At 39.6% G+C, this 123651-nt stretch overlaps 3 protein-coding genes and 1 non-coding gene across 5 annotated transcripts; 2 read left to right on the forward strand and 2 right to left on the reverse strand.

The window, feature by feature from the left end:
* Positions 1–36417: 36417 nt before the first annotated feature.
* Positions 36418–46064, reverse strand: PTS (6-pyruvoyltetrahydropterin synthase). 2 transcript variants are annotated; one of them, XM_065943961.1, is made up of 6 exons: positions 45907–46064; positions 43237–43316; positions 41955–41977; positions 41531–41587; positions 38829–38899; positions 36418–38640 (listed from the first exon to the last, which is right to left on the reverse strand). In XM_065943961.1, exons 1-6 carry the CDS (start codon positions 45987–45989, stop codon positions 38517–38519), a joined length of 438 nt encoding a protein of 145 aa, XP_065800033.1. In that variant the 5' UTR covers positions 45990–46064; the 3' UTR covers positions 36418–38516. The 2 variants fall into 2 exon arrangements, with proteins under 2 accessions (XP_065800033.1, XP_065800034.1); XM_065943962.1 differs by lacking the exons at positions 41955–41977; positions 45907–46064 and adding an exon at positions 41763–41922.
* Positions 46065–49311: 3247 nt separating this feature from the next.
* BCO2 (beta-carotene oxygenase 2) lies at positions 49312–120555 on the reverse strand. The gene is made up of 12 exons (XM_065945148.1): positions 120423–120555; positions 110841–111045; positions 76047–76258; positions 75721–75836; positions 74795–74897; positions 68735–68863; positions 67329–67489; positions 66237–66404; positions 53985–54122; positions 53228–53410; positions 52200–52310; positions 49312–51089 (listed from the first exon to the last, which is right to left on the reverse strand). Exons 1-12 carry the CDS (start codon positions 120508–120510, stop codon positions 50976–50978), a joined length of 1728 nt encoding a protein of 575 aa, XP_065801220.1. The 5' UTR covers positions 120511–120555; the 3' UTR covers positions 49312–50975.
* Positions 87071–87947, forward strand: LOC136174389 (nuclear transport factor 2). Its single transcript, XM_065944552.1, has one exon. The coding sequence runs from the start codon at positions 87172–87174 to the stop codon at positions 87553–87555; it is 384 nt and encodes a 127-aa protein (XP_065800624.1). The 5' UTR covers positions 87071–87171; the 3' UTR covers positions 87556–87947.
* TRNAC-GCA (transfer RNA cysteine (anticodon GCA)) lies at positions 88026–88097 on the forward strand. The gene has a single exon. It is a non-coding gene; the product is annotated as a tRNA-Cys (tRNA).
* Positions 120556–123651: the final 3096 nt, after the last annotated feature.

Raw genomic sequence — 123651 nt, forward strand, 5'->3', positions numbered from 1 at the left:
TTGATTTTTTTTAAAAAAAAGTGTTTTAATGCCTGAGTTTCCTACACAGAGAAGAGTGTAGTTTCTACATGGGTCAGGTAGGTTATGATTACTCAACTCCAAATCTCACTTTGCCAGTATTAACTCCTTCCAATAGCTTCCTTCAAATATCAGAAGTTGAGGTGAATGAGATGCAAAATACATCATGATCAGTACATTCCCCTTCTTGAGGGAAACTGGAACTGGTGAAGGGTCACAGAAACTGGGAGAGATTCATTCCTGGTGATATCTTGGGCCAAATTCCAGAAGCCCAAGGGAGGAGTGGGCAGGACATTTGCATGCATGACCTCGCCCAGAAGATCCAGCTCCAGAGCATATAAACAGGTGAGTTGTCGCTTTTGCCCAGTTCCAGGCTCAGCAGTTTGCAAGCGGATTGAAGCATGGCGATCCTCAGGCCCCCGCTTCTGCCACTGGGGTTGCTTCTGTGCCTCTGGCTTCTGTGTTCTCCGGCCAGCTGCATAAACCCCACTGTCGAATGCAAGCCCATCTGTTCGGTCACCAACAAACTACCCTCATATATCGACATCTACCCATGGGACTATGACAGCAACAAACTCTACACGGGTGAGTAGAAGCCATTCTCTCTGCTGTCCTTTGTTCTCTGAAGGGCGATCAAGCCAGAACTGCAGGACATAGCCCCCCATCCCTGCTCTCAGTGACACCCAGAGCATGTGTCTTTGACCGGGACGCTGACTGCAGAAGAAGGGAGAACGAGGATGTGGGAGTGGGTGGATGGGATGGGATGCTTCCTGCCCGTCCCCTCTGTGAACCGGAGCCGCGAGAGCCAGGATGCCCCGACACTCAGGTTAAGCGGGTCGCAGCAAGAGCACGACTTGTAGCAAGTTCTCTCACTGAAATAAACTGGACTTAAACTGTCTGTCCTTGGGAGGGGGAGGCATTTTTATTCCTTTAAGAAGCAATAACTGCACCTCAGTTTGTAGTCTTTTCCCATCCACTTGCTAAAACAATGCCACCAAGGATGATTGTATACCGTGCAACTGCAGGAAACACTGTCCACACTCAGGCTGTGGGCGGAACATCTAGTGAGTTAGGGAAAGCGTTACTGCCCCACCCGACAGATGAGGAGTCTGAAGCTGGGAGAAGTTAAATGACTTGCTCAGGGTCTCACAGCTAGTAAGTGGCAGAACGGCCTCTTGAATCTTAGTCTTTTCATTCTGAATCCAGTGCTTTTCCTTGATGTGCCTAGAACTATTATGTACACATCCCTTTGGGGATCAGTCAGACCTACAAGTCAAGGCAAGCGCTCTCTAATACAACTTTCATAATAGCAATAAATTGAATATGGTTGTTTATGTGTACGAATACATTTAGCCCTCACAACGACCTGTTGGGTAAATGCTGCTGTCAACCTGTTTGTAAATTTGAAAACAGGCAGAGATGCCAATCGCTCAGGTCACAGAGCCACTGAAATGATGTACCTGGGATCTGAACTTGAGCTTTCTAGCTTCAGAGACCCTTCTCTTAATCACAACACTATATACCTCTCAATTACAGGAGTGACAGCTAAGACATCTCCCTGTGTTCTGAGTGCTGATCTAAGGGGAAACGCTAGTACCATCTGCACTTTGCAGATGAGAACTGAGGCACAGGGGAGTTAAAGTTTTACCCAAGGTCACTAGTAGATTGTACCGCTAATATTTGAACCTAAATAATAGCCAGCCGTTGCCCAGCTTTGTCCAGTCAGGCAGTCCAGCTTCAGAGCCTGCCTCCTCATCTGCCATGTCATCCTGCCTCTCTCAGAACTCTCACCACATTTTGCAGAGAACACTGGAGTGGTGCCCACACCCACGGTCTACAGATTCCAGGCTCGAGCAGGAGAATGACTGCCGCCTGCCTTCACACACTCATTCTGGCTAGTCCTTTTTCCTGTTTTTTTTTTTTTTCCCTTGGAGACGATCACTAAGTGCCTCAGCTGCGGCGAGTCTCCCTATGTCTGACTCCCTCAGGCAGTGGATCTTGTTCTAACCAGGGCAGGGAGGATGATCTTGTGATTCGAGATGAGACCCAGGAGGTGTGGGCTTGTGTACAGGGAAGAGTGGGAGCTTGCATACAGGGAAGGATCTGGGTGGTCAGAGATCTCAGACCTCTGACTTAAGATAACACATCATGAGGTGAGGAATTTTGCTGTTGCAATGGAAGAGTAAGAAACCTATCTTGTGAAGACGCAAAGGGTGTGGGTGGGGCAGTTAGAGGTGGGGGTGGCAGAGAAACTTTCTGAAAGTAGGAACGCAGGAGAAAGAAGAATCAAAAGATGATCCATAAGACGATTCATAAGGGAATGTGCCCGATGAGATGGACGTGACAGCATTTACCGAGGCATCAGGTCCAGAAGCAGAAACAAAGACTCATTGGACATCTGCTATGTGTCATGCACTTCTCCAAACTTCATCTGATTTCCTCTCAGAACAGAAATGTGTTAAAGCTTTGTGATAAACTGACTCACTGTAGGAATGATTTAAGTTGAGAGTCAAAATCCTATGCCCTTGGATATGTGATGTATCAGATTCCACACCTGGAATTACACAACAGGCTCCATGACTTCCTTGTGTCATTTCAGGACCTCACTGGGATTCCTGGGACTTTTGGGAAGACCAAGAAAATGTCCACACAGGCCAACTGCTTCTCCTTATTTTAATATTGATTTTTTTTTTAAATTTCAGGGTTTGTGTTAACATTGGTGAGACATGTATAAATGGTTTGGCAGGTTTCAAGATACAGTTTCAGCTCAGGCAACATCATAGAACAGGTTTTCTGGGTCTGCCTTAATATCAGTCAAAGAAACTCGTAAGGCGGTAGCATTTATAATACATTATAATGTGCAGGGTAAGCATCTGCCTCCATTTTTACTTTGACGGGCAAGAGAAATTTAACTTGCTTTTCTTTTTTCCTGAACCTTTGGATTTAAGGTACTATGCAACACTGGATGCACAACTTTTAAAAAATCAATGAGCAGCTACGTAGTACTTTCCAGGTACCCAGCACTGGATTGCCCAGATCCACAGGTGAAACTACAGTGTACAGTACAAGCCAGAATGCAATTAAGTCCTCTGCTCTATAGTTAAAAGCATACATGATTCAGGAGTGAGAGGAAAAGAGAGCAGAATCTTGGAGACTAAGAGGGGGTGAGATGTGAGATGAGAAGGAAGATGCCAGGCAGGCACCAGATACGAGCAAATGTGAGCAGCAGGCAAGCCAGGTGCGTCTGCAAAACAGAGGAAGCTTCACTATCCTAGAGGAGGGGTACAAACAGCAGGGTGAGTGGGGTTATGACAGTCACAAGAGCTGTGTGCTGGGTGTTGGGATCAACAGAACAGAAGTAGAAATACAAAACCAAAAATGTTTAGAGGCTCTAGAAAGAAAAGCACTTTGAAGATTTTGAATAGGTGTGGGTCCTCAGGTGGCAGTCTGAAGGGAGGGGGCCATGGAGGTCAGGAATCTGAATAATACAGATAACTAGGAGGGACGAAAGGAGGATATAAGCCAGAGAGAGAGAGAAAGCAGAAGGACAACGGCAAGCTCAGAGCCCCCCTCCCTTCCCTCACCCTCCACAACAGGACCATGACAGGCTTGATGATGACTGGATGACACTGTTGCTCATTAGCATCCACCCCACCACCATGCACGGGTATTAAGGACAAATATCAGGTTCTAGCTGAGCAAGTCAGGGCCAGGGGATCTGGCTCAGCAACCTTGACTGGCAAAAACAAACAGAACAGAGGACTGTTTTGTGCTAAGAATAACGATGATAACTTATTCAACACCCACCAGTACTAAAGTTTTTACATTCCTCTCTTCACTATCCCAAGAACCTTTCAAGATAAAGTATCATAATCTCCATGCAATGAGAGATAATGTCATTGTCCTCTACCTAGAACTAAGCCTAATGCAAAGCATAAATATTTGTGGAGTGAATGATGGACAGAAAAGAAACCAAGGATCAGATGTGAAGTGACTTGGTCTTAAATGCTAGGGCTAGGATTTAGATCCAGGACTGTCTGCTCTTATCATGCTACATGATCAGTTTTCTTTATTTTGTAAAGGAGAAGCTGTTGAAGAAATTTGGGGTGATTGGGAGGACCCTAGAGAATAATACCCTTAGGATTGAGAAACTTGTTCAGAAGGGATCTTCTAAGGGAGGAAATGGACAAACTGAAATATTCTCTTGAAATTCCCTCCCTAATACACTTTGGAAAGCTGAAAACAGCATGTGGAATTCACAGGTATCGGTGGCCCACGTCACTGTGGGCACACGCTGGGCTAAGTCAACAGGTAAGATTCACTGAGTGGTGGGGATCAGGGAACCCTAAGTGGTTATTTGATACTAGGTGCTTGGATTAGGGCCTCTGGGTCTCAGAGCCCCCCTCCCTTCCCTCACCCTCCACAACAGAGACCAAGAACATCAGCATTTCTGGAACCAGCAAATAGGTTTTGTTTGACTAGGCAGTAACAGACCCTTATTTCCTGAAGCACTTCCCAGGAGACCCACTTGAGCTCTTCACATACATCTACAGCTTCAATCCCCCCACTTCACTATCATGCCACCCACCTACCCACAAAGGACAGAACTCTCATCTGGCAGATAGGAACAGAACTCAAGAGGTTAAAAGTCAGCCAGGATCTCATCCCTGGTACGTAGCAAAGCCAGGACCGGAGCACAGGTCTTCCTTTGTCCACCTTTTCCTGCAGAAAACTTGGAAAACACAAAAAAAGAACTAGGAAGAAAATAAAAGTCATCTATAATTGCACAATCAGGAAACCCTCATAGCTAATATTGATGTATTTCCTTCCAGGTTTTTTTCAACTTATTTTATATTTTATAAAAATGGGACCATACCTTGTTTACATACTACTCGTAACTTTCTTTTTCCATACTTAATTTTGATTTTATGACCCCATCTCACGTCTCACTGCACAGACAGCTGACTGTTTCCTTATTTCCTCCTAGTGTCACTCATTGTGGAGTCCAATATTACCTCTGTGATCTTGGAAGCACGGGACAAGCACGACTCAGTCGTTGGCTCCTGGCAAAACCCCAGTCGATCTTGTGAAGGCCGTGCCGAATACGACTTGAAGGGTCAAATCAGGACGCTCTTCGAGGCAAAATGGATGTCTCCTAAATCCACGAACATATCCTCAGTCACGATATAGTAAGAAATTATCCATAAATGATTTGCTCTGGGGCTTTTACAATTTCATATTGGGTTTGCATATTTTTATACTGACCTTGGAGGATTCAAAATACAATCCAGATATGATGTGAAGAATTCAGTAGCTGCACTCCTTTTCTGCCTCACCATTCTTTGTCCTATCTTTTATCTGCAAAAGTTTATACATCACACACACACACACATATAGACACACACAAGGTATGTTCAACATAAACAGAAAAAAATTGGTGTTAAAGAAAAACACAGAGCTGGAGAGTAGTTAAAGCAAAATGAATGAATGAATGAATGGACAAACACAGATTTTATTTGGGACTATTGCAATAAGAGAAAAGAGAACTCAGTATAGAACAAGTCTCAGTTCTGAATACAACCTGGGCAAGTGTGAATTTATAGCCAAGGAACAGGGTAGGGGGTGAGCGGATCGAAAATCACTAAGAGGAAACATCAAAACCTGTTAGAGGGATTCTGGCTAAACTGACCTAACAGGATTCCTGCTGAAGGCAGGCCAAGGTGATCAGATAACACCTGGGGAGAGCAGAGGATGAGGAATTCAATCAAACAAGGGTGACCAGATATCAAGGGTGGGAGGTTCTTGCTAAATTGACTTATGAGGAGTCTGGCTAAAGTTGGATTTTACAAGGAAGTGCACAGATGGGTAGGAGAAGGTTCTAGAACCTGACTAAAGCTTGGATTGAGAAAGAACCCATGTCATTGGCCCCCAATTTGCTTCAAATTTCTCTCTATTCCCCTGCTACTTCCACCCAATTCACTACTATTAGTCGGGATGACAGAACTCCAGAGCCAGGCAGGGTTGGGGGAGGCAGTTGCAAACAGTTAAAAATAAAGACACTCGTCCTGAAATCATCTGGCTACCTTGGCACTGGCCTCTCTGCCAAGCCCTGTGCAGTCCGTCAGGGGACTTGCTAAACTGAGGGTGCAGAGAAGCTGCCTGTAGCCAAGAGCCTGCAGGACGGGTGCCCTTAGCCCCTACTGTTACTGAACCAAACCCTCCACTTGCCTGCTGCAAAACGCAGCCAATGTACTGACACTGGGTTGTGAGGAAAGAAAGGATAGTGTTTACTGTAGGCACCAAGGAAGGAAAATGGGTGGCTCAGGCACAGAAGACCTGGTCTGAGGGCCCTCAGGGAAGGTCCTTCAAAGGCCATGTTTGGGGTGAAGTTTGCAAGGGGCATGACTTTCTTCTGACTCACTGGTAGTGGTGAGGTAAGGGTGATGTTTCAGGAGTCCTAATCATCAGCCTTCTGATTCCAGACAGTCTGGGGTCTGTGTGCCTGTGGTCCGCATGTAGTCAGCATTCTCCACCTGGGCAGGCGGTGGCCTTAGTTTCTGAAGAACAACGCAAAGATATGTGTGATATTATTATGTATACCCCTTGAGGAGAACTAGGACTCTGTTCTATCACTGAAGTATGGTTTCTTAACTGTCTTTCCCTTGTTTCTGCCTTTTCCCTACTTCCCTAATTAGTAACTGATGGGTCTGCTCTTTGGAACTCAAGGAGGGTCTAGGAAACTAAAACCTTTTTTGACAAACAAGAAATGGGGGAATATGCAGGGGCTTTTGTGCCAGAGTGGGCCTCCAGGGTCCTGTTTGGGTTTAGTCTCCCCCCTTTTCTTTGATACTCCTCAATCCTAAGGGGAATAGGAATAGGGAGAAGGGTCAGCATAAGAAAGAGAATAAAGTTTTGGATAGAGAGGTTAGTCATAAACTTAGCAGGGGGTCTCAGTTTTAGGGGGACTCAGTTTCACCACTACACAGAGAATCCTTTTTTAAAACATAGATGCATTTTGGGAACGGCTTGCTAGCAGAACATGTGATGACCATACAATAAAATTGGCTTCCTAGTGTCCCGCAAAATGGACACAGATTCTAAGGTGAGGCCACTGGGGACTCGTATTACAGTTTAAGAGAAAATTCCTCTCACTCCCAGTTGGGGATTTGTTTACAGGTTCTCATCAAGGACCAAATATTGCGAGGTCCTTATACTTTCAGACTGCCCTTTTGTACTGAAAGGGCAGATCTGCCCATCAGGCCATGTCCACTATGTCCAGGTCTTTGTGGACAGTGGTGATGGTCATGCTATCAGGCCACTCCACCCTCTCCTGCCACACCGTGGGTCTGGTCAAACCTAGCTGTCTCTGGAGCTCTGGAGGGGGTACTGTTATGTCCACAGAGTGACTTGCAAGCGTAGAATTCAAGGGAAGTTGCTACCACCCAGCCTCACAATGACAGCAGCCTTTTAGAAGCCAGCCAGGACCAATGAGGGCGATGACCTTCCTTTCGTCTCCCCTCCTCAAGTCCTCCACACTTCCTGAAACAGTAGATGGTTTACGAAGTGCACACGTGGCGTTGTCTGACAATGCCTTGCTATGCAGCGAGGCTGACGAGCGAAGGGAGGCAGCACCTGGGCTGGGGGAAGCTCCCCATGCTGGGTAGGGCACAGAGGGAACAGGAGGAGGGTCCTGCCCAGAATGTTACAGCGAGGGTGGGGAGGCAGTGCCATGTAACAGTGATGACTGAGCTTGTAGAGAACTTCCTCAGAAAGCATTCCCCAAAGCCCCGCATCAAGTCCCACTCCCAGTTTACTCACGCTTATCGCTGCCACTGCTTCATCCAAACACGTGTCACAACTGTGACCAATTACTCGTCAGTCGATTATTTGCTTCAAATCTTTCTCTCTGCAAGGACTCGAAGTGCCACCAGGGTAAAAACCAGGCTTGCACTGTTCACCATGGTCCCCACAACAGCGAGCATAGGGGTGGGCATGTAGTGCACTCTCTTTAACTGTTAATGTCTGAACAAGTTTGTTGTTCAGTCGCTAAGTCATGTCTCACTCTTTGTGACCCCATACACTGCAGCACGCCAGACTTCCCTGTCCTTCACTACCTCACTGAATTTTCTCAAACTCGTGTCCATCGAGTTGGTGATACTCTCCAACCATCTCATGGACAAGAGCCTGATACAATAACAGACCCACTGATAGTAAACAGACCAGGCTGTACAGATCCTTTAATAAACACTGAGCACCATGATGTTAAGTGTCAGCCGCTGTCGATGACAGAACTGGCCCTTGAGGAGCTGGTCCTCCAGTGAGAGGAGAGGCACACAGCTACGTTGTGCAGTAGAGAGGCTCATCTCCCTGATGCAGACCTATCTGGGTTCATGACAACAGGGAAAAGCAATGTCAGAGAGGCTACTGTTGAGTCTGTGGGCAGATGTGCCTGGGACTGGTATTACAAGCAGAAAGACTGGCCTGAACGAAGACCTGCACTGTATACCAGCCTGTGAGGAGTACAGGGTGGTGGAGTAGATGGGGGAGAGGAGTGGATATGAGCTCGTCTGGAGTAAGATCATGGAGGATCTTAGTCAAGCCAGTATAGAGAAGATCACTACTGAATAATCTGCTAGATGTGCTATAAAGTTGTTGCTCAGTCGCTAAGTCCTGTATGAGTCTTTGCAACCCCATGAATTACAGCATGCCAGGCTTCCCTGTCCTTCATCATCTCCCTGAGTTTGCTCAAACTCATGTCCATGGAGTCAGTGATGCTATCCAACCATCCCATCCTCTGTCACCCCCTTCTCCTCTTGCTCTTAATCTTCCCCAGCATCAGGGTCTTTTCCAATGAGTCAGTTCTTCGCATCAGGTGGCCAGAGTATTGGAGTTTCAGCTTTAGCACCAGTCCCTCCAATGAATATTCAGGGATGATCTCTTTTAAGATTGACTGGCTTGATCTTCTTGCTGTTCAAGGGGCTCTCAACAGTCTTCTCCAACACCATGGTTCAAAAGCATCAATTTGTCAGTGCTCAGCTTTCTTTATGGCCCAACTCTCACATCCATATATGACTACTGGAAAAACCATAACTTTGACTAGACAGACCTTTGTTGGCAAAGTGATGTAAATAAAGTGATATGCTTATAAAGTATGTAAGCACAAGAGGAACTAAGAGGTTGGGTTCCCCTGGGAAGGCAGCCATTGGAGCTGAACTTGTGAATTCCTCACCATTAACTCTCCTTGATTTGCACTCCACAGCGTCTACAGTATCAATGTCCTGAGACATGCTGAACTTGCTCCCCTAACACTGTCGAGAGCTGGTAAGTTTCTCTGCAGCCTATTTACATATCTGGCAGTGAAATCCATCAGCCTGGAAAATAATCTTGTGGGTGCCCTAGAAAAAAAGAGTCTACTTGTGCGTTATCCAGATGCCAGCTGAATCTTTCAGCACCTTGAGTTCTCATAAGATAAGCTCAACCCTGTGCCCTGTGGAAAACGAAAGCCACTTCCAGCGGGTCTTTGATTCTCATGGTCACTTGGCTCCAGACTGCAGCTTCCTCAGGAGCTCTTTCCATATCTGCAGGGATATGTTCCCTTCTCAATTTCCATAATAATCCCACCTCGCACAAAGCCTTCATAGGTATAGCAGACCTTACTGAAGAGTTTAAGGGAAGGGAAGAGGGATTTGTACAAAGAAGGGCTGATAACAATGAAAACCAATAATGCCACTAGTTCTCAAGGTGGCCTCTGGCCTCCAACACAACCAGGAATTCCCACTCACTTTTACCAGTCTGTCGTTCTCAACTTCAAACCATTGTGAGGCTCCTTGCCCCCTTTCTCTCCTTTCTCTGCCCCCTTCCTTCTCTCTTATCTTTCTCTGGGAAGCTAAAACGAATTCAAGAAACAGGTTCAGAAAAGATAGGTAGCTTGCCAAAGGCCACACAGAAGCTAACGACAAAACTAGGACCCAAATTCCTCATCTTATACTTCTTTCCACTTTTCTTGAACTTACATTAAAACTATAAATACAATCTTTTTTTAAAGTAAGTTCTAAAATACAAGCTTTAGCCAAGAACAGGAAACATTAGTCTTTCTCAATGCCCAGATAACAGGTCTTCCTCATGAGCCCCCGAAAACTGAAATACATCTAGTGTGCTGCCCATTTTCCTGTCAGTCAAGCATTGCAAATGTGGTCAAAGACATATTTAAATTTTTTTCCACAACAGATGTTAAAGTGATCATGCCAAATCAAAATATTTTACAAAAGCATTAGCTGTTTCTTTGGTGGCTTCCCTTTGTGAAAAGATTGGGATATTATTATCTTTCTAGGACATTTTCAAAATGAACACTCATATAAATGCAAGGAAAAGAAAAAAAAGTTTGTTTCTGGTCAGGACCCCTTGGTGCTCAGTTCCTCAGTCATATCCAACTCTTTATGACCCTATGGACTATAGCACACCAGGTTTCTCTGTGCATGGAATTTTTCAGGCAAGAATACTGGAGTGGATTGCCATTTCCTACTTCAGGGGATCTTCCTGACCCAGGGATTGAACCCGTGTCTCATGTGTCTCCTGAATTGGCAGGCTGATTATCACTGAGCCACCTGGAAAGCCCCCCAGGACTCCTTAGCTCCACACTAATAAAATCAAGATTTTAAAAAAATAAGGAAAAGAAAGCATTTGTGTTCAGACTTTTGGCTCAGTGGTGTACTAGAGAAACATTTGCTCTGAGGAAATGCTAAATGAGATAGACAATGCCTCAAAGCTGGAAGGCACTGGCAGGCGGGCAGAATGCACACAGGTCTGAGCAAATTACTGGGCATTTCCCTCCTCCTTTATAGTCCCTTCCGTGGTTCACTCAGACTGTTGGAGGTGTCATTGCCAAGCTCCAGCTTTCCAGGAGCGGACAGCCTCCCAAGGATATGGGCCTAGATTTATCTGCTTCTTTGCAAGGCAACCTCAAAGAACCAACATGTAATCAGATCACCATGAGAATGACCAGTGACTCAGACACCACGAAAATGGATTCATGGGTTTGGACAGGGCTTATTTACACTTCCTTAAAAGCAGAGTTAGCCATCCTCAGGTCTGGATGGTGTCTAGCTCTTTAACCCTTGAAATTAGCAAAAATTAAACATCTGTACTGATTGATCAAACGTAATATTAAGGACATGAGGACATTTGAGGGCAGACTACTTTCCCAATAGCCAATTCAGTAGTTATATAAGTTCAGTATAAATTTAGTAGTTATATAAGTTCAGTATAAATTTAGTAGTTATATAAGTTCAATATAAATTCCTTCTTCCATAGACCTTAAGGTCAGAGTATTTATTTTTTGATCCTTGACATTCTGAACCCCCTGGCTTCCCTGTCCTCTACACACACTCAACCCTTGAGAAGTGGCCATTGAATTGTGCCTATGAACTCTGGTCCCAGCATTCTCTCACATTAGCCTCCTTTCTCTAGCGACCACTCACCCCTGAAAAGAGTTTCTGATGCCACTGTTGCTGTTGTTTTTTCCCCAGGGGCACCCTCAACTGAGAACATCAAGCATTTACCAGCCAGGAGCATAACACCCCCAGGCTACAGACCAACCCCAGCTCCCCCGAGACCAACCCCAGCTCCCCCGAGACCAAACCCAGCTCCCCGGAAACCACCAGCTCCCCCGAAACCAACCCCAGCTCCCCGGAAACCAACCACATCCCACCCGACACCAACCACGACCCACCCGACACCAACCACGCCCCACATGACACCAACCACGCCCCACCCAACACCAACCACATCCCACCCGAAACCAACCACATCCCACCCGAAACCAACCACATCCCACCAGAAACCAACTAAGCCCCACCCGACACCAACCATGACCCAGGAGAAACCAACCACAACCCACCACAAACACACCACCAAAAACTCAGCCAACAGAGCCTTCCTCAGCCCCGTGAGAGAGGCCATCCAGATCCTGCTCATCTTTCTCACCAGCACACTCCTCTTCTAGAAGGAAATGGAGGGAATGACTGCTCCTGGCTCCGCTGCATCCTTCTACGTTCAGTTCCAAGCCAGGGCTCTGACCTGTGTGAATGACCTCTGTGAATGATTTGCGCTCTCAGATGTAAAAGTACTGCCACTGCTTCAGATCCAAATAGAGACCCGAGGGTCACCTAGACCTGATCTAGGTGTAACTTGGAATTGTGGCTCCTAATTGAACATGCTGGCAGCCAGTTCCCTAGCCAATCTAAACTTCTATTTAGATGCGACACCAGTAGCATCTGAAGGGCAAGAAAATAACAATGTACCATGTCTGAGTAGCCAAGGATAGTAGAAAGGCATTATTTTCTGTCATACCTAATAGACTGCACCTCAAACAAGAATAATGAATGTGTTAAATTCAAATATGTCTTTAATGAGTGATTAACTGAAAAAACAGAAAATGTTATCTAATTTTATTCACTTATGTGACATTAAAAAGAAATCAATGGATTTAAAATAGATAACTAATAAATACCAATTGTATAGCACAGGTAGCTCTACTCAATATTCCATAGTGACCTATATGGGAAAAGAATCTTAAAAAGAGTGGATACATGTGTATGCAAAACTGATTCACTTTGCTATACACCTGAAACTAACACATTTTAAATCAGCTATACTACAATAAAAAATTTTCTAAAAAAACAGTGGAATGGTGAGAGTGTGTTTTTAAGGCCAGATATAAGAGTAAAATTTTAATTTTTCTCAGGTGCAAATTGGTCATTTTTCCCCTCATGGTAATTTCCACTAAGACAAAAGGGCAAAATATTTATAATACTCATAATGTAATATAAAGCCAAAAGAAAGCATGGCATTTCCAATAAAAAGCAACCACATTTTCTTTTAAAAGTTATGCTAAATTCCAGGATGCCAACATTCAGTGACTGGGTGCCAACTTCCAGCTGGCCTTCCTCAGGAACAGCTTCTGTCAATCTTTTTCCCTGTGAATAGGCCATACTTTCCTATTTTGTATGTCTTTAATTTTTGTTAAAAACAATATTTTGAATATTTTAATGTGGTAACTCTGGAAACCAGATTCTGCCTTCCCATCAGGTAATGTTGTTAAGGGGTGCAATTATCCATTTGTCTAGTAACTTTTCTAAACTGGTTTTGCAAAGACTGTGTTCCTGTTGAATGTGGTCACTGAAGTCTCTTTTCTGTTATCTCAGTGGCCAGCCAGTGACCTGACAGATTTTCATGTATGTCAAAATCTAGCAGCCTCTTTCCTCATTAAGCATTCCGCTAACAACTAGAGTTCAGAACAAGCTGACCCTGACAGATTTTGCTCGCTTAAGGGAGGTCTCTCAGTGGAGGGACCAATTCTTTGAAGTCCTTATTCTACCATTTCCCGTGACATCACTTGGTAGCCACTATAAGTATCTGCCAGGCACTGTACTATGCACTTCATGTGGCATCATCTCTCTTAACCCTCACAACAACCCTATAAGATATAGCCATTTTATAGGAGGACACTCAGGCAGAGAGAGAGAGAAACAACTTGCCCAAAGTCACTCAGTGAACAGGTAGTGAAGCTGGGTTTTGAAGAGCGGGCTACACCACTTCAGAGTCTACACCTTTACCTAAACACCCTAAGGGCTCCCTGAGCAGCTCCTTCATCACCTGGGATCCCCCAGAATAACCAGCTTCCCTGGGTCACATGACAAGGAGAGGGTATGGGTGTGCCTCGCTATCACAACAAGCAGGCTGCATGCTCCAGCAGTGCGCCTCCAGTCTCCACTTCTCTGCCACCACCTCCAAGATAAGTTGCAGTGAGTGAGTCCTAACCCAACAAGCTAGGAATGAATTTCATATTTGTCATTCATCGCCCAACCTGATGCCTCAGCTCAGATTCAATGTGGAGGGTGACGAATACTGGAGCCTCAGCAAAGACACTATCTGAAGCTGGAAAATGTTTAGACTCAAAGAAATTTAGTGTAGATGAATTCAGACAAGCAGTACAGACATTTGTGAGCACTGGATTAGGAGGCAAGAAATCTATTAATTTCCACTTCTGCTGCTAAGTAGAAAGGTGATCTTAAAGAAATCACTTTACCTTCTTCTGCCTCAGATTTTTTATCGGTTAGATACAAGGCTGGCCCGCAGGTGGTATCTCAGTCCTCCTCCAAGCGTAAATTTTGATTTCCTGGTCACACCCAGACTAGTCCTAAGGGTCTAGTCAGAGATGCGAAGTAGGTGTACCTTACGTCATACCTGACTGATTGGCAGAGGCTGCTGGGGACACTGTTGAGGATTCCAAAGCAAAATCTAGGATCAAAAATTCTTCATATTCAACTAGTGATATCTTCCTGGGGCTCAGGAGGCAGGAACTGAAGCAGAACAGGCTCCAAGTATTTGCCATTCTTGGTCACTCCTTAAGTGAATCCATAAGTGGCAACCACGTCGCGAGCAGCAGAAGAGTAAAGGAGTATGTACACTCACGGTCTCAGGAATAGCTACTCCTGATCCTCACTAATGGGAAAGTGATACACCAAAAAGAAAAAGAAAAACACACACACACACACACACACACACACACACACAGAGGCAATGACAGGGAAGCCCAGAGTCCGCACTTAATGCACAGAAAGAGATGGACAGTGTATTGCTGCCACACGCCCTGGCCCAACCTTGCCCTTCCACGTGGGTGCTCTGGTTGCAGCTTCATGTTTTGTAAATTCAGTGCATTCTCATCCTGTGTCAGAAACAGTGACCGCCTCCCCACTTAAGGGGAGTGATCATTCATTCTGAGAAAGTAGTAGAAAGAAAATTGTGCTGTGCTCAGTCATGTCTGACTCTCTGCAACCGTATGGACTTCAGCCTGCCAGGCTTCTCCATCCACGGAATTTTCCAGGCAAGAATACTGGTATGGGTTGCCATTCCCTACTCCAGGGGATCTTTCTGGACTAGGGATCAAACCTGCATCTCTTGCATCTCCTGCACTGGCAGTGGATTCTTTACCACTGAGCCATCTGGGAAGCGCAGGAAAGAAAATTAATGTCTTTCAAATCCCATTACCTCTGAGACCTTCACACATGAGAAAAGTTCCAGATCTAGTCAACAGTCCAACTATAATATCAACCATCAAGCAAGAAAAAGATTAGAACAGTGAGGAAATTTAGACAGTATCTTATTGCCTATCAACCCCCACATTATTTTTTAAAGTAAATGTTGAAAATATTATTAAGTAAAATCATGTTATTTCATAAGAGAGGTTGTTTTGGCAATTGTCTTAAAGGATAAATTCTGAAGCCAGACTGCATGGCTCAATTTCATTTTACCACTTATTAGTTGTGGCACGTCATATAAGTTACTTTTCTGTACCTTGGTTTCTTCATTTCTAAAATAGAGAGAAAAATAGTAGCTACCTACTGGTTGTTATGGAGATTAAATCAGTTAATATATATAAAGCACCCAGAATAGCATCTGGCACAAAGTACTATATAATTATTTAAGGCCACAAAGGGCATCACAAATTGCACACTGATGTACAAGAAAGCCAAGTATTATAACAATATAATATGTGAAAATGGTGCCCATAACAAGGACTAAAATCTCTAATTTGTAACTGTTAAAAGAAATGGCTAATGTCTGACTTTTCACCATCTTTCTTCCTCCAGCCTCACCTTCACCTCCACCCCCCAGGCTTCTAAGTAGAATGTCTTCTAGCTTTCTGGATCAGCTCCTAGGCTCTCTCTTCTTGTAAGGAATCCAGATAATGGCTAAAGGAGTTAAATTATCCTAAATAATAGAGATCTGGATCAAAGGAGAGGGTGGGGGAAGAGAAAGCAAAGGCAAAGTTTGGGTCAAGTATTGTAAGGCCTGAGACAGAAAGCCCTGGAGCCTCTATGGACTGAAAGTAGAGGCTAGGGGTTATGTCCCTGGCATCACTCTTGGTTACAAACTGGTTCTAGTAATGTCCTTCAAGAGATACAAGTGAAAATCAGAAATATTTTACTTCTGATTGCTGGACTATTCGTTTAAATATGGCACAGCTGTGAAATCAGGACATAAGGACCACCCCCCCACCCTGCTTTTATGTAAGTTATATCCATATATATAGATAAAGTTAAATGTATATACCTGATATAACTGGGAAGTAATTTAACATTTGCAAAAATAGCTGCATATTTATCGATGCATACATATATAACCTATATGTAAAAATAACTTTAGATTCAGATGCTTGAGTCCAACAAACTCAAAAAGTCTTTGGCTAAAATAAAATGTGTAGATAAAGCACATGTAAAGAGTTTGGGATTCTTTTTGAAGGTCATTGAATCAGTTTTTCCTTTTTTTTTTCAATCCAAACCAATCTAGGTTCAAATCCCAGCTCTTCTACTTACTAAGTCACTTTGAACAAGACTCAATCAGTTTCCTCACAGTAAACTGGGGCTGACTCCTACGTTAAAAGGCCTGATGAGTGAGACACTGGACATATTGTGGCTGACATAATGCTAATTCACAATAAATCAATCAACACAAAAAACCTGTCAGTTAACCACACAGACACCAACAACAACCTCAAATGAGTGGATGGATGATGTCATACCCCACAATCTGGTTAGGTTGCATTTTTCCTTTTCTAAACATAGTTTTCTCCTTCACGAGAGGAACCTTGATGTTCCCCCAGTACTGATTTTGGGGAATTACTGAAAGTTATTATGGCAACAAATTGAGCCCGTTTGCCGAAAAAACACATATTGCCTCAAGGTTGCCACGGATCTGTCAGCTTTGTACTCCACAAGGAACCCTGTTCCTAGGGGCTAAACAGATGAAATGATAAAAGGCATTCTTTGCAAAACCAGCTGAGGCCCCACTGCCTACAGTAAGCCCACTCTCCACTAGCCAGGACGATAACTACCCACCAATCTTCACTGTCTATCCTATCATAAAGGGAATACCCTAGTGATCCCCTGAGTGAGGGGTGCTAAGCAATTTACTAAAAGACCCTTGATTCAGAATTCTAGCTTCTCTGTACTTAAATCAGTAGCTGAGGACTAAAACAAATGTTAACCCACAAATGGAAATGGAAAATCCCCAGGAAGACAAAGTTAGCCCTATAAACAAGTTTGGAGGAAGAGAGGGGATTCTGAAGGAGAAATTTAAAATTCACTTTTGGAAATGTAAGTTTGAGATGTCCAAAAGACATCCAACTACCCATATGTGATTCTATCTGTGGAAATAAAAACTTTAAAAAGTAGAAGCCCACACTAGCTCTATTTCATCATGCTGTCCCCAGGGCAGACATTTATTAAGACATTTGTGAAAAGTGAAAGAGGGTTTTTTAATTTAATTCTTTTTTTTTTTTTTTTTTTTTGGCCTGCACTGCACAGCCTATAGAACCTTAGTTACCTGAACAGGGATCAAACCTGTGTCCACTGCAGTGGAAGCGTAGAGACTAACCATTGGACCACCAGGGAAATCTCCATACTTATTATCATACAAAATTGGGAATTTTCATTGACTAGTAAATGTTTGTATGAGGGTGAACCTGGGCTTCAGTACTGAGGACTTGTTTCTTGAGTGTCTTTAAGAATACATGCCTGACTGATTCTTGTTAATATTTGACAGAAACAAAATTCTGTAAAGCAATTATCCTTCAATTAAAAAAATAAAGTGGCAAAAAAAAAATCAGAATACATGCCTGAGATGTCATTTCTTTAGCCAACAACCAGGAAAGGAAAAAGAAGCGGAAAGGAATTCTAATTCTCTTTTCTAATGATTAATACTTCTGTCTAGATGATGACAGAATATTGGGAGCAGCAAGTGGGTGGATTTTGAAGGAAGCAAAAGTAATTGATGAAAGCATAACTGCTGCTTTGAAAAATCTTCCAATGCAAGAATCGCTTTACCCGACTTTTGTGGTAAAAGTAGTTCTCTCGGGAGAGAGAAGTGTTTATGTGGGGCACTTTCCAAAATGTCTGTCTTGCAACAGAATCTTGTTATATAGCTAAATTGTGTGGAACTAACAAGGATTCTTCTATATGCAAGGGAAACTAGGAATATCCTAGACATAACAAAAGCAAAATGAGCACAGTCTGCTCCCTATCTTTAAGACAATTCCATTTCCAAGAAGAATGTGAAAGTTTGCAGTTTAAAAAATAAAAAGGACACTCATCACAGATCTTTTTTCACTCTTGCAAAGTGAAATATACTTTACTCCCCTGGGATCAAACAAGGCATGCTACACACTCCCTGCCGACCTGTCCAGCCTCACCTCCTGCTAGTCTTGGTAACACATTACACACTAGATGATGTTTAATCCCCCCCTCCCCATGAGTGTGACATGGATCTGGGGACTTGCTTCTAAGGAACAAAAACACATAAAAGTGATTAGGTTACTGGCTTCCATCCTGCTGGTGCTCACTCTCTCACACACACACACACATACACACACACCCCCACTTAGCTCCATCCCTGATTCGCTCCTCACCCCCTCTTCTCACTCTCGCTGGCACTCTCCCTTGCCTTCTCACTTGCTCACCCTGATGAAGCAAGGTGCTCTATGAAGAAGCCTACAGGGCAAGAAAGGGAGAGAGGAATGGAGACCTGAGTCCAAAGGGACTGAATCCTGCCAACAATACGTGAGTGAGCAAGGAGGCTGATCTTTCCCAGCCAAGCTTTGAAATGCCTGCAGCCTTATGAGTGACTCTGAGCCGGGGTCCTAGCTAAGCCACATCCAGGTTTCTGGCATGTGAACAATGCGAGATAATAAATGTGTGCTGGTAAGCTCCGATGTTTGGAGTAATGTGTTACGCAGCAGTTGATAACTAGTATGGCCACCCCGCAGGGTGGTTATAAGGGGAAACAGAGGTCATGTAAGAAGCGTTAGCACAATGCCTGACACCACAGTAACCACACACAACGTCAGTTCCAAACTTCTCCAGCCACTCTATTTCCACTGCCACCGTCACCCTCATGACACTGTCAACTCATAACCAAAATAACCTGTTTGTGGCTTCTCAAATATATATTGTACATCTGCTTTAATTATTAAAGAAAAGGGTGTAGTGATCACAAGAATATCCATATTAAAAATAAAGATTAAATACCTCCCTTGCTGGGACACCAGTGCTGATCCTCCTTCAATGATAAGATCCCTTCCCAGGTACCAAGGTCATACTGACTCGCTGTGTATGTGCTGATCTGGCTTTTTTGAAACCATGAAGGAATGTACCCCTGGCTTGTTTGATGTTTTTTATTCTGACAAGACATAAAACTGTGCTGAAAACCGTGCTTCTCTGGAACAGTTCCTCAGAGTTATCTAGAGGCGGTCTTCTGGACTATGGTCCTCAGTTTGGCTCAAATGAAACTTTTTCATATTCCTATTATGGATTGTCTATTGATTATTTTCATCAACACCCTTAAAGAATAAAAATCGAACTGATATTCAAGGCTCCTCCTGTTGTACCCATTCTGTATCTCCAAGCTGACTTCCCATGACCCTCTCACGCTGCATCACCATTCTATCAAGATTAACCTATTTGGAGACAAACTTAAGATAGCAGAGGAGTAAGATGGGGAGAGCAACTTCCCCTCCACACATACATCAAGAATTTCTCGGCATGTGGAACAGCTTCTACAGAACACCACTTGAACACTGGCAGAAGATCCCAGACTTCCAAAAAGGCAATCCAATCTCCCCAAAATGAAGTGGGGCAAAAGATAAAGATTAAAGGATTTCGGGATGGGGACGAGGGACTGGGGGAGGGAGACGTGACGGAGGAAGTTTCTGCAGACTCGGGAACTCCCTCCCGGGCGGGGACAGGGGAAAGGGCGCTTCAGCGCCTCAGAGGGGAGCGCCACGACAGGTGCTCAGCAGGCAGAACGGAGAGAATTCGGCCCAGAGACTGCGGCTGAGCAGCCCGTCCCAGCTGAGAAGCGGCTGACACGGCCTCGCGCAGAGAGTAGGGCCTGGGTACTCAGGCTCGGGCTCCAGCGGTCGGACCCCCGGGAGAGGACCAGGGTTGGCTGCCGTGAAGATCCTCTCAAAGGGCTGGTGCGACACAGCTGGGGGAGTCCAGGGGAGAGCCCGGGCCTCCCAGACAGGCACATGCGTCACTGCTGTGGGAACACTCTAGCTCTGCGGGGGTGCAGGACGCAGGACCCTTGCCCTCGGGAGAGCCGTCGGGGACGAGCCGGCTGCAGCTCCAGAGGTAGAAAAGCCGCCGCCAGTGCCAGAGGTCAGGAGGACCCTGCGGTCTCCCCCAGCGAGCTGTGAGCGGGCACAGGGGTCACTGCCCACGGCTTCCTGAGCAGCCTGGCACTGCCCAGAAGCCCACAGCCCGACACCACCGCCCTGGGGAAGTGCACATCTGCCTCTGCCCGGGACGACCTCCCGCAGGTCCCGGCCCGCGACACTCCCCACACACCCTAAGGTGTCTTGAGGGCCACCTACAGGCAGAGGCGGTCCCCAAACTAAAACTGAACAGCAGGGGCAGCGTGAGCCAGAGAGAAGGGGAAAGCGCCCCTGCAGCCACGGGTGCAGGGGACGATATCCCCACGATCAGCCTGAGGCTGTGGGCTTCAGGGGCAGCTGTGGACCTTAGGAGCAAGTGCAAGCTGGAGTGGGGTCTTCCCTGATGGCTCAGGGGTAAAGAATCTGCCTGCCAGTGCTGGAGACTCTGGGTTTCGGAAGATCCCTAGGTTGGGAAGATCCTCCAGAGGAGGAAATGGCAACCCACTCCAGTATTCTTGCCTGGAAAATCCCATGGACAGAGGACCCTGGTGGGCTACAGTCCATGGGGTCACAAAGAGTCAGACACAACTTAGAGAGTAAAGATCACCATCACCACAAGCTGGGGTAAGGCAAGATCTGAGTCTGAGCTGATTCCACACTGCCAACGACAGGACCAGAGACCTTCCTAGAAATATTGGAGGACTTTCTGAGTGGGCAGAGGGACTCGAGAAAACTGTGTGGAGAGGAAAATGAAAGAATCACAAGGTTATTATTTCACTACCACTCTATCTATATATATTCCTATTTCTTCTTTTTTCTTTTTCATATTCTCATTTTATTCTATATTATTCCTTTATTTTTCATAACCTACTTTTCCCATTTTTAAGCCATCTTTTTAAATTCATTTTTTCCTACTTTTACAGTACCACTTTGTTATATTGCATTTTTTTAATGTTTTGATTTTGTATATTTGCTAGTCTAGTTTTTAGTATTCACTTTCACTTAGGGATTTGTTTATTGACTTGATTCCTCTCTTCTTTTTTGACTCCTGTTTTTATTCTTTTTTTCCCTTTTTTCTCTCTTCTTTTCTTTATAAGTGTGTCAGTTTCTTTAGGTGTTCTTGGCTGTTGGCTGTTGCTCTCTCCATCAATCTTGGAGTTTTTTCTTCTGTGCTGTGTGGCCTGTGAAGTCTTGGTGCTACAGTAAGGGGTCAGGCCTGAACCCCAAGGTAAGAGACCCAAGTCCAGGACTTTGGACCACCGGAGAAGTCCCGACCCCATTGGGAGAGAGCTCTCCCAAAGGCCTCCATTTCAACACTAAGACCAAGCCCCACCCAAAGGCCAACGAGCCCCAGGGCTGGATGTCTCATGCCAAATCTTTAGCAAAACAGTAACCCAACCCTGCCCATTAGCAGAAAAGCTGCCCAAAGCCTCATCAAGTCCAGACAACCCAAAACATACTGCTGGATACAGCACTGCCCTTCAGAGCGACACATCCAACTCCATTCATCAAACCACAGGTACAAGTCCCCCAACAAGGAAATTTTCACAAGGCATTGGTCCAAGCCCACTCATGGGGGGCAGACTCCAGGATTGAGAGGAACTGAAACCTTCCAGCCTGCAGAAGGTTTACCAGGCTTAATTTACCAGATACAGTAAATTAAACAAAATGAAAAAACAGACAAACATGCATCAGATGAAGGAACATAGTAAAAATCCATAAGATAAAACAAATGAAGAGGAAATTCTTCCACCTGAAAAAGAATTCAGAGTAATGATAGTAGAGATGATCCAAAGTCTTGGGAATACAACAGAGGTACAGATAAATAGACTGGAGGCAGGGATTGAGAAGATACAAGAAATGTTTAACAAGAACCTAAATGAATTAAAGACTAAACAATCAGCAATGAACAACACAATAACTGAGATTAAAAATACACTAGAGGGAACCAATAGCAGAATAACTGAGGCAGAAGAGCAGATAAATGAGCTGGAAAATAGAATGCTGGAAATAACTGAAGCAGAACAGAAAAAAGAATAAAAAGAAATGAGGACAGTCTCAGAGACCTCTGGAATAATACCAACATTTGAATTATAGGAGTCCCAGAAGGAGAAGAAAAAAAAAGGTATGAAAAAATATTTGAGGCATTATAGTCTAAAACTTCCCTAGCAAGGGAAAGGAATAGCCACCTAAATCCAGGAAACCCAGAGAATCCCATATAAGATAAACCCAAGGAGAAGCACACCAAGGCACATATTAATCAAACTAATGAAAATTAAACAAAAGAACAAATATTAAAAGCAGCAAGGGGAAAGCAGCAAATGAGATACAAGGGGATGTCCATAAGGCTAACAGCTAATCTTTCAAAAGAAACTCTTTAGGCCAGAAGGAAGTGACAGGATATAATTTATTTTTTAATATAAATTTATTTATTTTAATTGGAGGCTAATTACTTTACAATATTATAGTGGTTTTGCTATACATTGACATGAATCCACCATGGATGTGCATGTGTTCCCCATCCTGAACCCATTCCACCTCCCTCCCCATCCCATCCCTCTGGGTCATCCAAGTGCACCAGCCCCAGGCACCCCTTGTACCCCTGATTACACAGCAACAGTATATCTTGCCCAGAGACGTTGTCTGGAACCTGTTCTCCCTGGCTAATCTTGTGCCAAAATTATCTCAAAATATATGTCTTGAGAAAGGGCCTAATGAAGCCTATGCTGATTTTTTAGCTAGACTAGAAACTGCTATTTCCTATAATGTTATCAAAAGAGAGTCCAAAATACAAAAAAACTGCTTACTTATGAAAATACAAATCAGGAATGTCAAAGACCTATCACTTCAATTCATGAGACTGGGACTATTATTGATTATTTGAAGGCTTATCACCATTTAGGATAAAACAAACAAACAAACAAACAAAAAACCTCAAAAAATACAAATGTTAACTAAAACAATGGCTACTACTTAAAAAAAAAAATTAAAACTATTAAAAAACCTCCAAAAATCTGCCCTCATTGCCATAAACAGATATATTGAACCAAAAAATATCAAAATACATATGATGTTAAAAAAACACCTATTTCAAAAAACTCCAAGCTGGGGACTCCCTGGGTCCCCATCAACAAAAACCAGAGACAAATTCCATCTTTTCCCTTAAACCCTGAACATCCAGCAGTGCTGCCATCGATATACCAGCCCTAAATGATTTTCTTCTTTTTCCTCAAACAGTCCCTTCTAAAATACCTACCAGACTTTTTAGACCCCTACCTCCACAAATCTTCAGCCTTTTACTTGACTGATCTAGCTTGACTAAAAAAATTACTGTTCACTCTAAAATAATTGATTCAGATTTTTTTTTTAATTCAAATTATGATGTCATCTCAGATACTATGACAATTCGGGGAAAAAAAAGAGACAAAATTGCCCAATTATTTCTTTTACCTTACGTTTCTATTAACTCCTCTAATGATATACAGACAAATGAATTAAAAAATACAAATCAAAAACAATCCTTATGGGTATCATTGATATCTAAATATGCCTGACCAAATAAAAATATCAAAATTAATGATAAAAGATTTTCTGGTCTCCTCAATACTAGATCCAATATCACTATTATTTCCAAACACTTATGGCCTAAATCTTGGCCTATACAGAAAATTTCTTACCAAATTACAGAAATTTCTCAAACCAAAATACAAGAAGTCTATCAAAACATTCAAATTTATCCTTGTGAAGGCCAGCCTGCAACATTACAACCTTATGTGATAAATGCACCCCTTAATCTAATAAAAAAAAGATTTACTTACACTATGACAAACTCAAATATACATTCCACATTTTTCCTAAGGGCCACTGCTCATTTACCAAACAATACAATTATTAAAATAACTTGGAAAAATGACAAGCCTATTTGGACAGAGCAATGACCCCTTACAAAAGAGAAATTGGAGACTACTAAGAAACTCATAACAACACAATTGAAATTAAAACATATTGAGGAATCTTATTCCCCTTGGAACGCTCCCATTTTTGTTATAAAAAAGAAATCTAACAAATGACATCTCTTAACAGATCTTTAAAAAGTTAATGCATCTATGAAACCTATAAATGCATTGCAACCAGGAATTCCATCACCTACCACTATTCCTCCAAACTGGCATATTATTATTATAGATTTATGGGATTGCTTTTTTAGTATACCTTTACACACTCTAGACCGAGAGAAATTTGCTTTCTCTCTTCCTTATCTTAATCACACTGGACCTCATAAACGATACCAATGAACTATACTACCTCAAGGAATGATGAATTCTCCTACCATATGTCAATATTATGTAGCCAAGGCCCTTAAACCTATAAGAAAGCAATTTCCTGACTTTCTTGTTATTCATTACATAGATGATGTATTGTTTTCAGCTCCATCTGTTTTTAAAACTCAACACATGTTTAACATAGCTCAGCAATGCTTGAAAGACTCTGGATTAATTATTGCCCCTGAAAGAATCTAAACTTCTATACCTTTCCATTACTTGGGGTTAGTTATTAATAGACAACACATTACTTCTCAACTAATACAGATTCATACTGATAAATTATCAACCTTAAATAATTTTCAAAAACTTTTAGATGATATAAATTGGATTAGATCCTCCTTAGACATTGCTAATTATCAACTGACTAATCTATTTAATTCTTTAAAAGGAGATCCCAATTTAAATAGCTCTCGTTCACTTTCACGAGAGACACAAGTAGAACTCAAGTAGAACACAAGTAGAAATTGCAAAAGCAATTTCTTACACGTATTAGACTTGATTTACCTCTAAAATTATTTATACTTGACTCTCTTCATTCCCCCACAAGACTTCTTGCCCAACTAAAACACCCAATAGAATGGATCTATACCCATTTTAGAGGGACAAAATCACTTACACCCTATCTTGATTTAATTGCTTTAATCGTTATCAATGAAAGAAATAAAACTAACATTAATTGGCTCCAACCCTCACAAAATTGTTGTACCTATTAATAAATCTCAATTCAAAAACACATTACAAACTTCTACTGATTTCCAAATAGCTTTTCTGGAATATTTTAGAAAATTTTCATGTCATTATCCTTCTAACAAGCTCTAGAATTTCTTCAAAAATACTGAATTTATTATCTCCCACATCGCCAGTTCACAGCCTATACCTCAAGCTGATGTTTTCTATATAGATGAGACTAACAGCACCAAAGCCTCATTCTAGTCTATTAAAGAATGTAGTCTTTCATACTAAATTTCACTCTGCTCAACAAAATAAATTATATGCTCTTATTCAAGTTATCCACCTACATCCTTACCCCATTAATATAATCTCTGATTCCTTATATTCAGTTTTTGTATTAAAAAATATAAAAACCTCCACTAAACTCCAACCAACCTGTTATTCAGCAACTTTTTTTAGAACTACAATCTATTATTAGAAAACGCACTTCTCCCATTTATATTACTCATATCCGAACACATTCATGCCTTCCCAGGCCTATGATTCATAATAACGAACAAGCTGATAAACTTGTTTCTTTTGCTACTCCCGAAAAACAACATGCTTTTTACACAATAATGCTGGCTCCTTACACCATATATGAAAAATTCCATACCACTAAGATAAAAAAAATCATTAATAATTGCTCTACTTGTAAACCCTTACACCTTCAACCCATTACACAAGATACCAATCCTCAAAGATTACAGCCTAATGAATTATGACAAATGGATATGACTCATTGCCCTGAACTCTCTCCATCTTTCTTACATGTCTATATCGACACAAACTCTTCTTTTTTCTGGGCCATACCTCTTTGAGGTGAAACTACACAACACGTTGTAACTCATTTATTAACTTGTTTCGCTATAATGAAAACTTCTAATTCTATAAAAACAGACAATGGCCCTGTCTATATTTCTAAACACTTCAAACAATTTTTATAATCATTTTCTAGTAAACATATTACAGGTATTCCTTATAACCCACAAACACAAGATACAGTCAAATGACCACATCGTACACTAAAACTACAAAAAAAAAAAAAAATTAAAAAAGGGAGAATACACAGGAACACTACTATCTTCCTTATCTAAAACAGACTTTACTAGATTCCAACATAAGCTATTCTCTAAACCTATAACTATTGTTAATACAGCTTTATTTGTTTTAAATTTTTTTAATTTACCACAAGGAAATATCTTAACAAGAGCAGAAGAACATTTCGAGGGATCACAGGATGCCTCTCTTCCTCTGCCCATTTGGTATCAAAATGGGCTAATCAAACAATGGAAGTCTAGGAAATTAATCTTACAGGAAAAGGGGTATACTTGTATTTCTCCAGATGGATCCTATGGAGTCAATTGGCTCCCTCTTCAGAAGATCCGCCCCCTGGGGAACCACTGGCGTTCAAGATAGAGAGGAAAATGTGGAATTCCCAGAAAGAGGAAGTTCCAATACAATCCATGGCGGCGTTCAGTTCAGTTCAGTCGTTCAGTCGTGTCTGACACTGAGACCCCATGAATCGCAGCACACCAGGCCTCCCTGTCCATCACCAACTCCCAGAGTTTACTCAAACTCATGTCCATCGAGTCGGTGATGCCATCCAACCATCTCATCCTCTGTCATCCCCTTCTCCTCCTGCCCCCAATTCCTCCCAGGATCAGGGTCTTTTCCAATGAGTCAACTCTTGACATGAAGTGGCCAAAGTACTGGAGTCTCAGCTTCAGCATCAGTCCTTCCAATGAACACCCAGGACTGATCTCCTTTAGGATGGACTGGTTGGATCTCTTTGCAGTCCAAGGGACTCTCAAGAGTCTTCTCCAACACCACAGTTCAAAAGCATCAATTCTTCAGCGTTCAGCTTTCTTCCCAGTCCAACTCTCTCATCCATACATGACCACTGGAAAAACCATAGCCTTGACTAGATGGACCTTTGTTGGCAAAGTAATGTCTCTACTTTTTAATATGCTATCTAGGTGGGTCATAACTTTCCTTCCAAGGAGTAAGTGTCTTTTAATTTCATGGCTGCAATCACCATTGGCAGTGATTTTGGAGCCCAGAAAAATAAAGTCTGACACTGTTTCCGCTGTTTCCCCATCTATTTCCCATGAGGTGATGGGACCAGATGCCATGAACTTAGTTTTCTGAATGTTGAGCTTTAAGTCAACTTTTTCACTCTCCTCTTTCACTTTCATCAAGAGGCTTTTTAGTTCTTCTTCACTTTCTGCCATCAGGGTGGTGTCATCTGCATATCTGAGGTTATTGATATTTCTCCCGGCAATCTTGATTCCAGCTTGTGCTTCTTCCAGCCCAGCGTGTCTCATGATGTACTCTGCATATAAGTTAAATAAGCAGGGTGACAATATACAGCCTTGACATACTCTTTTTCCTATTTGGAACCAGTCTGTTGTTCCAAGTCCAGTTCGAACTGTTGCTTCCTGACCTGCATATAGGTTTCTCAAGAGACAGGTCAGGTGGTCTGGTATTCCCATCTCTTTCAGAATTTTCCACAGTTTATTGTGAGCCACACATTCAAAGGCTTTGGCATAGTCAATAAAGCAGAAATAGATGTTTTTCTGGAACTCTCTTGCTTTTTCAATGATCCAGCAGATGTTTGCAATTTGATCTCTGTTTCCTCTGCCTTTTCTAAATCCAGCTTGAACATCTGGAAGATCATGGTTCACGTATTGCTGAAGCCTGGCTTCAGTAGTTTGAGCATTCTTTGGGATTGAAATGAAAACAGACATTTTCCAGTCCTGTGGCCACTGCTGAGTTTTCCAAATTTGCTGGCATATTGAGTGCAGCACTTTCACAGCATCATCTTTCAGGATTTGAAATAGCTCAACTGGAATTCCATCACCTCCACTGGCTTTGTTTGTAGTGATGCTTTCTAAGGCCCACTTGACTTCACATTCCAGGATGTCTGGCTCTAGGTGAGTGATCACACCATATGGTTATCTGGGTCATGAAGATCTTTTTTGTACAGTTCTTCTGTGTATTCTTGCCTACCTCTTCTTAATATCTTCTGCTTCTGTTAGGTCCATATCATTTCTGTCCTTTATCGAACCCATCTTTGCCTGAAATGTTCCTTGGTATCTCTAATTTTCTTGAAGAGATCTCTAGTCTTTTCCATTCTGTTGTTTTCCTCTTTTTCTTTGCATTGATCCCTGAGGAAGGCTTTCTTATCCCTCCTTGCTATTCTTTGGAACTCTGCATTCAAATGGGAATATCTTTCCTTTTCTCCTTTGCTTTTTGCTTCTCTTCTTTTCACAGCTATTTGTAAGGCCTCCTCAGACAGCCATTTTGCTTTTTGCATTTCTTTTCCATGGGGGTGGTCTTGATCCCTGTCTCCTGTACAATGTCACGAACCTCCGTCCATAGTTCATCAGGCACTCTATCAGATCTAGTCCCTTGAATCTATTTCTCACTTCCACTGTATGATCATAAGGGACTTGATTTAGGTCATACCTGAATGGTCTAGTAGTTTCCCCTACTTTCTTCAGTTTAAGTCTAAATTTGGCAATAAGGAGTTCATGATCTGAGTCACAGTCAGTTCCCAGTCTTGTTTTTGCTGACTGTATAGAGCTTCTCCATCTTTGGCCACAAAGAATATAATCAATCTGATTTCAGTGTTGACCATCTGGTGATGTCCATGTGTAGAGTCTTCTCTTGTGTTGTTGGAAGAGGGTGTTTGCTATGACCAGTGAGTTCTCTTGGCAAAACTCTATCAGCCTTTGCCCTGTTACTCCAAGGCCAAATTTGCCTATTACTCCAGGTGTTTCCTGACTTCCTACTTTTGCATTCCAGTAGCCTATAACGAAAAGGACATCTTTTTTGGATGTTAGTTCTAAAAGGTCTTGTAGGTCTTCATAGAACCATTCAACTTCAGCTTTTTCAGCATTATTGGTTGGGGCATAGGCTTGGATTACTGTGATATTGAATGGTTTGCCTTGGAAATGAACAGAGAGAAAAGGGGAAGAAAAGGTGGAATCAAAAGGAGAGAGACAGATCCAGCCAGTAATCAGTTCCCTGAGTGTTCTCCACAGCCCAGAACACACAAAGAGATTCACAGGGTTGAGTAGAGAAGAGAAGAGGAAGGGAGGAGATAGAGGAGACCTGGTAGAGAAAAAGGAGAGTCAAAAGGGGGAGAGAGCAATCAAGCCAGTAATCTCACTCCCAAGTGAAAATGGGTACTGAAGATTGGGGTCTTAAAGGTACAAAATTGATAACAAATACCAAAAAGGAAAGATTAAAAATCTAGAGTAGAGAGGTTAGATTCTCAATAATACAATATATTTTAAAAAGTCACAAAAATTATAAAATATATATATGAAGTTTGCTTTAAAAATGGGGTGGGGTTGCAAGGCAATAGTAGGTTATAAAAATGAAAATTAAAGGAGTAATAGAGGACTTAAAAATAAAAATTTCTTTTTAATTAAAAAAATGATAATAGTGAAAATATTATCTAGGATTTCCCTGGAGCTGTTGCGGACAGTGTGAGGTCAGTTCATTTTCAGATTGTACCTTGATCCGTGTTGTACTTCTCAAGATCTACAGGCCCCTTCCTATGTAGTCGGTGCTAACTGCAGGGTTTTAATCTATTGCACCTGTCACTTCCAAAGCGGTTCCCTCTCTTTATTTTAGCTTCTTCTGTTTGCTGGTCTCTTCAGTGTCTAATATCCGCCCTGACACAAGGAGGCGATGGTGGTCACTTATTTAGGCTCACTTGTTCAGTCGTGCTGTGGGGAGGGGGGAACGCTGCAACCAAATAACCCTGGCGTGTGTGGGGAGTGCGTGCAGTGTTTCAACCACAGTGAGTTTGCCCCCGCTCACGGCATGTGTGCGTTCATGGTCTACACTGCTCAGGCTCCAGGTTGCTCTGGGGGAACTATCTGAGGCAGGCCCTGGGTTGCTTGCACTTCCCAGGTCTAAGTCGCCCAGGTTCAGGTTCTCAGGTACTCCACAGAGGCACAGACTTGGTTGGGCCTGAGTTTTGTGCCCTTTCCCCGTCCCAGCAGCTCAGGAGACCAGGTGCTTGGCGAGTGCAGTAGCCCCCAGGTGGGCAGTGTGTCTTATCGCCTCCCCCCATCCCATCCGCTCGGTTTCCTGGGTGAACAACGGGAACCCCCCCGCTCGGTTTCCTGGGTGAACAACGGGCACGCCTTCTCAGGTGTGATGTGTGTCTCTTCTGGGGAGCTGACCTCTGGCTGCGACCCTCCCAGCGGATGTCACTCATCCAGAATCCCAAGAAGTCTTGGTTAGCAACAAAGCCTGCTTGCAGTTTGGTAGAGAATGCCTCTCTGGGGCTGTGATTGCCCCCTTCCAGCTCTGGCTGCCCCTGCCTGCCTGTCTCCGGCAGGGCATGGGTCTGTCCACAGCCAGCTAGCTCTGCTCAGTCCTTTGTTCTGTGAGCGGGCCTGGCAGGGTTAGGGCTTTTCGCGGGATAGTTCTCTCTTTTCTCTCTCTCTCTCTCTGGCTATCCCACAGTCTGGGTTGCTATCTCACTTTAGTTCCCTCAGATTGTCCTCGGGGCATTCAGGCCTGGTCCTTACCCTAAGCAATGCAGCCGGCACCTCCCTGTCCAGCCCCTGCTTGCTAGTGATGGATGCGAGTGTCTGGGCTGCTTCTCTGCTTTGAGAAGGCACATAATCTGTAGGTTTTAATTATTTATTTATTTGTTTACTTTTCCTCCCGGTTATGTTGCCCTCTGAGATCCCAAGACTCGCAACAGACCCACCGGTGAGATTGACTCTTGGTGTTTGGAAGCTTCTCTCTTTTTTAAGACTCCCTTCCCAGGACGGATCTCCATCCCTACCTCTTTTGTCTCTCTTTTCATCTTTTATATTTTGTCCTCCCTCCTTTCAAAGACAATGGGCTGCCTTTATGGGTGCCTAATGTCCTCTGCCAGCATTCAGAAGTTGTTTTGTGGAATTTGCTCAGCATTCAATGTTCTTTAGATGGATTTGTGGGGGAGAAAGTGGTCTCCCTGCCCTATTCCTCTGCCATCTTAGGACCGCCCCCTACAGGATATAATTTAAAGGACAAAGGGAAAACACCCACAACCAAGATTACTCCATCCAGCAAGATTCTCATTCAGATTTAAAGGAAAAATTAAAAGCTTTACAGGCAAGCAAAGTTAAAGAGAATCCAGCACTACTAAACCAGCTTTACAACAAATACTAAAGGAAATTCTCTAGACAAGAAACACAAGAGAACAAAAAGGCCTACAAAAACAAGTCGAAAACAATAAAGTAAATGAACAAACCAATCACAAGCACAGTAATCAATCCTGCAATAAAAAATCTCCCAACAAACAAAAGCCCAGGGCCAGATGGCTTCACAGGCAAATTTTACCAAAAGTTTAGAGAAGAGCTAACACCTATCTTACTCAAACTCTTTCAGAAAAGTGCAAGGGAAGGAAAACTCCCAAATGCATTCTATGTGGCTACCATCACCCTGATACCAAAACCAGACAAAGATGCCACAAAAAAAGAAAATTACATGCCAATATCACTGATGGAGAAGAAAATGGCAACCCTCTCCAGTATTCTTGCCTGTAGAATCCTGTGAACAGAGGAGCCTGGTGGGCTGCTGTCCATGGGGTCACACAGAGTCAGACATGACTGAAGCAACTTAGCAGCAGCAGCAGCATCACTGAGAAACACAGATGCAAAAATCTTCAAAAAAAAAATTCTAGCAAACAGAATCCAACAACATATTAAAAGGATCATACATCATGATCAAGTGGGCTTAATCCCAGGGATGCAAGGATTCTTCAATATATGCAAATCAATCCATGTGATACACCATATTAACATATTGAAAGATAAAAATCATATGATCTTCTCGATAGAAGTAGAGAGTTTTTGAAAAAAATGTAACATACATTAATGATAAAAAAAACTCTCCAGAAAGTAGGCATAAGGCCATATATGACAAACACATCAAACACTATTCTCAACTCTGAAATACTGAAAGCATTTTCTCTAAGATCAAGAACAAGACAAGGATGTCCACTCTTACCACTATTATTCAACACAGTTTTGGAAGTCCTAGCCACAACAACCAGAGAAGAAAAAGAAATAAAAGGAATCCAGATAGGAAAAGAAGAAGTAAAACTCTGTTTGCTGATGACATACTATACATAGAAAACACTAAAGATGCCACCAGAAAATTACTAGAGCTAATCAATGAATAAAGTCACAGGATATAAAATTGATTCACAAAAATCCCCTGTGCTCTTATACACTAACAATGAAAAACCAGAAAGAAATATTAAGGAATCAATCTCATTTACCATCGCAACAAAAATAAAATACTTAGGAATAATCCTACCTAAGGAGACAAAAGAGCTGTATATAAAAAACTATAAGACACTGACGAAAGAATTCAAAGATGACATAAACAGATGGAGAGATATATCATGTTCTTGGATTGGAAGAATCAATAATATGAAAGTGACTATACTACCCAAAGCAATCTACAGATTCAATGCAATCCCTATCAAATAACCAATGGTATTTTTCACAGAACTAGAACAACAACAACAACAACAAAAATTCACAATCTGTATGGAAACACAAAAGATGCAAAATAGCCAAACTAATCGAGAAGGAAGCATGGAGCTGGAGGAATCAACCTGCCTGACTTCAGATGATGATACAAAGCCACAGCCATCAAGACAGCATGGTACTAACACAGAAACAGAAACACAGACCAGTGGAATGAGACAGAAAGCCCAGAGAAAAATCCACACACCGATGGGCACCTTATCTGTGACACAGGAGGCAAGAATATACAATGGAGAAAAGACAGTCTCTTCAATAAGCAGTGATGGGAAAACTTTGCGGGTATGAGTAAAAGAATGAGATTAGAACATTTCCTAACACCATACACAAAAATAAACTCAACTGATTAAATACCTAAGTTGAAGATCAGAAACTATAATGATCTTAGATGAAAACATAGACAGAACACTCTTTGACATAAATCACAAGATCCTCTATGACCCAACCCCTAGAGTAACGGAAATAAAAACAAAAATAAACAAATTGGACCCTATGAAACATAAAAGCTTTTGCACAGCAAAGGAAACTATAAACAAGGTGAAAAGACACCCTCAGAATGGGAGAAAATAATAGCAAATGAAACAACTGACAAAGGGTTAATCTCCAAAATATACAAACAAGCAGCTCATGCAGTTCAATACCAGAAAAACAAACAATCCAATCAAAAGGTGGGCAGAAGACCTAAACAGACATCTCTCCAGAAAAGATATACAGATAGCTAATAAACTCATGAAAAGATGCTCAATATCACTCATTATTAGAGAAATGCAAACCAAAACTGCAATGAGGTATCACCTTACACCGATCAAAATGGCCATCATCAAAAAACTCACAAACAATAAATGTTGAAGAGGACATAGAGAAAAGGGAACTCTCCTACACTATTGGTGGGAATGCAAATTGATAAAGCCACTACAGAGAATAGGATGGAAATTCCTTAAAAAACTAGAAGTAAGACTACCATATGATCCAATAATCCCATTACTGGGCATATACCCTGAGGAAACCATAACTGAAAAAGACACGTGTACCCCAGTGTTCATTGCAGTACTATTTACAATAGCTAGGACATAGAAGCAACCTAGATGTCCATTGACAGATTAATGGATAAAGTTGTGGTACCTATATACAATGTAATATTACTCTGCCATAAAAAGGAATGCTTTGGTCATCTGATGCAAAGAACTGACTCACTGGAAAAGACGCTGATGCTAGGAGCTAGAGAGCAGGAGGAGCAGGGGGCGACCGAGGACGAGATGGTTGGATGGCATCACAGACTCAAAGGACATGCATTTGCGCAAACTCCAGGAGATACTGAAGGAAAGGGAAGCCTGGTATGCTGCAGTCCATGGGGTCACAATGAGTCAGACATGACTTACTGAACTGAACAACATAAAAAGAAACAAATCTGAGCCAGTTCTAATGAGGCAGATGAACCTAGAGATTGTTATAGAGAGTGAAATAAGTCAGAAAGACAAAATCAAACATTGTATATTAACACATATATATGGAATCTAGAAAGATGGTACTAATGAACCTATTTACAAGGCAGAAGTGGAGAAGCATACATAGAGAAGAGACTTGGGAACACAGTGGGGGAAGGAGAAGGTGTGACAAATTGAGAGAGCAGCATTGAAATGTACACATCACTATATGTAAAATTAGACAGCCAGTGGGAATTTGCTGGATGACACAGGGAGCTCAAATTCGGTGTTCTGTGACAACCTAGAGAGGTGGGATGTGGGAGGGAGGTTCAAGAGGGAGGGGATTTATGTGTACCTATGGTTGATTCATGGTGATATGTGGCAGAAGCCAACACAATATTGTAAAACAATTTTTCTCCAATTTGCTAAAAAAAAAAAAAAATTAAAATTAAAATTTTTACTTTTAAAATTTGTAAAAATATTTATTAATCTATTCACTATATACCAAATACACTTAGCACATGATCACATTGGTGATCTCACTCACAAAATTTTACCCTTTCAGTTTTTCCCCTTTTCTCCTCAATTCTAAACTATTCCACCTCCCTGTCCCATCACTTTAAGCACCATTCAGGACTAGCCTCCTCCACTAAGCTTTTCCGAAACTTACCACCCCACAATAATCTTTTCCCATCTCTAAATTAATACCCATTTGGTATTTAAAATCATTGAGATATAAAATCTAAGATCAGGCAGAAGCAACTTCAGAAAACATCTGTCCAACATTCACTTTGGAAAACTAAGGCTCTGAGGTGAAAGGGACAAAGCTGTTTGGTAACAGCACTCAGACTAGGACTCAAGGCTCAACGTTTTCATGTTACTCAATTCTAAAAATATTTACCACTATGTATAAGATACTGTAAAGTTTCAGCAGTTTCTACCAAACACCATTCATTTAATCAACGAAAATTATTGCATACTATTTACCAGATATTCTGCTTAATTTTGCCCACAAGTTATCAGGGTAGTGAAAAAACAAAACAGTAAAGCTTCCCAGAACACATCTGCAATGCAGGAGACGGAGACACAGGTTTGAGCCCTTGATTGGGAAGATCCCCTGGAGAAGGAAGTGGCAACCCACTCCAGTATCTTTGCCTGGGAAATCCCACGGACAGAGGAGCCTGGAGAGCTACAGCTATGGGGTCGCAAAGAGTCGGACATGACTTAGTAACTAGACAACAAAGCAATAATTACAATATACTTTGATAAGGTCTCTGACAGCAGTTCTAGGGAGATTTAAAAAAATCTATATCCTATCCCTGAACATTCACTCATCTACTCACTCACTCATTTACTAGATAGATAGATAAACAGTAGATAAATAGAATTCTCACTTTCCTAAGAAGAGCAAGTAGGAGAAAAATGTTCTCTAGAAGCAACTCATGAACACAAACACCTGGAGTGACTGTTACCACAAAAAAATGTTTTTTTAACAGGATATCAAATCTGCATAATGTGGTATCAAAAAAGTATTGAAATGTATAAACTATCTCTTTTTTTTAGTCTGTGCTTGGGAGTCAGACTGAGCATCAAACACTCAGTTTACTACTTATTTTGCTGAGTTAGTTTAGGCAAGTAGTTTAAAACTCAACTCAGTCTCAATTTTCTCATCTGTAAAATGGAAATAATGCTTACCTTGAATGGAATTTTTAAGAATTAAAACATAAATTGCCTTACCAAATTATTGTTATCCTGCCTATCAAGTAATCTATACAAAATATATGTAAGTAACATAAAAATTGTGCTGATAACTAAAAGACATTCAAATTTGTGTGGGCATCACATTACTGTCAAAATTTATTGTAAAATACATGCAGTTAAACTCTCCAAAATAAAAGTATACTCCTTTGAAAATTTTTTTAGTGTACTAATCATGGCACAAGTCTTTTTACTCTTTTCAGGCAGCAACATTCTAAGAATCCATTGTGTACTAGTTGCTATGTGAAGAGAAAAATGACCCCTATATTTAAGGAACTTGGTTTCAAAATACAAATGAGAACACAAGTGAGAACTGTTCTTTGTGGGAAGAAAGCAAATGTATTCTTGTAGATTTTGGCATGAAGAAAGATACCAGAGACGAATGCCACAAAAGCAGCTCAACTTGAAGCAGGTGATTTAGTGATCAGAACAAAACAAGATTAACTAGGAAAAACTTCCATAAAGAGATGCTGTACAGAGTAACATATCCTTTTCATGCTGATTATCTTAACAAGGTTTAATACATGTGATTATTTTTCAGTCTTCTGAGTTTAAATGGTTCAGGTAGCCATAAGGTCTGAAAACAGACAAATACACATGAGCAGTTTACTCCTCTTCTGTGATATGTTCAGTGTTTCTCACTAGCAGTTCACGGTTCAGTGAGCAAATCTGCAGTGAACAGCATGCACTACCAAAGGGCACCCCCCTCAGTCCTCATACATTCATTATAACACACTGTCCCAGACGATTCAGGTCTAATTCTCACTGAATAAGCGTGCACCTTTTCTCCTTTGCCTTTTGCTTCTCTTCTTTTCTCAGCCATTTGTAAGGCCTCCTCAGACAACCATTTCACCTTCTTGCATTTCTTTTCCTTGGGGATGGTCTTGATTATCACCTCCTGTACAATGTCACAAACCTCTGTCCCTAGTTCTTCAGGCACTCTATCAGATCTAATCCATCGAATCTAGTTGCCACTGCCACTGTATAATCATAAGGGATTTGATTTCAGTCATACCTGGATGGCCTACTGGTTTTCCCTACTTTCTTTAAGCCTGAATTTTGCAATAAGGAGTTCATGATCTGAGCCACAGTCAGCTCCTGGTCTTGTTTTTGCTTACCATATGGAGCTTCTCCACCTTTGCCTGCAAAAAATGTAATCAACCTAATTTAGGTATTGACCATCTGGCCCTATCCATGTGTAGGGTCAACTCTTGTGTTGTTGTAAAATGGTGTTCACTATAACCAGTGCATTCTCTTGGCAAAACTCTGTTAACCTTTGTCCTGCTTCATTTCGTACTCCAAAGCCTAACTTGTCTATTACTCCCGGTATCTCGTAACCTCCTACTTTTGCATTCCAGTCCCCTATGATGAAAAGGACATCTTTTTTTGGTGTCGGTTTTAGAAGGTCTTATATGTCTTCACGGAACCATTCAACTTCAGCTTCTTCAGCATTAGTGGTTGGGGCGTAGACTTGGATTACTGATATTGTAATGAATTTTGATATTGAATGGTTTGCCTTGGAAACAAACAGAGATCATTTTGTCATTTTTGAGACTGCACCCAAGTACTGTATTTCAGGCTCTTTTGTTGACTGTGAGAGCTACTTCATTTCTTCTAAGGGATTCTTGTCCACAGTAGTAGATATAATGGTCATCTGAATTAAATTAGCCCACTACAGTCCATTTTAGTTCACTGATTCCTAAAATGCGATGTTCACTCTTGCCATCTCCTGTTTGACCACTTCCAATTTACCTTGATTCATGGATCTAACATTCCAGGTTCGTACGAATACTGTTCTTTACAGCATCGGATGTTACTTTCACCACCAGACACATCCACAGCTGGGCATTGTTTCTGTTTTGGCTAAGCCTCTTCATTCCTTCTGGAGCTATTTCTCTGCTCTTCTCCAGTAGCATATTGTGTACCTACCAACCTGGGGATTTCATCTTTCTGTGCCATATCTTTTTGCCTTTTCATACTGTTCATGGGGTTCTCAAGGCAAGAATGCTGAAGTGGTTTGTCATTCCCTTTTCCAATGGAACACGTTTAGCATATCCTAGAAGTAGTAATCAAGGGAGCTCAATCTACTAGAAATACTATGTAGTCTCTATTTCCAGACTTTGTGGTCACTGGTATTTTTTATAAGATTCACCTACTGTCAGTCTTATAAACATTTTGGCCATTTATATTATACCGAGAAAAAAATGAATACTAAAAATGAGATAATGGGGGAAAAAAAAACAGATTTCTTTTGCTTCCAAATAATTCTACACCAGAACATTTTGCTGAAGTGATTTTAATCTATAGATGAACAACTCTTTAAATGATACTCAGAATACAGTACAACCTTGGTTTTCAATTAGATTTGAGTCTAGAACAGGACTCACTCACAGTGATTCCAGAACACAATGTGGAAGTGCAACAGTTAGGTGATGACTTCTTAATTGTTCAAGGGGATAAAGATCTTCAAATATGGATGAAAATTAATCTCTAAGAGTTATTCTCCTTTATATACTACAATATTATTGTCAGTTTCATATACTTTTACTTTATAAAGAACTCCCATAGGAAGAAATTTCTGGAGGTTTTCCCAGATATATACAGCTACATTTTCTGTTGTGCTGGAGAAGAAAAGGAAAGAAGGTCAAAAGACAAATAAGCAAAACTTCATGTTTAATATTTACAGAGAATAAAAATTCTAGTTTCAAAAGATATCATTACACTAAAAATAAAAAAAGTCACACAATAATCAAATAAAATGTTAAATTCTTCTTTCTTACTATCTATATAAAGTAAAACAGTCACTCACCTTACAACGTCTGCAAAATACGGCACATCTAGATCCAGATTCTTATGATCAAGGGGCTTCATAATCGCCTCCTACAGACAAAACAAAGGAAAAATATCAGATTCCATTTATGAATCATATTTCAAAGTGTCCTACCTTTGCCTCTAAATCTTACCTTATCATCTCGTCACTAACTCAGTACTTGCAAGAACTTTGTGTCTTACAAAACAATCTCAGAAAGTTTAAAGTTGTAAAATAAAAAAAAGGCCTAGCTCTCCATAATGGCTGGATATCCTCATTACTGAATGCAGAGAGGTAAGAAACCAAAAAGTAGAGAATTCACTGGTTCTTTCTCATAACAAGCCTCTGTGATTCAAACTTTAGCTTAACACTTCTTGAATTCTGTTCAAAATGATACCACAAACACTTTTCTCTAACAGTCTCGCCTTCAGCACAATGCCACAATATAGTTAGGACACACCTTCAATGAGTACTACATTTTATAAAGCAGATTAAGACTGAAATTATGCAAGGTGTTCTGAGTTTCTGCCATAGGAGTAATTTAACAATGATCCTGGGCTCTTAGAAAGAAAACTAAAAACATGCAAAGACTGGCTTCTTAATACTTATATATATTATACGCAGCATTTTTCTTTGTCAATGGCAAGAACTGTAATCGCCTTATTCTTTGTAAACTTTCCCTGGTGGCTCAGATGGTAAAAGTGTCTGCTTGCAATGCGGGAGGACCTAGGTTCGATCCCTGGGTTGGGAAGATCTCCTGGAGAAGCAAATGGCAACCCACTCCAGTACTCTTGCCTAGAAAATTCCATGGATGGAGGAGCCTGTTAGGCTACAGTCCATGGGGTCGCAAAGAGTTGGACACAACTGAGCAACTCCTTTCATTTCATTTTTGTAAACTTTTACTTTTAGCTATTGAAAAAAACCTAAGCAATCTTAAAAAAATTAATAAACTAGTGAACATAACAAAAAAGAAATAGACTCACAGATGAAGAAAATTAGTGGTTACCAGTGGGGAGAGAGAAGGGAAGAAGGATATAAAAGCACAGAGGATTAAGAGGTATGAACTATTACATATAAAATAAGCTATAAGGACATACTCTACAACATGAGGAACACAGCCAATATTTTATAAACTGTAAATGGAGCATAACCTTTAAAAAATGTCAATCACTATACTGTACACCCATAACATATAATATTATACATCAACTATACTTCAATTAAAAAAAAAGAATTTGTGGAACAATCTAAGTTTCCATATGGAATGGTTCTAAGAAGGGTATATTAATAATAACAGTAACAATCATTATCTGAGAAAAATCAGAATCATATAAAAAGAGCAAGTCCTAAGCCAAACAAACTTTAAAATAATGATATCCACATGGATATCAAGAAAATAAATCCTTGTTTAATCTTTGTTTTAACTGAAAACTCCTGTTCAGATCCCAACTTTTCCATTGAGACCTCTCCTACAGGGCTCTTTCTAATTTGGCTCTGTATGTCATAAGCCACTTTTACTAATGTAAAGGTAAAGTATGTGGTATGAAGCGTCCTTCAGGTATGCAAAGATGGGAAAAAAGTGCAGAGAATTTCTCCTCTGGTATTTCGCTGTATGCCTGTCTAGTGTGTTTCTTATAAATCTTAATGTATATATATTTATTTTATGTCACTAGAGTTTGCAAGAACTTTGTCTTTATAGCTTTCCTAAAGTACTTTGAGCACAACACTGTTCGTTCACTCATTCTCCTATTCATTTATTCAACCAACACTTATTTAACACTTAAGTGTTCTTCACCTGCTATAAAGTCATGTGAGCATGCTGTGGCTAAGAGTTATGTCTCATTCATCATTGGATTCCTAGTGCTCAGCTCAAAGACTGATGCAAAGCAGGCAAACTTGTTAAATATATGGAAGATAAGCAACATGAAAGAAATAATGATTATTCATAATAACATTTTTAATTAAACAAATGTCAAATTTTAAAGCAAAAGTAAGGAGCAAAGCTGAAGCAAAACAAACAGGTGAAATGATGGCATAATAACAACAAAGCTCGATGAAAGGAAATCTACTTCCCGACTTTGCAAAGGATTTATTACACGACTGAGGGCAAATAGGGGACGTTAACTAATCAGTATCTCTCACTCCCAGTCAAAGGAAGGAAGAAGCTGGCATAGATAACCTCTGCAGTCTCTCACAATCCAAGAATTCTGTAATAATATAAGCAGTAAGTCTTTTAATGAAAACCTTCTTTTTTGTTATCTCTATCATCAACTGCCCCAGTGAGTTTATAGTAAAGCTAGAGTGAATAAAACAGGATAGTATTAAAATTTGTGATTAAAGATATAAGGAATTCACCAATTTCAGGAATAGAAAGCTTCAAGGATAAAGTGTCCTGAAAGAAGGGAAGGATTTGTTAAACAGAGGAAATCAGGATATGTCAACAAAGAAGACAAGCTGAACACACTACATTTCATTCCTGTCATTGTAATACAACCATGACTAATTTCCATTCAGCCATCCCAACACCTTTAGAGGACACTGAGAGAAGTTCCTCCAACTATTAATACTACCCCCATTCCCACACCCAATTCCACCTGCCAGGTCACAGGACCTCTGACGATACTTGGCTGAGGAAGTGAAAAGGGGGCCATCAAATATTATACTCAGAAGAAAGCACAAAACAGCATCCAGCATGCCATTACCTCCATACACTTCTTGAGGTCCGTCAAATTCATGACCATTCCTGTAACAGGATCAATCTAAAGAAAAAACAAAGGTGAGTATTACTACAGTATGCTCTTCATATTTTAACCTCTGTAAGACTGCAACATGTGCGGAACCTGGTCCCACACTGCCTTCGTCCCCGAGACAATCCATCTCAGCATGGAAACACCAAGTCCTCGAGGCTCCCTTTCCACTGCACCGCCCTTCTACCTGTCCACATACAGCACACGACGGACGATGCTTTGGGAGAGGACAGGCCTGAAATGGCAGCAGCTCACCGTACACAAAGACCAACAACGAAGCAACATGAATCTGAACAGAAGTTTTCAACACAGAATCCATCGCTTTGGCTGAAAGAGGGCCCAGCAATCTGCACAAAACACAGACAAGTTCGGCACGTACCTCTCCATGTACTGTCACCACAACTATGGGGAAGAAAACAAAATAACCAAAAAACCAGCGTGACTTTCAACAGGTTAACATCCAAATACATGTTAGTAACATAAATTAGGAGTTAGAGCCCGGCTTTACAAAGCTGTACCCCCCCCCTCCTCCACAATGTCTGTTCTTTCGGTTAAGATCTTTTTAACTAATGCAATTCGGCCATGGCAGAGGAACTTAAGAGTGCCTAGCCAGGGCCAAAAAGGGTATAAATTTTGCTTATGATGTACTTGGAAGGAATCGCTACTTCAAGATGCTGCTTAATCACTGCCTATAGAAGTAGAAAATGTACAGAAAGACATCCAACTACACACTGCACTGCTCCTTCCTTCCTGAGCAAGCAAACTACTCCTGGGCCTAAAACGCTTGCCCCTTATCTCATAAAACTGTAAACACAGTGTAGAGCAATGATTTGTAGATTAACAAGTACTTCTGAAAAAATGTGTACCCATGGCCAATTCATACTGATGTACAGCAAAAACCATCCTAACACTGTAAATTAACTCTTCTCCCATTAAAATTAATTAATTTTTAAAAAGTGAAACCTTTGAAAGATCTTGATGATCAGAGTGCTTTGCGAATTAATGACTTTTACGTATTTCTTTCAGCTTCATAGAAACACCATTAGGTAATGTGATAAGTGAGCAGACAGAATGAGAGATACAGATCAAGTCAGAGACAGTAACCACACGTGAAAGCCCAATATTCTGACATCTTTTCTGGTCTTTTTATTCCACCATATCATTTGCTGTGATACTCTATGGCTTACACAGCTATTTTTTTTATATCATCTGTATCTCAATAAACAAGTCTCTTGTCCTTGCATAAATTAATTACCTCCTTAGAACACTGCTGTCAAAGTTTTAGACCCAACTTATTTTTCTGTCATATAGCATATCTTGAGCCAATATTTTCTTTCTGTCAGTAATTACTTACACAGTGAATACAATCTAATTTTAACACTGACCTCGGCAATACCTAATTAGAAGCAAACATGGTGCCAAAAGAATGTCATGTACTGGAAGGCCAAGGAAAAAATTATTTAAACCATTCTGTTTTGAACTTAAGATACATCCAACTAAGGCGACAGATCTTTTCATTTTGAACTTTCATTTACTTTCTCATTCAAGACTCAAAGCATTCATGCTCTGTCCATAAAGTTTCTCACTCATTAAGACCATAGTTGCTGAACAGTCATTCATCATTATTGAAAGGGCTAAAATTTCACCAGTTTTTCTCTCACCTTTATAATTGTGCCCATGGCCATTTGGGTTGTTGCACTTCCCAAATAATTTCAAGTTTTCTTCATTACTAAGAGATTTGCTGACAAAAAAAAAAAAAATCAACATGACACAAGTTCTGATACCTTCTCTGTTCCCTACACTTACTGTTTTCTCTAGCCTTTGAAAAACCTAACAACTTATTATTCTTTAGCTCATCAAACAGTCATAAATCCACTTGATTTCACTACTTAATTTTATGTCAGGAACCACAATGTGTCCCCTAATTAGACTACCACACCATACAAATTAGCATAAATAAACTCAACATCCTTGTTCCACATCAAAAACTGATCTGCTGAAGACCATTCCATTTTTCAACTCAACATTTACTGAACACAGTAAGTCCCCCACATATGAAGAGCACCATTCTGAGAGTGTGTTCATAAGCCCAAAGTTTGCTAAGGTACCCAACTAACATAATCAGCTATATAGTTCTGTATTGTAATAGGTTTAGAAGACTTTTCATACAAATAATACACAAAAAACAAACAAAAAATTAAACATTTGTAATCTCACAGTACAATACCTTGAAAAGTACAGTAGTATAGTACAACAGCTAGTGTAAAGGGTCCAGCATCAAGTGAACAGGCAAAAAGAGCTAGTGACTGGAGGAGGGAGTTCAGTTCAGTCGCTCAGTCATGTCCCAATCTTTGCAAACCCATGGACTGCATGCAGCACACCAGGCCTCCCTGTCCCTCACCAACTCTCCAAGTTTACTCAAACTCATGTCCATTGAGTCGGTGATGCCATCCAACCACCTTATCCTCTGTTTTCCCCTTCTCCTCCCGCCTTCAATCTTTCCCAGCATCAGGGTCTTTTCAAATGAGTTAGTTCCTCGCATCAGGTGGCCAAAGTATTGGAGTTTCAGCTTCAGCATCAGTCCTTCCAATGAATATTCAGGACTGATTTCCTTAGAGGAGGTGGGAAAGTGATAGAGCTGAAGGATCGTCAACAACAGGAGACAAAGAGCAGGCTGCACCTTCACGCCCGCCTGACACTGATGGCACAGGTTCTGGTTCCTTGCTGGAACCAGGTGTGTGTCCGCATCTTTAAGAAGTACACAACTTAAAAAAATAAAAATAAAAAAGAAGAAGTACACAACTTGAAGGTTTGTATAGTGGGGACTGACTGCACCTACTACATATTAGGCATGGGCTGAATGAAGCAGTGGTACACGGTAACTTAAATAAAAAAGAAGATCGTTATCCTCAAGTAGCTTGAAATCTTATTCCTCCTGGTTTGGGGGCGAATGGATATACATGTATGTATGGCTGAATCCCTTCACTCTTCACCTGAAACTACAACATTGTTAATCGACTATACCCCAACAGAAAATGAGTTTTTCAAAAATCTGAATAAAAAACTCATTCCTCCTAAAAAATAATTACATGACCTAGTACATCTCTTTAAATTCTTGCTTTATTTCTCCTCAACTATTGCCTACTGATAACCCCACCAATCCACTGAGGGGTATTCAAACCCGGGTAAACTTTAAAATTACAATACTCAGTTATTGTTCCAGGCAGAGAACCATTTTCTTAATAGATTTTGCGCGTATACCTGTCCAGCCAACCGTGCACCTTCAATGAGGCCTTACCACTCTCATACATTTAAGCTTCCTAATAAATAACCCCTTTCTTTTTGAGATTCTATTACTTTCCTTTCTCCTGCTCACCTACTTCTTACATTTAGAGTGCTACTGTTCACGAAGTTTTTGCACAAAATTATCTCACTGTACCTGCCACAAAACAGACCAGTTTGTACATTCCAGACAGAAAACTGTGACAGGTCTTTATCATTGCTGCATCCCTGTTGCCTAGCACCAAGATCTAATAACAAACACCGGTCCAGTGAATGAATGGATGGGTGAATCCTGTTAGGTAAAACTTATTATCTTCATCTTATAGACCAAGAAACACATGCTCAGACAGCGGAGCTTGCTAGTAAGAGGCAACACCCTCCTCAAAATCAGCTCTTCAGTGCAATCAAGCAGTCTGAGTACTCTGCGTTCAAAACCCCAACTGTGCTTCTAATCTCGGGAAAGTGAACATCCAGGTTCATTTTCTGTTCAGTAACAAGTGGACAAAACTCGCCCTGCTGTAGCAACATTAGTGAGGGAAGATGACACTTTTGACACATTATAGTAGCTAACACGTACTGAATGTTTCGGGCTTCCCGGGTGGTACTAGTGGTAAAGAATCTCCTGCAAATGCAGGAGACCCAGGTTCGAGCCCTGGGTAGGGAAGATCCCCGGGAGACGGGCATCGCCACCCACTCCAGTACTCTTGCCTGGAGAATCCCCATGGACGGGAGAGCCTGGAGGGCTACAATCCATGGGGTCGCAGAGTCGCACACGACGGAAGCGACTTAGCACGCTCTGCCCGTTTACGATGTGCCTGGCACTGAGTAACCTGCGCGAATTCAACTCCTTTGAACATTACAGGTACCCCGAGAACCGGGTCAACTCCAGTGGCCACTGCTGTGACGCCAACAAGAAATCCTGGCGGCCAAAGGAGGCCGCGGCGCGCACCCAGCCTTTCATCCGCCGCAGCCCCGCTCCTCCCACACCCCGGCCCTCGCCCCGGGGCTCCACGGCCCCGTCCCCAGCACCTGTGGAGGGCGCACCCCACCTGTGCAGGCGGTGGGTCGCGCTGAAGGAGACGAGGCGGGACACTCGCGCCCGCCGGCTAGGGCCCGACCCTGCCCCGTTCATGGGTCTGCAAGCCCCCGGCCCGGCCGGCGTCCCCACCCCTCGGCCCGCCGCCAGCCTGGGATGGGCGGAGCCCCGCTGCGCGGCGGCGCAACGCGGCGGGCGCCCGGCAGACGCTCTCTCTGCCTCTCGCTGCAGCTGGGCTCCCTCTGCCGGCCGGAGGCCGTTAATAGACGCCCCTTGTGCGTGCCTAGTCGCTTCAGTCTGGTCCGACTCTGCGACACTGTGGACCTTAGCCTGCCAGGCTCCTCTGTCCATGGAATTCTCCAGGCGAGGATACTGGAGTGGGTTGCCATGCCCTCCTCCAGGGCATCTTCCCCTCTCAGGGATCAAACCGCCCTCTTCTTTGTCTCCTGCATTGACAAGTGGGTTCTTTACCATTTTACCACTAGCGCCACCTGGGAAGCCCTAACAGAGGTCCCTTACCATCCTCATCTCTTGGAATAGCAAGCATTCAGAGGTGGGCGTGTCCCAGAGCGACAGAATAAGGTGGTGGGGGGCTTAGTGTCCTTCACTGTTGCCTCTGCTCAACGAGGTCCTTCCCACTCTCTAGAAGAAAGCCCTGGGTTACAGAAACCGCCAGTTGCTGCTTATTCTGAGATGAGTCCCAGGGCCAGCCTAAATATAGTTTATTTAAAGGGAGCAAAATTTGAGGGCACGTGGGGTATCACGCAGCTTTCAGAAATAATACCTTCGGACTATTTGTAATGAGTCATACTAAGGAGACGGCTCAAGCTGTCTTTATCATCCACACGCATGCATGGAGCCATTTATCACTCTATGTTGCCACAATGCAAGCACGTTCACTTGAGAAACACACAGACATTAGCAATTCTCTGTCCGTTGTAGACATCTCCAGAGTGAAAAGATCTTGTTTTCTTGCATCTATTCAAACTATTTACAGTTCCCAGTATACACAAGGTCATGTCTTTCCTCAATTCATTCTTTCATTAAACAGTTACCCACTGGAAAGGATAGATAAAATCATGGGCGTGGCAGAAATTAAAGCTCCAGTGATGGTTTCTCGCAAATGCCTCCTAACTCCAACTATATATGCTCTTTGTTCTGCATTAAATTATTATTATGCAGCAAATATTCTTCACACGTTTTCAAATATTTTTGTCCTTTCCCCCACTGGGTTGGAAATAAAATAACTTTAAATAATTATAAACCAGATATTTTTGAGCTAGAGATTCACACTCTAGTTCAGTCCTCTCACTTTACAGATAAGAGAACACAGACCCAGATAAGTGAATTATTTATCCAAGATCGATTATAATATAAATGTTTCTCAGGTGTTGACTGCATGGGAGATAAACACTCAAACCTCTAACACTGCCCTTGTTCTGAATACATTTTAAGGAATCAAAACAAAAGGTAAAGCGGTAGAAAGAATTTCTGAGAAGTTGCTTTACTTATTTGCTTTAATAAAATATGTCACAGTATTTGCAGAGTTCTTGCTTTATTTTATTGAAGCTAATTCTATACGAAAACACTCACCAAATTCACCCTCAAATTCACTGGGGCACAAACCCCTGTGGTGAGTTTCTATTGTATTCAAATACAATAATGAATTTGCATTCATCCTGTTACAAATTGAATTGTGTCCTCCTCAAAGTTAAAGGTGTTGACATCTCAACTCTCAGTACCTCAGAATATAGCTTTTTTGTAAAATAGTCTGCAGAAGTAATAAGGTCACTAGGGTGCACCCTAATCCCTTTTCCCTCCACTTGTATACCACATACTTCTTTCCCTGAGTCTTTGGACACTGGTCAGTTATGAGTTGAACTTACGGAAAGGAAGAGGCCCTCCATAGACTTTGAGCCTCAGTCATGCTCTCCTTTGCTTAGTCACTCAGTCTGTCTGACTCTTTGCAACGCCACGGACTGTAGCCCACCAGGGTCCTCTGTCCATGGGATTTTCCAGGCAAGAATACTGGAGTGGGTTGCCATGCCCTCCAGAGGATTTTCCCAACCCAGGGTCAAACCCAGGACTCCTACACTGCAGGCAGATTCTTTACCATCTGAGACACCAAGCAAGCCCAAGAATTCTGAAGTGGGTAGCCTATCCCTTCTCCAGGGGATTGTCCTGACCCAGGGATCAAACCGGGGTCTCCTGCCTTGCAGGTGGATGCTTTACCAGCTGAGCTACCAGGAAAGTCCCAAGCCTAAGTCATATGTTCATTCAATTTCCAGAACTTTGTGCACTGGTTTACCAGCCATACGCACTTAGATTATAAAATGTTGTTGTTCCTGTTTTGTCTTCTCCTGTGTTGATGGCAGGCCAAGGCAGAATCCAGACATTTTTGGACCAAAATCTTATTTTTATACTGCTAATCTTCACACGTTTGAGATTCACTCATTGTGTAGTAGGACAGAGTAAAGATTTATAAAGAGAAGAAAGACATGATCAGATACATCTATGTACCTCCCAGATATCAACTGTAGTCTTCACCCTTCAGACCCAAATAAGATCTGGATAAAACTTCCATGTTTTGTCTGGGGGAGTACAATGCCTTTTTAAAGACTCCTGTGAATATCAAGGGGTTTATGTTCTCATGGTTATCTCAGCCTCTAAGCTCCCACGGCTGTTGTATTAAGTTCTGTTTAGGCATCTTCTTGTTCCTACTGCAGTTGTTCTGTATCTCACCAACCCAGACACAAAAACTAGAACTTTTATTTCCTTGCCACAGTGCAAACCCCAACATGTGGCATTTGTATGTATGCAACTCTCTGCTAAAGTGAATAGGGTTTGTGATGTTTATAATAACCCTCGAGGAAAACTGAGAAGAAACTATGTTGGTCCAGGACTGTACAGTGAGCCTAATGAGTTCACATTGCCCCAAACTACATGTTTGCGGGGGAAGCGGAGGTTCCTCCAGCCACATTCAATGTGCACAAGGAGCATACACAGTGTAACTGGCCTGGGCTTGGAGTATAACTGAAGGAAAAGAGAACAAGGCATTTGGGCATATGATTTAAGTGACAGATCTAGCCTGATCTGGGCTGTTGGTAAAAACTGATGGGATTTAGAAATGCAAAGATTATATGGTCTCTAGTGCCACCTGTTGCCCAACTAAATGAAGAACTATTAGGTTGGTTCAAAAGTAATTGTGGTTTTGCACTGCTGAACTTTGCCTTTTGATATTGGAATACATTCTTGAATAAATGTGGTTATGTTATACATCATTTTAATACACATTTCTTGCTTTATGTTTTTTGCTATGACTTATTACTTGTTTATTTTCTATTTATTTTAGACTAGGGAAATGATGTTAGACAAAAAGTAAATTCAAATGAATTTTTTATTCAAGCTCAAAATGGGCAGTAAAGCAGCAGAGACAACTTGCAACATCAACAACACATTTGGCCCTGGAACTGCTAACGAACATACAGTGCAGTGGTGGTTCAAGAAGTTTTGCAAAGGAGACAAGAGCCTCGAAGATGAGGAGCATAGTAGCTGGCCATCAGAAGTTGACAATTACAAATTGAGAGCAATCATCAAAGTTGATCCTCTTAAAACTACACAAGAAGTTGCTTGCTTAAGAACTCAGTGTCAACCATTCTACAGTTGTTTGGCATTCGAAGCAAATTGGAAAGGTGAAAAAGTTCAATAAGTGGGTGATTCATGAGCTGACCAGAAATCAAAAAAAAATTGTCATTTTGAAGTATAGTCTTCTCTTTTTCTATACAATAACAACAAGCCATTTCTCAATCAGATTGTGACTTGTGATGAAAAGTGGATTTTATATAACAACCCATCATGACCAGCTCAGTGGTTGGAGCAAGAAGAAGCTCCAAAGCACTTCCCAAAGCCAAACTTGCACCAAAAAAGGTCATGGTCACTGTTTGGTAGTCTGCAGCCTGTCTGATCCACTACAGTTTTCTGAATCCCAGTGAAGCCATTATATCTGAGAGTATGCTCAGCAAATCAGTGAGATGCACTAAAAACTGCAAGGTCTGCAGTCAGTATCGGTCAACAGAAAGGGCCAAATTCTTCTCCATGACAACGCTGGACCGCAGGTCACACAACCAATGCTTCAAAAGTTGAATAAATTGGGCTTCAAAGTTTTGCCTCATCCACCATATTCATCTGATCTCTTGCCAACCAACTGCCACTTCTTCAAGCATTTCGACGACTTTTTGCAGAGAAAATGCCTCCACAACCAGCAGGAGGCAGAAAATATTTTCCAAGAGTTCATCGAATCCTGAAGCATGGGTTTTTACACTTATTTCTCATTGGCAAAAATGTGTTGATTGTAATGGTTCCTATTTTGATTAATAAAGATGTGTTGAGCCTAGCTATAATGATTTAAAATTTATGGTCTGAAACTGTGATTACTTTTGTACCAACCTAATACCAACTTTTCATGAATCTCTGAGGAACCAGACACCTGAAGATTAGGAAAAATGCCTGATTTTAACAACATCCCTCAAAACAACAGCCTCCCAAGCCTGAGCTGGGGGCAGGATAGGAGGTGGTAGTGGGTGGTTCAACTGCAGTGGCATCTGCTTGGACAGCAGAAAAGTAGCCATTTTAACATCCTCTGTGAGTACTTAGAAGCAACAGGTAGGCCGTGATGGGAAAAAAAAAGGGGGGCTTTTTCAGACCTATATTCATATTCTACTAGCTAGATTTATTTTTATTTCTTCTTCCAAGTATGAGAACCTCTGTTACCCATCTATCTGGTGGTGACAATTTTTAGTTTTTGATCCAGGTCTAGTTTTTCTTTCATGTATCTTTATTGCCCATAAGATATTTCCAGTAAATATAAATTTAAAACTCTCTTTAAAAGTTTTATCAATGCTTAAGGTTTTCAAAGAAGATCCCTAAGAAAATATAACACCATAATTATCTCATGAATTCAATTTTTAATAGAAATTTTAAAAGCAGATGTCTACTGTTTGGAAAGTAAGGTACACTTTTGCTCTCTCTTATGTAGAGAGCACATTCATTCAAATCTAGTTATCAGAGCTTGTGGCTGTTCCATCAGATGTTCACGAAGGTGCCATGGAACCCATACGGCATTTGCACAGGCACTTCGGCTCGGCCCAGTTCTTCAAAGTTCTTGGCATCCAAGACAAGGAGAAAATTTCTTGCATTCTAGAAAAGGAAGGACAATGCTGAAAATTCTCTTTGTTTCTATCAGAAATCTGTTTCCTCTAGTGGGCTGTAAAATTCCTAAGGGAGAGACTATCTTTCTCATCTTCATATCCATTCCCAGCACTAGGCACAGTGCCTTGCTGATTCATTCACTAAGTGTTTGCAGAATGATGAACTGAACAAAAAAAAAAAAAAAAAAGGAAATTATGGCTGAAGAAGTTGATACCTAGAGCAAAGAAATTACATTTATATTTATCACCTTCATAGAATCTCTTTGGGTTTAAGGATCTTCTTACCTGCCCCCTTTCCATCTCCTAAGAGATATAAAAATTCTTTCTTCCAAAATAAAATGCTTCCATTTTGTGTTGTTCTGGAGCTGTTCAAAAGGTAGCATTGCAAGGCAGATTGAGGTTTGCCCTGGTCTAATTACAGGAGTGGCAAACACATTGTGTAAGGACTAAGTCCCAAGCCCATGGCAGACATTACTAACTGATTACACTTTTCTCACCAAAACCTTAAAAAGCGTCAGAATCCTATACCTAGGCAGCTACTTATAAATGATCAAAGTTGAAACTCAAAGTGAATCTATCAGCCACAAGGCTTCCCTCGACAAGAAATTGGATATCAAGATTATTGAGACACTAGCTCGGAGGCTATCACATAAGACTTTTCGGTCTCTCAACTAAAATTGGCAGCACAGATGGTGGTATAAAATATTAGACTAGAATTCAGAAGACTGGGATTTAAATACTGGCTTTACAACTATAAGATCTGATGCAAGTCTCTTTCAACTCCTTAGGTTACAAATTCAACATGTGTAAAATGATACCCACAAAGCTGTTTTGATGACTAAATAAGATAATATGTATGAAAGTAGTTTATAAATAAATTCCTATCCAAATGTAAGTTATTATGATTCTACAAGTAGAACTTTAAAACTGTAATAAGGTACTGAATAGGATAAAAGGGTATCTAAATAATAAAGAGAGAAACAAAAGGGAGAAGGTGTCAAACTGGAATCAAAAGAAACCATCAACAGCATCAATAAATATAACCCTCAAAGGGTCCAGTGCTACTTTTCTTTCTGACTAGTGGTAGAAACACATTTACCTGGTTCGGGGTGATCACCACAGAAAGAATGACCCCATCATCTTCTTTATTGGCTCCTGGTACCGGAACAAAAATAGGTTCGGAGGGATAAAAGCCATCTTCTCTCCAAACCTGCAAGTCCCCAAAAAAGTGTTTGATAGAAGACTGGTTATGAACTGGAAGTGTTCTATAGCTTTTGTCAGTCCCAGCATGAATCTGGCTTCCAATACAACGGTCCAACAGTGGAAGAATCAGGCTTACTGAATTGAATATAGGAGAGGGAGCCTTTGCAGTGGCAAATTCCATCATCATCAAACACAAGTTGTATAATTATAATTTCCCATCAACTGGAAATAGAGGTGTCCCATAATTTCTCTCAAAATACCATCAAGCATAGAATTATTTTTCTGGGCTTGTGGTTCATTTAGAATCCCTAGAGGGAACATACCCCTAATTCCATGGTCCTCAGATTTAATAGAAGTAAGTGGCTGCCATTTGAGCAACATGGACGAACCTAGAGATTGTCATACTGAGTGAAGTAAGTCAGAGAGAGGAGAAATATCATTTGACATTCCTTGTATGTGGAATCCAAAAAGAAATTATACAAATGAACTTATTTATGAAACAGAAACAGACTCACAGACTTAGAGAACAAACATGATTGTTGGGGAAAGAATAGGGGAAAGGGAGAGTTTGGGTGTTTGGGATCGACATGTGCACACTGCTATAATTAAAATGGACAACCAACAAGGTCCTAATGTTAGTACAAGAAACTCTGCTCAACATTAGGTGGCAGCCTGGATGGGAGGGGAACTTGAGAGAGAATGGATACATGTGTATGTATGGCTGAGTGCCTTTGCTGTCCACCTAAAACTCACAACATTGTTAATGGGCTGTATTCCAGTATAAAATAAAAGGTCTTTAAAAAAAAAAAAGAAAGAAAGTAAGTGCTTTAAAATCTCAAGATCTACCTTAAACAAAACAGGAATTAATTCAAAGGGCAGAACATGTCTTTAAAGAATTCAGAAAAGGAAACGGAATTTCATTACCATCAGCGTCTTGTTCACCACGTCAACCTTGATCAGAGAATCACCCACCAGATGCCGGAAGCCACAGCCATAGAAGAACTGATACTTTTTGCCATTGAATTGGCCATAGTTGATCTGGGGAAATTCAATACCTCCTTCCTCTTCTAGGTCCTCAGGATATAGATTTTCATAAGAGCACCAAATCTAAAAGAGGGCACAAAAGAACTGATTGCTTAATTCATACTTTCTTCAGGTCAGTGTGGGGGCTAACACCATATAAAAGTTTGTGACAGGGCTTGAGAACTGAGGTTCTACATCATTTTTTAAAATATTGTTTTTCTTTTCATCATGTGTAAGAACACATAAAAGATTATTGGGTTTTGTGATTAAGTTGTCAAATGGCATAGGAGGTGGACACGGGTTTTTATTTTACTTGAGCTGAGACACTGATAGCTATATAGTGATATGTAAGCCCAAACCATCGAAAACGTGGGGATGGGCAGTGCCAATCTTAAATACTTAGACATGTCATGACAATTTGAAAGCTGTATAAACCTGTTTCAAGACACAAAAGTGATAGGTAAATACAGTGCTCACTCCCACCAAGAATTCTGCAACTCTTTTGCGACCCTACCCTGCTCAGCTGAATGTTATGAAACTTACTGGGCACCAAACACTGCGGAGAACAGCCACACTACATTGTCACACTACTTTACTAGTGGATAAAGAAACACTGCTGAGGGTCAGAGTCTTAGGCTAACGCCCATTCATAGCATACCTTTCCATCAGCCTGTTTCACAGCAGTGGCGGAAGAATAGGACAACGGGCTGAGGTTCTCTCCCTCAGGGGCATTCAAATCGACATGTAAGGGCAAAACAAACCGTCGAGGGAAAGATCTAGCTACTGAATTGTAGACCTGTTTAGGAGAGAGAAGTAAACAGATGAGAAAACGGTCATGCATAGAATAACAGCACATCCCAATCATTGAGATCCAGTCAACATTATTGGCATTTCTAAGTAACTGCATAAACAATCATTTTCATTCATTCATTTACTCATCAAACATCAGTTGAGTACCTTCTCTAGACCAAGCATTGTTTTAGACACTGGGAATACAAAACAGTTTCAAGCCTTATATTCTAGAGGAGGAAGAATGGTAATAGATAAGAAATAAAATATATGCCACTTAAGTAGTATCAAATAAATAATGATTATATACTCAAGTCAGATAGTGATAAGTGCCATTAAGAAACACACTGAAGGGTGTTAGAGCGTAAAATGGGTGCTTCCTTCCTCGGATTTGGTCTTTCTCTATAGGGCTCTGAAACTTCAGTGATTGAAATTATTCATGTAGGGTCTTATGCTTATGTGCTGATCCCCAACAAACACTCTGGGCAACCAGCTTGGGTGGTCTTCCCTGGCAGGCAGCATTTCACACATGTCACAATCAGTTGCTGGAGCAATTAGGCAAGTCCTAGGAGAGGGCTCTTGGAAGCACGCCCCTGGTTTCCTCTAAACTTCATCCCATATATCTTTCCTTTCTGTTGATTTTTCTGGGACCTATGAGCCCTCCTAGTGAATCACCAAAACAAAGAACAGTTTTGGGGGCCCCTCAACACACCCGCTCTGCAGAGGTGATGTTTAAGCAGGAGACCCTAATAAAATAAGTGTCTTTACTGACAGTAAGAATGGTTTAAGTACATCTTCCTCTCTGGAAATACTCTAAGATGGGGAATAAACTGTATCATTTTATCCTATATACCTAGTCCATATTATCTCCGTAACATGCAGAAATGTTTTCAATACTCCTACTAAGTAAAGATTTAGTGTTGTTTTTAAGCTCCATAAAGAATTAGCTTTGAGGACTCCTCTGTGGTCCAGTGGTGGCTAATCCACGCTCCCAAAGCCAGAGTTCCAGGTTTGATCCCTGGTCAGGGAACTAGAGCCCACATGCCGCACTAAGAGTTCACATGCCACAACTAAAGATCATGCATGCTACAACGAAGATCAAAGATCCCACATGCCACAGCTAAGACTTAGTGCAGCCAAATAAATAATTTTTTTAAAGAATTAGCTTTTAAAAATTTACTTTTAAATTTATTTAAACATATTTGGTCTTTTGCAAAACTAAAGGTGAACAAAAAGAGAGTTCCAATAGTGGTGAATTAGGCAGCATGGACCATTTCATTGATAACAGATAGAAAAGCTGGACAAAATGTTTAAAACAGCTGTTTGAAGGCACCGGTGAGCTAAAAAGCCAACAAAGAATGATAGAGCATAGATTTGGAAAGAAAAGGAAACCCACAGAGAGAAACTACATACTGGGGGCAAATTTCCACTAAGGACATCAGCTACTTTTAAGAAGAGGCAGTTGAAAAGCTAAGAAAACAGAAACATATTTTATTAAACTTTATTAAAAACTTTCATTTTGAGATTATTGAAGACCCATATGCAGCTGTAAGAAACAATACAGAAAAACAATTGATTTTAAAATGGGCAAAGGACATTTCACCTAGACATTTCACCAAGATATGCAAATGGTGAATAAATATAGGGGAAAATGCTGAACATTAATAGTCATTGGGAAACACAAAGCAAAATGACAATGAGGTAATACTTCACACTCATTAGGATGGCTATTATCGAGAAAAAATAAAAACAGAAACCACAAGTGTTTGTGGTTTGAGAATGGAAAGAAAGTGTAACCTTTGTACATTGCTGGTGGGAATGTAAAATGGTGCATTTGCTGTTAAAAACAATTTAGCAGTTTCTCAAACAGTTAGATATAGAATTATATGATCCAGTAATTCCCTTCTAGGTATAAGCCAAAAAGAAATGAAAACAAGGACTCACACAGATACTTGTACACCAATGTTCATAACAGAATTATTCATAATAGCCAAAAGCTGAAAACAACTCACATGTTCCTGAACAGATGAATAAACAAAATGAGTATATACACACAAGGAATATTATTAAACCTTTTAAAGGAATGAGATTCTGATACATGTTACAGCATGAGTGACCCATGAAAAGATTATGATAAATTAAGTAAGCCAGACACAAAAGAAGAAATATTGTATGATTCCATTTATATGAGGTACATAAAATAGACAAATTTATAGAAACAGAAAGTAGGATAAAGGCTACCACAACCTTGGGAGAGGGAGGTTTTAGGGAGCTGTTATTTAATGGGTACAGAGCCTCTATCTAGGATCAAGAAAAAGTTCTGAAAATGAACAGTGATGCTGGTTGCACAACACTGTTACTATATTTAATGTCACTGAATTATACACAAAAAATTGTTAAATGGTAAATTTTGTGTTATGTATATTTTACCACACAAAAAAGAAACAATGAAGAGAGGTCTCACATATCCTTCATGAAGTCTCAACAATGATGACCTCTTACATAACTACACTACAATATCACAACCGGGAAACTTACATGGATATAATCCACCAGCATTATTCAGATTTTATCCATTTAACATGCATTCATTTATGTGTGTTTTGTGTGTGTGTTTTATGCAATTTTATCATATGTAAATGTATATGATCACCACCACACTCAAGATACAGAACAGTTCCATCACTACCAGGATCCTTCATGTTATGCTTTTATGAGGATATTGCCACATCAACTCCCTCATCACTTGACCCTAATGAGAAGAGATTTTGACAGTTTTGAAAAGCTAGAGGGACAAAAGTTGTAGTTCAAAGTCTTCAAGAAGGGAAAGTCTTGATAAACCTCTAGCTCTTTCAGTCAGGACCCCCTTAAGGCTGTACCCTAGGAGTAAGAATTAACAAAAACAGTCTGGCTCTTGCAGCAACTGTGTCCTATTTCAAATTATCTCAGTCTTTATAACTAGATTAAGAATGTCTGCAATTGATAATGTACCTTAGCCATATGCCAGAAATAAATGAAAATCTTTTCTGAAGGAAGACAACAGTCTCCAAATATTCCTCCTAAAATTTTTCAAACACAATATTCTGTGTAGAATAAAACTTAGTCAGCACTTAAGAAGACAGCAAAGTATAATTTAAAGAAAAAAAAAGCAATAGATGATAGAAACTGAACCACAAGGGATCCAGATAATAGAGTTATCAAACTTTAACTATTCTGAATACATTGGAGGAAATTATTTTAAATTGGGGTTATAGCAGAGAATCACAAATTATAAAAGAGAAGGTAATCAAAATTCCAGAACTGAAAAAAGCAATGAGTTTAAGACCAAAGTGCCTAGATTTAAGAGCAGGATACATACAGCTGAAGAAAGAAAGTTTGAATGGTAAGATAAGAAGAAAATATCCAAAGCAAGATACTTAGAGAGAGCAAAGGATGGAAGATACTAAAAAAGAACATAAGCAACAGAGAGCTATAGTGAAAAGGGGTATCACATGCGTATTGTAGTACCAGAAAGAAAAGAGAGAAAAGATTTATTAGATGCAATATTTGAAAAAATAATGGGTTAAATTTTTCAAAGCTAATGAAAGACAGCAAACCATAGATTCAAAAATCCTTAAGAAAAAAAGAAAATAAATCAAAAGGAAATCATATTGAAAAATATCGTAGTACTAACTTCAGAAAATCAGAGAAAATCTTTGGGGGGTAATGGATCAACTTCAAAGGAGCAAAGCTTTTAACTGACAACTGATTTCTCAACAGAAATCAGAAGACAATAAAATGATATCTTTACAGTGTTGAAAGAAAACAAAAACCTAGATTCTTTATCCAATGAAAACATCTTTCAAGAAAGAAGGTATAATAAAGAGATTTTTCTGACAAACAAAAATAGAGATTTCATCACCATATCAGCATATCTGAACTAAAGAAGATAGTAAAAGATGTTCTTCAGTCAGAAAGACAATGATACTACATGGACGCTCAGAGAGGCAAGAAGGAATTAAGAGCAAGAGAAGGTACTGATGTAGGTAAATGAGTAGTATGGGTAATTATGTTTACATAAAACAACATTGATAATAATGCTTTACAGGGGTTAATATAAAGAGAGAATTAAAATATATAATGAACAGTAGCATATAAATCAGGAATATAATAAATGGAGTTAAAGTGTTCCAGACTCCCTGCATTATCTGGAAAGAATTAAAAGAACTACTTTATCAATATAATATATTGTGCTAAATCAGCAAAGAAAACTATACACAAGGTCAAAAGACAACCCTCAGAATGGGGGAAAATAATAGCAAATGAAACAACTAACAAAGGGTTAATCTCCAAAATATACACGCAGTTCATGCAACTCAATACCAGAAAAACAAACAACTCAATCAAAAAGTGGGCAAAAGACCTAAACAGGCATTTCTCAAAAGCAAACAGATAGAGAATAAACACATGAAAAGACGTTCAACATTCCTCATTATTATAGAAATGAAAATCAAAACTACAATGAGATATCACCTCACACCAGAGGGCAGAGAGAAGAAGCAAGAAGAACCACAATCCCACAGCAGCTAGAATGAAAACCACATTACAGAAAGTTAATCAAAATGAAAAAGCAGAGGGTTACGTCCCAGATGAATGGACAAGATAAACCTCAGAGAAATAACTAAATGAAGTGGAGATGGGGAAACTTTCAGAAAAAGAATTCAGAATAATGCTAGTGAAAATGATACAGGATCTCAGAAAAAGAAAGGAGAAGATGCAAGAAATGTTTACCAAAGACGTAGAAGAACTAAAGAACAAACAGACAGAGATGAACAACACACTAGAAGAAATCGATAGCAGAATAACTGAAACAGAAAAACAGATAAGTGACCTGGAAGACAGAATGGTGGAAATCACTGCCACAAAACAGAATGTAGAAAAAAGAATGAAAAAAAGAAGACAGCCTAAGAGACCTCTAGGACAACATTAAATGCCCAACATTTGAGTTAGAGGAGCACCAGAAGGAGAAGAGAGAGAGAAAGGACTCAAGAAAATATTTGAAGAGATAAAAGTTGAAAACTTCCCTTACATGGGAAAGGAAATAGTCAACCAAGTCCAGGAAGTACAGAGAGTTCCAGGCAGGATAAACCCCACAAGGAATACACTGAGACACGTAGTAATTGAACTGACAAATTGGAAAAGACCCTGATGCTGGGAAAGCTTGAGGGCAGGAAGAGAAGGGGACAACAGAGGATGAGATGGTTGGATGGCATCACCAACTCAATGGATATGGGTTTGGGTGGACTCTGGGAGTTGGTGATGGACAGGGAGGACTGACATGCTGAGGTTCATGGGGTCGCAAAGAGTCGGACGTGACTGAGCGACTGAACTGAACTGAACTGAACTGACAAAACTTAAAGACAAAGATAAAATATCAAAGGCAACAAGGGAAGAACGACAAATAACACACAAGGGCACTCCCATCAGGTTATCAACTGATTTCTCAAATCTGGCTTGTAGAAAAAAGCTCTACAAGCCAGAAGGAGATGGCATGATACATTTAGAGTGATGAAAGCGAAGAACCTACAACCACGTATACTCTACCCAACAAGATTCTCATTCAGATTTGATGTAGAAATGAAAAGTTTCCAGACAAGCAAAAGGTGAGAGAATTCAGCACCAGCAAACCAACTTTACAACAAATGCTATAGGAACTTCAACTTCACTCGGCAGGAAACACAAGAGAAGGAAAAGGCCTACAAAAAATAAACCCAAACAATTAAGAAATTAGTAATAGGAGTATGTACATCAATAAGTATCTTAAATGTAAATGGATTACATGCACCAACCAAAAGACATAGACCAGCTGGGCAGATGAAAACATGCGCATGTATGCACTTCCACTTACCACATCACTCTAGTTAACCCCTCAAATTGTATGTAATTATTTTATATTGTTAGGTTAATCATATTTCCATTATGGCTTGCAATTATAATTATTCTTTTTTTTGGTCTGGCTATTGTTTGTGATAACTGATAACATCTTTTCCATTATGTAACTATTACTTAATACCATTGTATCATGATTGGTCAACAGAAAATAATAAAATTCTGTATTACTGAAACTACCATTTAATAGAAAAACCTATAATCACTTTTTAAAATCCAGATGCATATCCAGATATAAAATCTTGGAATTTTTTGAAAAATACAAATACCTAGGTGTTGTTTCTCTCTCCAAAGCTCCAGATATGATTCTAATGAGCAGCCATGTTTAAAAACAACTGGACTATATGATGATCTTTTACTTTTATCTAGTTTGTTTCACTTTTCTATTTCATATTCAGTGCTCCCATTTCATTTAGTTTATGTTTTCCTACTTCTCCATCTCTCTCCTTTTGTTGTTCTTTTTAAAACTTCATCAAGTGCAGTATAAAAGCTTTTGTATACATATACACATATATATACACATATTTATAAAGGTTTTGTGTGTGTGTATATATATATATATACACATATATTTGTATAATATAATATATATATATTAGAAACCATGAATTTTGGTCTAGCTAAAAAATTTATGACATCTTGATTCCACTTGTTTGACTAAGTATGAATAGAATGCTAGATTTATCATTTATATTTGTTCAGTACTTTGATATAGTTCCATTCATTCTGGAATCTGGTATTACTGCTAAAAGTCTAGAAAACTTATTATCTTAGTGATTTAAAAAACTTTTGAATGAGGCTTGAAACTTCAAATGCAATTCTGAGAAAATTAAGAAATACTATGTTGAAAAAAAAAAACCAGAGATTAACATATGATAGATAGCAAATTGCCAATGTTTGTTGGATCATAAAGAAAGTAAGGGAATTCCAGAAAACATCTACTTCTGCTTCATCAACTATGCAGAAGGCTTTGACTGTATGGATCACAACAAACTAGAAAATTCTTAAGAGATGCGAATACCAGATCACCTTACCTGTCTCCTGAGAAATACGTATGTGGGTCAAGAAGTAACAGCTAAAATTGGACATGGGACAATGGACTCGTTCAAAATTGGTAAAGGAGAATGTCAGGATTGTGTATTGTCACCCTGTTCATTTAACTTCTATACAGAGCACATCATGCGAAATACCAGACTGAATGAATTAAAAGCTGGAATCAAAATTGCTGGGAGAAATATCAACAACCTCAGTTATGCAGATGATACCACTCTTAACAGCAAAAAGTGAAGAGGAACTAAAGAGCTTCTTGAGGAGGGTGAAAGAGGAGAGTGAAAAAGCTGGCTTAGGACTCAACATTCAAAGAACTAAGATCATTGCATTACTTCTTGGCACATAGAAGAGGGAAAAGTGCAAACAGTAACAGCTTTTATTTTCTTGGGATCCAAAATCATTGCTGATGGTGACTGTAGTTTGAAATTTTAAAAAATTTGCTCCTTGGAAGGAAAGCTATGACAAATCTAGACAGTGTATTAAAAAGCAAAGATATCACTTTGCTGACAAAGGTCCATATAGTCAAAGCTATGGATTTTCCAGTAGTCATGTACAAATGTGAGAGTTGGACCATAAAGAAGGCTGAGCACAGAACTGATGTTTTTGAATTGTGATACTGAAGAAAACTCTTGAGAGTCCTTTGGACTGCAAGGAGATCAAACCAGTCAATCCTAAAGGAAATCAACCCTAAATATTCATTGGAAGGACTGGTGCTGAAACTGAGCTCCAATGCTTTGACCACCTAATGAGAAAAGCCAACTCATGGGAAAAGGCCTCAGTACTGGAAATATTGAAAGCAAAAGGAGGAGAGGGAAGCAGGGGGTGAGATGGTTAGATAGCAACCCGACTCAATCAACATGGATTTGAGCAAACTCCAGGAGATAGTGAAGGACAAGAGAAGCCTGACATGCTGCAGTCCATGGGGTCACAAAGAGTTGGACACAACCTAGCAATTGAACAACCACAGTTATTAACTGAAGTACAAATTTTGTTCAAATTTCACAAAATTTTATGCTAGTGTCCATTGTTTTTTTTTATACCTTACTCAAGACTCCACACTGTATTTAATTGCACTGGGCAGCTTCAACTGCATTCAACAAATTCTGATAAATTCTCTTTTCATTTTTATGCTGTTACAAATATTTTCTAAATTTCCTTGTTATGACTTCTTAGATACACCCATCATTTAAAAGTAGACATTTAATTTCCAAATACATGGCAATTTTAAAGTATCTTTGATATTGATCTGTCATTTTGATATTAATTTCTCATTTAAATACTTTCTTCTCTACAATCACCCTCTGTGTTTTTCAGTTTTTTAATTTTGTTGAGACTTTCAATGACTAAGTCAAAGTTCTCTCTTGGGAAATGTCACATTGCACTTGAAAATATATGGGTTATCTTCAAATATCTTTTGATATTGATTTCCAATATAACAGTGATAAGAGAACAGATTCTGTATGATTTCAATAACCTTAGATGACAAAATTTTTGCACCTTGTTTTATGTCCCTGGATATGTTCCAGTGTCTCCTGGTTTATAGTCTATGGGTATTTGAATAGAATAGAATTTGTCTCCTACTGTTGTGTGAAAATCTTAATTATGTTGAATTGGTTCATACTGCTTTTCATGTCTACTATATCATCCCACTTTTCTCTCTAGTCATTCTATTAATTTTTGAGAGTTTGATATTGAAACTCCAACTAAAAATCTTAATTTATCTACTTTAAAAGATAATTGTAATATATAGTGGGAGTATATTGTAACTTTGTTCTGTATTTTCCAAGTCTCTTGTAAATGTGTTGTCATACTTTCATAACTTAAAAAATAAAAAAAGAAAGAAGATATACAGATGGCCAAGAGATACATGAAACAATGCTCAACATCACAAATTATTAGACAAATACAAACTAAAACTACAATGAGATATCACCTCATACCACTCTAAATGGCCATTATCAAAAAGACTATAAACAAGAAATTCTGGACAGGGTGTGGAGAAAAGGGAGCCCTCCTACACTGTTGGTGGGAATGTAAATTGGTATAGCCACTATGGAGAACGGTAGGGGAGTTCCTTGAAAAAACGAAAATTGAGCTACCATATGATCTTGCAATCCCTGGAAATATATCCAGAAGGGGAAAAAAAAAAACCACAGTCCAAAAGGACTGTGTTCATTGAATTCCAATGTTCATTGCAGCACTGCTTACAATACAAATTAAAGTCAAGACATGAAGTGTGAGAGCATTAGTCACTCAGTTGTGTCTGACTCTTTGCAATCGTATGGACTGTAGCCTGCCAGGCTCCTCTGTAAAGGAATTCTCCAGGTAAGAATACTGGAGTGAGTAGCCATTCCCTTCTCCAGGGGATATTCCTGACCCAGAGATCAAACCTGGGTCTCCTGCACTGAAGGCAGATTCTCTACCATCTGAGCCACCAGAGAAGCCCCAGCCAAGATATGGAAGCAACCTAAATGTCCATCAAAAGAAGAATGGATAAAGAAGATGTGTAACATATATGCAATGGAATATTATTCAGCCATTAAAAAGAATGAAATAATACCATTTGCAGCAACATGGATAGAGATTATCATACTAAATGAAGTAAATCAGATAAAGCAAATATCACAAGATATTACTTATATGTGGAATCTAAAAAATATGATACAAATGAACTTATTTACAAAACAGAAACAGACTTGCAGACCCAGAAAACAAACTTATGGTTTACAAGGGGCCTGCCAAGTGGCACTAGTGGTAGAGAACCCGCCAGTCAATGCAGGAGACGTAAGAGATGCAGGTTTGGTCCCTGGGTCCTGAAGATCCCCTGGAGGAGGGCATGGCAACCTACTCCAGTGTTTATGGACAGAGGAGCCTGGCGGTCTATAGTCCATGGGGTTGCAGAGTCAGATGTGACTGAAGCAATTAGCATATATGGTTTACAAAGGGGAAAGGGGATAAACTGGGAGTTTGAGATCGACATATACAGACTACCATATTTAAAATAGATAACCAACAAGGACCTACTGTACAGCACAGGGAACTCTGCTCAGTATTGTTTAATAACCTAAATGGGAAAAGATTTGAAAAAGGATAGATTATATGTAAAAAAAAAACTGATTTTTCCACTGAGCATGATAACAGTTTACCGTACCTTTCAGCCAAAAGAAAGTTCAGGTGTAAAGGAGAGAGAGAGAGAAATAAAATGGAATAAATAGCTAATTATGATATGCTAAAAAATGAGGTCCAGAAACAGAATATAAATATATATAGATACTTAATTTTTAGAATTAAAAATTCTTCTAGAAGGTAACATAAAATATTTATATGACCTTGGCATAGGAAGATGTCCAAAACAGGATTCAAAATGTATTACTCATAAAGGAAAATATTGATATACTGGACCACGTCTGTTTATCTAAAGGTACCATTAAGATAATCTAATAAAGGTATCTATAAAAATACCTGCAGCAATTTCATACTTAGTGGTGATTTATTAAATATTTTCCAAATGAGGTATGAAAATAATTACTGGTATCAGCACTTCTTTTCAACTTGAAGTCTTAACTAGTACAGTAAGAAAATAAGAAAAAAAGAAAATGCATAAGAATTGGAGAGAAAGAAATAAAACTGCCATCATTTTCAGATAATATGAGTGCATACACAGAAAATCCAAAGTAATTTACAGATCAAACTAATAAGTGAATTTAGCAAGATCTCTAAATATGAGATCAATATACAAAATCAACTTCATGTCTACATACCATCAAAAACAAAATGAAAGTTTTAAAGATATCATTTACAACAGTTTCAAAACATTCTAACTACCTAATGATAAATTTAGCCAAAGACATGTAATTCCTCACACTGAAAACTATGAACATTACTTCAAGAAATTTTAAAAGATTCAGGACTTTCCTAGTGGTACAATGGGCAAGTATCTGCCTGCCACTGCAGGGGATACAGTTTCAATCCCTGATCCAGGAAGATTCCACATGCTGAGGAGCCACTAAAGCCAGCGCACCACAGCTACTAAAGCCTGCGCTCTCTAGGGCCTGCGAGTCATGATTACTGAGCCCATGTGCCACAGCTACTGAAGCCTATGCGCCCAGCACCCATGCCCTGCAACAAGAGAAGCCACTGCAGTGAGAAGCCAGGGCCCCCCAGTGAAGAGTAGCCCCTGCTCACCACAACTAGAGAAAGCCCAGAAGATCCAGCACAGCCAAATAAATAGAAAGACTAAATTTTGTTAATGTAAAGGTAACTTTTCAAAAAGAAATTTTAAAAGAGTAAAATAAATGGAGAGGTATAATAAATGGATAGTCCCTGTTCATGAGTTGGAAGACTCAATATTTCTCATTATTGTAAAGATGTCAGCTATGCCCAAATTAATCTATACAGATCATACAATATGATCCCAACCATGGTTTTTTGTTTGCTTGTTTGCTTTTACAAAAACTAATAAGTTGATTCTAAAACTTATGGAAATAACAAAACAACAAAAACTGAGGCAATCTTTAAATAGAAAGGAGCTAAAGGACTTATAATGTAAATACCAAGATATCAAGACCTACCATACAGATATAAAAACATAAGTAAGCTAAGTAAATGTAAGTAAACTTTAAAAGTAATGTTTTTTAAAAATTTAAAAATAAAACTACAGCAGAAAACAATTTTCATTACATAATCCAAGGAAAAATTTTGCCTTAGATTGATTATCTGCTATCAGCACTTTAAATTATAAAGGGAAAAAATGAAATCCCTTCAAGCTGAGGAACTAAGACATTTTCTTTTATCGAAGAATTAATATTATAGTTTTGCTTTATTTACCATTTTACTATCCCTTCTAAGAAATGTAAGTATGTTTAGTGCTCAAGGGTAATAAGGAACTAATCACAAGTGTTTCAAAATATATTTCTTGGTTTTCTTTAATATAATTTTTATTTATTAGGCATTAAGTATATATTTTGAATCATTTTGATGTATTAAATAAATAAATTACAAACTTGTGTTTTCAATGCTTTAAAACCATTCTCCCTCTTTATTTGCCAAAGAGGTAAGAGAAACTGCAAATTCCAAGCCCAAAGCCAGAACTTTGCTAGAGCAAAATTATTTTGACTACTCTTGACAAATCAGAGAATTCTACCTGGTCAAGCTCTTTCCCGGTTTTCCTAAGATTCTGTAGTTGGTAGACTTCTAAAATTCTTCCATCATCATAACAGCACAAATCAATGACAACACAGCCCTGGTCCTCATAGGCATTGATTTGGTGAAAAGTGAAAGAAGGTTTACTGTAGTACATCCCTGGAAGAAGCTGCAGGAACATAGACAATGAGAAAGAGAGATTTTATTTCCTTTAAGGTACAGATCGACAAAGCTCAAGTTAAGATTTCTCCCCCTTTAAGTAATAGGACTGGTAGGTATAGAAACCAGAATTTGGAATGTAGAAGCAAATATGTTTTGACTTAAAATCATCTCATCTCATATTAATCAATAAACTGGGGCTATTAGATATAGACCAATCAACTGATTTAACTAACTTCAAAGTTCTCATGAAATATGGCCCAATATTTTGAAGAATAAATAAATTCTAAACTCTTTAATACATGCTTAAATAGAAAATACTTCTATTAAAAAGTTTATGATAAATTAAGTGACTAATCCTCTGGAAAATGCTCTCATTACTAAAATGGGATTTTTCCATAATGAAATTATATGTGGGACTACAGTAAATTTAGGATACTATTTCTTTAAGGGGTTAAAAAGTAGACAAATATAATAATGCTATTTATCAGGCATCTATAGAAAGATATTTAACCAATACGCTTTGGACTTTGGTAGTATTATCACACTTGTATACCAAAATGTCATAAAAACAACTAATAAAAATATAATTGCAAAAGTTACAGAAGACCTCTGCATAAACAGTATTCTCTTTAGCAAATATTATTATACAGAAAAATCCATGCTAACATGCTAAGAGGATTTCCTAGATGTCATTTTTGTTGTCAATTCATTTTGTAATTGAATCAGATAATTTAAAGGATAAAACCATTTCCTACAATTTTCTGATATGCAAAATTCACTGTATTAATTAATAAATAGCTAGCTCTCCTTATGGAAGAAGGCAATATCCTTTAATTAAGAGTGGCTTATGCAAGAAATACCCAACAAGGCAAAAATCAGTAATATGGAAATTTGCTTTCATGTCCAACCATTCACAGTCAAAATTCTCCACCTGACCAGTATGCTTATCCACCACATGAAACCGTGTATTATACTGGGGTTCCCAGCTTATTCCATCTGTAAAGGGCTTTCCTCGAATTTTAGAAGAGATGATTTTCCACAAATTCATCTTTAGAGGCTGTTCAATGAAGATGATGTAGTTCCTTGTCATTCCTAAAATGGTTCAAGTAAACAATAAAATGTTATTTGGCAAAATGTCTGAAATGCAAAGGTTATGGGGACTTGTCAGAATAGTTCGACATATTACTGCTGACCTAAACAAACGCCAATCAGAAATAATTCTTCATCATTTCTCAGCTTTGCTATATATATTTTCTGTTCCTACATAAAAACAGGAACTTCTCAGAATAGCTTGGGTTAAATGCCCTCAACTTGCATTTTTTAATCTTTTTTTTTCTTCCTTTTCAAATTGTTTTGGTTTAGGAAGCATTATTTTAAAGTGTCATTTATGATCTGGAGCTTTATTCCCTAATCCTTTTGCTATCTACATCAGAGGTAAGGATCCAGGAGCAGATAGGCTATAAAAGTTTAGGATACAGAAAATAAATATTCTGAAAAACATCTGAAGCAATCTACGTGGAATATGAATTTTCCTCCCAAAAATATTAGTATAATTATTATTTGTGGTCTTTAAAATCACCTAAAATACTGAATTCTGTCAATTTTTTACAGTCAAATTTTTTTTTATTAAGACTTTATTTTTTGGAGCAAGTTTAGGCTCAAAACAAAACCAAGAGGAAAGTACAGAGATTTCCCATATACCTCCATCCCCATATACTCTCAGCCCCCACTTTATCAATTTCCTCCACCAGAGTGGTCCATTTATTATAACTGATGCATCTATATTGACACATCATAATCATCCAAAGCCCATAGCTTCTATTGTGGAAACATGCAAAAATGTATATTTTTCCTTTGTATTTATTCAATGACAGACAACACAATACAAAACAAATTAAAAAAACTGATTTCTATGACTAGGGGTTATTCATTGTTTCATCCTGGAGCAGGGGGCTGGAGGGAAAGGCTGTTCTCCATAGAGAACTTAAGAGGAATTATGGTTGGGTGACTAAATCTCAGCCTATTTCTCCCTGACTCAGGGTGCTGAGAAGAAACTGATAACTTCCTAAACTGACAGCAGTTTCCTAGAGCAGTCAATTAATGAAAAACTTGTTAACAATTTTTTCATAATTGCTTGTATTAAAATATCTTTTCCATCAGTCATTTGGCTAGGATAAGTTATACATGACTAACCAGAATGAACTTAATTCACATTAAAGTGCAACCTTGGTCTCTTATCATCATACTCTAATAAACATAGTACTTTCCAAAACTAGTCCCCCTGCAACAGTGACATTAAGGCAGGTCCTATTAAATTTTGCCTTATTTTGGGCTCACCAAAGCTGTGGTAGTAAGAAGGTCTCATCCTCTCCTCAGAAGCAATAGAACATATCACCTGGGCTCCATGGATTGTCTCCCCAAGGTCAGATTTTTCTGGAGGAACCCGAATAACATTATAGCAGGAACCTGGAAAATGGAAAGTCCTGTCTTAACTGTTTTACATACATTTGAAGAATAAAAGATAACCCTTGCATTTGTGGACTAGGCAAAAGCAATTAAGAGATTTATGCAATATGCATGACACATATATTTCATAAGGGGTTATTTCAAAGACTTGAATACAAAAATATATTAACTTTAGAAACAGTATTAGCTAAGGTTTTGAAACATCATATACAAAGTAACCAACCATCAGCTATTGTATTTTAATATTCACAAATGGTTCACTTCTAGCTCTCTGAAGATGAACTCAATCCCAGCTTCATAGGAAAAGATACGATAGCAGCCAGGAATATCTTCAAATTCTATTTGTCTTTCTCCCCACTCCCCAGTTCCAAAAACTACAGTCTCCATTTGTACTTACGTCCAATTTCTTCCTTTCAGTCTTCTAGATCCTTGGGGTCACTTTGGGTCCCTTCTCCTCCCATCTTATCAACATTCACTCATGCAATTATTCATCTGATTATTATTACTTTCTCAAAAATCAACTTAGGTACCCACTCCTTAAGCAGCCTTTCCCATCCAAAGACATTTGCCGCCCCTCCTTTATGCTCTGATTATAGTCTACACTGTCATCGTACTTATCTAATTTACTCTAATTTTCTATGTATTTATCAGTTTCCTAGCAGACTATGCTCTTCTGGAGCAGGAACTAAAACTGACACATCTTTGCATCCTTAGTACCAAACATTGACCTGTAGGTGAACTATAAAAAACTACTGATGGATTGACTAAGAACATATGTTTGTTAAATAACTCAATGAATGAACAAATACTGAGATCATATTGAATTATCTTTCTGGTGTTAGAAGTGCCAATGTAGGTCCTGAAGAACCTGTAACTTATAGAATTTCACAATCTCTTCACCTCTTTTGGAACAGGATAACCATCCATTTCCCTACTCATTTATTAGCAACTCCTTGAAAGCTAAGTCACTTCAGTCATGTCCGACTCTTTGCAACCCTATGAACCATAGCCCACCAGGTTACTCTGTCCATGGGATTTTCTAGGCAAGAATACTGGGGTGGGTTGCCATTTCCTCCTCCAGGGGATCTTCCTGACCCAGGGATCCAATCCACATCTCTTAAGTCTCCTGCATTGGCAGGAAGGTTCTTTACTGCTAGCGCCACTTGGGAAGCCCTTACTGAGTGTCAACTATATTCCAGGCACTCTTCTCTAAGAGTCCTAAGCACCATATTATAGACACTTGTGTATAGGAAAATAATGTACAAAATAGACAAAAGGCTCTTCTTTTATAAAACTCAAATTTTAAAAAATCATACAATAAGTAAAAGTATAATGCACCAGATGAGAACTATAATGAGGAATAAACCAGGGAATGAGAATTAGAAGTGAGTGTATAAGGATGTGGGCTGCTACTATTTGCAATTTAAATTATGGTGGTCTGGGAAGGCTTCACTAAGAAGGTGGCATTTGAGTCAAGACCTGAAAGGAGTGAGGAAGAGAGCCTTGAGGATATCTGGGAGAAATGCATTTCAGGTGATGAAAGTGGAAGTCGCTCAGTCATGTCCAACTCTTTGCGATCCCATGACTATACCGTCCATGGAATTCTCCGGGCCAGAATACAGAAATGGGTATCCTTTCCCTTCTCCAGGGTATTTTCCCAACCCAGGGATCAAACCAGGGTCTCCTGCATTGCAGGAGGATTCTTTACCAACTGAGCCACAAGGGAAGCCCAAGAATACTGGAGTGGGTAGCCTATCCCCTTTCCAGGGAATCTTCCTGACCCAGGAATCAAACCAGGGTCTCCTGCATTGCAGGCAGATTCTTTACCAACTGAGCTATGAGGGGAGAAGAGCAAATGCAAAGATTCTCAGCCAAGAATAAGTTTGGAATGTTCAAATAACTGCAGTGAGGGCAGTGTGGCCCTGCCCATAGGAAGCAGACAGAAGATTCTAGATGAGGTGGGGAGGTTAAAGAGATAACTGGCTGATTTACTGAGAATAAAATGAAGTAGGGTAAGGGGAGAAGCAAGGAGACTGATTAAGAATTCAAATGAGAAAGAATGGTGGCCCAGACCAGAGTGGGGACAGGGGAGGTGATATGACATAGCTGGACTTTCGATATATTTTGAAGGCATTGCTGAAATTACTTTTTGACCCATTAGATGTGGATCTGAGAGAGTTATCAAACATGATTCCAAGGTTATCATCTTAAGCAAGTAGAATGATAGAGTTACCCTAAACTGAGATGGGGAAAATTTTAAGCAGAGAAATTTAGGGAGAAAGACCAAAAGTTTCATTTTAAAAAATTAATTTTGTAACCTCTATTAGACATCCTAGTAAAAACACTGAGTAAGCAACTAGTGGGGAGGTCTAGGTTAGGATACTATATGTTTTGAGAAACAATTATAAATAAAACATCATGCTTTATACAGTGATGAGTTATAAAAGAAACAAAAGATAAACTCTACAGTTCCAATATTACTAAGAGATTACATTATTTTAAATTAGTACTTAAAACTAGCTACATTAAATGTTTAGAGGGTTTCTGTTCATTTTAAAAATATCTGGAAAAGTGAAAACAATTAAAAGCTTTTTATTTTGTAAAAGTTGAAATTACTAGCAAGCACTTTATTTACAAAAAAAAAATCACTAACTGTCCCCCAAACACATACTGTTCAGTTGAGCTTTCTGCAGCTACATATACATTTGTGTTCTAGTTCAAAAATTCCTCACAGAACCAAATAATCAAGTAAGAAAAAAGAAGTAAATCCAGTTTTATTTGAGATTAGAGTATCAAGAGAAGAATTTCCTATCTCAGCAATTGGATTAAATGACGATTACTCAATTTACTAAATTTGAACACTACTAGTTGATGGACTATCCTGGTTGTAAGTCTTGAAAGCATGTACAAGGCAGGCAGACACCCAGGAAACACACAGCAGAGGACTGAATGCCCAGAGAAATGATTTGCTCAATACTTGTGTCGAACTCTGGGAGATGCCTTAGGACTTTGCATAAACATCAAATGGAGGCAAAATAACAAGTACAACTTATAATGACTGGTGCAAGGTTTCTCAGAGATTCATGGGCCACTTGCACCAAAATCACCTGGAGATCTTGTTAAAATGCATCAAGATAAGGAGTGAAAGGTTGATTACAATGCAGATGCTGAGCCCCTTTTCAAGTCTACTGAACCAGAATATCTGAAGATGAAGCCCACTGATCTTACATTGCTAGGAAGCATGCCAGTGGCTTTGAAAGTGAAAGTGAAGTCCCTCAGTCGTGTCCAACTCTTTGCGACCCCATGGACTGCAGCCTACCAGGCTCCTTCATCTATGGGATTTTCCAGGCAAGAATACTGGAGTGGGTTGCCATTTCCTTCTCCAGGAGATCTTCCCAACCCAGGGATTGAACCCAGGTCTCCCACCTTGTAGACAGATGCTTTACTGTCTGAGCCACCAGGGAAGTCTGAGAATCACTGATCTGGTAAGGATTTATTTTAGAAAAATAAATTAAAATGGTTAAACAGTATTTCTTATATTATGGACTATATACAAATTTATCTACAACTCTTTGCAACTTCAAAGACTAGAGCCCACTAGGCTCCTCTCTGTCCATGGAATTCTTCAGGTAAGAATACTGGAGTGGGCTGTTATTGTTGTTCAATCACTAAGTCATGTCCAACTCTTTGCTACATGAACTACAGCACACCAGGCTTCCTTGTCCTTCACTATCTCCTGAAGTTTGCTCAAACTCATGTCAATTGAGTCAGTGATGCCATCCAATCGTTTCACCCTCTGTTGCCCCTTTCTCCTCCTGCCCTCAATCTTTCCCAGTATCAGGGTCTTTTCCAATGAGTCGGCTGTTTGCATCAGGTGGCCAAAGTTCTGGAGCTTCATCTTCAGCATCAGTCATTCAAATGAATAGGATTTATTTCCTTTAGGAGTGACTAGTTTGATCTCCTGCTGCCCAAGACTCTCAAGAGTCTTCTCCAGTTCCAAAATTTGAAAGCATCAATTCTTTGGCACTCAGCCTTCTCTATGGTCCAACTCTCACATCTGTACCTGATGAATGGAATGGGTAACCATTCTCTTCTCCAGGGGATCTTCTCAACCCAGGGACTGAACCTGGGTCTCCTGCATTGCAGGCAGATTCTTTACCATCTGAGCCACCAGGGAAGCCTCACTTGGTTATTAGAGTTAATTTATTAAGAAATGAATTTTTAATGATAAAAAGAAATGAATGGACAAAAAAAAAAAAAAAAAACCACGTTGAGTCAGTTTACCCACTTGCTTAAAGACTTTACCTAAAAAGATGCTTGATGTTTCCTATAACAGATGTGAAGAATACATTCTTACCTGAGGTCAGGTAACAAGGGCAGAGAGGGCTGGGTGATGAAGTTTCCAGGGTACCCTATCTTTTCTTGAGCCAGAAAAAAAAAAAACCTGAAGTCTTCACTTTCATATATACTCATATGTGGAAATATGGAGGGGTAGAGATGAACAACCCAAAAAGCCAATTCCTTACCAAGGGTATACATTAACCTATTCAAAAGTTAACCTATTCAAAAGTTAACCTATACAAAGGATTCATAGGTTATAGATGATAGATTGACAGCTAAGATAGACAGTCAGAAACTTCTAATACTTGTAGTTACACATTCCTTTCCAAACAGAGAGAGATGTATATTCGGGTATATGATAATGAATTTGCATGCCCTGAGAGAATCCTCTGTACTCAGTGATAAATAATTATTAAGATGGTCTAACAAAATGACAAATAGCAAGCTTTTTCTGTGTTATTCAGGCTTAGTGCCAAGCCTGGTATTAGACACTTGAGGCTTGCTTAAGCAAGCATCTTAAATCTTCTCAAGGTTCACTGCCTTCATCTATAAAATGGGGGTAATAAGACTTTTCTTAACGCTATCGATGTACCTAGAAATTATCAATTAAGCGAAGTAAGACAGAGAAAGACAAATATCATATGATATCATTTGTATGGGAATCTAAAATATGATACAAATGAACTTATTTACAAAACAGAAATAGACTCAGACATTGAAAACAAATGTATGGTCGCCAGAGGGGAAATGGGTGGGGAATAAATTAGTAACATGGGACTAGCAAATGCAAACTGCTGTCTATAAAATAGATAAACAATAAGATCCTGCTGTATAGTGCAGGGAACTATATTCAATATCTTGCGGTAAACCATAATGGAAAAGAACATGGAAACTAACACAACATTGTAAATCAACTATACATCAATTTAAAAAATAAAAATAATTGTACATTTCTCAGAGATTTGTTATAGGATTAAATGAGAAACTATATGGAAAAAATGGTTAACACCAGCACATGCTAGTTACTCTATAAATGTCAGCTATCATTATTAGCCATTAGAACTTTCTGGAACAGACTAACAGCTAGGAAAGCATACAGATGAACAGGAAAGGGATGTGATACAAGTAGCGGCAAATGCAACCAAACTTTAACCTTAACTTCATTGGTAGTGTATTACTCCCATAGTAAAAATAAATTCCTCTCTATGTAACATACAGTGTAACTTCTCTTTATCTCTTTGCCGTACCATTCTAAATTTCTTATAGTATGGTACCTCATAAAAATTCAAGTTTGAGAAATATATACTGAAAATCCCTACAATGCATGTGAGCCAAAAATCATAATGGAACATAAAAATGTGAGTCATGATGAAAAGACCAAATAGAAAATCAGCTTCTAAGTATATACACAAAAAGACCACAGAACATAACAATTAATTACATATTTTAAGTTCAGAAATGCAATTTCAGAGATTTCTTTCTGAAATTTTCAAATGAGTTTCATACAAGTTAACATCTTAGCCATAATGGAACTCTGGGAAGACAGTTAACTCCCAATTATTTTTTCAAAGACTCCCACCCCAGTGTTACCCTGTTTCCCATAGGAGTTCCCCATGTTGTACGTTGTTCCATCTGGATCGTAATGAGGATGTGCAGTTGCTCCGTTCACAGCAATAAATTTCCTCCAGTCAACCTGAAAATTTAAGGTCATTCAGAGACTTAAATTACATGGGTAGGTCTCTATTTAGATGCATAGACAGTAGGGATGTAGCAAATACTTTTAAAATAAGATATAAAAACTATAGGTTAAGTCCTGATGTCTCACCTCTGTGAAATCAAAATTATTTTTCCTACTGAAGAAAAAGAAACTAAGAACAAACAACAAGAAAACCAAACAAAATCCCTCCCACCATCACCACCACCAAGAAATGGACAAAAATGATTATCCAGTAAGAAATTTTTTTGCTCAAGATCACAAGAAAGCTCAAAAGAATAAGGATTAAAATTCTGGCCCCAAATTTTATTTTGCTTAAAATTAATGTGTAACATGAAGGCAATATATGTTAGTTGCTTAGTCATGTCTGACTCTTTGTGACCCCATGAACTGTAGCCCACCAGACTCCTCTGTCCATGGAATTTTCCAGGCAAGAATACTGGAGTAGGTTGACATTTCCTTCTCCAGGACAGTATGGGTCTAGATAATCTCCAGTCCAGTTCTACCTGTAGCTAAGCAGAAAATGAAATGACAGAAATAAATCTTTACTATGCTATGCCTCTTTTGCCCTAACCTTCAGACAGCTGGACTAAAGAAGAAATCTAGAATTATCTTTAAGGACAACCAACACCACAGACCATTCTAATGAAGACAGAGGGTATATAATGACCTGAATCAGTGGGTAACTTTGATTTTGTTTAAGAATCCAATTTTTTCTTCTGATAATAACTACTCTAAAAAGTATTTGAGAGTATTTGAAGAGAAATTTTAGTCTCTATTATATTTTTAACCTATATTTTACCTTTTCTGTTTTTTCCAGGGTCTCAATGTCCACTTTATTCATAAAGTTGGTTTCCGTACTAAGGTAGTAATCACCCTTGTATTGCACATAGTTGACACTGGTGTTGTCAGTAATTGCTGAAATCAAACCCCAAAGTTATTTATACACCACAACTTACTATAGCAGATCCTAAACACACAGTCAAGGGAGAAAGCAGTTGAAACATCTTCTCATATCAAAATAAATAAACATCAAGATCCATATTTATAAAGATTGACATATGTCATAATAATTTAAAGAATCATCACTGTTACCTGAAAATTCTTGGCATAATAAAGGGTGCTTACCAGGCTTTTCAAATTTTGACATGAAACGTTCAAAAACATTCTTGCATGGATCAGGGAGAGCCAATGTGCCAAATTCTGAGATCACAATTCGATCATGAACACTGTTGGCTTTATATGCATCACTCTGTAGAAATTTGCTCTTATATGTCACTGTGCCCTTCTCCACCTTGAACTGGTGAAGTAAAGCCATTCCATCAAACCAGTGATTGTACCTTGGTAGGAGCAAAAATAGAAAAATAAGTATTAGGAAGAAAAACATAGGGTCAAAAGGAGAGATTTCAAATACAGAGAAAAGCGAATGGGATGGGGTTCCTAGCACAACCTGATTAGTCAAAGAACTTGAAATTAAGGGATGACAGATTTTGAGTATATACTGGAGTACAACAATGAAAGACCAACTTATGTTCTCTTGATCTTAACCCCTTATCAAAACCTCATACATCAGAGGGCTAAAGGAAAACCCTAAGCTGCTGACTTCTAAGATAATTGTATCTTTACCCTATAGCCAAGATAATAGCATATGGAATGCTTTATATTTCTCAAATTAAAATGGATTCCAAAATTTTTAGACATAGTTATCTTCATATCTTTTAGGTATTACATTTTCGGTTTATTTAAATTTTTGTCAAATTTATCAAGACTATGCTAAAGTAAGCAAATAAGATAACTGTCCTTAATGGATAATCATTTTTGTCCATATTATCACACTAGAAATGATGTGTATAAATGATGGAACATTAAAACACTGTAAGGAAAATTTTTCACTTTACTTTTTGAAGGGTTTATCATTAGTCTTTTCTCTCATATGCTTGACAGATTGAATGTTTAATGTCTTCAGCATGGAAAAGAAAGCAAAAATCCTTGGTCTTATCTTAAAGGCTTGTCTTAAAAGGTTACTTACTGTCTTAAAGCAGGGATGCAAGTAGATATGTGTATACCCATCTTATAGCAGCATTATTTACAATAACCAAAAGGTAGAAACAACCTAAGCATCCATCAGCTGAAGAATGGGATAAACAAAATTTAACATATAGTGGAATATTATTCAGCCTTAAAAAGGAGAGAAATTCTGTCACATGCTATAACATGGTGAAATAAGCCAGTCACAAAAAGACAAATACTATACAATAGCACTTACATGAGGTATCTAAAGTAAGCAAACTCATAGAAACATGAAGTAGAATGGTGGTTATCAGGGGCTCAGCAGAGGGAGAAATAGGGATCTATTGTTTAATGAGTATAGAGTTTCAGTTTTTCAAGATGAAAAAGTTCTGAAGATCTATTTCACAAGACTAACCTGTACATTTAAATATGGCTGAAATGGTAAATTTTATTTTTCATCACAATTGTGTTAAACTGCGAGAAATAAGAAAGCTTTTATAAAAGACCTTCTTTACATATTGATTTAAGATGCCATCTTTATCATAAACTAAATTTCTGTAAGTTCTTGGGTCTACTTCTGGGTTTTCCATTCTATATAACTTGCCTATTTGTCCATTAATACATTGATATCATAATATTTTAATTATATTTTCATATTTAATTAAAATAATATAAAATTATATTTTAACATCTGATAAGGCTAGTCTCCAGTCCATGGGGTTGCAAAGTGTCAGACATGACTGAGCGACAAGACAACAACAAGGCTAGTTTCCACCGCTCAGACAATTTTCTTTTTTAGTGTTTTCTTGACTACTCTTGTGTATTTATCTTTCCACATGAACTTTATTATTCATTCATCTAATTTCTTTTAAAAACTAGAATTTTTATTAAGGTTGTATTAAACTTAAAAATTGACTTAGGGAGAACCGACATCTTTGTGATATTCAATCATCCATCCTACTCAAAGAACAGAGGATCCAAGAGAACAAGATGGTAGAGGAGTAGGTGGACATGGAGTACATCTCTCTCCATGGAACATCAGGAATACACCTTCAGACACAGAAGTGCATGCAGAACACCAGTTGAGAGCAGACAAGAGTACCTGACCAGAGGTAAAGAATATATAGAACCACACAGAACTCAGCAGGACAAGGAACTAGGGGGAAAACAGGAGTGTTTGTAGGACTAGATCCGCCCTTGGTGGGTGCGGGAGCTGAAGCAGGGGTCCAATCCCCACATCAGAGTGATTGTCTGAGTTAGAGGAGAAACATTTAAGGCTGAGAGTGAAACAGCTGATCTGTGGCAGCCTAAATGGAATGAGAATCAGACAGTCCTTGCTGCAGCCATATATACCCAGGACAGGGATGCAGGTCCCCTGGAAGGTGCAGTGGCTGGGAGCTGGAGATTGGGGACTGTGGAGCAATCCCAGGGCAAGGGCTGCTGTTGATTGCAGAGAGGCACATTGAGGGGATGTGAGGAAGGAGGTTGTGGTGGGAAAGCCCTGTGGAGGAAAACCAGGCAGCCATGGAAGAAAGGTGATACTGCTGAGTCATGCATAGGGGGTGGAGCCATCACCATAGCCTCTCTCCCCCTACACACCTGCACCTGAATAATAGAGAGACTGGCCCATAAAACACCTGAGGCACTGAACTACAGAGTAGGACCCCAACCAGGGCGCCCCTTTAAGTGCCTGACATGCTAATCTACAGAGTAGGACCCCCCAGAAGGGCCCTTCTATGTGCCTGACGCGCTGAACAGCAGAGAAGGACCCCAGGCAAGGGAGCCCTCTAAGTGCCTGAACGGGCGGAGCTATGGAGAAAGACTGGCCAAAGAGGCCTTCGATTGCCAGCTACAAGAGGCTGGAATAAAGACTCTGAGAGGACCATAACTCCTGTGGCAGAGGCAGCCTGTCCCTGCATACTTGGCGCTGCCAGAGTCCCTGCAAGCCAAGCAGCTGCGCCACCTTCACACTCAACTCTCACTGGGGCAGAGCTGCCACAGGCAAAATATGTCTTGCGTCTATGGGCACAGGGTCACTTTGGTAGTGTCTGACTCTTTGCAGCCCTGTAGACTGTGGCCTTCCAGGCTTCTCTGTCAGGGATGGAGAGTCTCCCGGCAAGAATACTGGAGCATATTGGCCAATACTGGTTGCCATACCCTTCTAGAGCACTATATTTCCTGCTGCCCTCACCGCCAACTCCCCTGAGTACCTGGTGCTGCCAGAGCCCCTGTGACCCAAGCAGCTGCACCACCTCCACACCTGGCCCTCACAGGGGCAAACCCAAGTCCTCCAGGGCAGCCTCAGGAGCAAACCCCAGTGGGCAACCCACATGCAGAGGTGGAAATAAAACCACAATTGAAACCCAGGGGCAGTGTGGCTAAGGAAGAAGATCCAAAACCTTCCCACCAGCTGTACACACTGCAGATTAAATCCACACAACCAACTAACCAGACTCTGTGTCTATGGAATATAAAAAAGGTCATTGAGAGCTCCCACAAAAGAAAACGCACTAGTTCTGATAGCTGTGGACATTGGAGGCAAGAATGCACAGGAGTAGGACAAGATTAGCATCTGAGCTGCCTCCACAGCAGGTTCAGAGACCAGCACAGTGTTGGAGGGCATCCTAGGGAGGTGAGGTGGACTGTGACTCCCAGCGAGGGAAAGGACTCTGACAGTAGTGACTCAAGAAAAACATTTATTATTCTTAAGTTTTGATTTGTTCTGTAGATTCTTTTGGATTTTTTCTTTTTTGTCTTTTTTCCCCCTATGTTGTAGTTGTCAATTTTATTGGCACTATGAAATCTAATTAAGCTTTTGAGATTTTTATTTCCCCTCTCAGTCACATTTTTTATTGTTATAAACCTCTGCCTCTATGTTAGGCTTCTGCAGTTCTGTGGCGTTTCCCTTTTTTTTTTCCTCTCTTTAATTTTAATTTTTTTAAACCTGTTATTTTTTTTTTTTACATTTATTCCTTTGTTTGCTTTTCCTACTATTCTTTTCCCCACACAGTTAATCCTTAATGTATATAAATCTTTCTCTACCTCTATTTAACTTTGCATATCTATTCTTTCTTTCTTTTCTTTCTTTCCTTTCCTCTCAACATATTTGCTAGTTTTTTTTCATTGCTTTATTCCCCAATTGGTGCCTTCTTTAGTTTTGCTTTCCAGTTTGTGCTTTAGTTAGTTTTGTTCTGGTAGATATAATTTTTGGTTTCCTTTGTTCACTGAGTCAATCCACTGTACTTTACTTTTGTAGGACTGCTTGATTTTGCTTATGGGTGTATATGAATATGTGTATATTCAGTCACACTTTTTATTGTTGTTATAAACCTCTGACTCTATGTTGGGCTTTTGCAGTTCTGTGGAGTTTTCCATTTTTTTCCTTTTTTCTTTCTTCTTCTGTTTTTTTTTCTTTTCTCTTTTTCATAATTTTATTTTTAATATATATTTTTATTTTAAATATAAATATAATATACAATATAATCTATTTTAATTTTAAAATATAATTTTGATTTTATAATTTTAATTTTTAAACCTATTATACTTAAATATAAAATATAATATAATACAAATATATTTTAATTTTAAAATATAATTTTAATTTTGTGATTTTAATTTTTTAAACCTGTTACATTTTTTCTACATTTATTCCTTTGTTTGCCTTTCCTACTGTTCTTTTCCCCTTGAAGTTAAACTTTAACATATATAAATCTTCATCTACCTCTATTTAACTTTGCAGATCTATTCTTTCTTTCTTCCCTTTCCTCTCAACATGTTTCTTAGTTTTGTTTTCATTGCTTTATTCCCCACTTGGCATCTTGCTTTAGTTTTGTTTTCATTGCTTTATTCCCCACTTGGCATCTTGCTTTAGTTTTGTTTTCAGTTTGCACTTTAGTTAGTTTTGTTCTTAAATGGTAAATAAAATTTTTGATTTCCTTTGTTTGCCAGGTCAATCTACTATACTTTATTTTTCTTGGACTGTTTTGACTTTGCTCATAGGTGTATATGTATATGTGTATACTCCATTATTTAATTATTATTTGCTTGATTTTGTAACTGCCATTTGTCTGGGGTTCATCTTTGGCTTCTCATTTTTGGATATTTGTTTTACTCTCACTTAATGCCATAAAAAAAAAAAAACTTGTGGAATCTTCGTTCTTGACCAGAGACTAAGCCCTGAGCCTTTGGAGTGGGAGCACTAACTCCAAAGCCCTAGACTACCAGAGAACTAACTCCAGGGAGTGTCAAATAGTGAGAAATCATACAAAGGAAACTAACTGAATACAAGACCGGGCATCACACAACCCCCAGTAGCACCCTGTGCAGGATGCCTCATATAAACAACTGACAAAACAAATATAGACCCAATCATCAGCAGACAGGATTACCACCTCACTCAGCCTTGCCCATCAGAGGAAAAACAAACAAACAAACAAAAACTCAGCACAAATCTCATCCCACAGGAAGCTTACAGAAACCACTGGACCAACCTTTAGGAGGGCAGAAACCAAAAGGAAGAAAGAATTCAATCTTGAATCCTGGGAAAAGGAGACCTCAAGCACAATAAGTTAAAAAAGTAATAATGAAAAGGCAGAGAAATACTACACAAATGAAGGAACAAACTAGAAACACAAAAGTCCAAATAAATGAAGAGGAAATAGGCAAACTACCTGAAAAAGAATTCAGAATAACGATAGTAAAGATGATCAAAAACCTTGAAAACAAAATGGAGAAAATGTAAGAATCAACAAAGACCCAGAAGAATTAAAGAATAAACATACAGAGACAACACAATTACTGAAATTAAAAATACTCTGGAAAGAATCAATAGCAGAACATTTGAAGCAAAAGAATGAATCAGTGAGCTGGAAGATAAAGTGGTGGAAATAACTTCTGAAGAGCAGAATAAAGTAGAAGGAATGAAAAGAACTGAGGATAGTCTCAGAGACCTCTGGGACAATATCAAATGCACCAACATTTGAATTATAGGGGTCCCAGAAGAAGAAGAAGAGAAAAAGAAAGGGTATGAGAAAATTTTTGAAGAGATTATAGTTGAAAATTTCTCCAACATGGAAAGGGAAATAGTCAGTCAAGTCCAAGAGGCACAAAGAGTTCCATATAGGATAAACCCAAGGAGAAACACACCAAGACACACACTAATCAAACTACCAAAGACTAAACACAAAGAAAAAATATTAAAAGCAGCAAGGGAGAGGTAAATACAGGGAAACCCCATACACTTAACAGCTGATGTTTCAGCAGAAGCTCTGCAGGCCAGAAGGGAGTGGCAGGATATATTTAAAGTAGTGAAAGGGAAAATCTACAACCAAGATTACTGTACCCGGCAAGAATCTCATTTAAAATTGATGGAGAAATAAAAAGCTTCTCAGACAAGCAAAAGTTAAGAGAATTCAGTACCACCAAACCAGCTTTACAACAAATGTTACAGGGACTTACATAGTGAAAAAATACAAGAGAAGAAAAAAAAATCTACAAAATCAACCCCAAACAATTAAGAAAATGGCAATAGGAACATATATATCAATAATTACCTTAAGTGTAAACAGATTAAATGCTCCAACCAAAAGACACAGACTGGCTGAATGGATACAAAAACAAGACCCATATATATGCTGTCTACAAGAAACCCACCTCAGACCTCAAGACACATATAGACAGAAAGTGAGAGGATGGAAAAATATTCCATGCAAAAGGGAAGCAAAAGAAAGCTGGAGTAGCAATACTCATATCAGACAAAATAGACCTTAAAATAAAGAAGATTACAAGAGATAAGGAAGAACACTACATAATGATCAAGGGATCAATCCAAGAAGAAGACATAACAATTGTAAATATCTATGCACCCAACATAGGAGCACCTCAGTACATAAGACAAACATTAACAGACATAAATGATAAATTCACAGTAACACAGTAATAGTAGGAGACTTTAACACCCCACTCACACCAACGGACAGATCATCAAAACAGAAAATTAATAAGGAAATACAAGCCCTAAATGATATATTAGATGAGATGGATCTCATTGATATCTTCAGGACATTCTCCTTCCAAATGCAGAAGAATATATCTTCTTCTAAAGTGCACATGGAACATTATCCAGGATACACCACATCTTGGGTCACATATCAAACCTCAGTAAATTTAAGAAAATTGAAATCATATCTAGCGCATCTTCTTCGACCACAATGTTATAAGACTAGATATCAACTACAAGAAAAAAAACTAAGAAACACAAATACATGGAGATTAAACAACACATTTCTAAACAACCAACAGGTTACTGAAGAAATCAAAAGGGAAATTGAGAACTTTCTAGAAACAAATGACAATGAAAACATGACAACTCAAAATCTATGGGATGCAGCAAAAGGAGTTCTAAGAGGGAAGTTTATAGCAACACGATCCTACCTCAAGAAACAAGAAAAACATTGAAACTTTACAAGAAAAACATCTAAACTTTGTTTAGAAAAAACAAACGAACTTTACACCTAAAACAACTGGAAAAAGAAGAACAAAAAGACCCAAAATTAGTAGAAGGAAAGAAATCACAAAGATCAGAGCAGAAATAAGTGAAAAAGAAATGAAAGAAAACAATAATAAAAATTAATAAAACTAAAAGTTGGTTCTTTGAGAAGATAAACAAAATTGACGAACCTTTAGCCAGACTCATCAAGAGAAAAAGAGAGAAGAATCATATCAACAAAATTAGAAATGAAAAAGGAGAGGTTACAACAGACAATGTAGAAATACAAAGGATTATAAGAGACTATTATGAACAACTATATGGCATAAAATGGATAACTTGGAAGAAATGGACAGATTCTCAGAAAAGTCCAATCTTCCAGGACTGAACCAGGAAGAAACAGAAATTATAAACAACCCAATTACAAGCACTGAAATTGAAGCTGTGATCTAAAATCTCCGCAAAAACAAAAGCCTAGTCTTCACAGGAGAATTCTATCAAACATTTAGAGACGAGCTAATGCCTATCCTTCTAAAACTCTTTCAAAAAATTTCAGAGGAAGGAACACTTCCAAACTCATTCTATGAGGCCACCATCATCCTGATACCAAAACCAGACAAAGACAACACAAAAAAAGAAACTATAGGCCAACATCACTAATGAAGATAGATGCAAAAATCCTCAACAAAATTTTAGCAAACAGAATTCAGCAACACATCAAAAAGCACACCATGATCAAGTTGGGTTTATTCCAGGAATGCAAGGATTCTTCAATATATGCAAAACAATCAATGTGATACATCATATTAACAAATTGAAAGATAAAAACCATATGATCATCTCAATAGATGTGGAAAAAAGTTTTTGACAAAATTCAACACCCATTTATGATTAAAACGCTTCAAAAAATGGGCATGGAAGGAACCTACCTCAACATAGTAAAGGCCATATATGATAAGCCTACATTATTTTTAAGCCTACAGCAAACATTATTCTCAATTGTAGAAAAACTGAAAGCCTTCCCCCTAAGATCAGGAACAAGACAAGGATGTCCACTTTCACCACTATTACTCAGCATAGTTCTGGAAGTCCTTGCTACAGCAATCAGAGAAGAAAAAGAAATAAAAGGAATCCAGATCAGAAAAGAACAAGTAAAGCTCTCACTGTTTGCAGATCACATGATACTGTACATAGAAAATCCTAAAAATATTATCAAAAAGTTACTAGAGCCAATCACTGAATTTAGCAAAGTTGCAGGATACAAAATCAACACACAGAAATCACTTGAATTTCTATATACTAACAATGAAAAATCAGAAAGAGAAATTAAGGAATCAATCCCATTCACCACTGTAACAAAAAGAATTAAATATCTAGGAATAAACTTACCTAAGCAAACAAAAGGAAGAATCAATATTGTGAAAATGACTATTACCAAATGCAATCTACAGATTCAATGCAATCCCTATCAAATTATCGATGGCATTTTTCACAGAACTAGAACAAAAAATTGCACAATTCATATAGAAACACAGAATATCCCAAATAGCCAAAGCACTCTTGAGAAAGAAGAATGGAGCTGGAAGAATCAACTTTCCTGACTTCAGATTATACTGCAAAGCTACAGTCATCAAGACAGTATGGTACTAGCACAAAAACAGAAATATAGGCCAATGGAACAAGATAGAAAGCCCAGAAATAAACCCATGCACCTATGGCTTCCTTATTTTTGACAAAGGAGACAAGAATAAACAATGGGGCAAAGACAGACTCTTCAATAAATGGTGCTGGAGAAACAGGACAGCTACATGTAAAAGAATGAAATTAGAATACTTCCTAACACCATACACAAAGATAAACTCAAAATTGATTAAAGACCTAAATGTAAGACCAGAAACTATAAAACTCTTAGAGGAAAACATAGGCAGAACACTCGATAACATAAATCAAAGAAAGATCCTCTATGACCCACCTCCTAGAGTAATGGAAATAAAAACAAAAGTAAACAAGTGACACCTGATTAAACTTAAAAGCTTTAACATAGCAAAGGAAACTATAAGCAAGGTGAAAAGACAATCCTCAGAATGGGAAAATATAATAGCAAGTGAAACACATGACAAAGGATTAATTTCCAAAATACACAAGCAACTCATACAACTCAAAGCCAGAAAAACAAACAACCCAATCAAAAAGTGGGAAAAAGACCTAAACAGACATTTCTCCAAAGAAGACATACAGATGGCTAACAAACACCTGAAAGGGTACCCAACATCGCTCATTATTAGAGAAATGCAAATCAAAACTACAACGCAACATCACCTCATACCAGTCAGAATGGCCATGATCAAAAAGTCTACAAACAATAAATGCTGGAAAGGGTGTGGAGAAAAGGGAACACTCTGGCACTGTTGGTGGGAGTGTAAATTGATGCAGCCACTATGGATGTTGGTATGGAGAGAGAGTCCTTAAAAAACTAGAAATAAAACCACCATATGATCCAGCAATCCCACTCCTAGACATATACCCTGAGGAAACCAAAATTGAAAAAGACACATGTATTCCAGTTTTCATTGCAGCACTATTTACAATAGCTAGAACATGGAAGCAACCTGATGTCCATCGATATATGAATGGATAAAGAAGTTGTGGTACATATACACAATGGAATATTACTCAGCCATAAAAAGGAATGCATTTGAGTCAGTTCTGATGAGGTGGATGAAGCTAGTACCTATATACAGAGTGAAGTGAGTTAGAAAGAGAAACATAAATATCATATTCTAACACATATATACAGAATCTAGAAAAATGGTACTGAAGAATTTCTTTGCAGGGCAGCAATGGAGAAACAGACATAGAGAATAGACTTATGGATACAGCGAGAGTGGAGAAGAGGGTGAAATGTGTGGAAAGAGTAACATGGAAACTTACATTACCATGTGTAAAATAGATAGCCAACAGGAATTAGATGGATGGCTCAGGAAACTCAAACAAGGGCTCTGTATCAATCTAGAAGGGTGGGATGGGGCAAAGGATGGGAGGGAGTTTCAAAAGGGAGGGGATATATGTTTACCTATGGCTGATTCATATTGAGGTTTGACAGAAAACAACAAAACACTGTAAAGCAATTATCCTTCAATACAAAAATAAATTAAAAAAAAAAAAAACACTTGTAGTGTTTTCCAATTAGTAGTACTGGCTTTAGTACTAAGATGAAAATATATCGCCAGCCCCTCGGGTGAGTGTCGGGGCTAGCGCGCCGGGGCGGGGGCTGGGCCGCAGGAGCTGTGCTCCGGGTCGCCTGGCGCTTCTGCTGCAAGTCCCCGGGCGGCCCCTCCCCTGCCACCACCACCCCCCCCCCCCCCCCCCCCCCGGCGGCCCCAAAGCCGCGCGGGGCCGGGGCCATGTGTCGCGCGCGGCTCCGCCTCCCGCCGGTCCTCTGAGGCGGCGGCCGGGGGGAACACAGAGGAAGCCAGGAACCTATTTCGGGCGTACAGTGCAGGTGGCGGGCACACTGGACCGCTCCGAGGCCAGGCTTTTTCTCTGGTATGGACCACCCAGATGGGGCGCTCCGGGCCCCGCCCCGTCTGGCCTAGCCAGGCCTGCCCGAGTCCCGCAAACTGCAGGCAGGCTAGTGGGCGGACCCCATCCCCACGTCCTGCCGCCAGCCCGCCAAGAATCCGGGTATGGGTAGACGCCACCCAGCCTGTTCCGGAGTCAGCACTGGGTCTCAACGAGGCCGGGTGACGCTCCAGAATGGGAGACAAGCCAATTTGGGAGCAGATTGGATCCAGCTTCATTCAACATTACTACCAGTTATTTGATAATGACAGAACTCAACTAGGCGCAATTTATATTGATGCATCATGCCTTACGTGGGAAGGACAGCAATTCCAGGGGAAAGCTGCCATTGTGGAGAAATTGTCTAGCCTTCCATTCCAGAAAATCCAGCACAGCATCACGGCGCAGGACCATCAGCCCACACCAGACAGCTGCATCATCAGCATGGTTGTGGGCCAGCTCAAGGCCGATGAAGACCCCATCATGGGGTTCCACCAGATGTTCCTATTAAAGAACATCAACGATGCTTGGGTTTGCACCAATGACATGTTCAGGCTTGCCCTGCACAACTTTGGCTGACCTCCTCCCAGCCAGGCACTCATGCTGTTTCCTCCTCCCTCCTCTTCCGATACTATTCACACTCCTCCAGATGCTCCAAATATCATTCACAAATGAGCAGGGCCGCGGTGGGCGTGGGCGCAGTGCGCTGCTGCTACCGAGGTGTTGTGCATGATGTTTGGACGCTAGACTAGTTGCATCTGACAGGAGAAGTTTGTGTTGTACCAGCGCATGCCTTGGAAAGACTTAAGTAATACAAAAGGTTGTCTTTTTTTTTTTTTTTTTTTTAATCTACTGACAAGTTGCTCTAGTAACCCAAAGAAGTGAAGGAGAAAGCAGCTGCCTCACCGCCCAGATATTGATTTGTTCAGATGTTTCAATGCCTCATGATACAATAAAACCACGAAAATTTTCTTAACAAAAAAAAAAAAAAAAAAGAAAATATATCAATTTATGTGTGTGTGTGTATATATATGTATATACATGGGGCGTCCCTGGTGGCTCAGAGGTTAAAGCGTCTGCCTGCAATGCAGGAGACCCGGGTTCGATCCCTGGGTTGGGAAGATCCCCTGGAGAAGGAAATGGCAACCCACTCCAGTATTCTTGCCTGGAGAATCCCATAGATGGAGGAGCCTGGTAGGCTACAGTCCACGGGGTCACAAACAGTAGGACATGACTGAGCGACTTCACTTCACTTCATGTATATACATATGTGTATATAATATATGTGTGTGTGGCTTCCCAGGTTGCACAGTGGTAAAGAATCTGCCTGCCAATGCAGGAGATGTGGGTTCAATCCCTGGGTCAAGAAGATCCTCTGGAGTAGGAAATGGCACCTTACTCCAATAGTCTTGCCTATAGAATCCCACAGACAGAAGAGCCTGGCGGGCTATAGTCCTCGGGGTCACAAAGAGTCAGATATGACTGAGCATGCACACACATGATTATTTTTCCACCAACCTATTAATATGGTGAATGACAAGATAGATTTCCAAATTATGAACCTCTATTGCATTCTTGGAATTAATCCTACCTGATGATAGTGAATTATGCTTTTAATGTAGTGTTGGATTCTGTTTCCTAAGAAAATATTTATTAGCATTCTAGTAATACTATATATTTTGTACTTTTTCATGGATATTCATAAATAATAGGAATAATTGTTTTCTTTTTTGTACCAACTTTGTCATGTGTTGATACCAATATTAGACTTGCTTCATAAAAAGAATTAGGAAACTTCCCTCCATTTTCAAGCCTCTAAATTAATCTTACATCTGCTATAAGTAAGATGGAAGAGTAGAGGGATGTACACTCATCTTCTCTTGTGAAAACACCAAAATCACAAGTAGCTGCTGAACAACCATTGACAGGAGAACGTTGGATCTCAACAAAAAAAGATACCCCTCATCCAAGGGCAAAGGAGAAGCCCCAATAAAACAGTAGGAGAGGCGCAATCACGTTTAAAATGAAATCTCAGATCTGCCAGAGAAAATCAGAGAGGAAAAACAAAACCTTGTGCACACCAGGATAAAGGGAAAGGGGCAGTGATCCCCGCAAGAGACTGAGCCGGACCTGCCTTTGAGGGTTTGAGAGTCTCCTGTGAAGGCCCTTGTCGGCAGTGACCTGCCGCGGGGACCCTGGCTCTGGGTGCAGCAGACCTGGGGGGCGCGACATGTGGCATAAGTCCTCTTGGAGGAAGTCGCCATTAGCCCCACCATAGAGCCACTGTGCAGATGACACACAAACTGGAGAATAGTTATACCAAAGAAGTTCTCGCACTGTAGCAACAGTTCTAGGGCCCATAACAGAGTTCCCAACCTCGGGAGTCAGCAAAAGGACTTAAAAACAACAGCATGATCTCTGTTCTTTTCCAAGGCAAACCAATCAATAGCACAGTAATCCAAGTCTATGCCCCAACCACTAATGCCGAAGGAGCTGAAGTTGAACAGATCTATGAGGACCTACAAGACCTTCTAGAACTTATACCAAAAAAAAAAAAAAAATGTCATTTGCATCACAGGGGACTGGAATGCAAAAGTAAGAAGTCAAGAGATACCTGGAGTGACAGGCAAATTTGGCCTTGGAGTACAAAATGAAGCAGGGCAAAACTAACAGACTTTTGCCAAGAGAATGCACTGGTCATTGGAAACTCTCTCTCCAGCAACACAAGAGACAACTCTACATAACGACATCACCAGATTGTCAATACCGAAAGCAGACTGACTATATTCTTTGCAGTTGAAGATGAAGAAGCTCTATACAGTCAGCAAAAACAAGATTGGGAGCTGACAATGGCTCAGATCATGAACTCCTTATTGTAAAATTCAGACTCAAATTGAAGAAAGTAGAGAAAACTACTAGGTCATTCAGATATGACCTAAATCAAATCCCTTATGATTATACAGTGGAAGTGACAAATAGATTCAAGGGATTAGATTTGATAGACAGTGCCTGAAGAACTATGGACACAGGTTTGTAACATTGTACAGGAGGTGGTGATCAAAACCATTTCACATGCTAGCAAAGTAATGCTCAAAATTCTCCAACAGTACATTAACTGAGAACTTCCAGATGTTGAAGCTGGATTTAGAAAAGGCAGAGGAAACAGAGATCAAATTGCCAACAACTGTTGGATCATAGAAAAAGCAAGAGAATTCAAGAAAATCATCTACTTCTGCTTCATTGACTACTCTAAACCCTTTGACTGTGTGGACCACAACAAACTGAAAAATTATTGAAGAGATGGGAATACCATCCTATCTGTCTCCTGGGAAACCTGTGTAGCCCAAGAAGCAAAAGTTAGAAACAGACATGGAACAACAGATTGGTTCAAAACTGGGAAAGGAGTACTTCAAGGCTATATATTGTCACCATGCTTATTTAACTTCTATGCAGAGTACATCATGCGAAATGCCAGGCTGGATAAAGCACAAGCTGGAATCAAGATTGCCAGGAAAAATATCAATAACCTCAGACATGCAGATGACAACACCCTTATGACAGAAAGCAAAGAGGAACTAAGCCTCTTGATGAAGGTGAACGAGGAGAATGAAAAATCTAGCTTAAAACTCAGCATTCAAAAAACTAGGATTATGGCATCTGGTCCCATCCCTTCATGTTAAATAGATGGGGGAACAATGGAAACAGTGAGAGACTTAATTGTCTTAGGCTCCAAAATCACTGCAAATGGTGACTGCAGCCATGAAATTAAAAGGCACTTGCTCCTTGGAAGAAAAGCTATGACAAACCTAGACAGCATATTAAAAATCAGAGAGATTACTTCACCGACAAGGTCTGTATAATCAAAGCTATGATTTTTCCAATAGTCATGTATGGATATGAGAGTTGGTCATAAAGAAAGCTGAGCAACAAAGAATTGATGCATTTGAATTGTGGTGTTGGAGAAAGCTCTTGGGAGTCCCATGGACTGCGAGGAGATCAAACCAGTCAATCCTAAAGGAAATCAATCCTAAATATTAATTGGAAAGTTGATGCTGAAGCTGAAACTCCAATAATTCAGCCTTCTAATGCAAAGAGCTGACTCATTAGAAAAGACCCTGATGCTGGAAAAGATTGAAGGCAGGCAAAGAAGGTGATGACAGAGGATGAGATGGTTGGATTGCATCACTGACTCAATGGACATGAGTTTGAGTATGGGTGATGGTTGATGGGTGAAGGACAGGGAGGCCTGGCATGCTGCAGTCCATGGGGTTGCAAAGAGTTGCACATGACTGAGCAACTGAACAAAAATAATCTATAAGGCACTGGAACTATCTGATATTCAAAAGTTTGGTAGAATTTCTCTGTGAAATAATTGAGGTTTAGTGCTTTTTTAAGGAGGCGGTTATTCAATAAGTTTCTTGTTTACTTCTACAAAACTGGTGTCTTTAAACTTTCTACCTCTGTCAATTTTGTTAATCTGTATTTCCCCCAGGAAATTATTCATTTCCTTGAGGTTTCCAAGCATATTTGCATAGAGGCCCATCTATGCAAAAGTCATCTATTCAATGACTTCTTTTTAATTGTCATTTCTTTCTTTTTTTTTTTTTTTTTTTTTTGCCTGCAACATACTTGTGGGATCTTAGTTCCCTGACCAGGGATCACACTGGTGCCTCCTGCAGTGGAAGCATGGAGTCTAACCACTGGACTGCCAGAGAATTCCTTCATTGTCATTTCTTATTTTGTGCATTTGGGCTTTCTCCCTTTTATCCTTGATATCAGCTAGCAGTTTCTCACCATATTTTGGTAATTTTTTTCAAAAAACATTAAAAACAAAATAGTTTTATTGTTACTCCACTCTAAATCCCAATAAAATCATGATACATAGAGCCAAACCTATACTCTGGATGTAAACTCAGACACTTAGCTTCCTCATTTATTCATATTTTTTTCTTTCCTTCTTATTTTTCTTTGTTACCATCTCATATTGTTGACTCATACTGAGCTGTCGAGCAAACCCCTAATTTTTGGCACGTTCTGCTATTAAGTCAATCTCTTCCGTGCTCATTCTTGTAATAACTGATTTTCTTGACCCAAATTACTTTTAGATAATTAACTTGTTAGATTCCATCTCACAAGATCCTTCTTGACTCTATCATTCTAAGTATTTATTTAGTCAAATCAACCAACATTTCTTGAGTCTCTGCTATCTGAGAGGCATTGTCCAAGCCCAGAAATTATAGGTGTATAAATTACTACCATGATGTGTGTGTGTGTTTTCAGTCACATCTGATTCTTTGCAACTCCATGGGCTGTAGCCCTCCAGGCTCTTCTGTTCTTGGGATTTCCCAGCCAAGAATACTGGAGTAGGTTGCCATTTCTTACTTCAGGGGATCTTCCCAACCCAGGGATAGACACACATCTTGTGAGTCTCCTGTATTGGCAGTCAGATTCTTCACCACTAACACCACCTGGGAAGAACACAATGATTACTGCACTAATGGAAAAGTGTTGGGTTTTTGTTTTTTTGTTTTTTTTTTAAACTGTCTATGCACAGGAGGAACAATAGATTGGAAGGATGTGGACATCAGGGAAAAATCAAGAGGGAAGAACATGATTCTTTAAGGATGTTTGCCAGTTGGACAAGAGTAAAAAGGCATCTTAAGATTAGGTGATTAAAAGGGAAAAAAAAAAAAAAAAAGGAAGAACCTGAAGGTATATGGTATCTTGAAAAAGCAGCCAGTTAACAAATTAGTATTAGCCATTAGTGGCAGGCAATCATGCCAGAGAAATAGGTCAACTTCAACAGGAAAGCGTGGAGTTTAGGAACAGGAAAGTGAAAGAGTGAAACCTGTGTCTTAGAAAGGTCACTCTGAACACACTAGAATATGGAACAAAAAGACGAACAACCAGGTAAAAATTCAAGTGAGAAGAGATGAAAGCTTAAAATGAAACAGTACAATGAGAAAAGGACAAACTGCAGAAATAAGTCAGAGATGACTGTCACGAGGTAGGCAGTAACAAAGAAAGAGTCCAAAAAAATCACCCCTGAATGGATGATGACCCTTTAACTGACATGGAAAATACAGGAAGAGCAAATATTGGGAGAAAAGCAAGCAGATCAGTTTTGAACAAGAGGCTGAGCCATTTGCAAATCATCAGAGTAGAGATGTGTCACAGCCAGCTGGCAAGATACAGGTCTAGGATACAAGAGATGGGTGTGGTGTGGAAAAGAGATGTTTGAAAGTGTCTGTGTGTGACACGAATAGGGATGGCTCTGGGATAACAACACCATCTGCTGAGGATTTACTGTGTGCTGGAAACTGTGCTGGGCACGTCACCAGGATATAAAAATATATATTTATGAAAAGATATGTATGTACATAATGTGTTTATACAGTTGATCCTTGAACAACATAATTTTATATAAAATATATATATTTATGAAATATATACTTGTGAAATCAAATATAAGACCCAACAGAGACAATCAGAGGGTACAAACAAAACCTTGTGTGCACCAGGATAAAAGGAAAGGAACAGTGGCCCCCATAAGAGACTGAGCCAGACCTGCCTTTGAGTGTTTCAGGGTCTCCTGTGGAGGCACAGATCAGCAGTGACCTGCCGCGGGGACCTGGGAGGCTCATTGAGGGGCATCAGTCCTCATAGAGGAAGTCACCATTAGCCCCACTTAGAGCTACTGAGCAGATGACACACAACCTGGAGAACAATTATATCAAAGAAGTTCTCGCACTGTTGCAAAAGTTCTAGGACCCAAAACAGATTTCCCAACTTGGGGATCTGACGAAAGAACTGAAAATCCCCGGGAAAACAGACTCTTGGAGGGCACAACAAAACCTTGTGTGCACCAGGACCCAGAAGAAAGGAGCAGTGACCCCAAAAGAGAGTGAGCCAGAATTGCTCGTGAGTGTCTGTGAGACTTTGGTGGAGGTGTGGCTTAACAGGGACCTGCTGTGAGGTCAGGGGCACTGAATACAATAGTCCTGGGAGCAACTGCATGCTGACATATGTCTTTTTGAAGGAGGTCCCCATTACTGCCATTACCCTTACCACAGTTTGGCCTCAGGCCAAACTACAGGGAGGGAACACAGCCCCACCCATCAGTATAAAATTGGATTAAAAATTTACTGAGCACTGTCCTGCCTACCAGAGCAAGAACCACATCTAGTCCCTCCCATCAGGAAGATTCCACAAGCCTCTTATCCTCATCCATCAGAAGGCAGACAGAATGAAAGTCAAAATTACAGAAAACTAACCAGACTGTTCACATGGATCACCACATTGTCTAACTCATGAAACTATGAGCCACGCCATACATGTCAAGGCTATATTTTTGTCCCCTGCTTATTTAACTTCTATGCAGAGTACATCATGGGAAATGCCAGGCTGGATGAAGCACAAGCTGAAATCAAGGCTGCTGGGAGAAATATCAATAACCTCAGATATGCAGATGACATCACCCTTATGGCAGAAAGCAAAGAAGAACTAAAGAGCCTCTTGATAAAAGTGAAAGAGGAGAGTGAAAAAGTTGGTTTAAAACTCAACATTCAGAAAACTAAGATCATGGCATCTGGTCCCATCACTTTATGGCAAATAGATGGGAAAACAATGGAAACTGACAGATTTTATTTTCTTAGGCTCCAATATCACTGCAGATGGTGACTGCAGCCATGAAATTAAGACACTTGCTCCTTGGGAGAAAAGTTATGACCAACCTAGACAGCTTATTAAAAAGCAGAGACATTACTTTGCCAACAGAGGTCCATCTAGTCAAAGCTATGGTTTTTCCTGTAGTCATGTAAGGATATGACAGTAGGACTATAAAGAAAGCTGAGTGCGGAAGAATGATGCTTTTGAACTGTGGTGTTGGAGAAGACTCTTGAGAGTCCCTTGGACTGCAAGGAGATCCAACCAGTCCATCTTAACGGAAATATTCAATTCTGAATATTCATTGGAAAGATTGATGTTGAAGCTGAAACTCTAATTCTTTGGTCACCTGATGTGAAACCTGACTCATTTGAAAAGACCCTGATGCTGTGAAAGATTGAAGTTGGGAGGAGAAGAGGATGACTGAGGATGAGATGATTGATGGCATCACTGACTCAGTGGACATGAGTTTGAGTAGGCTCCGGGAGTTGGTGATAGACAGGGAGCCTCGCATGCTGCAGTCCACGGGGTCACAGAGAGTCGGACATGAGTGAGCTACTGAACTGAACTGAATTGAATGGAGGGCCACCAAGACAGATGTGTCTTGATGGAGAGTTCTGCAAAACATGTTCACAGTAGAAGGGAACAGCAAACCACTTCAGCATTCGTGCCTTGAGAACCTCATGTACAGTATGAAAAAGGCAAAAGATATGACACAGAAAGATGAACTCCTCAGGTTGGCAGGTGCCTAATATATTACTGGAGAAGAGTGGAGAAATAGCTCCAAAAGGAATGAAGAAGCAGAGTGAAAGCAGAAACAACACCCAGCTGTGGGGGTGTCTGGTGGTGAAAGTAAGGTCTGATGCTGTAAAGAAAAATATTACATAGAAACCTGGAATGTTAGGTCCATGAATCAAGATAAATTGGAAGTGGTCAAACAGGAGATGGCAAGAGTGAACATCAACACTTTAGGAATACGTGAATTAAAACGGACCAGAATGGGCAAATTTAATTCAGATGACCATTGTATCTGCTACTATGGGCAAGAATCCCTTAGAACAGATGGAGTAGCCCTCATAGTCAACCAAAGAGTCCAAAATGCAGTCCTTGGGTGCAATCTCAAAAATGACAGAAAGATCTCGGTTCAATTCCAAGGCAAACCATTTAATATCAGAGTAATCCAAGTCTATGCCCCAACCACTAACGCTGAAGAAGCAGAAACTGAATGGTTCTATGAGGATCTACAAGACCTTCTAGAACTAACACCAAAAAAAAAGATGTCCTTTCCATCACAGGAGACTGGAATGCAAAAGTAAGAAGTCAAGAGATACCTGGAGTGACAGGCAAATTGGGCCTTGGAGTACAACATGAAGCATGGCAAAAACTAACAGACTTTTGCCAAGAGAAGACACTGATCATAGCAAACACCCTCCTCCAACAACAGAAGAGACGACTCTACATATGGACATCACCAGATGGTCAACACCAAAATCAGATTGATTATATTCTTTGCAGTCAAAGATGGAGAAGCTCTATACAGTCAGCAAAACAAGACCTGGAGCTGAATGTGGCTCAAATCAAGAACTCCTTATTGCAAAATTCAGGCTTAAGTTGAAGAAAGCAGGGAAAACCAACAGTCCCTAAGGTATAACCTAAATCAAATCCCTTATTATATAGTGGTAGTAACAAATGGATTCAAGGGATTAGATCTGATAGAGTGCCTGAAGAACTATGGATGGAGGTTTGTGACATTGTAAAGAGGCAGTGATCAAAACCATCCTCAAAAAAAAAAAAAAAAGAAATGCAAAAAGGCAAAATGATCATCTGAGAAGGCTTTACAAACAGCTGAGAAAATAAGAGAAACAAAAGGTAAAGGAGAAAAGGAAAGATATACCCATCTGAATGCAGAGTTCCAAAGAATAGCAAGGAGAGATAAGAAAGCCTTCCTCAGCTATCAATGCAAAGAAACGGAGGAAAACAACAAAGTGTTAAAGACTAGTAATCTCTTCAGGAAAATTAGAGATACCAGAGGAATATGGACTTCCCTTGTGGCTCAGATGGTAAAGAATCTGCCTGCAATGTGGGAGACCTGGGTTTGATCCCTGGGTTGGGAAGATCCCCTGGAGAAGGGAAAGGATACCCACTCCAGTATTCTGGCCTGGAGAATTTCATGGACTCTATAGTCCATGGGGTCCCAAAGAGTCGGACACGACTGAGTGACTTTCACTTCACTTCAGTTCACTTCAAGGGAATATTTCATATAAAGATGGGCATAATAAAAGACAGAAGTGGTATGGACCTAACAGAAACAGAAGACATTAAGAAGTGGCAAGGATACATAGAAGAACTGTACAAAAAAGATCTTAATGACCCAGATAACCACAATGGTGTGATCACTCACTTAGAACCAAACATTTGGAGAGTGAAGTCAAGTGGGCCTTAGGAGGCATCATTATGAAAAAAGCTAGTGGAGGTAATAGAATTCCAGCTGAGCTGTTTCAAATCCTAAACTCAATATGCCAGCAAATTTGGAAAACTCAGCAGTGGCTACTGGACTGGAAAAAGTCAGTTTTCATTCCAATCCCAAAGAAAGGCAATGCCAAAGAATGTTCAAATACTGCACAAATGTATTCATTTCACATGCTAGCAAAGTAATGCTCAAAATTTTCCAAGCTAGGCTTCAATAGTACATGAATCAAGAACTTCCAGATGTTCAAGCTGGATTTAGAAGAAGCAGAGGAAACAGAGATCAAATTGCCAACATCCGTTGAATCATAGGAAATGCAAGAGAAGTCCAGGAAAACATCTACTCTACTTCATTGACTATTCTAAATCCTTTGACTGTGTGGTTCACAACAAACTTCAGAAAATTCTTGAAGCATTTGGAATACCAGACCACCCTGCCTGCCTTCTGAGAAACCTGTATACAGGTCAAGAAGCAACAGTTAGAACTGGACATGGAACAACAGACTGGTTCAAAATTGGGAAAGGAGTACATCAAGGCTGTATATTGTCACTCTGCTTACTTAACTTACATTCAGAGTACATCATGCGAAATGCTGGCCTGGATAAAGCACAAGCTGGAATCAAGATTGCCTGGAGAAATATCAATAACCTCAGATACGCAAATGACACCACCCTCATGGCAGAAAGTGAAGAGAAACTAAAAGCCTCTTGATGAAAGTGAAAGAGGAGAGTGAAAAGCCTGGCTTAAAACTCAATATTCAAAAAACAAAGATCATGGCATCCAGTCCCATCACTTCATGGCAAATAGATGGGGAAACAATGGAAACAGGGACAGACTTCATTTTCTTGGGCTCCAAAATCACTGCAGATGGTGACTATAGCCATGAAATTAAAAGATGCTTGATCCTTAGAAGAAAAACTATGACCAACCTAGACAGCATATTGGAAAGCAGAGAATTGCTTTGCCAACAGAGGTTCATCTAGTCATAGCTATAGTTTTTTCCAGTCGTGTATGGATGTGAGAGTTGGACCATAAGGAAAACTGAGCACTGAAGAATTGATGCTTTTGAACTGTGGTGCTGAAGACTCTTGACAGTCCCTTGGACTGCAAGGAAATAAAACCAGTCCATTCTAAAGGAAATCAACCCTGAATATTCATTGGAAGGGTGGACGCCGAAGCTGAAGCTCCAATACTTTGGCCACCTAGTGCAAAAAGCCGACTCATTTGCAAAGACCCTGGTGTTGAGAAAGATTGAAGACAGGAGGAGAAGGGGACGACCGAGGATGAGATGGTTGGATGGCATCACTGACTCACTGCTCCTGGAGATGGTGAAGGACAGGGAAGCCTGGCATGCTGCAGTCCATTGGGTCACAAAAGTTGGACACAATTGAGCAACTGAACAACAATAATACTTATGAAAAGATATATATGTATATATACATATATATAATGTGTGTGTGTATACAGTTGACCCTTGAACAACATAAGTTTGTTTTGTATGGATCCAGTTATACACAGATTTTTGCTGACAAAGGTCTGTATAGTCAAAGCTATGTTTTTTCCAGTAATGTTGTATGGGTGTGAGAGTTGGACCATAAAGAAAGCTGAGCACTGAAGAATTGATGCTTTTGAACTGTGGTGTTGGAGAAAGTTCTTGAGAGTCCCTTGGACTGCAAGGAGATCAAACCAGTCAATCCTAAAGGAAATCAATCCTGAATATTCATTGGAAGGACTGATGCTTAAGCTGAAACTCCAATACTTTGGCCACCGGATGTGAAGAGCTGACTCATTGGAAGAAACCCTGATGCTGGGAAAGATTGAAGTCAGGAGGAGAAGGGGACGACAGAGGATGAGACGGTTGGGTGGCATTACCAACTCGATTGACATGAGTTTGAGGAAGCCCTGGAAGTTGGTGATGAACAGGGAAGCCTGGCAAGCTGCAGTTCATGAGGTCACAAAGAGTCAGACACGACTGAGTGACTAAACTGAACTGGACTGAAATACTGTAGCAAACTATACAATCTGCAGTTGTCTGATAAAAACCCACAGATGTGATGGAACCATGGGTACAAAAGGCTGACTATAAGATATAAACAGTTTTCCACTGTCAGAGGTTTGGCACGCCTAACCCCTGTGTTGTTCAAGGGTCAAATATATAAATATTTGCTCCCCTGACCCAACATTGATTACAGATGTGGAACTACTATCACCAAAGTATAGACGTCGAAACCAAGGTTCACAGCAACAACAAATCAAGGTCATAGGACAGGCACGTGGCAGAACAAGGATCTCAGTCCAGTGCTGACTCCACATCCTGGAATCTACAAAAGTAAGCTGAACTAGAAGTTACTTATCAGGGAGAGGAATGGGGAAAGAGGGCATTGAAGGGAAAGAAGGGAAAGAAAATATACTAAGTGTTCATTCCTGTCAGCCACTGAGTGAAGCCCTTTATAGGCATTATCTCCTTTAATCCTCATACTCAGTCATTAAAATCAGTATTATTAGCCCCATTTTTCATAAGGGAAAACTTGCTCAAGATTATAATGCTGATACATGGTGAACATGGAATCTGAACCCACTCCATCTTACTCTAAAGAATATACTATTTCTACTATATCAAAGAAAGCACACAATGAGAGCAAAGGAAGGAATACTCAGGTCAGAGGCTGGGGAACATCAACACTGAAGGGAGAAGTGAAGTAAGGTGAACAGCAAAAAACTATTTTAGAACATACAATCAGAGGGACAGGAGAAGAATCAGGAAAGTGTTATGTGGGAATCCAGGACCAGAGAATGTTAGGACATTGACAAGAAGGCCAAATGTTGTAGAAAAGTAGACTGAGGACTGGAAAACCCATTTCATTTAATACTTAATAGGCTTTGGTGACCTTTTTGAGAACTGATACCACTTCCCCGGTGGCTTAGCAGTAAAAGAATCCGGCTGTAAGGTAGGAACTGCAGGACATGCAGGTTTGATCCCTGGGTCAGGAAGATCCCTTGGAGGAGGGCATGAAAAAACACTCCAGTAATCTTACCTGGAGAATCCCATGGACAGAGGAGCCTGGTGGGCTACAGTCCATAGGGTCACAAAGAGTCAGACACGACTGAAGCAACTTAGCACACATGCATGCACTGTAGCATGGAGGGGTGAAAAGTCAGATGGAAGTGAACTGAGAAGACCTCAGGAAGCAGGAAAACAGAAACAGTGAGGGCAGGAGAGAGGGTACTAGTTGGAGAAGAAGGTGCGAAGGAATGAGGGGATTTCAGGATGAGAGGACACTTGCAGGCTGAGATGAGGGATTAGTGAAGGAGAACAGATACAAAGGGAGGGCAGGAATGATGTGGCGAGGTTTCAGAGGAGGGGAAGAAGCCTCTTCCTGCTCTGATGATGACAGGCAGGAGTAACTCTCTGCAGAAGTAGGGAGGTGAGGAAGAGGGCAGTTGAAGGAGCTCAAATTCCACTGCCCCTCTATCCATAATGAAGTGGGCAGGTCTGTCTGTTGATGGTCAAAGGCACAGGGAGAGTGAAGGAAGTTTCAGGAAAGGGACCCCGTGGGAAGCTGGAAAGAGCTAAAGACTTCCTGGCAGCACCAAAGACTCAGATGGGGCTGGAAATCATAATTCTGTCATTGAATCAATCTGTTAGGTTATGTGATTTCCTCTAGAAATGCTTAGCAGGCCTGGACACTGAGAAGAGGAAACCAGAAATAGGTTGATGTAGAACCAGAAATGGTCAGAGGCAGGTAGCTCACCAGGGCAAAGGTAGAGAGGATGGTGGCAGTAAGGGTGTATGTGAAGGAATCTATAGAAATCTATAGACCGTGGAATCTATACCAGGGAGAAGAAGCTAAAGGAAAGCTGATAAACTGAAATGATGGAGAAGAGTAAGACGAGAACATGAAGCAATTAAAGGTAAGTTTCACAGGAATGGAGGGGTGTGGAAATTGGGGTTTTAAGAAGAGAGTAGAGTTTCAGAGTTCAAGGTTTCAAGGGCAGGCAATTCTGTGGAATAAGCTTCAGATGTGGCCTGAACAACCAAGAAGAGCTATTCTTGTTCACAGGTAGAGTCGTGTTTGCTTCAGGTCTCCACCACTCCCTTTAAATAAGTTGGGATCTCAAGATGGTGGAGTAGAAGGACATTCATTCACCCCTTATTGTGAGAGCACCAGAATCACAACTGACTTGTAAACAACCATCAGTAGAAAAATGCTGGAAGCTACCAGAAAGATACCCTCCACACAAAGACAAAGGAGAAGCCACAGGGAAGCAGTAGGGAGGGCACAACTTGATGGACTCTATCTCATGCCCACAGGGTGTGGGACCCACGAACTGGAAAACAGTCATACCCCAGAAGTTCTCCCACTTGAGGGCAGGTTCTGAGCCCTGAGTCCAGCAATGGGAAGAGAAGTCACCAGAGAGTCCGGCTTTGAAAGCCAGTGGGATTTGATTGTTGGACTACCACAGGACTGGAGGAAACAGAAACTCTATTCTTGAAGGGCACATGAAAATTCTTGAGTGCACCAGGACCCATGGGAAAAAAGCAGTGATCCCACAAGAGACTGGACCAGACCTATCTGCTAGTACTGGAGGGTCTCCTGCAGAGGTGGCAGAGCACACAACTGTGGGGACAAAGACACTGGCGGCAGCAGTTCTGGGAAGTGCTCATTGGCAGGAGCCCTCTTGAAGGCCTCTGTTACCTAAGAGCAATTGCTTACCTAATTGCTTCAGCTTTGCAGCAAATGCTAAAGGACCAGCTTTGCAACAAATGCTAAAGAACTCCTCTAGGCAGGGAGGAGATCAGCAACTTAAAACAACTTTGTCACATATAGATTGCTATATCAAAACCTCATGGGAATAGCAAACCCAAAAACTACAACAGATTCACACTCAGAAAAAGCAACCCAAACACAACACTAAAAATGGTCATCAAACCACAAGAGAAGAGATGCTGTTGCTGCTGCTAAATCGCTTCAGTCGTGTCTGACTCTGTGCGACCCCATAGATGGCAGCCCGCCAGGCTTCCCCGTCCCTGGGATTCTCCAGGCAAGAACACTGGAGTGGGTTGCCATTTCCTTCCCCCATGCATGAAAGTGAAAAATGAAAGTGAAGACACTCAGTCGTGTCCGACTCTTAGCGACAATATAGTAATTATCCTTCAATTAAAATAAATAAATAATTAAAAAGAGGTACAGACTACTAGGTATAAAATGAATACAATACAGGGATATAATGGACAGCACAGGGAATATTGTCAGTCTTTTATAATAACTTTAAGTGGAGTGTAATCTATAAAAATATTGAATCACTATGTTGTATACCTAAAAGTAATAAAATTTTGTAAATCAACTATACATCAATAAAAAATACAAAAATTTAAAAAATATATATATGGTCATCTCAATAGATGCAGAAAAGTTTTTGACAAAATTCAGCACTGATATATGGTAAAAATTCTCCAGAAAGTGGGCATACAAGGAACCTACCTCAGCATAATAAAAGCCATATATGACAAACCTACAGCTAACATCATAATCCACAGTGAACAGCAGAAGGCATTTCCTCTAAGATCAGGAACAAGACAAGGATGTCCATGCTTACCACTCTCATTGAACATAATTTTGGAAGTCCTAGCTATGGCAATCAGAGAAGAAAAAGAAATAAAAGAAATCCAAATTGCAGAAGAAGAGGTTAAACTGTCACTGTTTGCAGATGACATGATACCATACATAGAAGGCCCTAAAGATGCTACCAGAAAATGACTAGAGCTCATCAGTCAATTTCGTAAAGTTGCAGGTTACAAAATTAGCACACAGAAATCTGTTGCATTTCTATACACTAAAAACAAAAGACCAGAAAGAGAAATTAAGGAAACAACCCCACTTACTAATGCATTAAAAAGAATATGGTAACAATAACCCTGTAGGCGAAACAGCAAAAGAGACACAGATGTATTGAACAGTCTTTTGGACTCTTGTGGGAGAGGGCGAGGGCAGGATGATTTGGGAGAATGGCATTGAAACATGTAAATTATCATATGTGAAACGAATTGCCAGTCCAGGTTCAATAAATGATACAGGGTGCTCTGGGCTGGTGCACTGGGATGACCCAGAGGGATGGGATGGGAGGGATGTGGGAGGGGGTTCAGGATGGGGAACACATGTACATCCATGGTGGATTCAACTCAATGTATGGCAAAACCAATACAATATTGTAAAGTAAAAAGAAACAAAAAAGAATAAAGTGTCTAGGAATAAACTTACTTAAGGAGACAAAAGACCTGTCATCTGAAACTATAAGACACTGATGAAAGAAATTGAAAATGACACAAAGAGATGGAGATATGTCATGACCTTGAATCAGAAGAATTAGTATTACCAAAATGACTATACTACTTAAGACAACCTACAGATTCAATGCAATCCTTATCAAATTATCAATGACATTTTTATAGAACTAGTATAAAAAATATTAAAATTAGTTTGGAGACACAAAAGACTTCAAATAGCCAAAGCAATGGAGAAGGCAATGGCACCCCACTCCAGTACTCTCGCCTGGAAAATCCCATGGACAGAGGAGCCTGGTAGGCTGCAGTCCATGGGGTCGTAAAGAGTCAGACACTACTGAGCGACTTCACTTCCACTTTTCACTTTCATGCATTGGAGAAGGAAATGGCAGCCCACTCCAGTGTTCTTGCCTGGAGAATCCCAGGGACGGGGGAGCCTGGTGGGCTGCCATCTATGGGGTCGCACAGAGTTGAACACGACTGAAGTGACTTATCAGCAGCAGCCACCAAAGCAACCTTGGGAAAGAAAAATAAAGCTGGAGGAGTCAGGGTCCCTGGTTTCAGATTATACTTCAAAGCTATAGTCATCAAAACTGTATAGTACTGGCACAAAAACAGAAATATGATCAATGGAACAGAACAGAAAGCCCAGAAATAGATCCACTCACCTCTGGTCAGTTAATCTACAGCAAAGGAGGCAAGACTATACAATGGTGGAAGGATAGTCTCTTCAATAAATGGTGCTGGGAAAACTGGACAGCTACATGTAAAAAAGTGAAATTAGAACATTCTTTAACACCATACACAAAAATAAGCTCAAAATGGGTTAAAGATCTAAATGTGAGACCAGAGCCTATAAAACTCTTAGAAGAAAATATAGGCAAAGACCCTCTGACATAAATTATATCAATATTTTTTTCAATCCATCTCCAGAGTCATGGAAATAAAAACAAAAATAAACAAATGAGACCAAATTAAATGTTTTTGCACAGCAAATGAAACCATAAATAACATGAGAAGACAACCCACAGATTCAGAGAAAATATTTGTAAATTATGTGACCAGCATGGGATTAGTCTCCAAAATTTACAAACAACTCATGTAGCTTAATATCATCAAAACAAACAACCCGATCAAAAATTGAGCAGAATACATAAATAGACATTTCTCCAAAAGAGACAAACAGAGGACCAAGAAGCACATGAGAAGATATTCAACATCACTAACTGTTAGAGAAATACAAATCAAAACTATAATGAGATACCCTCTCACACCAGTCAGAATGGACACCATCAAAAAGACTACAAACAAGAAATTCTAGACAGAGTGTGGAGGAAAGGGAGCCCTCGTATACTGTTGGTGGAAATATAAATTGATACAGCCACTATGGAAAACAGTATGGAGGTTCCCTAAAAAGCTAAAAATACAGCTACCATATGACCCAGCAATCCTTTCTGGGCATATGTCCAGAGAAAAACATGATCCAAAAAGATACTTGCACCCCAATGTTCATTGTAGCACTGTTTACAACAACCAAGATATTAGGAAGTAGCCTAAATGTCCATCAATAAGTGAATGGATTAAGAAGATGTGGCACATATATACAGTGAAATATTACTCAGCCATTAAAAAGAATGAAATAATGCCATCTGTAGCAATATGGATGACACAGAGATTGTCATACTGAATGAATTAACTCAGAAATATCTATGTATCATTTATATATGGAATCTAAAAAGAAATTGTACAAATCAACTTATTTCAAGGCAGAAACGGATTCACAGATTTAAAGAAGGAACTCATGGTTACCCAGGGAAAGTGTGGGTGGGAAGGATAGTTAGGGAGTTTGAGGTTGACAAGTACAAACTGCTATGTTTAAAATGGATAACCAACAAGGACCTACTGTACAGCACAGGGAACTCTGCTCAGTATTATGTAACAAACTAAATGGAAAAAGAATTTGGAAAGAACATACACATGCATGGAGACTTCCCTGGTGGCTCAGTGGTAAAGAATACGCCTTCAATGCAGGAGATGCAGGAGACCTGGGTTCAGTCCCTGGGTCAGGAAGATCCCCTGGAGTAGGAAATGGCCACCCACTCCATTATTCCTGCCTGGGAAATCCCATGGACAGAGGAGCCTGGTGGGTTATAGTCCATGAGGTTGCAAAGAACTGGACATGACTTAGTGAGTAAACACAACCACTTAGTGACTATATACCATGTATATATATAATTGAATCACTTTGCTGTACATCTGAAACTATCACAATATTGTCAATCAACTGCACTCCAATATAAAACAAAAAGTCTAAAAACAAAGAAATGCCCCCCAAATATTTGCAAGTAAATTCTATTAAAAAGAAATATATGAAAGAGACTTGGGGATCCACAAAAGAGAAAGCTGTGTATTATGATAACTGATGATGCCTTTTATAAATAAAAACAGGAAACATTCTCCTATGAAAATCAATCAGTCAAACAAAGTTGAGAGTCAGGCACTAAACTAACCCTCAGTTTTCCGCCTCTTTAATTTGAAGATATCTGTACTTCTCACCCAGGGGTCAGGCAAGATCTTGTTCTTGCTATACATGCCTAATGCTGGCTCTGAAAAATATTGATTTGAAGGCAAAGTAGACACTTACAAGGACCAGCCAACCACACCACCCACTTTCCTTCCCCTACAAAGATCTTTCTGCTGTTTGGTTTACAACTGACTAGAGTCACTTCTGCAGCAAATGAAATGCCATGTGCTTTTTGTAAGAGGCTGTGACCCTCTGGGAGGTGGACTAGTACTTTTATTTTTCTTTCTCTTCTTCCTCCTCTATGCTTCGTGATCTTTTTTTCAAATTATAAATTTCATGAAATCCAGATAAAATAGGGAAAAGAAGAACTTCTCTGTTAGGGCTAAAGGGGGCGGGACAATCCATAGACCAGTAATTTTCTTTCTCTCTACCTCCAAATCAGCTCTCTACCCTCCCAGTCCCCGAACCATTGCCCTAAGTATTTAAAATAATTTCTCAGGGGCTTCTTGCAGCAGCTGATTGGGGAGGGATAGGGTGGTAGAAGAACATTGCATTTTGTTTCCTTCTAGCACTGTCATTTTACAAGTCTAATACTCAGTGAAGACAAGATGCAACAGATTCAGAAAATTAAAGTATCTGAGTTATTAAGAAATATATCTTAAACATGCCCTAATTCTTGATTTGTTTCTAACAACAGGTGGAAAAGCACAGTATGGCCATGACTAGATTCCCACCAGGCCCATAGGAATAAACTAATAAAAGGTAGAACAGGTGGCTGCCAAGCTTGGGGAAAGGGAGAATGAGGAGTTACTGTTTAATGGATACAGGGTTTCAGTTTTGCAAGATGAACAGTAGATGGATGGTGGCACATCAGTGTGGATATCCTTAATGCTACTGAACTGTACAATCAAAAAATAGTTGGCAAATTTTAGATGGTAAATGTTATGTATATTTTGCCACATTTTTTTAAAAGTTACCTGGAATATCATCCAGCCATTAAGTTAAGTCATTCACATCCATCATTTAAAAGTGGACATATAATTTCCAAATACATGGCATTTTTAGAGGGCCTTTGATTTCAATTTCTCATTTTTATATCAATTTCTCATTTAAATGCTTTCTTTGCTTCAGTCACCCTCTGTGTTTATTCAGTCTTTTAGCTTTATTAAGACTTTCAGTGACTAAGTTAAAGATTCATGAAATGTCACATTGCACTTGAAAATATGTGGGTTATTTTCAAATATCTTTTGATATTGATTTCCAACATAATTCCACAGTGATAAGAGCACAGACTCTATATGATTTCAGTCCCTTTAGACCATGAAACTTTTGTGGCTTGTTTTATGTCCCTGGATATGTTCCAGTGTCTCCTGGTTCAGAGTCCATGGAAACTTGAATAGAATTTGTATCCTGCTACTGTGTGAAAATTGTATAAATCTTAATTATGCTGAACTTATTCATAATGCTTTTCAGGTCTACTATATGTTCCACTTTTCTGTCTATTCATTCTATTAATTTTTTGAGAGCTTGATATGAAACTCCAACTAAAAATCTTAATTTATCTATTTAAAAAAACAATTGTAATATATAGTGGAACTATATGTAACTTTGCTCTGTATTTTCCAAGTCTCTTATAAATGTGTTATAATATGTTAATAATTTTAAAAATAAAAAATTAAACATAAATAAATTAAATACAAGAAAGTTTTAAAATAAAGGTTAAATTTAGATAGTCACCAAAAAAGTAAATCATTCAGATTTTGTAGCAACACAGATAAAAAGCCTTAAGACAGTATGAAATTTTTAAAATAAAGACAAAAAATTCAGTTAATATCTAAAATATATTTTTTTAAAAACTCATACAACTCAATGGCAAAAAAACACATAAACCTGTTTTTAAAATGGGCCAAAGATCTAAATGGACATTTTACAAAAAAGACATACAGATGGTCAACAGGTATAAGAAGAGATGCTCAACATCACTAATCATCAGGGAAATGAAAATCAAAACTACAGTGACATACCACATCACACCTGTTAAAATGGTCATTATCAAAAAGACAAGAAATAACAAGTGTTGGGGAGGATGTGGAGGAAAGAGAACACTTACGTATTGTTGGTGAAAACATAAATTAGTATAGCCACTACCAAAACCACAAAAAATAGAGGATCCTCATAAAATTAAAAACAGAACTACCATATGATCCACTGTATATTAGTCCAAAGAATTAAAAAACACTAGCTCATAAAAGATGCATGCACCCTCATGTTTACTGCAGCATTATTTATAATAGCTGAGATATGGAAACAGCCTAAGTGCCCACAGATGGATGAATGGATAAAGAAGACGTTTTATATATATATATATATATATATATACACACACACACACACAGTGGAATACTACTCAACCATAAAAAAGAAGGAAATGTTGCCATCTGCAACATGAGTAGAGTTTGAGGGCATTATTCTAAGTGAAATAAGTCAGACAGAGAAAGACAAATACCGTATGATTTCACTCACATGTAGAATTGAGAGGGTAACAGGCAGGAAGGCCAGGGGTCTCCAAATGGAGGAAATAGGCTGCAAGTGTCAGACATTTTTATCTCTTAAGCGGCAGGAGGAAAAAAACTATTGATATTCTTTTCGTTCTCTATACAAATTTAAAGGAGGTCTCTCTTAAAATACTGTGTTGCCATAATGACACCTGGTTTCACCTGAAGTTAACTATTCTCAAACCTTGAGTTAATCAATGCATTTTCTTATGGAAATGTTTGTCTTAAGTTATGTTAATGTACTATGCATTTACCCCAGACTCTGTCTTCAAGTCGGTTTGCCTAATGGCTCAGAACCTACTTGACAAACCAGTATGTTATACTCAGATATTGTTCCCCTAATCTATGTAAACGAAACTATTTGTATGGCATTCTGCCCTTCTACAAGATTCAAGTCAATTGCTTTATGGCCCAGGATGAATCATCTGGTGCCAAGATTATCCCAAAACACATCTTATGGATGAGGGGCCTGGTGCCATTCTGAGTTTTAAGACATTCCTTTCTTTCATTAACAGACTGCCAGTGACTATATAACATCCAGCTGAAGACTAGCAGGGGGGTACTCTTTCTGCCCCCTTCTGATGCCTATGTCAGAAGCTTTCTCTATCTTCTTTATACTTTAATAGAACTTTATTACACAAAAGCTCTGAGCGATCAAGCCTTGTCTCTGGCCCCAGATTGAATTCTTCTTCCCTGGAGACCAAGAATCCCGGCGTCTTTTCAAGGGTCAACAACAACCTTTCAGAATCTTAAAGATTAAAACATAAAGATTAAAAAGAAAGAAAGAAAAACAAGCTCACAGACACAGAGAATAAGTTGGTGGTTGCAAGAGAGTGGTTATTGCAAGAGGTAAATGGGATGAAAATTAATTTCCAGTTATGAAATAAATAAGGGATGTAAAGTACAGAGTCAGATTATAGTTAATAAAACTGTATTGAATATTTGAAAGTTGCTAACAGTAAAACTTTGGTTTCCCAGGTGGCTCTAGTGGTAAAGAACATGCCTGCCAATAGAGGAGAAACAAGAGAAGCAGGTTCGATCCCTGAGTCAGGAAGATCCCCTGGAGGAGGGCATGGCAACCCACTCCAGTATTCTTGCCTGGAGAATCCCATGGACAGAGGAGCCTTGTAGGCTGCAGTCCATAGGGTCACAAAAAGTCAGACACAACTGAAACAACTTAACACGCAGCATGTACAACAGTAAATCTTAAAACTTCTCATCATAAGAAAAACAAATTTTTGTTGACATGTATGGTTATGAATGTTAACTAGACCTGTGATGATAATTTCACAATATATACAAATATTGAATCATTATGCTGTACACCTGAAACTAATATGTCAATTATACCTCAGTAAAAAATTTTTTCATATGATTGTAATTATTTAAAACAAATCTATAGAGATGGGGGAAAGATCAGCAGGAAATATGTCAAAGTGCTAACAGAGGATGTGGTACATACTTTTCCCTCACTTGGTTCTATATTTCAAAAAGTTTAATACAGGCAAAAACTTTCATAATAAAAAAAAAAAAAAGTTTCTAAAATTTTTAAATGTTTAAAGCAAAGTAGATTTCTTTCTGACCACAATGGTTTCTGCACATCACTTCATGTCCCTAGTAGTCACACAGAGAAATGATACACCAATGAGTTGCTGGGCTTCTCATTTACTTACATATAAGCATTGGGTGCTATTTAACTACAGAGCACCCCTAGATACTGGGGATACGGTTTGATCAAGAAAAGGTCCCTGCCATTATGAAACTGCCATCTAATGAGAAAAACAGTTAATAAATAAGTAAACAAGCAAAAATATACTAGCTATTGATAATGCAGAGAATTAAAATAAATAATATAAAAAACAGCACCTTTAGACTGGGAGATCAGGGAAAGCTCAAAGGATGTGAAATTTGAGCTGATATCTGAATGACAAGAATCAGACTTGGGAAGAGAGATGAACCAGCCAACGTCAAGGCCCTGAGCAAAAATAAACATTCCGGGTTTGAGGAACTGAAAGAGCCACTGTGTTTGGGGAGTACTGGGTAAGAGAGTGGTATGAAGTGAAGACATTGTCCCTTCCTCCAGGAACTTGTGATGAAACAGAGCTCAGCAGTCATAGTTTCTGACACTTCTCTTTTAGCATAAACTTTCAGATGACTTAAAATTTATAATAGTCTGCAAAGCAGAAGTCAGGACTTTTGAAAAAGAATTAAAATATCCATTTTTTTTTCCTGTAGGCTATAGTTTCCTTAGCTGTGATCAAAGGGATTGTGTAGCAATGTTAGCCTCTGAGAGGAAGCAGATATTATGCACATTACATAGAAAGAGCCCATGCTAAGAAAACTAAATTGTTCTCCAAAATCAAGGCTTACTTATCCTTCCCAAACTCGAATTTCCCAGGTCCAGTACGAAGTAGATAGCCATTGAGCCACTCAGGAAGATGTCCCTGGACTTGAGCTGAGATGACTTGCGGAGTTTCTTCCACTGTGGTTAGAAGCGGTGCAATGCATGGAAGAGTCTTCCCCTGAGCAAAGATCACTGTTTTCTGATGAGTATTTTCCATGTACTTCTTCAAAACTGTGAAGAGGAAATCAAAAGCACAAAAATTTTACCAGTCTTCCATAAACATGCCTGTTTCTCCATAGACAGTCTCATCTACTGGTATGAGAAATGTATACCTAACACCAAATAGAGTCTCCAAATTCATCTCCTTCCTTATCCTCAGACCATCAACTCTTCAGTTCTCCATTTTTGAACCACAATAATCCTTTTTATGTTTCTGCAGTACAAATCTGCTTAATTAACTCAGGACTTTAATTACCATTGCTACCATCTCTCATGGTTGAGTAATGCTGGCCTTTTCACAAGACTGCATCTACATGTTAACCACAGATGTGCTAATAGCTACACCTCAGTGTTTAATTAAAAATGCCCAGGACTTCCCTGGAAGTCCAGTGGTTAATGAAGACTTTGAGCTTTCTCTGCAAGGGCATGGGTTTGATCCCTGGGGGGGAACTAAGATCCCCACACACCACACAGCTTAAAAAATTAAAGAAATATAAATAACCACCATCTGATATTATCACAATTACATTAATCTCAGTACTTTAGACACACTAGAATGTGATTCTAAAGGTTTCACAGGATTTATGTGAATTTAATAGGATCTGCAATTTAATTTCTTCTATTTTAATGGTATACACACGAACGTACATGGCATGTCCCAGGAAAGAGGAGTTATAAATAAAATAATGCACTGATACCTGTTCTGAAATTAACTCAAATTCAAAAGCCACCAAAAAAATTTTTTTAAATAGAGAGCTGAAAATTGTCCCTATTATTTCATATGTATTCAGTGTTCACAGGCAATATTGCTTAACACAGAGGGGTGGTCAAGTACATAACTAATTGGATACTGTAAGATAATCTTTCATTTTAAATCATAAAACTAACAGTGATATAGAAGTCTAAACTAGAAAACCAAACTAAAACATAGGAATACCAGTCTCTTAGCAAAATATTTTACAATATTGTATCTATTATCCCACTTCTTTAAAATCTTTCAAAAATTCAGTTTAGAGCACTTGAGACCTTCTCAGAGATGTAGGTTCAAAGCACATGCGTACTAAGTTTTGTCCAACCCTATGGACTGTAGCCTGCCAGGCTCCTTTGTCCACGGGATTCTCCAGGCAAGAACACTGGAGTGGGTTGCCATTTCCTTCTCCAGGGGACCCTCCCAACCCAGGGGTAGAACCCCACGCCTCTTATGTCTTCTGCATTGGCAGGCGGGTTCTTTGTCATTAGCGCCATCTGGGAAGCACCGTAAGTAACCAATTCTGTCAAATCCAACTATTTCCTTATTTCCCAAAGAAAATTCACTTTAACTCTAAATGTCCTTCCCACTAGTCTATCCTTAAAGAAGCTTTTTTTTTTTCCTAAAGAAGTTTTATCTGTTGTTCAAAGTCTATCTAAATGCTACTCCCTTTAAGAGGCAGCATGGTATAATACTTAGAAGTGTGAACTTAGACTCTCACTGGCTTGAGAATCCTTGGGTTCAAATCTTGGTCTGTCATTTTCCAAATAACTAACCTTGAAGAAGACCATCTCTCTGGGCTGCTTCCTCTTTCTAAGATGGATAATAATAAGCCTTATTGCTCCCAAGGCTAAAAATTATAAACGAGTTGGGTTATATAAGTCTTTTAGAACACAGGGCTGCACTCAATTTGCCAGCAAATTTGGAAAACTCAGCCACAGGACTGGAAAATGTCAGTTTTCATTCCCAAAGAAAGGCAATCCCAAAGAATGCTCAAACTACCACACAATTGCACTCATCTCACATGCTAGTAAAGTAATGCTTAAAATTCTCCAAGCCAGGCTTCAGCAATATATGAACCATGAACTTCCAGATGTTCAAGCTGGTTTTAGAAAAGGCAGAGGAACCAGAGATCAAATTGCCAACATCCACTGGATCATCAACAAAGCAAGAGAGTTCCAGAAAAACATCTATTTCTGCTTTATTGACTGTGCCAAAGCTTGACTGTGTGGATCACAATAAACTGTGGGAAATTCTGAAAGAGATGGGAATACCAGACCACCTGACCTGTCTCTTGAGAAACCTGTATGCAGGTCAGGAAGCAACAGTTAGAACTGGACATGGAACAACAGACTGGTTCCAAATAGGAAAAGGAGTACGTCAAGGCTGTATATTGTCACCCTGCTTGTTTAACTTATAGGCAGAGTATGTCATGAGAAACGCTGGGCTGGAGGAAGCACAAGCTGGAATCAAGACTGCCAGGAGAAATATCAATAACCTCAGATATGCAGATAACACCATTCTTATGGCAGAACGTGAAAAAGAACTAAAGAGCCTCTTGATGACAGTGAAAGAGGAGAATGAAAAAGTTCGCTGAAAGCTCAACATTCAGAAAACTAAGATCATGGCATCTGGTCCCATCACTTCATGGCAAATAGATGGGGAAACAGTGGCTGACTTTATTTTGGGTGGCTCCAAAATCACTGCAGATGGTGACTGCAGTCGTGAAATTAAACTCCTTGGAAGGAAAGTTATGACCAACCTAGACAGCATATTAAAAAGCAGAGACATTACTTTGCCAACAAAGGTCCATCTAGTCAAGGCTATGGTTTTTCCAGTAGTCATGTACAGATGTGAGAGTTGGACTGTAAAGAAAGCTGAACACAGAAGAATTGATGCTTTTGAACTGTGGTGTTGGAGAAGACTTGAGAGTCCCTTGGACTGCAAGGAGATCCAACCAGGCCATCCTAAAGGAGATCAGTCCTGGGTGTTCATTAGAAGGACTGATGTTGAAGTTGAAACTTCAGTACTTTGGCCACCTGATGCAAAGAGCTGACTCATTGGCAAAGACCCTGAATCTCTGGGGAAGGAAAAGCAGGTAATCTTAGGTATACTAAAATTTGAGAGCCACAAGATTAGAGGTATAAAGAGGATGCTTTGAAACTTAGAAAAGGAAGCCCTCTGGTATTTATCTTACTACTTTTATTATTACATTCATATTTACCTTATTCTCCTTCTTAGGTTACAATAAATTCCCTGATGCTGGGTATTTTACTCCTCTTACTTAAGTAAAATGAATACCTTGATCAGGCATTTGTCTGAATAGAGATTCATCAACTTAAAATGCTTTAGAAAGTAGTTACATGTTTATATGTTTATATGTTCCATACTCCACAGCATGCAGGTGGCAGTTTCTTATACACTCTTTATATTTCCCTTAGTGTTTGATGTTGTAATCAACATTTTTTAATGTTCTTTCTGTCTTAGCTTCTGAGACATTGCACTTTTCTAACTTTTCTGCTCCTTCTTTGTTTGCTTTATACCAACTTCCTACTTATTAGCTGAAAACCATGGCCAAGCTACTAATCGCTCTGTGCCTCAGATTTTTCAATGATAAAATGGGGATAATGAGTATAAAAGGTGGGTAAAACTTCCCATGTTCATGTTCCTTCCTGCTCATGTCTATTATCATAATTAAATATAGTAATAGTAGATAATTTCAGAATAAATCCCTTTATTGACTCCTTTCATCTCAACACTCTCCTTTGGTAATCTTGTCTGTGTGCATGTATATGCACTCAGTCATGTCTAACTCTTTGCGATCCCATATGTCAGGAAGCATTTAACAGGAGGCTTCCTGTGTGCTGTTTTGGATCTGTCAGGAATCCTCTGAGGGTCCTTATTAATTCCTGAATATTCAGGAATTAAGAGAAAAGGCACGCCTTTCCTGGGGCTGAGGAATCCAGGCATTTCTCATTACAGTGATAAGTACCCTCTTCCCTTTTTATGAACCATAGGGTAAAAAGTGATTGTTTACAACTCTCTGTCTTTGATAGGGATCGCCTTATGTTTTGTAAGTCTGGAATTTTAATCTTTATCTTTGCTAAGAATAACTACCTTGTAAGACAGTGTATATGCCCACACCATGTTGATTAAAACACCTTTGCTCCATCAGAGCTTGGGTCCCTGTGTCTTTCTTTCTTTCCTTCTCTCTTTCCTTCTCTCTCTCTTTCAGACTCTTTCTCTCTCTTACTTTCTTATCGTCAACTCCGGACCACCAGGTTTCGGTCCATTAAAGGACCAACAAGTGGCTCCCAGAAACAGGGACTCTGGTACACGTGGCAAGATTCGGATGGAGTGACCCCAGAGGGCCTGTTGAAGCTGGTAAGTATTAAGACATGGGTCAAACAGCTGGAAAGCCCCACCACTTTTCTACTTTAGTTTATCACTTATTTAAAGTTCAGGGATTTTTGGTTTCACACCAGCGAATAGAGGCTTGCCTTCAGACAGCGGTTGAATGTAACCCTTGGTTCCCTGATGAAGGTAGTTTTGATTTAGAAGTTTGGCATCAGGTCAAAGAGAATGTTGAATGAGCCGTCAGACAGGGAAAAAATATTCCGATAGATTTCTGGCCCCTGTGGGCTCTCATTGAAGCTGGGATTCTGCCATTACAGAATTCTGCCCTCCTGACATTCGGCAACAGGCAGAACACTCATTACATGAATATGAATTAGACAATGATACCTCATGAAAGGCCCAGTTAGAACAACATAAGATATTTCAGGATTCTCCTACCAACCCTGCCCCAGTTGCTCCAAGTGCTCCTTCCCTGCTGGAGGGCACATATCCCAAAGTCTCTCCCTCGATAGAACCTAATGATTCTGACAATGACTCCCTTAAGACACCTTTTAACATTAAAACTGGTAACACCTTTCTGAATAAAAATAATTTACCCCCTTTGCAACAGAGGCTCTCTGAGTTGCTGGCTTTGCAATCACAGGTCTCTGAAGCTGAAGGTTTCTCCGCCTTTCCAGTTTTAAGAAATGTTGATGCTCAAGGGCAAATAACACCTCAATATGAAGGTGTTAACCTTTTTCACATGCAACAAGTGAAAAAGGCCATAACTTTGTATGGCCCACATTCACCTTTTACTAGAGAGATTCTAAACGCTATGGCATCTTCTATTGGAAACTTTATTCCCTATGATTGGTGAATTTTAATAAAAGCTCTCCTTAAACCAAGAGAGTATCTTCAATGGACAATGTGGTTTCAAGATATAGCCAGAGATTATGCTAACAAAAATGCTCGAGCTGGTGCTCCCCAAAACCAAATTACTTTTGAAATGTTAACTGGCACTGGACAATTTGATACCATAGAAGCTCAAATATGATGCCCTCCTTTGTTGTATGATCAATTAAAAACAGTGGCCCTTGATGCTTGGGATCAAATTACTCCTCAAGGGGAGCCTACAGGTAGCTACATTAAAATATTGCAGCGACCTAATGAAACGTATGTTGATTTCTTAGCTAGATTAGAAACTGCTATTTCCCTACGGTAATTGGAGAAGAAGCTAAAAGGCGACTAGAGAAATTACTTGCTTATGATAATGCAAATTAGGAATGTCAAAGGGCTATATAGCCCCAATTCGTGAGACAGGGACTATTTTCTATTATTTGAAGGTTTGTCACAATACAGGATCAGAAACTCAAAAGATGCAAATGTTAGCTGAAACAATGGCTGCTGCCTTAAGAAAAGGAAAATAAAGGATGCTTTACAAGTGGAGATAAGTACCATTTTAAAATGAACTGCCCTAAGAAAGCTAAAGAAAAAAAAAACCTCCAAAAATCTGCCCTCACTGCCACAGAGAACTGAATTGGGCCAAAGAGTGTAAATCTAAATTTGATATTGAAGGGAGACCTATTCCGAGAAACTCCAAGCAGGAGACACCCTAGGTCCCCTTCAACAAAAACCAGGGGCAAATTCCATCTTTTCCCTCAAACCCTCAACATCCGACAGTGCTACCTTCGATACACCAGCCCTAAATGACTTTCTCCTTTACCCTCAGCAGTCCCCTCTAGAATACCTACCGGACTTTTTGGGCCCCTGACCCCACAAACCTTTGGTCTTTTACTTGGCTGATCTAGTTTGATTTAACGGCCAGGGGTCTCCAAACGGAGAAAATAGGCTGCAAGTGTCAGACATTTTTCTCTCTCTCAAGCAGCAGGAGGAAACAAACTAGCGATTTTTTTTCTTCTCTATACACATTTAAAAGGAGGTTTCTCTTAAAATATTGTGTTGCCATAATGACACCGGGTTTCACTTGAAGTTAACTACTCTCAAACCCTGAGTTAACCAATGCATTTTTCTTATGGAAATGTTTGTCTTAAGCTATATTAATGAACTATGTATTTACCCTAGATTCTTTCTTTAAGTCGGTTCTGCCTAAGACTCAGAAACGATTTGACAAACTGGTATGTTTTACTCTTGCAAATGTTCTCTTAAGCAATGTTGATGAAACTGTATTTGCTTGGAAACCTGCCTTTCTTCAAGATTCATGTCAATCATTTTGTGGTCCAGGACTACTCACCTGGTGCCAAGATTATCTCAAAATGCATGTTGTGGGTGAGGGGCCTGGTGTTATTCTCTTCAGTTTTGAGACATTTCCTTTCTCTAATTAGCAGGCTGCTAGTAGTTATATGACACCTGGCTAAAGACTAGCAGGGAGGCACTCTTTCTGCCCCCTTCTGATGCCTATGTCAGAAGCTTTCTCTATCTCCTTTATACTTTAATAAAACTTTATTACAAATAAATCTCAATTTGAGAACACATTACAGACTTCTACCAATTTCCAATTAGCTTTTCTAAAATATTTTGGAGAAATTTCATTTCATTATCCTTCTGGTAAGCTGTGGAATTTCTTCAAAAACACTGAATTTATTCTCACATTTCTTTTATATAGATGGGACTAAAAACACCAAAGCTTCATTCTGGTCTCTCAAAAAATATAAAGTCTTTTATACTAAATTTCATTCTGCTCAACAAAATAAATTATATGCTCTTATTCAAGTTATTTGCCTACATCCTTACCCCATTAATATAGTCTCTGACTCTATACATTCAGTTGTTGTCTTAAAAAAATATAAAAACCTCCACCATAAACTCCTAGTTCTATTAAAACAGACAATGGCCCTGCCTATATTTCTAGACACTTTAAACAATTTTTACAATCTTTTTCTATTAAACATATTACAGGTATTCCTTATAACCCACAGACACAAGACATAGTCAAAGGAACACATCACACACTAAAGTTACAAATAAAAAAAAATTAAAGAAGGGGGAATACACAGGAACACTACTGTCTTCCTTATCTAAAGCAGACTTAATTAGATTCCAACATAAGATATTTTCTAAACCTATAACTATTGTTAATACAGCTTTATTTGTTTACAAGAGCAGAAAGACATTTCAAGGAATTGAAGGACACTTCTTTTCCTCTGCCCATCTGGTACCAAGATGGGTTCAATAAACAATAGAAATCTGGGGAATTAATCTTATGGGGAAAGGGATATGCTTGTATTTCCCCAGATGGATCCAACAAAATTTTTCCTCGGAAAATTCGACCCAAGGGGGCCCCCAGCATTCAAAATGGAGACGAAACAACAAGAACCCCAGGAGGAAGAAATTCCAATACGGGCCATGGCGGCTCTAAAGATCTCCAGAAAGCACATCAACCCTATGCATCAACCTATGCATCAACCCTATGATCTCCCCAGTTGGGGATAAATAAAAACCCTTACTAATAAAGCTGAAGATTTGATCTCTCAACAGGGAATGCCTCAGAGTCCTGAATACATTTTCCTGGCAATTCTCAGCTTGCTAGCCTATGCCTCCCCCCATTCGAGCTCTAATTAATCAGACTCAACTGGGCTTACTTACCCAACCCCCCTTTTTTGGCAGGTCATAAAATAGAGAAAAGACCGATGATATCAATCAATGACTCCACCCATATGCCCCCTCCCTGGAACCCTCACACCCTTGGGAGAAAGAAAAACTAATTAACATTTCTTTAGGTTATGAAGTCCTTCCTTTGTGTATGAGCCCAGCAGAATTATGCATAAACATCAGCCAACAAACTTGGGCTTTCGTCCTGCCTACAAAAGAAGACTTTCGGATCTTGCTGCCCTTTCTGTCTGTGAACCATGTTTACTACTGAAACTTCAGGGAAAGAGTTAGGGAAAGAACAAAAAACATTATGTAAAAGGTTACTAACACTGTGTTGGAACATTACCATGACAAAGGACTTCTTGGCTGACTTGCCCTGGAATGGCACCTCCTCTCCCTCCCCCTCCTCCTGCAATTGTCCTCCATACACAAATTGGGCCTGAACAATGGGACATTGTATCATCTATGCCAGAGCTTATGGGGCTCTCGTGCCCTGCTTAACCCTTAATATGGCTAGAGGCCCCATGTCAATCACCTTCAGCTGTCAGCAGCTCATGGTGCTCCAGATCCCATCCAGTTTACTCCTGTGAGGTAAAAATATCATTTTCTATGTGTGCTATAATGTGAAAACAGGAAGCACTGCTACTAATCCTCTAAGCACAGATCTGATTATATCATAAATTCCTCCATAAAACCTTTATTAATGATTCCTCACTGTCTACCAAATAGGGTCTAAACTACTTGGCCAGGCATTGATGCAATGCACAGTCTCACAGCAACCCACCTGTCCAGATCTGCCTCTCACTAACACCTTCCCCTCCAGCCAAACTGGTCCGCTCTTCAGTTCTTCTTATTATAATTGTACACTCTTCCTCACCTAGAATATTTCTCATTTCCTTGAGGTGATGCATCCTTCAAGTTGGAGTGCCTACTCATCCTTCAATATGTAATGCCCATATCACCTGCTTCATAAACACAATATTCCCATTTTATAGTAAGTACTGATTTTCCTTAGTCTGAAACCACACAGCATCTGTTTTAGCTCCCGTGTGACATTTACCTTATTCTATCTAATGTGATAAAGATGAATATACCTTATAACTTCTACACCCTGTACTCTCTGAGTACACAGTGTTGTTTTTGTTCCCAATCCAGTACCTAATACACTGCCCTGCATAGAGCAAGCACTACATTATTGAATTAAACAACTTTCAAGTTTTTAGTGCATATCAGTATGATTTCTAATAGCTCTGTATCAGCCATTTTCAAGAAATAAAATCAGGTAACAGGTTTTGGCTTCAGTAGAAAGCTACAAAACAATAAATAGAATTTTTACAGCCGCCTACCAGAATGCAAATAGAAGAACCAGACATTTACATTAGAACGTGTAGCAGTGATTTTTAGTTGAGAAAGTTCTAAATAGTGAATACTCTTCCTATTGCAGATCCAAGAGAATTTCTAAACCCTGAATCCCGCCCCTGTATGTTGCATAAAATCTACAATCAGAAAGGCTGTTTGCCTGACAACAAGTAGACAAATCTTGGCTCAATCTCCTTTAACTCCCACCTCTGCAGTGTTACTGCCTGAATCTGTTCCACACAGACTGAGAAACTTCAGAAGCCCCTGGTATTCTTCAAGAAAGAGTCCTAAGATCAGGAAAAGCAGAGAGAGGAGAAGGAAGGGGCAAATCCCCTACCTGGGATCCGGCGTACTATCCTAGAAAGGAAATCAAGTGCAATGGTAGAAAAGCTGCTGACAGAACGTAGAAAGATTTGAGAAAACATTTTTGTGCTGAGTTCTGCAGCAGCAGATCCTGTGTTTCCCAAATCCTCACGCTGACTGGCAGTCAAAAGCTCACTTCCTGGGCTGTCCCTGGCTCACTGACAGAATAGGAGGGGGTGGGGTTGGGGATTGAGGGGTGGGGCTTCAAAACATGTACAGTCTCTCTTAGTTTCATTCTCAGGACAAGTATCCCTACAACCTGTTTATGATAAGTTGCTGCTTGAAATACTGAAATTGCACCACCAATAGTGGTCTCCCTCTCTAAACTTTCCTCTTTCAAATCTGTCCACTGATCAAGTCAGCTGACCCAGGGTATCAATTTCATCGTGCCACTCCTTCCCTCTTAATGATTCAGATTTCCTTTACAGAATAAAGTCCAAATTTAATCTGTCAACAAGACTCTACAATCTGACCACAATCTACCTTTCATCCTTTGTCTCTCTGACCTTCTAGCATTTCTTCTTTCATTTCCCAGTCATTTAATTTACAAAACATTCTTAACAATCTAATATGAATAAAGCCCTCTGAAGGTATACCCTTAAAAATGAATAACCATACATCATTTTATTAATATAACAAATATTTCTGAGCTCCAATCTACCTAATACTGTGCTACAAATTGAGAACAGATTCTATTCTGCTCTCTAGCAGTGTAGATGATACACTATTCCCTTTTGTGAATTCTCAGTCCAGTAAAATGATTTGCCAAGTGTTTTTATCCTTCTGTGCCTTTAAACAAACTTTACCCTGCCTGAAATACCCTCCTTCTTTCCTTTTCAAAAACCCATTTCAAAATCTACCTCTGTGAGCCCCTTGCCAAAGCCTTCTAATAACTCCTACTAAAAGGAGTTAATAGCAGTGCCACAGAATTTATTTGACTGCACTGGGTCTTCATTGTTGCACATGGCCTTCTCTAGCTGCAGTGCACGGGCTTCTCATTGCGGTGACTTCCCTTGTTGTGGAACATAAGCTCTAGGCACATCAGCTTCAATAGTGACAGCCTGTACGTAGGCTCAGTAGTGGTGGCACATGGGCTTAGTTGCTCCGTTACATGTGGAATCTTCCTGGACCAGGGACTGAACCCGTGTCTCCTGCATTGGCAGGTGGGTTCTTATCCACTGGAACACCAGGGAATTCCTGGTGTGCCAGGAAATACTTTTAACATTGATATAACATGTCCTTCTAGCAAAGACATGTAAGTGTATTTCAAGAAAGGAGTGATTACAGCCATTAAAAAGAACGCATTTGAATCAGTTCTAATAAGGTGGATGAAACTGGAGCCTATTATACAGAGTGAAGTAAATCAGAAAGGAAAATACCAATACAGTATATTAATGAATATATATGGAATTTAGAAAGATGGTAACAATGACCCTATATGCGAGACAGCAAGAGACACAGATGTAAAGAACAGTCTTTTGGACTCTGTGGGAAAAGGCAAGGGTGGGATGACTTGAGAGAATAGCATTGAAACATGTATATTATCATATATGAAACAGATCGCCAGCCCAGTTGAGGGGTGGGGCTTCAAAACATGTACAATCTCTCTTAGTCTCATTTTCAGGACAAGTATCCCTATTTATGATAAGTTGCTGCTTGAAATACTGACCACCAGTAATGGTCTCCCTCTGTAAACTTTCCTCTTTCAGATCTGTCCACTGATTAAGTCAGCTGACCCAGGGTATCAATTTCATCAAGCCACTCCTTCCCTCGATGCATGAGACAAGGCCCTTGGTTTGATACATGAGACAAGGTGCTCGGGGCTGGTGCACTGGGATGACCCTGAGGGATGGGATGGGATGGGGAGGGAGGTGGGAGGGGGGTTCAGGATGGGGAACACATGTACACCCATGGCTGATTCATGTCAATGTATGGCAAAAACCACCATAATATTGTCAAGTAATTAGCCTCCAATTAAATATATTAATTTAAAATTTAAAGAAAAGGAGTGGTTAAACTTGTCAGAAGGGAGAACAAAGAGTTCTGTACTCCCTACAGTGTCTAGCAGATCATGATATAAAGAAATTCAATATATATTTTGATTTGTAATTATTGAAAAATAACATATAAACTTACAAAATTTTACTGAAATGAGTGATAAGTATAAATTAAAGGGCAAATATACTCCTGCAATAGCATATTTCCAGTTGTTAAGATAATTATTCTCATGTGGATGGTACCAAAGATATCAAGTTTGATTAAAAAATAAGCCTGATTTAGACTTTCATGAACTTCTTCCCTGGGAGGTGTCTGTTCTGACCGGTAAATAACATTATGACTAAAAGTCATTCCCCAGTCTTAAACACATCCCCAATGAAATGATCAAATTTAACCTGCACAGGGAAGAACCAGATACTGAGCAATGGTGAACCTATTAAGATATAACAAGTATTGGAACTTCCTAGGCCGTCCTGTGGTTAAGCCTCTGTACTTCCTATGCAGGAGGCATGGTTTCATCCCTGGTCAGGGAACTAAGATCCCATATGGCACAGTAAAAAGAAAAAAAAAAGGTATAACAAATATAATATGAAATCAAAATCTACTCTGAAACAATGCTAGCCTTATCTTTTACATTAATAATAAATATTTAAGAAAAAATAACTCAAAAACATTTCTTAATGTTGCTAGCTTCTGCCCAAGCTAGCAGTCATTTTCACAGTTAAACATTAAAGAACTCTGTAAGGCAACAGAACAACTCAAAATCCAGCTGATTTGTCAACCAACTCAAATGTAGTCTTCCTGTTGCATTTAGTTTTTAAAATCCTATTTTTAATCTTTACTGACCTCCAACCTATCCTGTGCCATTAACATATCTGCCTATGAGCCAAATAAGTTTTCCACTGTAACCAATATACTTAGTAAATATTACATTACTGTTTTCAATCCTTTCAATCCTTTCTTGTATGAATATTTATCTTACATGGTACATACGCCTTAAGGTAGTAATTGATGAAATGAGATTTTAACATTTAGAAGGCAGCAGGGCAAACATGCTGTCCACCTAAGGAACACCAATTCCCTGTGGTACTGTCTAAATATATATGCAAATTTGTGATTACATATATAGGCAAAATACACACATAATAGAATTATCCATATGATTGAACAGTGAATGTTGTGATTTTTAAAAATCTGATCAATTT

The sequence above is a fragment of the Muntiacus reevesi genome, chromosome 9, assembly GCF_963930625.1.
Source record: "Muntiacus reevesi chromosome 9, mMunRee1.1, whole genome shotgun sequence".
In the NCBI taxonomy this organism is placed as follows: domain Eukaryota; kingdom Metazoa; phylum Chordata; class Mammalia; order Artiodactyla; family Cervidae; genus Muntiacus; species Muntiacus reevesi.

Bases quoted from the DNA above. Each gene is read 5' to 3' on its own strand.
- BCO2 (XM_065945148.1), bottom strand. From the start codon at position 120,510: ATGTTTTCTCAAATCTTTCTACGTTCTGTCAGCAGCTTTTCTACCATT. The intron at 74,898-75,720 runs GTAAAATATAGG...TTAAATTTTCAG, and splicing joins CCCTGGAAAAAACAGAAAAG to GTTGACTGGAGGAAATTTAT. The intron at 52,311-53,227 runs GTAATGAAATTC...GGGGACTTGCAG, and splicing joins TGGTGAACAAGACGCTGATG to GTTTGGAGAGAAGATGGCTT.
- PTS (XM_065943961.1), bottom strand. From the start codon at position 45,989: ATGAACGGGGCAGGGTCGGGCCCTAGCCGGCGGGCGCGAGTGTCCCGC. The intron at 43,317-45,906 runs GTGGGGTGCGCC...TTTTTTTGTCAG, and splicing joins GCGACCCACCGCCTGCACAG to CAAATCTCTTAGTAATGAAG. The intron at 38,641-38,828 runs GTGAGTGACTGT...TTTCTTCTCCAG, and splicing joins TATTTTGCAGACGTTGTAAG to CACAACAGAAAATGTAGCTG.
- LOC136174389 (XM_065944552.1), top strand. From the start codon at position 87,172: ATGGGAGACAAGCCAATTTGGGAGCAGATTGGATCCAGCTTCATTCAA.